The 137833-nt window shown below is 35.8% G+C and overlaps 1 pseudogene; it reads right to left on the bottom strand.

Moving 5' to 3' along the window:
* Nucleotides 1-41682: 41682 nt before the first annotated feature.
* LOC144373546 (gamma-butyrobetaine dioxygenase-like) lies at nt 41683-135247 on the bottom strand (annotated as a pseudogene).
* Nucleotides 135248-137833: the final 2586 nt, after the last annotated feature.

Raw genomic sequence — 137833 nt, 5'->3', positions numbered from 1 at the left:
AGATGCCAGTGCAAGGGATTAATAAACTTTGTAGTTTAGGAATGCTTTCAGTGAATGCTAGGCAGTACTGTTTAGGACAGTGATTGTTTTTTGTTTGTTTCTTTTTTAAAAAAATGCAGCTCTGGGGATTGAATCGGGAGCTTTGCTCATACTGGTCAAGTGCTTTATCACTGAGCTCTGTCCCCAGCCCAGTGATCTTTTTAAGGTACTCTAAAAGTGGTTTGCATCCCTTCAATGTAAATTACCAGTGCTTAGTGGGATTTTTATTAGATAATTAAACTCTTCAGTAGTTAAAACATTATACTAAATTAGAAATGTATCATCATATTTACTTTTATAGAATGACAGTTGCTTGATTAAATTCTGACATAGTGCAGTAATAAGACATGTATATTGAAATGCTAATTACTTGGAACTTAAAAAAATGATTTCAAGACTGTAAGCACAATTGATGTATCACTGGATTTCACAATGATAAAACAAGATTTAGCATTGAAAGGATTCAGTATCTCTATAGCTATACCACCCTGAATTTGCCAAATCTTGTGTGAATTGATGCAATGAAGACTCTCTTTACTTAATTTTAAATATTTGTAGTTGTCGTTACTCTCAAAACCTAAGTATTAGTTGTGTGTGTGCACATTTTCCAGAGCATTGAAGGAGAACATCATGAAAAAGCTTTAGAACTGCTGAAAGCAGCCCAAGGAAAGGTTAAATTGGTAGTACGGTATAAACCCAAAGTCTTAGAAGAAATGGAGTCACGCTTTGAAAAAATGAGATCTGCAAAACACAGGCAACAGACCTAATACATTTAAAACTTTATATTTAATTTTGCTTTTTAGCTAGAGAAGTTTTACTTGTGACCTACTAATGGCCAAAATGCCAATAATTGTAAAAAACAAAAAAATAAAAACTTCCCTTGAAATCCTCCTTGCCATTTTATAAATGCCTATTTTAACATCATTTATGGTTCTAGAGATGCATACACTTTTTTCTGACAAGAAAAAGTAAAAGGTGTTGAGGGCAATTCTGTCTTGTTGTTTTTACGGACCTTTTTCAAATGCAGATTTTTGTCATAAAGTTGTTTTAGATTTTTAAAAATGCTTTTTAAATATTAAAATGTAATATTTAAGAAGAATGTTTTTTTTCCATCTGGCTACTTATTTAAAATTTAACAGTTCTCTAACTTTTTTTTTTTTTGCTTACTATATATATTTTTTTAACCTCTGAAATTCTTTACAGATTTCCAAGAAATTAAATATGGCAGTCTCACCTACAGCACTTCATAACCCTTCGTTGTTAACATCATTGTTGCATTTTGTACTTTGAACATACACATAATATATATATATAGTCAATTGTAGATAATAACACAGCATATTAGAAGTTTTTTTACTTTCATTTGAACATGTATAATGGGTATTCATTTATACTGATTTATAAAAGTGAGTTTTAAACACTGAAACAATCATCGCCTAAAATATGTATTTCATAATATTTAAGCAGTGTGGAAAGAGGATGTAATTTGACTATTAGCATTAATGATTATATCCCTTTCTAATTGTAGTCAACAATATATCAAAAAGTATAAATGCAAAACAGGTTTAGATCTCATCTTGCAAATTTTTTTAAGACTATTGATTTTTATTTAAGTACATTTCTCATGGTTTGGTCTTTCCATGCCTAGAGATGAGCCAGTTAGTTTGTGGTGGGAAATAGCAGAAAGAAAGAAGAAAAATTTGACCTCACTAGTCTTGAGTTACACATCTTACTAGGTCATTTTAAAGAATCAATGTTAAATAGGAAAAAGAGGATATATTTTAAGATCTGTAAAAACTATGAGGTGATTTGATAAGAATCTGTAGATTGTCACAATGAGTAGGAACTCATTTATATTAAAACGGTTGGATTTAGGGATGCAATCTTTGTTTACGATTCAAATACAATGGGAATTTTGAAAGTTACTTTGTCATTTGTCCACTGGATGTCACTCTTTTACTAAACGGCAGCTATTAGTATATGACTGTGACTGAGTTCTTCATAAAAGTTGAAATTAAAGAGTTAATTTTCAGTCACAATTCACAGGAACATTTGTACATTTTTTAAAAATTGTGAAAGACATGCTAAAAGAAGATGGATTTTTTTAAAAAAATAAGAGTTTGGCATAATTATCAATCCTGTATTTTAAAAAGTGGGCATTGTAATATTCCTTCAGGAAGAAAAGAAATTTCTATACATTTTTCTGCATGTTTGTGAGCACTGTGAGTCTTAAAAGATTATTCCAGTTTTCACTGATTTCTCAGAATATAAGTCAATCAGCATTGTTATTTATCATTTAGGTATTTAACACTGGATTGCATGGTTGAATGTGTCTGTAGTCCACTAAAAAACATGCTTGTTATTGGTAGGATCATGTTGTTAAATTGTATATTTTCAAAATTAATTGGTGTGTTTTAAAAATATTGGGACCAAAGTAGTATAGAAGAATTATGGACTTAATTTAATTGTAAAATTATTAGAGATATTTGTTGTACAGCTTAATATATTAAATTATTGGTGTATATAAAAATATTATTGTTATTGTTATGCTTGTATTCTTGCATTACAGGGTAAATAAACCCTGAAGAAATCTTATTTTAATATAGCTACAGCTATAGTAGCTTTTAGGATATATCAACATTTCCTTATAAATTATAGCTTCCTGGTTCAATGTCTCAGCTGTATCCGAACTTTCAGCCAAGTTAAATCTTTTTTTGGTGTTGAATCTCAGTAAATTAAGTAAGCTGGGTTGTTTTTTCTTTCGCAGTAATTCACAATCTATTCTTTGAGTTGGCACCTATTTATAATTCTTAAAATAAAGATAGCATAATGACCCAAATACAGTAGTTTTGCTTGGTACTGTTGGTGCTGTTGAGCATGAGTAGCAGTAGTTTGTTTTCATGAATGCAATTTTTATAGTATATCTCAGAATTTTAAATCTTATCATAGAACTGTTCAGTCAATAGCAAAGATACAGAAAAGTGGTCTAGTATGATGAGGAAATGAAGCAATTTTCATCTTGTAAATGGATGGTTTGTGAATAAAGCTAAGCATAAAGTAAGTATATAATCGGTGCTTGATTTTTAAATTACAAATGTTAACCCCCCCTTCATTTTTTAAAAATTTTCTTATTACTTCAAAATGAGTTGACTCAGTGTTTCTGAACCTTAGTTGCATATTAGAAAGCCCTGCAGAGCTCAAAAATTATTAATACTTGGGTCCCCTCCCATACAACTAATTCAGGGTCACTTGTTTATTTTAAAAAAAAAAACATACCAGATGGTTCTAAGGGACATCCAGGGTTGAGAACCACTAATTCTGTTTGCAAGTATCAGAATAGAATACTTCAATTCGTAGCTACATGCTGATTGATTATATTATTTATTTAGGCATAAAACATACTTGGCATTTCTTATTTGGAAAGTAATAATAGTCTACCTTTTTTCTTTTATTAAAAAAACTAGTAGTTTAAATATAAACTTTTAATGTTTAATCTTTCTGCCCCTTTTGCTTTAAAACTTACAAAGATAGTGTTTATTCTTTGAAAAAGCAGCTTAAAATTACAGATGAGAAATGTTGTAATTCATGATTACATACTGTCTTAATATGGTCACTCTATCTTTTGCTGTAATGCTAGATTATAGTGGCCTAGTTCTTTAAAATTTTGATGATTCAGATATGTAGGGAGTTATTTTGTTTTGTTGTCATTTTCCTCCTCTTCTAAATTTTTAGTTTATGTTTTATTTTTTCTTGTCAAGTATTTAAATAGTTTGGCTCAAATACTTTGTTTACAATTAAAATGGATATGATAGCATGTAGTAGAAGAAATAGCATGGCTTATCTGGAAAGAATGTCAGCATGACTTGGTATGGACTTAAAAGAATACATGTTGTGAATATTTTATAATATGGAATGATCATTGAAATATTAAGGACTCTAGTAATTGTATTTCCTGAATAAATGTATGTTTATGAATTATTTTAACTTACAGTTTGTTGTTTCCTCTGCCAGCAGTCTGGTTTTACAGTTTTTATTGTCCAAAATTTATTACTGTTGTTTCTTTAAAGGTTATTATAGTAATAGTTAAATAATGTAGAAAAACAAGTCACTTGCTTTCTCATTGCTTTACAAGAACTTTAGAACTAATTTGTATCTGGACCTGGTTTTAAAATACTGGCAAATGATATGCTTCTACTTTTTTAGTTCAAGATAATATTTCTCCAAAATGGATGTAAAATAATACTTTTTCAGCATATGACTTCATTTATCAATTTAATTCTAATTCTAAAGCTTATTTAAAATAAATTTGTATGTGTTATGACCTTGTTCTTTGGAATTGAAAAATGATACAATTAGAAATAGTTGTGTTTCTGAACTCTGTTATCAAATAATTTTGCATAAGGTAAAAATATACAGTTCATGGTGATTGCCTAAATGAAACTTTAAGTTTCTATATTTTGCTTTGTCTTTCATAAAATGTAACTAAAGGAAAATTTCTGCTTTTTCAAGAGAGGCAGTGTGGTGTGCAATTGACAGCACATATTGTGGGCACCAGCTTCGATGATTTAATCCCAGTTCTGACATTACTGTGAATGTTAGATAAGTTACTAAGTTCTTCATTCCTTAGTTCCCTCATCTGTCATTTATAATAAGTGTTCCTATAAGTGTTATGCCATTATTGCCATTATCTGTAAAGCCCTTAGAAAGATGCATGTGTTTGCTTTTATCTTCTCCCTCATGTAAAATAGCTTTAGGACCTTATCAGCAAAAAGGAAATAATCATAGTCCAGTAATTAAAATTAGCAAGTTCATATTTTGAAGTCCAGAAAATGGGATTTTTAAGCTATGCTTAAAAATTTTAGGAAGAATACCATAAAGAAATTACACATTTCTGTCCAAAGAAGCTCATGGAATCCTAATGTTAGTGCAGTTTTGGGGAAGTGGAAGATTTGGACCACACTCAGACTGAAAATCATTGGAAGATAGGTGCAGGTAAGGAATTTGTTAAATAGAAAAGCAGTTTGTAAGAAGATGATCTAGATGGAAATAGTTAACTGCTGGTGTCATGTATTATAAGGCTTAATTCATCATCATTTTATATATATATATATATATATATATATATTTGGCAGTGGGTGGGATTGGATTTAGGGCCTCATGTATGCTAAGCAGGTGCCCTACCACTGAGTTATACCCCCAGCCCCCTGAACTTCTAAAAAGCATGGATGGACAGGGGTGATGCCGGAGGTATAGTTCAGTGGCATATTATTTGCCTAGCATTGCATAAGGGTAGGTGTATGCTCCATCCGCAGCACTGAAAAAAACAAAAAGACACAAAAATACATGATAATGTACCAGGCAACCATAGTTTAATAAAAGAAAAAAAAAACATTTGTTAGGCCTTACTTTCTTCAAAATTTCAGTAAACCAGACAATTCCCTAAATCTTTAAATTATTTTGTCATGTTCAGTATTGTTGATTGCTGTGATTTTAATATAATGAAGTGACCCAGGTTTTTATACATTTAATTCTTCAGTGGCAAATAATCTTCACTTGATGAAATTTTTAAGCTTTATATACAAAGCAAGAGGTAAAACTCATACAGAACCAATTTGTCAGTTTTCTTCATTGGATTTTTACATTTTAAGAAAGGGACAAACCTAGAGTAATGGTATATGCCTCTAGTCCCAGATACTTGGAGGCTGAGGCAGAAGGATTGCTTGATCCCAGTTTTGAGACTCTCCTGAACAATGTAGCAGGATACATGCATCTCAATAAACAAATAAGAACAATTAAAAAAAAGCTGTGCCACATCAGTAACAAAGTATGTGTAAGACCTAATTTTTGTCCAGTACAGAAGTGTATTTTGGACACCCATTAAGGAAGATATTGTCCTTCAAAAATTTTTGTAAGGGAAGGAAGTAGAAAATTTTGTTACAGTCTCTAAAGCTGTTCTAACCAATTAGATTTTTAAAAAATGGCATTGGAAGCACATAAGTTCTAAATATGTGTTAGGGTTTTTTTGTTTGTTTTGTTTTAAGTAATTCATCAGAGGGAAAAAAATTCTATACCCAAGTGAAAATTTTTATTTTTTTAAATTCATTTGTAGTTGTACATGATGAGTGTATTTTGACATAAAACATCTGTAACTTCCCATTCTTGTGGTTGTACATTATGTGAAGTTACACTGGTCATGTATTCATATATGAATATAGGAAAGTTTCATCTGATTCATTATCCTGCCTTTCCTATCCTTACCCCACTTCCCTTCCCTTCATTCCCCTTTATATAATTCAATGAACTTCTGTTCTCTCCCCCCCATTGTGTGTTATCATGTGCATATCAGAACATTCTGCCTTAGGTTTTTGGGGACTTGCTTATTTCACTTAGCACGATAGTCTCCATTTCTAGTCACTTACTGGCAGATGCCATAGTTTCATTATTCTTAATTGCTGAATAATATTCTATTGTGTAAACACACCACATTTTCTTTATTCATTCATCTATTTCTGGTATCTCTTCTTTGACAGTCTTGAGCCCTGAATTTAGATGCTACCTAACCTGTAACTGTTTTCAGGTGTTAAAAATGAACGATCTCCAAAGCATAAAAAGAGAGATTGGAATCCTAATCCCCAGTACCTCATATTATGACCTTATTTGGGTATAGGGTATTTCAAAGGTAATCAAGTTAAAATGAGTTCATTAAAGTAATTCTTTATGGCTGAGTAGTACTCCATTATGTTAGTACTCCATGGTGTACATATATCACATCCATTCATCTTTTGAAAGGCATCTAGATTGGTTCCATAGCTTAGCTATTTTGAATTGAGTTGCTATAAAAATTGATGTGATTGTCAGTGTGGTATGCCGATTTTAAATCCTTTGTATATATACTAAGGAATGGGATGACTGGGTCAAATGGTGGTTCTGTTCCTAGGTTTTTTGGGTTTTTGTTTTTGATGAGTCTTCATACTGCTCTTTCAAAGCAGTTGCAGCAATTTGCAGTCCCACCAGCAATATATTAATGTATCTCTTTCCTGACATTCTTGCCAAGATTCATTGTTACTTGAATCATTTGACAGTAAATGGACAGATCTGGAGATTATCATGCTAAGTTAAATAAGCCAGTTCCCAAAAGGCAAATGTTTTCTCTGATATGTAGAAGCTAAACTACAATAAGGGGAAAAAGGGGATAGATATATATGAAAATATCAGTGAATCCCACCATCATGTACCTTCGCAAGAATGGGGTCCTAACTAGAATGAGTTATACTCTATGCTTCTATAATTATATCAAAATAGATTCTACTGTCATGTATAACTAAAAAGAGCCAATAATTTTTAAAAAATCAAGAGCAAAAGTAAAGATTGCTACATTTGTTTAAGGTGGGGAGGAGAATTTGTTAGAGCGGACCCTAATCCAATATGGCTGGTGTCCTTACTAAATAAAGAGAATTTGGACACAGAGATAACATAGAGAGACCATGAACAATCCTTATAGATGCTTCTCTACATGTCAAGGGATGCTAAATCTTGCCAACAAATCACCAGGAAAAAGGGGAGTGATGTGGAGCAGATGCCCCTCACATCTCTCAGAACCATTGCTGATTTCTAGATCTTGGAATTATAGCCTCTGGAACTGTGAGACGATAGCTTTCTTTTAGATACCTAATTTGTGGTACTTTGTTAATACATCTCTAAAAAATGAATATGTGATAATCCACCTTTTGGTGGCACCACTATCAAAAATGGGTACTGGAATAAAATGTGGTTCCTTCCATGTTCAATAAAAAGGTTCCCATGGAATTAGTCTTGACTAAGGAAGCATGAGATTCCTGATCTTTGAAAGTAAGGAGGATGCTACACACCTGTGTTGCTGTTATCTTGTTCCTCCTGGGACTTGTCTGGGACTCCTGAGCTTGTCTAACCTAGGCTCAGCCTCACACAATGTAGCTTTTTCCTCACTTTATGTCAGCTATTAATAGCTCTCATCTCAACTCTAGGCTCTGGCAATGTCTTTTTAAACACTGTGGAGAGGAATTTCTGCAGCAGCTGTGGCCCCAGTTGGACTGTGATGAGACTGTTTTTGGCCAGAAGTATTAAACCCAGTAAAGTTTTGTGCAGGCTTCTTATGATCCATATACTTTATGCAAAGCATTAATTCAACCAGAACTGATTACATTGCTCGCTCCTTAAAACTTCCTTGTACTTAGGATAAAATCAAAATACCTTGCCATGACTTAAAGGTTCTGCATAATCCATCTCCTATTCCTCTACATTCTTATTTTATTGCCCCATTTGTTATCCTCCACACCATTTCCCCTTACTGGAAAACTTTCCCTCTGGTTCTTCAACTCTCACTGCTCACTCGGTTTTCAGCAGAAGTCACCACTTCCATTAAACCTTCTGTTCACTTCCTCTAAGTTTGGGTTCCTCATCATTTTGTTAATATGGTTAAGATATTTTTTAAAATTTTTAATTTCACTTTCTCCATTAGAATTTAAGTTCTGCAACAGCAAGAAGGATCATAGCTATATGTACATCACTTGGATATATAGTGCCTGAAACATAGTATGAAGATTCATTATAGCTTGTTGAATTGGCCTACTTTCTAAAAGCTCATGGATATATCAAGAACTTACATTGGAAACAAAAACATTCATGCATAAGATATAGATTTGTCAACTTATTCTGATATTAAAATAAATGTCCTAGCAAGAACCTAAATACAAAAAGATAAAAACTTTGTCAATCTTATCACCTCATTCCATTAAAATGTCATGTACAATTTATGGAGGACAACAATGAAGGTTATTTTAGTCTTTAATAATAAAAAAACTCCAAATCTTATATATATATATATATATATATATATATATACATATATATATATATATATGTATATATATATATACACACACACACACACATACACAATTTTCTGGTGCTGGCAGTCAAACTCACAGCCTCACATATGCTAGGCAAGTGCTGTACCCCAAATGTACACCCCCAGCCCAATAGCTGAAATTTATGCACTCACTAATATCTGGTTTTAAAAAATGTTTAATAATTATTTAAGGATGTCAGAAGGAAATAACTGAAGAGACAACAAAAAAGAAAGTTGGAAGAAGAAATTTACCAGCAATGGTTTTATTCACATTAGCTTTTCATTGCTGTAACAAAAGGATGAAAGATTTATTTGGCTCATGATAGAGGTATAATTATTTCAATGTATTTCAGCAAGTATATTCTATAAAAAGGAGTTAAAAATAAGTGAACATATGCCTGCTTCTATACCCACCATGATAAGCTAATGAAAAAAAAATGTTCAGGCCTTTAACTTAAGCTTAGAAGTAACCCCTCAGGGACACAAATGAAACTCAAACTTTGTTAAAGTGGTACCATAATGTGTAGTCTTAAAGACCTTTCAGGGGACTATGTCACTGATAAGAAAATTATTAATATATTCTATACAGTAGCAGAGTTTTTTAAAAACCTGCTTCAGTGTTTTAGAAAGATGACGTAGGAATACCTAGGTAAAGGCAGTAGCTGTCATGATAAAAATCATTCAAACCTTAATGACAAATTTCTAATGACCTTCTATTATTTGCAGGTACTGCCCTAGGCTTTGGGGGTCTAACAGTGAAAACACTATCCCACCCCACAGCTCTCAGAATCTGCAATGGGCTGGAGTGGAGGGAGGTGAGGGGAATCACAAATGCATAATGAAGTCACTCACTGTAAATTCTAGAGAGGGAAATCTAGGAAGGAGATTGAGAGATGGAGGTGCAGATGGTGCTGGGTGCCACTTTAGAGAGGAGGATAAGGAAGACCTCCATGGGAAAGTGACCTGTTGGAACAACCTGAGCTCTACAAGGCAGGGAGGACCTCTGGCTTCACACAGGGATGAACGGAAAGCAAGACACTCAGAAATCTCTCCAGGGAGGCTGACCCCTGGGCCTTCAGCTTATTTACTGGGCAACCTGGCTGTCACAGGCACCTGAGGCCACTGATGACTGGCCTTGCTCAGCAATTCCTGAATCAGGACATCACTTCCACCACGTCCATGTCCAGACTCCTGCATGCCTCACCCTGCTTAGGCACTGAAGGTCTGATCCAAAGCCCACCCCCTCAATCCCTTGTCATGAGCAGAAACGAGGAGATACCTTCAGTTCCAGAGGGGGCTGGCCTTTACCCAGGATCCCATCCAAGAGAGCCCTCTATTCCCACCCAGGCAGGGAGAGTCACACAGGTTTAGTTAAACTCCACTTCAGAGGAAGGAAGAAGAAACAAATAATAGTTTAACAGAAAGTTGGGGGGTTGGAGGGAAAAGAACACTGGAAATTTTTTTTTATGAATTTATGAATGAAACAAAATATGAATTTGAATGAAACAAAAATAATAATAAAACTGGTGGTAAAAATCAACAGCAGAAACAGAGTCTTCTTCATATACTTTTACTCAAAACAAAATGACAGTGGATCATGGTTATATCAGTCACCATGTGGTAGAAAAATATAAGAGCTATCAAACTATTGGGTGGTCTCTCTCAGATGAAAGTCGTCAGATCCATCTGACTTTGATCTCTCATTCACAGAAATAGCCTGGAGAAAATTCTCCACCCAATAAAAATAATAAATCTCAGAAGCCACACACTGTAGGCCAGAGAGCACCTCTGGTGAGAAATCATCCTTGCCAATGCCCTCAAAAACGTTAACCACTTTAGTGCTGGAAACACCCCCAGGAAAACCCAAAGGCATCAGATCTCAGCAACAGATCTCAAGGCTGGGAGGGCTACAGGAAGGAAGAAGGAGAGAGAAAATCTATAGAATTCTCTATAACAGAAAGATGTTATTGCCAGGAATCCTTCAGGGAAACTGTTAGGTACAACCAAGAATGTAAAATCCAGAAATTAAATTTTAACTGTGTCTTCTGGTCTAAAGGCCAAACTAAAAGAGCATGAATAACAGGTTTACAGTAATACACAAGCATGACTTACAGGTATCAATTCTCTTATTATTGGTAAATTCATGAACAAATACATTGTAGGCGACTTTGTCCACATAAAAGATGACTGACACATGCAAAGCTAGAATGTGTGTGGGGGGAGATAATTCTAGAGCAAAAACAAATACCCTTTCCCTCTTCCAAGCCTCTGTGGAGGTAAATATGTGGTGGCGGCATCCTGTTCTAGAAGGAGCACAGAGCAGCACATGGGGCTGGGAACCTGAGTTGACTCTTGGTTTCATAGTTTAGTGACCACGACTTCACTAGCACCCAACTTCTCCTTGTGAGAGCCTCAGTTTTCACCTGCAAGGCAGAGTAGTGACCAGGGATGCTATGGTTTAAATACGCCCCCCTGAACGTGCACACTGTGAATTTAATTTGCAGGGCTGGGGTGTTAAGAGGTGGCACCTGTAAGAGTGAAAAGGCTACGAAGGCTCTGCCCTCGTGGATAATTAATGACACTCTTGCAGCAGTGGGTTTGTTAGGAAGGCACCTCAGCCCTCTCTGGCTTTTTCTCATGCTCTCTTCTGCCACATGATGCCTTTGTCACGTAGTGATACAGCACAATGGCCCTCGTGAGCCATGGCCCATCAATACAGGACTTCCCAGCTTTCAGAACTGCAAGCTGAATATACTTCTATGTTTATAAATTACAGTCTGTGCTCTTCTGTTACAGTAGGCAAAATGGTCTAAGACAGTGTTTAACTCACTACCAAGGTCGAGTTAAACAATGATTGGATATCTGGCATGTGACCCTCACTATTAAAGCTTTTATTACTGACAACTACTCCAGAATCATCTGTTGACATGTTGGTAAACATGGACTCCTTAATCGATGGCTTGCTGCATTGGCTCAGCTGGTCACTGAGGCTTTGTTTTTTTTCTGAACAAAGCACTACAGGCGGAGTGGCTCTGAGGACAGAAATTCCTGGTTGGAAGCTAAAGGCTTGCCTGCCTCCGCTGGGGCAGCAAGCTGCTGTCTAGGAGATGCACCCCCTGGCCATCCCGTGCCTATCTCCAAATTTCCCCTTTTGGAATAACAATAGTCATGCTAGTTTAGAGCTTTCCCAGCTGACCTCACCTTTACTTGATGACAAACCCTAGCTTCAAATAAGATCCAGCTCTGAGGTATTTGGGGTCAGAACTTCAAAAGACAAATAGGGAGAATGATTTACCCATAATACCAGGCTCCTTCACCAGAGGCCAGGAACCAGAGCACACGAGGGTCAGACGTGATACCTACCTTGTAAGTCCAGAACTCCCAACTTGTACTCATCTGGCCCAAGCTACAAGTCCAAACAACTGCTTCTGTAGCATGAAACGATTTTCTCCATATGTAACCCTGCTTCCTTCCCATAGGACTCCACATTAGATTCACGTTTCAAATCAACAATAACTGATTTTCCAATATAAACATGTCCCGGAAACTCTGTTCTGGCTAACACTGGCATACCACCCACAAGGGGAATGCATGGTCCCACTGAGATCTACCTCAAGGACACACAGCAGTACCCAAATCCTCCTCCACCACCACTATCCCATAGGAATTACCAGACATACTTGCTACATTCAAATCTCCAAGGTCCACACCAGACCCAGATTTGCACATTGCAGAGGGCAGCTCTGGACAGCTTTATGTGTCACCAGGAGCCCAGGTAATTCTTACCAGGGACAGCTGGGAAACACGGGATCAGCAAGGACAAAGAATGGCTGAAGAGTGGTTAGAACAAGATGTGCCAGGAGGAGTGACCTGGTGGAAACCAAAGGGAGAAATGGATGGCAGGGACAGCAACTACCTCCCTGACGTGCAGCACTGGAACCCACAGGAAACGTGGACAGCACACAGAGTCTGCTCCAGAAGGCTTCTGTCCCCTGAGCTCATGCCACTAGGGGAAACAGGCAGCACCCATCACACTGAAGCAAGCCCCACCCACCCCCCATAGGGAGGCAGGGGGGGTGGTGGGAACCTGCTGCCTGGGCCCTGGCACTGCATGTCTGCCACCAGAGACCCGCCCAGCAGGGTGTCAGGGTGTCACCAGGGTCTCAGGACTCTCAGCACCCCTGGCACAGGGAAACAACCTCTCCCTACAGGTGAAGACTGCCAGGGCAGAATGCTGGCTCACTGTGGGGGGTCTCTGTGGCTCCAAGTATTGAAATGTGTGTCCAACCCTATCAGCAGGCCAAGCCAGACAAGTGCCATGTTAAAAAAGCTGTGCCCTAAACTGACTTCAACCAAAGCACCTACAGCGTTAAATAAAATTCATCGACAGCATAGGCAGTAATAATAGACAATACTAGAGGCTTTTTAAAGCAGTGTCACTGGTTTAAAAAGCTAAACCACAGTGAATAAGTAGACTTGTGGATTAATTCTAGATGATGCTGAATTGAGATATGTTCTTTGGACAGCCTGAGCCATTTTTGATCACTTTACCAACTCTGATTACCTAATCCCATTTTCCTCTTGCACTGGATGTCTAGAAAGATCTCTGAGCTCTGTGTAAGCTGAACACTGTCCTACAGAGGCTTAAATTCAACAGGAACACGTTTTATGTCTCACTTCATACACACAAATCACACATATTGACAGCTTATTTTAGTTTAGCATTTTAATTGACACTGTGCATCTTTATTTTATATAGTCTGCTTACTAGGAAAGGATGAAACAACCATAAAGAAGATCCAACAGAAAGTGAGAGGACTCATCAGAACACACCAGGTCAGTGCTCACTTGGATGTACTGGAGCAGGACACCCGAGGATAACAGGAAGAACAGCACTCTTCAGGAATGAAGTGGGACCAGTATTCCACCAGAAGTATGCATGGTTCTCTCAGAAAGAACAGCCAAAATCAATTATTTAAATTTTTACAAAAACATTAACACAATTGCTCTGAGATAGACTACAATAAAATGAGAAAACAGACTGTAGGGAGTCTACTCATTAGAGGATTGTTACTTAGGATAAAAATGCTTATTATAGGAGCCAATTTCTTGTCAAGTGGAGGAAACAATTTTCCCTACAGACATGGCAGCATCTGAAGATCATATTCTGCTTCATACTGTGTAAATATGTTATTTCTTTTAGTCTTCATAAAGAATTGAAGGATGAGAAAAATTAGTATTTATGTGAAATGATAGAGCCACTATTAAAACCTAGATCATGTGATATCCAGGCCAATTTGCTTCCATTTGACTACAAACAAGATTCGGAAAGGAATTGTGTAACTGTTCAATTAAATTTGTATTGAGGTGCTGGGGCTCAGCGGTAGCTTATTTGCCTTGCAAGATTGAGGCACTGGGTTTGATTCTCAGTACCACATGTAAATAAATAAAATAAAGGTCTATCAACAGCTAAAATTTTTTCTTTAAATTTGTATTGAACAATTCCAATCCATCTTTTTTAACTCTTTTTTTAAGTTATAGATGAATAGAATACCTTTATTTTATTTATTCATTTTTTATGTGGTGCTGAGGATCAAACTCAGTGCTTCACAGGTGCTAGGCAAGCACTCTACGACTGAGCCCCAATCCCAGTCCCCCCATCCATCTTAAACAACACTTTTATAAATCAACACTAAATATTTTCAAGTAAATCCACTTAAGCTCATCCAAATGTGATAAATAATACACTATTCAATTCTTATTAAGTTGATTTTGTATTTTTAAGATTTCACTTTTTGCCTTTTAGTGAAAATTACACTGGCCTTTACCTCCCTTTAACAATTCTAGTATTAGTAGGAAAAACTCATCAACTTTCAGGAGCCCCATTACAGATTTGGGGTGGACCAGAAATGCAAACTAAACAATGCATAAAACTCAACACATGAATACAAGGAATATGATAAGGAAAGTTAACACTATCTACTTCGTAATTCACCAGCAAATTAATTCCCAAATATTGAAGTGGATGAAGACTCACACAAGGAATTCAAAAGAGGCATTATAAAAATGATCAATGAATTCCAAGAGAAAAACAATGGAATGAACTAAGGAAGTCAGAGATATGAGAAATTCAAAACAGGGACAGAAATACTGAAAAAGAACCTAACAAAAATGTTGCTAATGACTGGTCCCAGAGTCCCTTTCAAAGTCACCCATGCCCTGGAGGACCAGAACACCTCCCACTTGACCCTACATGTAAAGATTCCCAACCCCCAGATGGCACCATCCTGGGGAAAAAAACTTCCATGCATGGTTCTTTGGTTCCACAAACAGCATTTGGACACTGAGTTCCTGTCTTTACCCGGGTGTATGGTGGCCGTTTTTGCTCTAGAGATCACCCACAGGTGGTGGTCTTATCAGATATTTTCTGGGGCTGCACCTTTCTCTGCCCATGTGGAGTGATTTTTTCATTTCCTGCATATCTGGCTTGCAAATAGGGAGAAGAGATAAAAGGGGGAAAAACAGCCACAGGCTCTCTCAACTCCCTGGAACTCACTTCAGTTGGATTTGGAGGGTGGAGCAGGAGGGGGATGTTGGATGAAAACTGTAAACTGCTTCACACTCAGAAGTACGTATTTCCAGCAGGAGGGGACAGAGTCCCTGCTGCCCACTCTTGCTCCTGCGAGTTACATGCAGGTTCCTTCTGCAAGTGCCTGCCTGCCATGTGGCTAAAGGGTGGGGGTGAGTAGCTGCTACTCTGCTAAGAACTAAAATTAGCCAAAATTAACCACATCTTACAATCAAAGCCTCCCCCTAGAAGTTGCAAGCCCTCAACACATTCCAGAGTTTCAAAATAATTACACCAAATGGGTTCTCCAGGGAATTTGCTAAATATATGGGAAACAAATTCTTGTGGCACTGAACCGTTCAGTATTACTAGGATCTCTTCTTCATATTCACTTTTTGGGTTTATAATTACTAACTCTAAAATGATTTATGTTCATCTTGATGAGAGCAAGAAACCCCAACTCCAAACACGTTTCTAAGTCTTTCATTCCTTAGTGGTAGTTTTGAGCACTTTCAAATAAAACATTTTCTATTCAGCAGCAGCACTTTCCTGACCAGAATTCTCTTCTTCTCAGTCACTATGTGCAAGTATATGGAAAAATACAATTATGATTAAGCAATCAAACTAAAGCATACAGGAGCAGAAAATCATCTCATCTCCTCCAATAAATATGTAAGAAGCACTGTAAAAGCAAAGCTAAAAGGAACATAAAGACTAATCTCTTCAGACTTCTAAAATGATGCATATTAGTAATGTTCAATTATAAAATCTCAAAGGAACTCAGGCTGAATAAAGTAACGGACATGCACTTACCAACTCCACAGCACTCCATTCAAGAACACATCTCCAAATGAGGGTGCTTGGCAAGATTAAATGAGGTAGTGTTTCAAAGACCAACATCCCAGAAAAGCTTTGAAATCAAAATTAAGACTTTCAGCATTAACAGTGTGTGTGTGTGTGTGTGTGTGTGTGTGTGTGTGTGCGCGCGCGCGCGCATCAAGTGGGCAGGCTGGGTTTTTAGTGTGGCTATTTGAATACAGAAATTTGGCACAGACTTGGTGAACAGGACTGGTAGGTAGATAGGCTAAAAAATAATTTGTTTTCCTCACCCTGAAGTCACAAATTGAAGTGTGCCCATTTTCCTTCAAAAGTCACTGATTTCCCATCAGCTGAACACTGTCCCCATGTAGAACACAGTGACAGCAGAGTGAAGGAGGATTCCCACCTGTGTGCACAAGCCCAGGTGGGTCACAGCCAAGCCCATGCCAGCTCACTAGGTGGGTTTCAGCTCCACACATCACCAGTTTAGGTGCCCAAATGACCTGCTGTCACACCTCACCAGGGACCATTCTTCTATTATTGCCATTTTGAAATCTTTCTCTTTTTGTGCCTTTTGGTATGCCATACATTCTTAAATATCACCATGATTTTACTCTGCACTCCATCTGGAGATTTCATTGGCATTATGGTTCTCAATGTAACATACATGCCAATAATTCCAAATTGAGATCTCCAGTAGAGATTCCTTTCCTAAATGTCAGTATAGCCATCAGCCTCCTCGGTGGGACCTGTTTGTTATCTCCTGGCCATTTCACAGTAATGTGTCCAAACCAAAGCTACAGAACTTCTCACTTGAATGCTAGCCTCTTCTGTCTTCCATATTAAGTATATTTCACCTTTTCCATAACCTGGAACTGCTCATGCCTCCCTCTGTCTTGCTCCCCTCTCATTTCTAAATTCAGTTTATTTTGCCTTCTAAATACATCTTACACATGGGTGTGCGCATGGCGGGGTGCCTTGAGCGTTCCTCTCTCCCACCTCCACTTCCACGGTGCTAAATTAACCACAAGTGATTTCGTCAAGTAGGTTTCTATCGGGTTCCTCCACTTACACCTGGGCCCCTACAATTTATTCTCCACACGGCTACAGATATTTTTAAAATGTAAATAATATGTCATCTCACTGCCCAAAGCCTTTGGTGATTTCCCATTGTTCTTGGAATAAACTTCAGAATCCCTACAAGGCCATTTGCTATTTGCAATGCAAGAAGTCAGGGTAGTGGTGGCACTAGTGGTGCCCATAAGTGAGAAGCATCTGTCTTCCTGAGTGCCAGGAACTGCTTCGGGTCTGTGGAAATCACCAAACTACACACCTGAGATGGGCGGATTTGGGGGTATATGTGTTAAGATCAAATAAAAACATGAAACAACAACAAAAAAATCTCAGATGGAACACCACCAGACCTTGCAAATAAAGGCAACAGTCACATCAAATGCCATCTCCGTATACACAGGACATCATGAAAAGGTGACAGCATGGCTGGGGCTCTCACACAGCCCGCTGCAATGGGTTCTCCATCTCAGAGCGAGCCCAGCGAGGCTGTCCCCTCTGGACTTCAGAGAGCACAGATGCTCCTATTTTAATACTTGAACTCCAATGGACATTATCTCTTGTCATAAATATGAAAGATGACACATCCCAATGATTTTCAGTACTTGATGGCTATAAATAAAAAAAATTATGAATAACACAAGCCCTTCATGATAAAGATTTTCCATTTAATTTTAATATTCAACTTCCAGGAAAAAATTTACATAAATGATAACATATGCTCACACGTGCACAGACGATTTCCTTAAGGAATGCTGTCCATTTCCTCGTGTTTCCCAGCACATTTCTTAGAGACACAATGGTAAGATTTTTGAGGAACCAAGTTTGTGTTCCCCCCTTTATTAAAAAATACGCTATTGAAAAACAGGCGATCCCATAAAGAGAAAGCTGGAAAGTACTCTCCCCCACGGATGGTGTTCAAAATGACCAGGGGAAGCTCCTGGAGCAGCTCAATGGAACGACTCTTTCTGGTGGTCACCTTTAAGAGCAGCCTTTTCCACTCAAGTCACAAGAAGTGATGTGCCACCAGCGGTACCTTCTTTAGGGGCTATTGCTCTAACGTGCTTACTGCATACTTAAGGGGGAAAGTGGGAGCCACATGAGAGGTCACTAGACAATAAGGACCAGGCAAGGAGCTTCTCGCTGTTCAATGCAGGAGAATGATGAACACTAGCAAAGGTGGGGCTGTCTCCCCAAGGCAGAGTATTCATCATGGTTTTCATTCTACTGCTTCAGCGATTGGCCTTGGAAATCTGCTGTGTGATTCCAGGTGTGCATTCTTCACCACTTTCCACGCACCTGCAGTGCACACTTGCTGTCTGAAGGAGGATACTTGTGGTAGAGAATGAAGGGGGGCCACTGTTGAACTTCACTTTTTCTCTGAATAATCCTTGCTGTAGGTAGAAATGGAAGAATGAGCAGTGCATAAGGGTCCAGGGCAGGGAGAGCAGGGGGCCCAGCAGCATCTCCTGTCACAGACCTCACCCAGAACACTCGTGAAAGAAAACGCCTGTGCTGCTCTGCTCATGTCTTAGCCTCTGTGCCTCGACATCCTCACCAGCAAAGTGGGGGTCCCAGTAACGACTTCATGGAGTACTGTGACTAACAAACAACACTAGCAGTGCAGTAACTGCTTAGTCCTGCCCCTGGTCAGCAGTAGATCCTCACTGAACGGTCCCCAAAAAGCAGCACAAGATTTACTGCAGCAAGAAAGCACACACGATGCTCTACCAGTAACACCCGATGACGCAGGGTCAAGAACCAGCAGAGAATGCAGGACACTGTACAGGTTGCCCTGCGCTCACAAATGCTGCAGTATGCACCCCACAATGCAACCTCAGCAACGACGCACCAGTAGAAGATGTCTATTGCGCACAGCCTGGGTGTGCAATAGGCTCTACCCACTGGGCATGTACAAGCACATTCTATGATGTTTGCACAAAAATGAAATCTCCTCACACACATTTGTTAGAACGTATTCCCCCTGCTCAGTGACACATGATTGCAGTTGCCCACGGCCCTGCCTCTCCATCTCTATACAGAGGAAATGTGGAACTTAGCAACACGGACTTCCAGATACTTCCTGGCACTACAGCCCTGTACACAGGAGACATTTGGAGGGCTTTAATTTCAGTGTAGAGTACTTGAGTGTAATCACACATGATGTTCCCAACTTTGTGGAACAGATGTGCTTCTGATAGCTTGGCTTAAAAGTCAACTGTGGAAACCAAGTCATATTTTCCTACTGTCTCATTTAATAAAGGTAGAAAAGTATTCTCATGGAAAAATCACTCATTAAAATGTACTAAAAAGTTTAAATAAAACAAGCTGATAGTTTAAAACATCACATTCAAAATAACTCAGGAAGTGTAAATATTACAATGAGAATTCAAAATATTCTTCACTAAACTATTTTCCAGCGGTTAAAGTTGTTGATATGATATTTTTGGAGTCTCTACTCTTTATCATATAAGAGGAATTCATTCTTATCCGTGGTAGTCAAAATCATGTTTTGAATTATTAATATACTTTTATAGTGTTTATTCCACCATATTAAAGTGAAGGTTTCTAAAGTGGACATTTCTTTAAGCATGTCATAACAGGAAAAGCTCAAGCATTAAATCTGCTAAGTCTTACTTTTAAAAAGGACAGAGCTTTGTTATAATGCACAGGAAAAACACACGGTGCCAAATTAGAAAAGAAAGAATGAGCTTTTTGATGCTCAAAAACAATTTTTTAAAAACCAGGATTTGTGTTGACCCATCGTTTCAACATGTCAAGCTTCCCTTAAAAATAAAGAACTTCATAAATGAAACTATCTACTAAGGGTTTCTATTATCATCAAACAATTAAATAATTGTCTAAGAGTCAAAACACTGAGCCAGTTTCTTCAACTTTCAGAAAACAAAAGATCTTTCAAGGTTGACTGTTGAAAGCCAAAACCAAAACGAGAGGGCTGTTGAACTACAAGAAGATGCAGAGTCCTAGCAGACCCCCCTGGGGCCCCAGGATCACAAGCCTCCCAACCTTGCTGTGAGGCCACCAGCCAGGAAGTAAGGAGTCCTAGAAGCAGTATAACCCTGAGGTCTTAAAAACACATTTGTGGAAGAATATTTTTAAATTACATATAATAATAAATTCACAAATTCTAATGTTATACATCAATTTAATACACAAGTACATAAAGCAAATAAAAACTAAACTTTAACATATTTAGTTTTTTTATTTTTTTAAAGTGCATCTTCAGATATCACAAGTCTGGAATAATTTTTTAAAAACCAGAATTACGCTCTTAAAAATAAAAGAAAGTAACCCTTATTGCTTTTTTTTTTTTTTTTAAATGAAGGAGGGTGGCTGATATGACTCAGGCTTCTGTTTCTCCCCTACTGCAGGTCAAGGATGTATCTGAATTTCTAAAAATTATTTGATTTCAAGCATTAATACTTAAAACTGGCATATTCTTTTCACTTTTAATCAACCGACAGAATATAAAATCTTTCTCAAAGCTTCAAATGTTACAAAACAATAAGTCCTCAGTAAGCTAAATCTTGCAAAAACCATACTGTAATCTGGTCACATTCTCTATATTGAGGCGTCATCCAGCAAAGGAAAAACTGAAACCCAAGAAACAAAGAGTTCACACAACCCAGGCTGTGCCAGGCTACACGGTTAAATATAGCCCATTGTTGAGTCCTCAACTTGGTTTTAAGTTCTTCCAGGAAAAGTCCAAACTTTTTGACCTTTCAAACAAATGCAAGAGACACTCACATCAGCAGAACATGATTAGATCTTCAAGTGATAGTTCATTGAAACCTTTTCACCAAGATCAAAATCCTGAACAAAGGAGAAGGGTGCACTTGGTGAGCGAGCAGAATACAGCTCCAAGCCCTCAACTCCTCAGGGACTGTTGCCAGGAACCTCTCCCCCGTCAGGCTCAGGCTTCTCACCACGCCACAGTCTTCATGACTGAATTTTATCTTCAATTGTGCCATTTCTGGAGTTTTTTTCCTGCACTAGAATATTTGTACTACACTCTGGTTTGTCCTTAGATCATATAAATCTTTCCTCTTCTACTAGAATATCTATGAGAAATAAAACTACATTTGCATTGGAGTTTCTCTTTGTTTCTTCCTACTTGGTATATTTTTTGCTTTGAAAAGTGCTCTTGTATTTGAACTCCCCTGGTTTCTCTTTCACTTTGCCTATAAGAATTATTCTGATCATCAGGACCCAGCAGTGCTTATAAAATTCAGCACCAACTTTAAAATCACTTTGGGAGGAAGGAAGGTTAATAGTAGTAAAAGACAGTTTCTGAATGTTCGCCAGACTGTCAATTACACATTTTATGTTAACTGTTTCATTGATCATTGCAATAATCTTTATAAAAATATTCTTACTCCTGTCTTCTGTATAGGAAACTGAGGCTCTAAAAGACTGAGAAACTTGCAGACAGTTACACAGAGTCAAAGAGCCTCATCAATCTTAGGTGAAACTCCTTCAGCACCAATTGTACTCTGTGCTTGCCTAGTCACAATGACTCACGGTGTGTAATACATGGAGTGTGTGCTTAATATTATAGAATTACAGTTTACTTAAGGAACAGGTGTATATTTTTACCAGTTTTAATATCTGCTATAGCATTTACCAAAATACCTTATATTCTATTAAAATGAGAATAAATACTTGAAGCTGTTGGTGAATTCATAATGGACCAAATCAACTTCGAACCAATACTTTGATGAACAGCCAGGAAGCATTAAGGGAAAAGGTGAGCAGTGAGCCACAGCAAGACAGGACAGGGAGTCAGGAGTATAGGAGACGCAGGGCAGTCTTATGGATCTTGCCAGGCAAAAAGATCAACGCTCCGTCAAGAGGCCAGGACAGGAGGGTGGGAACAGGAAAGTGTGAAGACTAGACTATGAGACCAAAACCCTACCCAGAAATACACCATAATCTGTTTAGCATGCCGAGTAAGAGAAATGGAAGGGCCTGGGGGTCCCCCAAAGAGCACCCATTTCAGTCTTGACAATTTCTGTCAGTTTCCAGAACTTGGGACACCAAGTAACACATTTTAAATGCACACACAGGACATCAAATAGGATATGAACTTTCTGTTTTGCCAAGTGGGAACATTCTTTTTCAGAAGTTAGATGACCTCACACTACACCACTCCTATTTTATAAGAAACAGCCTAGCATCAAGTTAGGAGGAAGGTCATGATGAAAGCCCCAACACACAGCTTCATGAGAAACCCAATCCGCTGTCCCCGCATGTCTCACCTCACCACAGTCCAGTGAAAACCACCAAGGTCCCCAGAACAGACTGCTGTGGTGACTCTGAACAATTACGTGTTTGTGTTACATTTCTGGGGAAATCTCTGCATCAAAGATATACAGAAAAAAATGAGCAAGACAGTGGCTACCTGTAACTGAAAGGTTAGTCTGAATCAGCTGATATTCTATTGGTAGAGACATAGAGTAAAGACCTTTTAACAGGTAGTAGAGGACAACACGAGCAACTTTAAATTGTTGTGTTTGTAGTTAATCCTTGACTGGAGCTCCACTACCCCCTAACACGAAGACCCATTTTCTGAATGTGTTTACAAAAACAGCAACATAAAAGATGGAACTGTCAACCAAAGAGTGCACTCTTCCAAATTTTAACCTCTCCCACCTACACTGTTATTTTTAATTTTCTAAAACAATGACAACATTCAAAGAATTAAGGCTAAGATATTATCTGTCCCTTCCAAAGTCAGCAGTAGAGACAGCTGCAGTTGCCAAATATGATTTGCTGATAAAGTTGGTCCTTGGAGCTGGAGAGCCCACAGAAAGCTGCAGATCTCAATTAGTTTAGGATGTCCAACCTGAAAATCAAGGAACTTTCACAACAAGAACATTATCTCCTACCACAGCCAGAGATTTTATTTACACAGTAGGCATATAAATCATGTATAAACACATGATTCTTTCATGTCAGACATGTTCCTAATATCCTTGAGTCACACTGGAGTCATACCCCGAGAACCTGACCTTGCAAACATTGTAAATTTAAAATGCAGTCAATGTAATTACCTATGGAGCACCATGGCTCAGCAGCACAGCGCAGTTCAGAGAGTCATTGGTCTCCTGTTGAGGGTGCGGGCCTACCTGGGAGCTGTGGCTCACTGAGCTGGCCAGCCTCCCCAGACGGGATTCTATCACATACTGCTAGCTCAGGGAAAGATCAAAAGTCAAAGTAACAGTTCTTACGGAATGTATCACTTTCACACGGTCCTAAAGTCAAAGCATCCTAAAGGAACTGTCTGTTCACTGTGCAGTTAAAAAGCTCAGTGGTACAGCATGTACTCTGCATGCTCAAGGCCCTGGTTCAATCCCTAACACACACAAAATATACACAGACCACCAGGTAGAAGTCTGCACACATGTAAATCACCCACAAAAGTGCACCTGCACTTGACTCTTCTTTCCACCTCCACCACAGCTATCCCTGAGGCCTAAGAATTTCTTGGCTTTTAGGCTTGGTTTTACTCTTTTTAGGTACAGATCCCTGGCTCACTCACCAGATACAGTGAATCAGGGTCTCCAAGAATATAACAAAAGTCAAGTATTTGCACTATTATAAGTTTGAGTCATTATATGCTTGAATTTTTGTGATAATACTAGAAATTAACATGTATTTCCTGGTGAATTAATAGTTGATGCTCATCTGCTACTAAACCAAAACTACATTTCCAAATATTGCAACAGTCAACATGTGGAAAGTAACCCCTAGCAAAGACCAACGTAGGGTTTAACCCAAAGACCTGAAGAGGCCATATGCTAACTCTACCAACCAAAAGGCCTGAATACAGATCATACAATAATGGCCTAAAAGCACGGGTATCAGCGAGGAGAGCTATTGTTTCTGCTTCCTCAGTGGCTCTGGAGACTGATGTCTGCCAAGGTGAAATCTCACAGGAAACACTGGCTGGAGCTAACTCTATAGCATGTACTATAAATATTTAACAACTAATAGTTAAATTATGGTAAATCACACCCAGCTAATTCAACTGTAAATATTTTAATAAGGAAGCAATGTAGGAAATGCTAATAAGATTGTGGGAACCAACAAGAGATGCTGAGATACTAGGTGTAAATAGCAGTAGAAAGACCTGAATAGACCTGTAGAGTAACTTATATTGTAACTGGAACTAGATGAGAACTTGAACTGTAGAAGAGAAACTAGTGCATGTTGCTGAAGTTTGGAAAAATACCTGAAACACAGAGAGAGTAGGATCTCTCTTTTCTGCTCATTGGTAATTGCAGCTTTTGCATGAAGTATTTTTGGGTATTTTAAAAACATTAAAATTCATTTTAAAAATTTACCAAATATTTATTCTTTGGTGGCACTTTTCATTCTTTCTTAAAGATCTGTGTTTATCTCTGCAATTAAATTCATTCAGTCTGAAAAAAAATGCCCTTTTAGCAAGTTTATCTTTTAGTGTTGATCTTGTTGTGAATTCCCTTAGTTTATTTTATACCAAAGTAGCTTTTTCACCTTCATTCTTAAAGGACATAGAATTCAAGGATGACAGCTTTCTTTCAGCCAAACAAATTATGCTGTGTTCCTTGTTCTTTTTTTCCACTATATGCTTATTTTCTGGTTGACTTTAGTTTTTTTCCTCTTTATGTTTGGTTTCAGCAGTTTGACTATGACATGCTGGATGTGTTTTTCTTTATACTTACACTGTTTAGTGTTTCCTGAGGTTCTTGAATCTGTGGAAATAACTGTGTATTTCCTTTACCAGATTTGGATGTTTTCAGCTGTTCTTTATTTAAATGGTTTTTCCTTCTCAAGTCTCTTTTCTTTTCTTTTTTTTTTTTTGGACTAAAAAAATACATATTCTAGAGATTTCAAGATTTTACCCAGTACTTCAGGAGGCTTTCTGCATTATTTTTCACTCTTCTTTAGATTGGAAGAAATTTATGTATTGATTAATTTTTAAGTTTACTGAATACTGCTTTTGATATTTCCATTTATGATTTTAAGCTTTTTCTATGAATTACATTTCAGGTGTTTATGTTCATTCTTTAGTTTGTTTCTTTGCTGAGATGTCTGTCCTTTCTTCTGATTCATTAAAGCATTTTTTAAATCATCTTATAGAGCATTATAACAGCTTCTTTAAAGTCATTGTCTGATAACCCCAAGATTGGAGTCATTTGGTGATTGGCTTCTGATATTTGTCTTTTCCTATAAGAATGGTTCACATGTTCTTGGTTCCTCATTCTTTGAGTAATTTTGGATTATGTACTGCACATTGTGTGTTTATATGTTGGGAATTTATATACTGTTTTAATTATCTAAAGAATATTCATTAGCAGGCACTTAAATTGGCTACACTCAGACTAGAAAGCCTGTTTCAACTGTGGTGAAAATTTAGATCTCAGACTAGTTCTTTTAGTTTTATGTGAATCTTTGAGTGGATCCAGCACATGTATTTTAGAGTTCTTAGCCATTATCTGGAACCCTTCTTCTTTAGAATTCTACCATCTGAGGTTAGCCCCTCACTTTCTGGTGACTGAATTTCCCAGACTCCATTGCTCTGATCCTCAGGTGACCAAGATGGAAGGCTTTTCTCAGAGTATTAGCCACCCTAATACATTTTATTACATGATGACTGCAGTTTGTCCTCAGGCCATGGGAGTAGACATTGAAAACTCCTTTGAGTTTGTTCACACAAGTTTTGATAACCTTTCAAAATTCACTGTTTTGTTTAGTCTCCAGAGAGCACAGGTAGATTTTTTTTTCCTTTCTGTATTTTCTCTGTCATTTGTCATTATTTATTAATGGATCATTCTTTTCTCTGGAAAAGAGGGGAGCTGTGTTTCTCCTCTTCCAATTTTGTTGGCAGTAATTTCTGTTTTAAAGTTGTTTTCAGTGCATTACAGTTATATATATTAGTGACATTTATTTTGACATAATGATACACACACTTGACTACATCAAGTAGTCAAGTGTGTGTTTTTATTTTTTTTATTTTCTTTCCTCAAATATTTACTAAATCCTGTAGCAGGTTCTGGGAATATCAAGAAGTACAAGACATAGCAATTGAAATATGGTCTTTGGAGTATGAAGATTGGGTTTATGTAGTGACTTCCTACCTTACTCATCCAGTGTCCTTGATCAAGACATTTAGCATCTATTTCTTAACCTGTTAAGGAGTAACTGGAAAAAGTAATTAGAAATGCTGAACACTACCTTTCACATTGGAAGAATTTTGTATGTGCTAGTGTCTCTCATTTTTTATACCACTATCAAGTAAGGGTGATTACCTATGACAGATAAATATTATACAAAGGGCAACAGAGGATTTTACAGACAGAAAAGGATTATCTGTCACATTATGAAAAGAAGTAGGATGACTTTGTGGGAGAGATGATAAGTAAGCTGAGCCTTAGAAGACCAGAGGAAAGACTAAACTCTTATTTTGGAAAAAATTACTTTGTCATAGTGAGACTAGCAAGTGGTAAGAAGGTAAATTAGGAATTTCTTACAGTAACATAGGTACCATATATCAATCATCAATCATAATGTATTGATTTTAAATATTAAGTATTTATACTAATCCAGTAAATATTAAGATTAGATATTTATATTAGATGTTTATATTAATCATATTAACATTGCATTAACTTTTCAAACAATATTTTTCCTTTCTTTTTTTTGCACGGGGGTACCTGGGATTGAACTCAGCTGTACTCCCTTATTGAGCCACATTCCCAGCCATATTTTGTATTTTATTTAGAGATAGGGTCTCACTGAGTTACTTAGTGCCTAACTTTTTGCTAAGGCTGGCTTTGAACTCATGATCCTCCTGCCTCAGCCTCCAGAGCTACTGGGATTATAGAAATGTGCCACCACACCCAGTAGTACTGATTCTTACATAATATTTAATCTTCACAACAATCCTTAGAGATAAATAGAAGTGCCTTTACCCTATCTTATAAATAACGTTTAGGCTTGGAAAAGCTAAGTAACTTGCCCAAGACCACACAGCCAGCAAGAAAGAGTATAAAACTTGATAGAGATCTATCAGTTGCATGGACTCTAGTGGTTTATCAGAGACAAGATGAAGGCATAAATTAGGACAGATTTTTTTTCTGCCTAAGATTTGGTTTTGGCAGCCTCAGAATTATTATTATTTTCAGGTATACAGCAATGCCTATGCACATCTATTTTAGATGCTATAGAATTAAGTTCTTGCTATTTAGGAAAATTGCATAAGATCTTTTATTGAAAGAGATGTATCACATAATAATTCTCAGATGCCTACTTTTTAGAAAAAATTTTGATATGTACTTTTTTATTGTTGCATATTGTTTTTCCAGAATTGTGGGTTTCATTGTGGCATATTTGTGCATACATAAAAATGTAATTATTTTCTGTAGGAAATTTGTGGCAACAATATAATTGTATCTTTCCAGTACTTTGTATATATACAATTGTTCCTTGGTATCTGCTGGTGATTTGGGTTCAGGACCCTTAAATCCTCTACATGTAATGGTGTGGTATTTGGATAGAACATACACAAATGCATACACTTATAATGCCTAACACAATGTAAATCCTGTGTAAATAGTGGGTAATACTGTATAGCAAATAATAAAAAGAAAAGAGTCTGAGCAAGTTTAGGACAGACATATTTTTTTACAGATTTAATCTGTTGAATATGTAGTTGTGCAGCTCATCAGTATGGGGGCCAACTCTGAGTGTGCATAAGTATGAGTGTGTATGTCTATGTGTATGCATGTATGCATTTAGGCATACATAATAGCATATATGATGTTTAATAAACTCAACTAATGGATATAATAGTAAAGATATTTTATATTTTTTTCACTGTGTCTCTGAATCTTCTCTGGGCACTAGTTCTTATCCTGATCTAGATGAAAATACATTTGGGTTGTATGCCTTCTTTAGTCACACAAGTTAAGAAAATAATGTGTCAGCCCACTAATTATCATGTTCAGACTTAATAATAACAACAAAATCTGGATTGGATATAAATATTGGCCTTATTTTAGGAAAGCAGAAGGAGTTGGTTTTCTTATTTTCCTTACCTAGAACTTCTAGTTGTTTCCACTCAGCTCATCAGCCATGTCTTTCTGACTCTTCTGGGTTATAGTAGTCTTTCCTCCACCTCTCTCTCATTATTGGATATCAGTCTTTTTGTTTCTGCCAGTCTGATGGAAAAACACATCTCACTGTTATTTTAATTTATAATTTCCTGATTACCAGTGAGATTGAGCATGTTCTCAGATATTTTTTTGGCTGATCACATTTCTTCTTCTGTAGTTGTCTATTCATGTCTTTTAACCATTTCTTTCTTGGTTTTAATTTAAAAGTTGTAGTTCTTTATATTTTTTAATAATAATTTACTTGTTAATTTTTTCCATCTATTTTTTGTCTTTATTTTGAATTTTGTTGAGAAGAAATTTTACATTTGTTTTTTTATTGGTGGGTATACTGGGGATTGAATTCAGGGGCACTATGTTCACTGAGCCACATCCCTGATTGTATTTTTTGTATTTTATTTAGAGACAGGGTCTCGCTGAGTTGTTTAGTATCTTACTTTTTGTGGAGGCTGGCTTTGAACTCACAAACCTCCTATCTCAGCCTCCCAAGATGCTGGGATTACAGGCATGTGCGCCCAGCAAGTTTTACATTTTTATGAAGTTCAACCTTTTGTCTTTTAGATTTGTGTTTAGTCTAGGAAGGTCTTTCCTATTCTGTTACTGTGAAATATTCTCATGTAGTTCTTGGTATATGTCCACATTTTGTGTGTTTAGCTAAGTTCATAATCCATCTGGAATTTACTTTTGTTTATAACACTAGGTCAGGATCTAAATTTATAACTTCGAAAATTGATGTCAATTATTCAATGCTATTTATTGGAAAGAACATCTTTTCCCCATTGATATGAAATTTCACTTTTATCATAAATAAAATTACAGATAGGTTTTGGACTCTGTTGTATATCATGGAAGAGTTTTCTATTCCTATGCCAACACTGTAGTTCTCACTACTATGACATGGTTTGCTTTGACATCTGGTAGGGCAGACACCCCTTGTTTTTCCTTTTCTTTGTTTTTAATGTTCTTGGTATTCCTGGGCTTTTTCTGTTTTATATGAATTTCATAATCAGCTTGTCATAGTTCTCAAATCATCCAATTGGAATTATGATTCTAATTTTATTTTATTATGAATGAATTGGAAGAGAATGGACATTTGTATAACATCAAAATTTCCATCCAGCATCATGGTACATATCTGAATTTATTTAGGTCTTTAAAGTGCTTTAATAAAGTTAGCTTGTTACAAAAGACTGAATCTTTTACATTTGTAGCTAGTCTGAATTCTATATATTCCATGTTTTTTTAAAAAATGCTTTTAGTTTTAGATAGGCACAATGCCTTTATTTTATTTATTTTTATGTGGTGCTGAGGATTGAACACAGTGCCTTACATGTGCTAGGCAAGTGTTCTACCACTGAGCTACAACCCCAGTCCCTCATGTTTTGTGCCTTCCCTAACTATATATGCAGTAATGTTTTAGCAAGATTTTATGGCCATCCCAATTTGTACAAATCATGTAAGATTCTTTAAACATTGCATAATATGGTAACATTAATTCTTAGTAGAAAAGAAGTACTAGATTTAAAAATCAGAAAATATGGGACTGTGCCCCTCCAATTATTAGCTATAAATTATTTAACATTTTTTTTTCCACACTCAGTTTCTTATCTGTGAAACACAAGTAATGATTTTAACTACCTACAGGGTCATTGTGAGAATCCAGTGAGACAAAATTTGCAAATATTCACTATATGAACATAAGGGGCTAGCAGAAGAATTCTTGCTTTTTACTAAAATACTTGGGAAAAGTTGAATGGGCAAACATTTGTATTGATTTAGGAAAATCTGAAAATTCCAATAAATAAATTATTTTTTTGCTTGTTACAATAGCCCTGTAAGTTAAAGGAAAGGCAATACTCATCAGAAAACTTCCTCAAAATCCCATTAGAACCAGTGCATGAATGTGTAATGAGAGCTTTACAATGTATAGTTGCTATGATTTGCTAAGCACCTTCTAGACTCTAGTACCAAGCACTTCACACATATTAAATCTATAGGATAGCTCTTGTTACCTCCATTTTTAAGAGTCTTTTCTTCTTCATTTAATCTTTCAAATTTACTAAAAAGTTGTATGAATAGGTTAAACTTCTGTGCAAACTTAACTCAGATTCTCCAAAAGTAAACATTTTACTATATTTACCTTTTAAATTTTTTTCTCTGTATATGTGTGTATATATTATGGGTATATTTAATTTATATTTTTATTATTATATTATTATTTTGGAAACATTAGAAAATAAGTTGAAGATGTAATGCCTTTTCACAACTAAATTCTTTAAGAACTCTGTGTTCCAAAACCTTGAGAAAACTATCAGAACCAAGTAACATTGATAAAATATTACTATTCAAAACTGGACTATATTTAAATTTTACCAGTTATTAAAAAATGCTATTTTTAAGTGACATCCTTTCCTTTTCCTTAAGAGTTAATCTAGGATCATCATTGCATTTAGTTGTCAAGTGTCTTTGGTCCTCTTCAGCTTGAAAGATTGTATTTTTTTTCCCTTGCTATTCATGACTCTGACCTTTTGGACAAGTACAGGAAAGTCACTATGTAGAGTGTTCCTCAGAGTTATCTGATATTTTCTCATATTTAGATTTATCTAATATTTTCTCATATTTAGATCTGATATTTTCTGCAGTAGGCTTGAAAAGCTGAGTTATGCTGTGCTGTTATTAGTTCTTCATATAAGAACTAAGGGATGTATTCAAACCATTGTTTTAGGTGTTGAATTTTATTACTTGACTAACATGGTATCTGCAAGAGGTCTCTATTTTTAATCATTTCTGTACTTATTAGTTATCAAGTAGGTAAAAAATAGTGTATGAAGAGTTACTTTGAAACTATGTAAAAATTCTGTTTCTTAAACTTTCACCCATTGTAAAATAGTTTTAGTATATGCTGATAATCTTTATTTGAATAAAGATTTATTTTATTCACTTCTTATAGTCAAGGTAGTTTTCTAATTCCATTATTCTTCTCATATTATTAGCTAGCATTCTAACTGAAAGGTGGTACTTTCCATTCATCTCTCTATTAATTTTAGTATGAATTCAGGAACTGCTAACTATAGTCAATCTGTTGCCATAGTCATGCTCAAATGATCTCACATTTGGTCTGTGAAGTCCGCTTCAAGTTGGCTCTGGTATCCTTTTGACATGACTCCCTTATTCTGAAGGCACTTCTTTCTTTTTAGTACAAGTTCTTCCTATGCCTTCCCCCTGGATCTGAAACCATCCCCTTTTGGTGGCTCTCCATGTTTTTGTTTGTTTGTTTTTTGTTTTTGTGGTGCTGGGGATTGTACCCAGGGCCATGTGCATGCAAGGCAAGCACCTCCATGTTTTTCATTATGGCTGTGCCAGTTTACAGTCTCACCAGCAGTATGTAGGAATTCTCTTTTCTCCACACTTTTGCCAACACTTGTTATCTCTTGTCTTTTTGAGAACAGCCTATTAACAGGTCTGAGGTGATATCTCATTGTGGTTTTGATTTGCATTTCCCTGATAATTAGTGATATTGGCTACTCATAGTATCTTCTTTGGAAAAATATTTGTTCAAATTCTTTTGCACATTTTTAAATTATTTTATTGTTTTTCTTAAGTTAACTGAGTTCCTCAAGTATTTCAGAGATTAACTCTATCACATATTTGGTTTGCAGACATTTTCTCCCATTAGGTAGCTTGCTTTCCATTTTTCTGAGTTGTTTTCTTTGATATACAGAATATTTCAGTTTGACGTAGTCCCCTTGTTTATTTTTGCTCTCATTGATTGCACTTTTGCAGCACATGTTTTAGGATTGTCTTTTCTATTTCTGTGAAATGTGCCTTTGGAATTTTGATAGAGATAGTATGGACATTTCACTCTGGTTTTAATGAGGACAGACTTTTTATTTGTGGATGGGTATGAGGGTGCTGGCTGGGTAGACTATGGCAGGTTACCTTCAGGGAAGGTCCACGTGGGAAAACTGCATTTCTGTTAGCTGAGATTTGTCTTGCTGAAAGCTGGATAGTCCTCAACAGCCAAGGCTAGGGATGTCTGAAGAGGCAGTGAGGCCTGCTGATGTCTTTGGTGAATGCCAATATTTGGGTTCACTGAACATAAGTGACGGGTGACATTTTCCATATGATTTCCAAACAACGTAAAACTTAGCTCAGGGTCTTTGCTTATATCATAAACCAAAACCACTTTTTTGCATTCACTGTGTTTTCTCATACAATTTCAATAATAAGCATTTATAACTAGTATCATCCTGGCCACATTCTAGGATGACCATTGGAAATGCCACTTTCTCCAAGGATAGAAGGAAAGGTATATTTTATTCACTTTTTTTCTACCTACCAAATATGAATTTTAGACCATTTCTAAAAAGAAAGATCTGTTCACCAAAATGCTGTTATGCTTGTTTATTCAGCAACTATTCATTAATTGTATTCTGGGTCCCATGTGTGCTGTGTATTGTTACTATAACAATGCCAAAACCAATATGTTTACCCAAGGAGGAAAAAGAAAAGTCCAGGTAATGGTTTACAAAGAAAGTCCTTTAATTATAGTTGTGGTCAATGCTTCCAGGAAGAAGCATTCTCCTTAGTTTTAAGGAGAGCATGTGGTAGGCCCAGAGGCTGAGGAAGAAATACAACTTACTTGGACTGAGAGAAGGATCTAGTTACTGAACCCTAAGTGTATAGAAAAAATATATTTTTTCTGTGATAGTTCTCTTGGCTTCTTTGGTGAACCAAAGCAAAATAAGGGAAGTCTTAGTTTGAAGAAAGTGAGAGAAGTTCAGTAATATATTAAATATTCCTTAGGCCATTTTAGCTTAATGGAAGTACTTCCTTTGGACTAAGTGATCAGAGAAATTTCTTAAAGTTCAGATTATTTACAGCCCAAATCTTGGGATGCTATTTAAATATCCATATTTGTAGACCTAGACCAACTGAATGTGTGTGATGGCAGGTTGGGGACGTGGTCAGCATTTTAAACAAACTTCCAAGGTGATTCCAATGTACTCTGTAATTTGTGAACATTTGCACTGACTTATATTATTGTGATTGTTAGACCTTCCAAATGATCTCTATGCCCTTTCACATTTTTTGCTGAATCAATTCTGGGATTGCTTCATAACCAATTTAATGGCATTGGTCAGACACTTGGAAAAAGCAAGGAGCCAATCTAATTCCACATAAGACTGAAATCCTTGCAGAGAGGAACAGTGAAATGAATAGGAAGCCAAAATTTGTGCTTGAATTCTGGCTATATCATTCACTACATATATGGCCATGAAAAATAATTTCTTTTATTGTGATTTTGTTTGCTTATTTATAAAATAATCAGCATCTTCCAAATTTCAGACAATAGGATACTAATTTTCAAATTAGTACCACCTGTAATATTAAGACTATTTTCATTGTTACTTAGTTCAATTTGAAAAGCAACCTTATGTCATTTCCATCATGGGAAAACTAGCATCATTTATCATAATTAGAAGTTACAACTATAAAATATGTAATCATTAAAAAACTTACAGTATATTATTGATGCTCTAAAATAATCTCATCTATAATTAATGATATTGTATTATACTTTGGGAAATAGTAAATTAAATGATAGTTAAGGTAATATTTTATTCTACAAATCTATGTATTTATTGGAGTTATGTTGGAGGTCTCCTTTATTTCTGGAAAGGAGAACAGAGTCCAATTTCTGAAATATCAACTTTGTGTGATTATCAAGGAAAAATTCTATAATAAAGTATGAAAAAGTAATGGCTCTCCCTCCAAAAGAAATGGTCTTTGATGCTACTCAAATATTTAATTAAATTCCTATATCAAGTATACAGTTTGAAACAAGAAATGTTTTCCTTTATAATTTCTGCTAACCTCATCTGCCCTTTCAAACCTTTAAAACTAAATTGGAAAAAAAAAATTACAGTTTTAGCAGACATAAAATTCCATATGAGTTCACAATGCACATACTGTGCTTTCTTTAGTTTATTATGTAGTGGTGGGTGGTGGGGAAAAAGTTGGGAGATAGGTTTTCGTGGTGATGAATTAAGGGTGGGACCTTCTAAAAGGACACTGTCTAATACATTCAAACTGTACTCCAGGGTCTCATTCATATTGCTTATCTTTGAAGTAAGTGGTCACAGTTGCCCTTAAGATCTGTCACAGTGATTATTATCAAAGGAATTTGTTGTGGTTCTGTGCATGCAACATCAACATAGTTGGTTCATTCAGTAGGGGAAAAAAGGATAATAAAAACTAGTACAAATAATAACAATTGTCTCTGTGTTATGGTCTCTGTGGTATACATTTTGTCCTTGTTGTGAAGACTTCCCTCTCTCTGCTTCCTGGGGCCACATCTTGAGTTGGTTCCCTTCACCACACTCTTCTCCTATGATGTTCTGCCTCACCTCGAGCCCCAGAAAATGAAGTTGGCCATCTATGGACCTCTGAAACCGTGAGCCCCAACTTTTCCTCCTCTAATTGTTTCCTCTTCTAATTGTTCTTGTCAGGTCTTTTGGTTGCAACAGAGAAAAAGCTGACTAAAACATTATGAGACTGATTTATCTCTTTGTTCATTGGCAGTACTGAAGTATAGATGGGCACAAACTCATCCCATTTAGATATGATGTTCTATTCAACAAGAAGGAAAATTGTCCCCTCTACTGGGAAAATGGTAAATCAATCTTTTTATGAGGATGACAAAGATAATGGAATGAAAGTGTGTGTGTGTGTGTGTGTGTGTGTGTGTGTGTGTGTATTTCCTCCTTCCAGTACTTAATAGGCAATTTGCAAGAATGGTTTCTTAATTTTCTTTTAGGTGATGTCAGTTACTTTTAATATATGATTAACTTATGATTTTGATTTAGTAAAGTATGCATGCTACACATGCGCAAATACATAATAATTTTCTATTTATGAAACTCCTTATGTCAAACCCCTGAGCTTTAAATTCCATCAAAGAGAGAGCAAAATCCTTTGGGGGTTTAATAATAACTGGAGTCAGATATTAACACGCTGTACTGTACCTTTGTATCAACATTATTAATGTAGAAAATACTCAAGAGTTAAAACACTTAGTATGCTACTACTAAGATTAAATGAAAGCAAAGAGTCTCATGATTTGGTCAAATTATTTTATGTTTCAACTAAAATAAACAAATAAAAAGGTGATTCTGATCAGAGACACTGATTAGTTAATGTAATCAAATACTTGAGAATTCAACCACTTAGTTTTAGGTAATGTGGCATTTTATTTTACCTTCACTTATTCATTCTCTGGTGCTCTTCTTTATGTCAGTCTGAGTTTCTGACACATATCAATTTGTTTCTCTCTGAGCTTCTTTTAATATTTCATGCAAAGCAGATATAATGGCAACATATTCAGTTTTTGTTTGAGAAAATTTCTGCTTCTTTTTCATTTTTGAAAATTCCTTTTCAGGGTCTAGAATTTTAGGGTAGCAGATGTTTTTTTCACAACACTTTAATTATTTCACTTCACTATCTTTTTGATTTCCTGTATGGTGTCTGAAGATAGGTATAATATAATTCTTATCATTGCTTCTCTGTAGATAAGCTATTTTCCTCTGGTTTCTAACAAAACATCTTTAATTGTCTGAAATTTGAACATCGTATGCCTAATTTTTTTTTTAATGTTTGTTATTTATTTTGGCATTAGCCTGCTTTGTGTTATCTGACATTTTTGGATCTGTGGTTTAGTGTCTAACATTAGTTTTAGGTAAATTAGTCATTATCACTTCAAATATTACCGCTGTTTGCTTTTGTTCTCCTTCTGGTGTTTCTATAATGTCTATATTACACCTTTTATAGTTGTCCCACAGTTCTTGTATATTCTGTTGTTTTCTCTTGTAGTCTTTTTTTCCTTTGATTTTCATTTTGGGAATTTCTATTTTCATGTCCTCTCAGAAATTCTTTCTTCAATCATGTCTGGTCTACTAATGAGCCTGTCAAAGGCATGCATAATTTTTTTTATAGTATAGTATAGTATAGTAGTTTCAATCCCTAGAATTCTTTTTTATTTTTCCATGAGTTTACTTTTTTTCTGCTTGTTTTGTCCATCTGGAATATACACTTACATATTGTCTACTTTTTCCCATTATGAGATTATATTAATCATAGTTTAAAATTTTTCTATTCTAATTATTTCATAATCTTGCCATATCTGATTCAGTGAAGAGGCTATTTCTCCTGTGTTTCCTTGGTATCTTGTAACTTTACTGAAGTTGTTGAATTGATTTACCCATTTTTAAGTGGAGCATTTAGGGATTTCTGTGTAACAGAGACATCTGCTAACAGAGACAGTTTAATGTCTTCCTTTAGTTTAAGTAGAGTCAACCATGCTCTAGTTTGGTTATCACTTGCACAGAATATCTTTCTGTTTCTTCACTTCACTTCTGTGCTTTTAAAGCTGAAGTGGGTCTCTTATAGGTAACATATACTGTTGGATCCTGCTTTTACTAATATATTCAATCACTATTACCATATTGTTAAATTGTTTTCTGACTCTCCTTCTTAGTTCCTTTATTTCTCTCTTGTTGTCTTCCTTTGTGATTTGATGGTTATTTGTAGGGGTATGTTTGATTCTAGAGGTTTTCTCTTTGTGGTTACCATCAGACTTGTCTGAAATATTTTACAGGTGTAGTAGTCTATGTTAAACTGATCACTTCTATTACATATAAAAATTCTGAACTTTTGCTTCCCTCCACCACACAATTTATACACTACAATTACAGACAGAATTAGTGAATTCTGAATTTGACTATATATTTGCCATTACCAATGAGTTTTATATTTTCTAATGTTATGTTGTTACTTTATGTCCTTTCACTTCTATTTGAAGAAATCTCTTTGGGATTTGTTCTAGGTCTAGTGGTGATAAATGTCCTCGGCATTTGCTTATCTGGAAATCCTTTCTTGCTTTCTAAAGGACACTTTTGACAAAAGAGAGTCAGAAGGATACTTCTGTGCTTATAGTTGAGACTGTAGTCTATAAGTCTACCTCCAGGTACATGGTACATGGTGCTTTTGCTAGGATCCTGGGATCTATTTTCTAGAGTTGCTTTAGGATCTGCAATCTGAATGAAACAGCAAGCAGAATCCAGGGGCATGAAATGGGCATGTCTTATGGTGGATCCCTAGCCTGCAGCTGAGAGGGGCTGGAGGGTTGCAGCACTTTTTCAGGATCTAGGCAAATTGGCTTCCAAGGTCATGGACAAATGTGTCTCCTATTGGGTCTCTATGCAGGCAGGAATGTTTCCATATGGCTTGGAGCAGAGAGAGCTAGGTCACAACTCATTTTAGGGTCCTCAGCTAGAATCAAATTTGGCAGCCCTATTACCTAGGGCATGGGAAGAAGGGGAATGACTCACCCTTGGTCCCACATGATCCTGGTGGCAAGATGAAGGCCAAACAGAGCTATATCTAAGACCACAGGAGGTAGGGCTGATTCTGGGTCTGCTACCAAAGTATAGATCTGCCTTGTCAAAACAGGCCTTTTTAGTCTTGTGTCACTGGGATTTTGTCACTTCCTGCCGGATTCTCAAAATTCCTTCTAAAAATGCATTTTCTGTTGGTGGCTGTCAAAATTATTGTTGCTTTGGGGGATATGAGTGTAGAACCTTCCTTTCTACCATCCTGTTGGCCAATTGAATTGAATTTTGAAGAAGAAAGGGGAGTTTTTGAGCTAAAAGGCTGTATATAGAGAAGGGTATTTTAGACAACTGGGAAAAATGTGCACAGATTCAGGTATACATTAAACTGTTACATCCAACTCTATCACATATTCATTGCAAGAACTTTTGCTTCAAATGTATCCCCAGTGATGTTTAGCACACAGGAATACTTTTGTCTAAAAGACTTCTCCCATTTCATAGTCTAAACTTCTGAAGAGAAATTATCCTCAGTGTTACTTAGATATAGAATTTCTTTTCTTGCATAAATTCCTTCTACCAGTATTCATTCGCTTGCCTTTTAATGGTTGGCTAAAAGAAGAGATAGAGATCATCAGGACACTGTGTGACATGTCATTCTGGTGAACTGTGGAGTTATTCCAATTAACTAGCAAGGAGCTAACATGCTCCAAGACAAATCAGAGAAATGGAAGGAAGTAGCATCTATACCGCCAATAGGGGTATTTCCTAATTCAAGTTACATCAGGTCTGTTATGAGTTTGGAGTAAGTCAATTCTTCAGACAATTATATCCAGGAATCCCAATCATTTTTATTCAGCATCAGCTGCTTTGCCCAATATATGTCATGTCATATATAACACTTAAGAAATTGTTGCAATTGCATCCAGTTCTCTGTATCTCCTTTCCAGGACAGAAATAATATTTGCTGAAGAGAAAGAAACAGGAAGGCTGTGGAGTGGTGGCTTGGGACATTGTCTTCTGGAGACAAAAATACAATATGTGAGAAGTTTATATGATTTTGAATATAAGCCTATATTTTTCATAAAACTGATTAGAAAAATATCATTAGTTTATCATCAACTCGTTATGGCTGTGTCTTTAGTCACTATATCTCCAAGGAAGCAAGTGATGATTTTTAACTACAGTCTTTACACTTTCCAAATGTAGATTTCTAATCCAGATCTCTGTTCAGAGCTCTATGTGCACATATATCCAACTGCCAAATGGACAGCTGTCACTTCTCTGTGTAAAGCATTATCCTAATGAGAAAACTAAGAGAGACCCTAGCCATCTCCCTTCTTTTTTATATTTCGTGGGTCAAGCCTTTTAGATCTGGCCTTCTAAGTATCCTTGTATCCCACCTTCCCAGTGTTCTAGTGCAATCTTTCTTCATTTTTTATAAGGCTCCCTGCAGTAATCTCCTAAGTAAATTTATGGGTTTTAGTTTTGCTCACATACAATTTCCTCTACAATGAAGCCAGATGGGTCTTTAAAAAATGAATAACTGATTAAGGCATTTCACTGCTTGATTCCTTTAAATCGCTTTTTCTTACTCTTTCAAGATAAAATACCAACTCTGTAATGCAGCATGCATTTAAACACTTTATGATTTGGCCTTGTCTCTGTCTTCAGTCTCATATATCTCTTCTCACCCTAACCCACCCTCTCCCTCTACAACCTCTATTATTATAAGTAATAACAGTTAACATCAATTGAAAACTTATCCTGAGCTAGAACTATAGTAATATGTATATATCAGTATTTTCCAAACTTTACTAGTGATGCATATCACCTGGGATACTTGCTAAAAATATAGCTGGTGGTCATTGTCCCGGACTTATTGAATCATAATCTTCAGGGAATGATCTGGGATGCTGTCTTTTTTTCTTAAAAAGAAAAGGCCCTGTGGGTGTGACTCATCATCTCAGAAATTTGGGAAAACACAGCTTCATTTTATTTAAAAATTTTATTTAAAAATATATGAAATAATAACTGTTATTAGTCTCACTTATAGGTAGAAAGAAATGAGGCTTAGGGGGAAAGAGACATGGTTAAATGATTGCCATCATTATGATTTGAGCCTAGACATCCAATCCCAGCATTTACACTGCTGCTATAGTATGCTTTCTGCTTTTCTTATTTAAGAGTCAACACGTGTTCTGTGTTTACTCTCAACTATCTGTGCCTCTTATGCTTTAATTGGAGAGCATAAGAGACACAGATAATAATTTTACTTGGAAAATTATCATTAGTTATCATAATTAACTCAGATTGCAACTTTCCTGGAGCCTTCTCATTCTGGCTTGGTTGCCTTCCTATGAATCATCCTGTTAATGTGACACATCATTGTCTAATCCTTATCTGATTCCTTAATAGGCTATAAAATGGCTTATTTCAGGATCTTCTGCATCTTTATTCTGCATATATCACAGTGTGGGATAAATATCTGCTAAATGAATAAAAAGTGTAGTGTCATTTGGAAAGTGCATGGAATTTAGATGCTTTAAATAGATGAATCTGGGCTCACTCCAGTAAATTATTTGTTTTGTGGTATTGAATGCTGCACTTTCGAACTAGGTCATTCTCCTATTGAACTCACCTATTTTCATTTTAGGAGTATTTGAGGAGACATTGGGAATCCAGCCCATTTATTTTCAAGTTCAAAGAAATGAAGCATATGTTACACACTGCAGTGGCCCTCGTCAAGACCAGATAATACAAAAGGACATGGAAGTCCCATCAATGAACAATATTATAATAAGGAGGAGTCTGGGCTGGTGATGTAGACTCAATACCAGAGTTCAGAGCATCAGAGGAATGTTCTGACATGGGATAAAGGTACTCTTGATCCACACTCCAAGTGTCATGGAAACTGTGTGAAGCAAAATTAAAATATGAATGAAAGCAATGTTTACATGTGGTCTTCAGGCAACAGGGAGTCCCTGCCAGGGTTGCAGTGGTGTTTAAGACTTTTAGAACAGGAGGCTTGGTTGGGTCCAAATACTATGGACTATAAGATGTCTGTATTACTGGGATTTCAGCAAATGCTAATGATAAGGCTCCCCTTGTGACAGAGGTGAGGAACTGGGCTCAGTAAGACTGATAATTCCATTGCTGTGTTCCACCACTAGAGCAAGGCATTGGCCCTGAAGAGAGCAGAAGATGGCAGACATGTAGCCCATTCATGAGTGTTGCGTGTGTCTTGGTTTTCTCTTCCCAGTTGTTACTGGGAGACAAGGAATAAGAATGGATCCATGCACAGGGGTAAGCAATGCTGGTGGTCCCTGGGAGTTTTATTTGGGGTAAGAGAAATTTAGGGAGATAAGATTATTTTTTTCTTAGTTTGGTATACTTGGCTTTGCTATCATAATTTAGGTATTACAAACCAATGTTGAGGTCACCACGTTGGAAATTTGGCTAATGGAATTCTATAACAAAAGTGAATAAAAACGTTCTTTGAAAATATCTTTTTCCCAAGACAGTCATATGAAGTCATGAAAAATGAGACTCCATAGGCAACAGAGCAGAAGCATGTTTTAAGAAATTTTATCTGAAGCCCAAGTTTTATTTGAAGCAAAAACTCTGTTACAAAAAATGTAGAAGAAATATTTCATTTGCTTTAAAAACTATTTGTAGGCATTCTGGAAACACTCTTATGTGGGCAAAAGAAATTAGGGTCTAAACATTCAATAAGACAGAAGAATGATTTATTTGGAGAAGAAGTTATATTACTATACCATTGAAAAGGCTGACATTGAATAGAATTACAAGCAACAGTGTATTGTTGTGAGGGTGTTACATGTTCAGTGCTAAATTGATATGTGAACCATACAGATTGTGATCTTTGAATAACCATGACATATCTTATAAATACAGTCACCAAAATCTTATTAAAATTAGAGACACAAGATTCAGTTCCCATTTGCATTGAAGCCTTGACATCACCACATCCCAATCAGCATAGACTCCCTCCAGATGGAGTGTTATCTCAGTTCCTAATTCATACTGCGTCCGCCGTGAAGTAAGCACCAATTATAAGTAATCACATCACCTAAACGAAATAATTTTTTTCCCATTATGAATAATTTGTGTTTAAATGATTGACAAAGCAGGCAAATATAACAGGCAAAACCCCACTGCTACTCAGTTCATATCAATAAACAGCACATTTATTTCTTTACCAAAAACTGCACATTTCTGGTCACACTAATCAACCTCTAGATGCAAACTGCTTTATGCCTTGACACTTAAATCACATAGCCTGGTAGGCTCCTGTAGACACCTTAATAATTCTTACTTGGAAGATTTGCTCTGTGTAAAGCTTTTTATTTATTTATTTATTTATTTATTTTTTACTGTTTGTCACTTATCTCTTAATTAGGAAATTGTTCACCTAGTTGAACAGTTTCAAATCATTATAAAGACAGTGATATTCTTATTTGGTCTTTTATATTCCCAGTCTTTTATGGACATTATTTTTAAGTTTCATAAGAACTCTAAAAAGAGAATTACCCTTTCATACGTGAGAACATCAAAGCTTCAACAAGTTGAGGGATTTGCCCAAAGCTGCATTGCCTTCACATGGTAAACCTGGATTCCAACTATTTTCCCCCATAGTGTTTCAGTTTACATGTTGCCACTCTTAAAATCAACCTGTTTTTACTGCATGGGTTTATGGTGATTTCTAGTCTTTTATTGTGCCAAAGTTCAATTTTAAAAATAAGTTACACCATGCATGGAGGTGCACTCAGGTAGTCTCAGCTTCTTGGAGGACAGAGATAGGAGGCTCACTTGAGTTCAGGAGTTTCAGACCCATCTTGGGAAATATAGCAAGACACTGTTCTGAGAAAAAATAAGAAAGACAGATAAAGAAACAAGAAAAGAAATAAAAACAATTACAGTAAAATGAATCTTTCATTTGGCCAAATCAAGAGCAGAGAAAAATTATGCCTTTCACTATAGATAACAAAAGCCTTAAGTTCAAGAGAGTCATTGTACAATATGGTATCTATAGCTAATAATAATGTACTACATTCTTGAAAGTTGCCAAGAAAGTAGACTTTGTGTTTCTACTGTAAAAAAAAATCATACCTATGTGAGATAATGCATATATTCATTAAAATGATTTAGCCATTCCATAATATATACATGCTTAAAAGCAACAAGTATATGACAAATATACACAATTTTGTTTGTCAATTAAAAACAAATAAATAAAAAAGACCAAATTGTGGAGGCACTTCACTTAGCAGAGATGGTCTAGAAAAAAAAATCAGTGTTTTTTGTGCCTTTATTTCAAGTAGCTAGAGTACTCCAAGTACTATTTTATTCCAGGCAATACTATCTCTGACCATAAGTTTTAGAAATAAACTTTACTTAAGTGTTTTATGATCAGCATTATGAGGACATATTTATCTACCAGGATAGGTAAATAAAGTAGAAGGCTCAGCTTGTATTGATAGGCTATTAGGACAGAAAATAGAAAACACCAGACTTAATATCAGACAGAAGGTTTCATTTGGCCCAGAGTTTCTTTCAAATAGCAGAGGTGGTAGCCAGGAGGCTGCTGTTTAAGCAAGTCAGCTGTTCACCAAGATTCTACTGTAAAAATATTCTGGATATCATTCTTCATGGGTAAAGTTGGAGAAAAATACAATTTTTTATTTCTTTGAAAAAATGTCCCTACTGACCTGGATTCATCTTGAAGACAAACTTGTTTTCTTTGCTGTTCATGAGATCAACAACCTCTTTTAGAGCAGCATAAAAAGGCTGAACTCTCTCAACAGGTACATCAAATATCGTGTCTCCAGTTGCATTGTTGAAGTTGATGTGAACCACTTGGCCTTTTTCATCTAACCTGTTGAAGAGAAAAAATTAACGTAATTCATGACATATCTACTTACATTTGAAAGGGTGAAGATATTCAATTTACCTGTGGTATAATGTATTCCTTCATGTTTTTCATTCATTCATTTAATAAGTGTTTTTAGAAATCTCACTGCAAAAATGCTAGGAAGGATTATACTAAAATTAAAATGTTACTGATATATTCAAGTCAACATTTTGATATGCTTAGTGAAATTTAATTGTTGTTCTTTAAAATAGGCTTTACATATTAAAATCTCAGGCAATGAGTTTACAGGTCAGTTACTTTTTGTATTTTATCTAATTGGGGTCCTAATATTTCATTGGGGGAGTGGGGCAGGAAGAAAGTTTTATTCTTTAAAAGCTTGACATATATGGTTCTTATTTAATGCCTAGTTTGGAGATGGGGGAAAGTGAAGAATAGAGGAAAGAAGAGACTAGCCTGAGAACATTCTTCCTATCTACCTCTCTATACCACATGTCTTAGTCTGGAGACCTTTAGAAGATTGGTACTGTGTCTCACTCAATGTTTTGTTCCCAGCTCTCAACATAAAGCCTGGACATAAGAGTTCGTAAATAAACATTTGTTGAGTCTGTATATTTTTCATGTTTTGGAGGAGTACTGAAGTCTCTTTAGTACCTTGGAAGATTCTAATGTTGTGATTTCTCTACCCTTTCTTATAATATGGACTGTGATCATGACAATGCAAGATAATACAACTTTCAATGTAAAAAAAGATAACAAACTTTCTGAAGTTTGGACTATGCTGGTTATAATTAGCAAGACATGGACATCACTTACATACAGAGGCAAAAAGTGGAGATTATTTTTCCGTGTGTGTGTGTGTGTATACAGTTTTTGTTTTTGGCTTATTGGGAAGGTGGACTTTCAGCCAGACCTTCAGTACCAAGCAACTCCCAACTTTTATTTTTCCTTTAGGTAGATACAGTAAGTGTGAATGAAAATAGGAGAGAAAGTGGTCCAGGATGGTGACATATTGCTTAGTATTACTTTCTAAAGAAGTGTCCCCAGGGGACAAACCCAGGGGCTAGTAATGGTATCCAACAGCTGAGTGAAGCCCACACCTGGCGGATCAGACCAAACAAATTGTTCCATTTGCTTGGACATAGAGAACTTGTGTTGGGTCTGAGCTGCACTTAGCTGACTGGTTACACAGAGAGTGAACCATTTTCAATGTCAGGATACAGAAGGAAGAATCCAATTGACTACTAGAGAAGACATTAATCTCAGGATTGAAGAGTTAGAGGAAGTGGGGGGCTGAAACCTTAAAGATCAACCTAAAATGCAAAATTGGTTCTTAATAAGCAGGAAATTCTTCTACAGAACAATAGACTAAAAGGAAGCATCTAATGCAAACTGTCATGCAGAGGAAGGGTAAAATGTCATAAAAGATAAGAATAATTACCTATATATTTAGCTGTGAACAAAGGACAAATGTTTAAAAATAAACCAGCAACAATATGACAGTGAACCAATCTAGGCAAATCATCATGAGTGATGCCAACAAGAACCCGAAAAAAGGACCATAGATATCTCCCGCAGTCCCAGTTGCCACTATGAATATTTTCCATTACTCTTGCAGGGAGATGGGATGTTTTATGGAACTTCTTGCTTTTACTGGAGGAGTGTCTCTACGATATTATCTATTGTATCACATTTTATGAGAGAATCTGCAGAAAAAAATTATTTCAGACTTTAGAAGCAATTTGACTCTTATAATTGATGATATTGTTTCTTCGCTTTGGTTTCTAGGTTGGATCTGAAATAGAAAACTACTAACAGTAAATTGTTGGCTTTTATAAAATGAAAATTATAGCAAGCTCAAATATACTTTGCATTTTCATTGATAGGCATTTTGGTAAGTGCTTCCATTTATTAACTCTAGACTTCCTACTTCATCATAAATTATTGATAAATGGCAGGTATTCTTTTTTTTAAGAAAAGTAACTGAATCAGCAAGGGGAAGTCATTGAATAAGTGGTTGCATAGATGGCAAATAAAAGACTTGTATTCACATGAGTAAACTTGCAATCAATAGGATTGATTAATTCCACTATTATTTTTTTGCACCAGTTTCTTCATTAATTTATTTTTATTGTATTGAATTGTTACTGATTCTTTTAGCAGCCTTAGAAACTCTTTTGTACTAGGAAGGATATGAAAATTTCAAAAGAATTTAAAAGTTTAACTACAAGAAAATTCAATTAACCCAAACATTCAGGAGATATCTCGGAAGACCTCATTAACTAAAACTCTTATTTTCTCTCTTGTTGTTAAAAAATCTATTTTTAAATGGATTAATGATAAACACTTTATTCTCTCTATGGATATCCCTGAGCCCTTGCAAATGGCCAAATTTTGGATTGTATTACAAAATATAGCAAAGCCAAGTCATGATTTGGTTGATGGACATTCAGTTAATCTCATTCAATAACTAAGTTTCTTGCTTCACTTCTCTTAGAGAATCTGCAATTATTTTAGGTCTTAACAAAAATTTTATTTTCATGGATTTTTAAAATTTAAGTTTATTTCAACTCATACATAAAACATAAAAATTAAAAATTATACACTAATAGGGTAACAATGTTTTGATACATTTATATACATGTGTAATTTGTATATTAAGGTCATCTATCTCCTGATAATAAAAGTTCTCATTTTAAAGGGGCTGTTTAGACAATTAAAATTGTCATAGTATGACTGAGAAGCTTGAATTATTTCTTCTCTTTCTCCCCTCAATGGCTGAGTTCTCAGAAAACACCTCAGCTTCACTGTGATCTAGAATATATTCCTGAGGATTGTCTTTCCTTCATAATTCTTATCCAAACTATCAGGAAAATAATCTTTTTCCCTGAAAAATATATCCTTTTCAACATGGCCATTACTGTCACTTGGACCACTCATGTTCAGGGTGCCATCATCTCTACTGGGAGCCCTAGCAGTAGTTTCCTACCTCATCTTTCTTCTCCTGTTCTTGCTCTATTTTATACTATGTTCAACACCATAGCCAGAGGATCTACATAACACATAACTAAATCCAAATGTCTCTCCTTTGGTCAAAACCTTATGACGGCTTCCTATTTACTTCACTCAGAATAAGAACCTAGGTGTTTATAGTTATTAACAACACTATAGATGAGCTGACCCCATCTGACTTCCTCTTCTAACACACTTCCCTTCTCTCAGCTCTGGTTGTTTCTTGGAACTCTCTAGGCATGTTCTTGAAGATTTCTTAGGACTCTTGCTTTAGCAATTTCTAGAGAACTCCTTCACTTCTTTAAGTCTTTGCTCAAATCTTTCCCTTACTACATTATTGAATGATGAAAATTTTATCCATGCTAAGTCTTTGGTTCTACAGATTCCCTTAATTTTGATCTACTTTTCCTTTTTTCCCCCCTCTTAAGCCTATAACAGTTTTTAATATTCATTATGATTTGCTTGTTTATTTCAAAATTTCAAATTCTCCCCTTCCCCACTGGAACTCAAGCTGTGTGAGAGCAGGAATCTTTATTTTGTCCACTAGCATATCCGAAGTACTAAGAAGAATGTCTGGCCTCAGTAACTATTTGTTGATGAATAAATGAAGGCTGTACATAAAAATACGAAAGTGAAACTGTGTGCTATAGATTTGATTATCTACTAAATGAATTTATTTCCGTAAGTGGCTATTACTTTAAAAAGAATACAAATTTAATTTTAAAATCATAAATACCCCCAAATTAACTGAAGTCTCTTTGAATACATAATGTCCTAGAGACACAATCTAAGATAATTCTCAAATAAAATGATAAATTATAGCCTTAGTGGGTACATGGAAAAATCATGATAAAATCATTTTAAAAGAACAAAGACACAAATATTCTCTGTAAGGAATATATGATCTTTGTCGACTTAGCATCTTTTGAGGGAGAGTCTGTTTCATTCTCAGTCCATGAAGTTCAAACAAGGCTGACCCTGCTCTACAGATGAGCATGTGGTCCTGGCACGGCCACCTGAAATTCTCCAACTTTGGCCATGGCACTTGCTTCAAGGACAGATATAGACATAAGCTGGACAAGGAGTCATCTACCTTTGTCACAATTGTTCAGAAAAAAATACACTCCTTGTGCTATGATTGTCAGATCCAAGGGTAATGCACACCTGGAGCTTCTGAGGATCATCTTTAAAAAGGAGTCAATATGGGGTGGGGAAGGATAGAGGAAAATTCCAGATGACAATGTGTAACTCCTGGATCTTCCTATTTTAAGTTACGTCCTTTCACTTTTGGTTACTACAATCACATTGACTGAGACTATGTAGAACTAACGCTTTTAAAATGAAGTGCACATTAAGTCTTACATTTCCTCTAATATTAATAGACTATTTAAGGTAATTTGATTAAAAATTCATTCAACTGTGCAAAGATTCTTTTTTCCCTTTTGGCTTAAAAGATAGATTAAACACAAAATAGCTTTGCAGTTAAAGCATTCTACTGTTTAAGCATTAGATTAATGGAGAGTTTGCTGTCAATTGTTTTATTGAAATTAGAAATTCATAAATAATACTCACTCTATAATTTTGTGTTTAGATCTTACAGAGAAATCACAGCAATCCACTCCAATGTCTGTAAGTCCACAAAAATGGATGACAAAATCTGGAATGCCCGAGGATTTTTTTCCTTGAGCTTTTGGCACACATTAAACCCATCTACAATTTCTGAATCACCCTCTGTGACAGTTTGTTTTATGTAGTGCAGAAGCTGAACCTGAAAGAAGAAATGGAGAAATAGAGTTTAAAATCATAGCATTTTACTATTTTTGATTTAAATATTCAAAAAGATATGCACAAATTAAAATCAATGAAATTTGTTTTTATATCTGTTCTCTGACATCAGCAGAGAAAGGGGGTGGGGACAAAAAGAATGGTTATGATCAATACTGTATAGTTCCAACCTGTTATATTTGAAGACATGGACATAGAAATGATAATGTTCACTAGTAAGCAAAAGAAACAGGTCATAAGAGCTGTAGAAAGTGAACTCGATCCTGGAGCAGGCAGGAAAGGCCAGCAGAAGAGGTGGTATTTTAGCTGGGCAAAGGGCAATAGATAAGATTTGGTATGTGCAAACTAGACTTGAGAGTGCAAATAGGAACAGAGATGACGTGCGTGCAAAAGTGCACAGTCCACTCAGTAACAAAGAGTTTTGCAGTAGCACAGGGTTATAAATGGAAAGAGAAGATCAGGTTGAAACATTATTTGGAGATTCATGGAGAGTCTTAAATGTTAGATAAAAAATTTCTGTTCTTTCTGTTGGGAATTATTGAATATGGATGCAATATAGAACTGACCTGAAAAAATTAGCCCGGTGATGTTACAGTAAATGAATTATTTTTGAGGAGGAAACAGGCCAATAGTAGTTACTTGAGAGTCTAAGGCCATAATTCAGATGTAAGGATAAGAAGGGAAGGAAGTGGGGTGGGAGTCTGAGAGATGGATAAGCTCCAATACACTGAGAATGAGAAAGCCATGCTATTAAGTACTAATAAATTTTATTAAGATTTTTGGGAAAATGTTCAATATTATTTCATTTTGAAAACTAAATCATAGTAAAAATTTAAAGATACTTTTGAGTGGATCTTTTCATTGGTTTTGTGCTGCCTTTTGGTAAGTCAGCATGGATGGATGATTTTGAGTATTTAAATTTAGACCCTGGTTTTCTGTTGAAAGAAACTAATTGCATTGAATTGCAAATCCTCATTCTCACTGAGTGAAATAAATTAAAAACATTGTCTAATGGAGTGCTTATAGAATGGAAGAGACAAATATGATCATGGAGAGATATACCAGTATTAGTTAAAAAAATCATTTAGCACTTAGTTTGGTTTGTTCCCTAGCTGGCTTGAAATAATGATGCCCATAAGAAGATTTGCAACAATGGAATATTCTTATTTGCTGTCTAATACAGCAATCTCTAACTTCATCTGGATATTGTGTGCTTGAAATGTAGTGTGACTGAGGAATTGAATTTTGAATTTTATTTAGTCTAATTTTAATTAAAGTGTGAATAGTCACTTGTGACTAGTGACTACTATTGGATAATGCTGATCTAGAACATAAATACTGCTTCTCTTCCAAACCTAATATACAAGTTTCCCCAGTTTTTATAATTTTATATATAATTTATTCTAAAATTGAAATTGTATCATATATATTATGACACATAAGAATCCTAGAATTTGATAGTTTTATCTTCATTTTGCAGATGGAGAGACTGAGATATAAAGGTGTCAAAACTGGCTAGCTCATAAGAATTTGGCTAAAATGTGGAAAAGCTGGTATTCAAAATTTGGCCTATTTGCCTAAAAACATGTATACAGCAAGTCTTTTGTTTACAAAGAGAAAAATCCCTTTATATTATACTCTTAGTTATTCAGTATTGTGTGGTATGTAGATATATCTGTGCTTTGCCAATTTAAAATATCCATCCTTATTTATTGATGTTGGAAGATAACTGGTCTAAATTAATAATGGTTCAATCTTTAAATTGATGGCATTTTTTTTATTTTTTAGTACTTGGGGGCTGAACCCCAGGGAACTATACTACTGAGCCACATACTCAGCCCTTTTATTTATATATATATATATATATATATATATATATATATATATATATATATATATATAATTTAGAGACTAGGCCTTGCTGAGTTACTTAGGGCCTTGCTAAGTTCCTGAGGCTGGCTTAGAACTAGTGATCCTCCTGCCTCAGCCTCCTGAGCCACTGGGATTACAGGAGTGTTCCACCGCAGCCAACTTTATGCCATTTTTATGCTTGAAAAATACATGCATGGGGCTGGGGATGTGGCTCAAGTGATAGTGCGCTCGCCTGGCATGTGTGTGGCCTAGTTTAGATCCTCAGCACCATATACAAACAAAGATGTTGTGTCCACCAAAAACTAATATATATATATATTCTCTCTCTCCCTTTCTCTTTCTTTCACTCTCTCTTTTTAAAAAAATACATGCATAAGCTGATCAAGTTGCTTAAGAAAATCATCTCACAAGGGCCATGAGGGACAATGCAGTATGATGAAAAAGAAAAGAAAATGGAAAAGTCCATCAAACTCTTAATGGCAAAATGATAGCATAATTATATTTTGGAGAGAATTGGAGGGTTCTTGAAATTCTTTTCAATTTCATCATAAATGAACTCACAGAATATTTCCAATATCAGTTTTTTAAAAGTTTAGCAGATGTTTTTACACAAGGCAAGGCCAACTAACATCTTCTTTCATGTAGTTAAATTTTTAATACAATCTTATGACAGGAAAATGATGATGGAACATTATACCCTCAACACTAATTCAAATTTGTAGAAAACCAAATTTTATTTCATGTGAGTCATTCAGAATTAAAAAATATTTTCTTTTAAAGTGTTTCTTTATGGCAGCATGTGACTTTTGGCCCAGAGAAAAATAGTGAGCAAAGTAATATCTGTGTTTCATTAAAGATGTGTCTTCTTATCCCCACCCCATTGGATTCAAATCCATCAAACTGCATGCTCAAGAGGAAACTAATTATCCAAGTCATTTTATCTGTAATTAAAATGACATTTTAATAAACTTTTATTTGATAAACATTTTACTATAAATCATTTAATTTTCTTTTCTAATTTCTTTTCTAATTGTTATGGAAAAGCTCAAATAAAAAAGAAAAAATAAGCATTCATAATGGAAGTTTGAACAATAGTATAAGCAGGTATCCATATTTTTTCTTTCATCAGAATCACAAGTTTGAGCAGAGCCTGGGAAACTCAGGCTCTATTCAAAAAATAAAATAAAAGTTGGGAAAACAGCACTGTGATAAAGCATCCTTGGGTTTAATTCCTAGTATTGTAATTATAGTAAAAATCTATCAAGTCATTTATGTAATGTTAGACCTTTGTTGCACTTTGCTTATATATGGAGTATCTGTTATGTCTATATTATGTGCAAGATGATGTATGAAGTTTTGAGATAGAGAAAGTTATGATTCAGTCCTTGTCTTTGAAGAGTTTGTAAAGTGTGACAATATATACAAGTAATCTATCACATTATACAATTATGATAATTAGAAATTCCAACTCAGGAGCTTTATGATGTGATGATAAACTAGATGGAATTCTAGGTTCAAGTTCAAATTCCCCATGAATAACCCTATAAAAGTTTTTACCCTTGTACTTCATTTCCCCATTTTACATAAAAGTCACAATCATGTTTACCTTAAAGGAATATTAAGAGTGATCATATAAAGAAAGACAAGTCAAAATGCTTTGTAAAACATAACTTTCTATGAAAATGTCAAAAATTCCATTGTACTTCAGAAAAATTTATGACATCTTTTAATCAGTTTTTCTTAGGCTTTCTATTTTAATCCAGAAACAAAACATCAAGTCATAAAATACAGAAGGTAATTTAAAAATTTGAAATAGAATCTTTAGTTTTCTCGTCTCATTCTTCAAGTTTTATTCTATCCAACCTCTCTAACTGATCTCTGAAAGGTGAATTGAGCTTATTAGTTTGGCTTTTAATAACAGGGTTTCAGAAAAATAACTCAGAACCATATTTTGAATAAATCACATTGTGTCTCCTCCGTCAACTCAAAAAGGTGACTATAGGAGTCATTTTTCTGTCATCATTTAGTTCAATGAAATCATGTGGATTTATTTTTCCAATATACAAAATAATTTAAAACATGTGGTTAAATTCTATACTCACTTAGCTAATATTGGCAAGAACAATGGGTAGCAACCAGGGCACCAAGAAAATATGTTCAGTCAAGATGATGAAAAAAAGGGATTAATTTTGGTTTTGGCCCATTTCTCCTTTATTAACTTGAGAATTGTCCAGATTTTTATTTATCTTTGAAGATACAGATTTCTGTGTGGTTATTTCATTTAGTCCAGTTTAGTTTTAAAAATAGGCAAAGAACATATATTTTTTTAAAAAAACATATTGTCCTGACCATTTGTGTTTTAACTTAGTAAATGGTGATTTTGTAAAAATGTATTTGGTTTACTAAAATGATAATTTTTGTGAAGATGTAAAGGATGAGTGTCTGCTCAGAAATTCCTCTGGTACCTTCGTGGGACTACATTGAGCACCTCCTTCTTTGAGAGGGAATTTTTTTAGTGAGATAGGAGATGGTTTCCAAAAATAGCATGAGTATTCTGTTCCTTATCCTTGAATCCCATTATTATGCATGTTCACAGCTCCTTCCTTGAATTGACTACTTCCTCATTTCTTGAATCTGGGCAAGACTTGTGGTTTTCTTAGACCAATAAAACACAGCAGAAGAAACACTGCACAAATAATAGCCCAGGCCTCAGGAAGCCTTGCATACTTTGACTCTTTCTCTGAACATTGTGTCAGTTGCCATGGGCAGAAGCCTGGGCTAGCTTGTGGAGGATAGTAGACCAAGTCGACCAGACAAGCCATCCTAGATGAAGTCACCAGCCCTTAGCCAACTCATCAGCTGAGTTAATCTGCAAATAAGAACTTCTCAGCAGAACAGCTTGAATAGCAAGAATGGGCTAAGTATGTGGGTGCTCCTTTTAGCCATTAAGTTAGGGAGTGGGTTTTCATGTAGCAATAACTGATAAAAATGACAGTCATGTCACACTGTGGAAGAACACCATCTTGTGTTCCCTGATTTCATTTTCTATTTTAACTCTCTTACTGGGGATATATATACAAAAAGACACCAGGTTATACTACTGTCTTAAAAAAATCTGTTATGGCAAAGCAAAAAGTGCCAATAATTATTTCCAGGGAGAACAAATAAATATTTTTTAAAAGATTCATGAAAATATCTTATCCCTCAGCAATTCTGATATTCAGAATTTAGGCACATAAATGTTGTTTTTGGATTGTGTTTGAAGAAAAAAAATTACATATGACAAATTAGCTGGTGAAATATGTAATCTTATACACTCAAAATGTAGGAGGATTTGGTCCTTGGTCTTTGTAGAAAATATGTTGAAGCTCACCTTACCCCAGGTGGATGGTGGAGGGCTGGATAATATGTGTGAAATCTTAGCTTCCCAGTTGTGTAAGCCACATTGATTGCATCAATTTTGTCTTGCACTTGCCAAGTATGCCTGTAAAATACAAGAAACATATGTTTAAGCAGACTGTGTTAGAATGAATTAGATATGGAAGGGGATGATAACTTTTCATTTTATGAAATAATTAACATAAATAATTAACATAACCAAAAAGATAGTGTAACATTCCTATAGCTGAAGTAATATAATTAACAGTCCTCATTTCTCCCCTCAACAAAACCAACCACATCTTTACACTAGTCTATCCTAGAGAGTTCATAAAGAAGTAAATGTGGGATTGTATGTCATCTTTTTTTTTTTTAATAGCTTGACGCATATAAAAAAATGAAGCTTTTTTGGTGGGGGGATACTGAGGATTGAACTAAGGGGCACTTGACCACTAAGTCACATCCCTAGCCCTATTTTGTATTTTATTTAGAGTCAGGGTCTCACTGGGTTGCTTACCACCTCACCTTTGCTGAGGCTGGCTTTGAACTCAAAATCCTCCTGTGTCAACCTCTCAAGCTGCTGGGATTACAGGCGTATACCACCACACCCAGCAAAAAATGAAACTTTTTAAAGTAAGTAAATCAGTTGGATTTAGTACATTTACAAGTGGCAACCATCACTACTATAATTATTATATATCTGGTTGTTTTGTTTGGCTTTTGGTGGGAGCATGCTTGGGATTGAACCCAGGGCCTCATGCATGCTACTACATGAGTGCTATATCATTGATCTGCATCCACAGTCCCTATATCTTTCAGGTTTAAAGCATTTCTATCATTCTTAAATAAAACCAATTTTTCAGTAAGAAGTTTCTTACTCTTCCCGAGGTCCTTGGCAGCCATTAATCTGCTTTTTCAGTTCATACTTATTTTTAAAATTTAATATATATGGAATAATATAGTATGTGATATGTCTGACTTCTTTCACTTAGCATATTTTCCAGATTTCTCAAATTGTAGAATGTATTAGTATATAATTTCTGTTTATGACTTAATACATTATTGTACAGATAATCACAATTTGTTTATCCATTCACTTACTGATGGATATTTGGGCTGCTTCTCCTTTCTAGTTATTTTAAATAGTGCTAATGGAGCACAGATCGTGTATATGCAAATACTTATTTGAGTTTTCAATTTTTTGAATATGTATTAAGAATAGAATTCTGAGATCATATCATAATTCAGTGCTTAACAGTTTGAGGAACTGCCAAATTGTTCTTCATAGCATTCATATCATTTTTATATTCCAAATAGCAATGTGTGAGAGTCTCATTTTATCTACATCTTCACCTATAATTTTTATTCTCTGTATTAAAAAAAAATTGTTGTCAGGCATGGTGGTACCCACCTGAAATCCCAGTAACTTGTGAGGCTAATTCAGGAGGATGGAGAGTTTGACATTAGCCTCAGCCACTTAGTGAGATCCTTAGTCACTTAGTGAAACATGGTCTCAAAGTTAAAAATGAATGAATGAGGGCTGGGGATGTAGCTCAAGTGGTAGCACGCTTGCCTGGCATGGGTTTGATCCTCAGCACCACATACAAACAAATATGTTGTGTCTGCCAAAAACTAAATAATAAATATTAACAAAATTCTTTCTCTCTCTCCCTCCGCTCTCTCTTTAAAAAAATGAATGAATGAGTGAATGAGTGAATGAATAAACAAATAGGACTGGGATGTAGCTCAGTAGTAAAGCACTCCTAGTTTCAATCCCGAGTATCAGAGGATAAAAACTTATTATAATCTTTCTAATGGGTGTGAAATTGCATCTCATTGTGGTTTTCATTTGCTTTTTCCTGATGAGTAAACATGTTGAATATCTTTTCATGTTCTTCTAGGCCTTTTGTAGAGCTGTTTATTCAAGTCTTTGCATTTATTTTGGTACTGGAGATTGAGTCTTGGGGTACTTTGACACTGAGCTACGTCCCAAGGCCTTTTCATTTCCTATTTTAAAACAAGGTGTCACCAAGTTGCCCAGGCTGGCCTCAAATTTGTGATCCTCTTGTCTCACCTGGGATTACAGGTATGTGCAAACATGCCCAGCCCTTTGCTCATTTTTTAATTGAACTCTTTATTTAGTTGTAAGAGTTCTTTATATAGACTGGATATTGAATCCTATCATACATGTGATTTGTGAATATTTTCACCTCTTCTGTGGGTGATTTTTATTTTTTTTTTACTAATGTCCTTTGATGCTCCGAAGCTTTAAAATGTGATGAAGCTCGATTTTTCTATTCTTGTTGTTGCTTTTGTTTTTGATGTTGTATCTCTGAATTCATTGCCTATTTGATGTCATGGAGATTTTCCTCTAAGATTTTTATGATTTTAAGTCTTATATTTCTGTTATGGATTCATTTTGAGTTAATTTTTGTAGATAATGTGAAGCAGAGTCCAGCTTTGTTCTCTTGCATGTGGATATTCAGCTGTCCCAGCACCTCCCTGTCCCAGTTACAATCTCTACTCTCTTCTCCAAGGGAACCACACCTGTGACTTCTATTGTTGCAATTTCTTTGCACTTTCTTAGAGTTTTATCACCCAAATGTGCATCTCTCAACACAGCTTAAGCTTGCTCAGAAAACAACTGTTATACATTTTAAATCCCTTAATCTACAACTTTTCCTTCCAAGCTGTTCTTCCAATTTATTGTTTGAAGATCAAAGGGAATTTGACCTATAGAGTGCCCCTGTCTGGACTTTGCTGGCTGCACACCCATGCTGATATTTGACCGTTTCTCCTGTCTTCTGTGTTCCTGAAGAATTGGCAGTTGGAAGAAGAGGCTTTGACAGACTCTACTCTCTCTCTTTGGTAAAATTGTAGGTGGCATGTGTGTGTGTGTTTGTGTGTGTGTGTGTGTGTGTGTGTGTTTTCTAAAAGTTGTAATGTCTGTATTCCTTTTTGTGATGTTTGTACACGTTCATGCTCAATGGCTATATTCACTAATTAATCCAGGTTCCAAATTATGAAGTAACAAACTGATAATTTATTTTTATTTATTAGGTGGATTACTTTTAAAAATATCTGCTTTTCTTTAACCTGCTGTTTGGTGACACTATATAATGCCTTATATAAATATGATTAGATAAAAACTCGATGCCATCTCTTTATTTACCATTTGCAATGTAATTAGTTTGCTTCCTACCATGCCAAATTAAACAATAAGTTCTTTAAAATGTAATATTATTGATAAACATGTATTAAAACTAAATTGAGGTAATGTTTCATAAAATTGTGAATGTACTAAATGACACAGAATAGTCACAAATTAAGAAAAAAATGCATAGTCTTAAAAGTATAAAAACTAGGTAATTATAAAAATAACCAAGGGTTACTTGCAATTTCGTGGCAAGAGAAGTAAATCATTATTCAGACTTTGCAAGGTATTTCTTTTTGAAGATTGAGACAATGGGTACTTGAGAGGAAGCTGTGTTTTAAAATATAGCTTTAAAAGAGTTGCTACATAGATATGCCATTTTATTTCTGTATAATGTCTACTTATTAACTTATGTTCGTGGTCATCAAATCATTTTTGAATAAATATATTTAACAGCTATGCTATTCCTGGCATGGATTCTGCATTAGCGACAGCACAAGGCAGGTACAATCCTCCACACCTGTAATCTCAGTGACTTGAGGATCACAAGTTCAAGGTCAACCTGGGAAACTTGGAAAGACCCTGTCTCAGAATAAAAAGTAAAGAAGGATTGGGATGTAACCCAGTATGAGAACACTCCTGGGTTTAATCCACAGTACTACAAAAGAGAAAGTGAGAGAGAGAGAGAGAGAGAGAGAGAGAGAGAGAGAGAGAGAGAGAGAGAGAGGCGCGCAACTTAAGGAAGAAAAAAGACAAATATATAATTATAAAATTTTAGAGATAAGCACTATAATGAAAGTAAGCCAAAATGGATGGCATTAGAGCAGATGATGCTAAGTGAAGTTAGCCAATCCCTAAAAAACAAATGCCAGATGTCTTCTCTGATATAAGGGGGGTGACTCAAAATAGGATAGGTAGGAAGAACATGAGAAGAAGATTAACACTAAATAGGAAAGAGAGGTGGGAGGGAAAAAGAGGGAGAAGGGGAGTTGCACAGAAGATGGAAGGAGAACCTCATTGTTATACAGAATACATATATGATGTTGTAATGAGAAAAAGAAAAAAAAGTGTGTCACACTAGATTTGATAGAGAGAAATGATGGGAGAGGAGAGGAGGAGCAGGGAGGATAGGAAGGGCAGCAGAATAGAATAAACAATATGATTAATGTATGTACATTTCATGTATGTATTATATATCAAAATGCATTCTACTGTCATGTATGACTAAAAAATAATAATAAATAAAAATTTTTAAAAAAGAAAGTAAGCCAAGGTAAAGAGAAGATGTGGTTATAGGGGGTTGCAGAGATGATGCTTTGGTAAGTACATGGTGAATAAGTGACATTTTTTTAATGCAGAAACCCAAATATATTAAGAGATGGAGAAATGTGAAATCCTGGGAGCTGTATGTTAGGTGGAGGGACCCTAAGTGAAAAGGAGCTGAGTTTGGAATGTGCCTGGCATGTCTGTGGGAGAACAAGGAGAGTGTGGCTGCAGCAGAGCTGCCAGGGAATCAGGAGGGGGAAATTCATCAGAAGCACGGGGGAAGCCAGATCCTGAAGGGCTGGTGGACTAGGCTAAGAATTTGTGATGGAAGACTCCAAGTTTCTCCACTGTGAAAATTATACTGAGTAGTTGTTTTACAGAATTGCTTTGTTGTTGAGGGGGAAGTAGATGGTACTGGGAAAAAGCTGCCAAAAAAGAGATGATGGTGACCAAGACTAGAGTAGAAGCCATCATAGGAAAGAATGGCAAGGTTTGAATTTTGAAGTTAGAATTAATAGGGTTCTTTTACAAATTGGAGGTAGGATGAGAGGAAAATGGAGTCCAAAATGATGCCCAGGTTTTCAGTTTGAGGAACCAGCTAAAGAGTGGTCCCATTTACTGAGATTGACTCTGTAAAAACACACCATCAGGTTGATGAAATCCATTTCTATTCTTATTCTTTTTTCAGAGTTACAGAAGACAGAAATCAAGAACATCCTATCATAGGAAGTTTGATTCACATAATTTAAATGACTTTTTTTGGTGCTTTAAAAAATTCTTTATTCACCAGATATATGAGAAATTGTGCTTTATATGTATAATAAGAATTGTAATACATTCCACTGTCATATATATATATATATATATATATGAAAAAAATCTTTATTCATATATATATATGAAAAAAATTCTTTATTCATATATATGAAAAAAATTTTTTTATTCAGGCCAAGTGCAGAAGTGCATGCCTATAATCCTAGCAGCTCCAGAAGCTGAGAAAGGAGAATCTCGAGTTCAAAGCCAGCCTCAGTAAAAAGCATGACACTGAACAACTCAGTGAGACCTCATCTCTAAATAAATACAAAACAGATTTGGGGATGTGGCTCAGTGGTTGAGAACCCCTGAGTTCAATCCCCAGAACTAAAAACAAAAACAAAAACAAAAAAAAAATCATTCACAGATGGACACATGTTCCCCTTGGTTTTGGTGCATGTCACCCAAGGGCAGGTACCCTTGCCTAGTATTCCACCTATATCCCCAACCTGGCAAATCTCCTTAACCCTGCATGTTTACTCTGCCTTTTCCTGTCAGAGTTCATATTGATTCTCCAGAATTGAAACATCCAATGCAAGTTCTAGGCTTGCCAACTACTGCCATATTTGAGTTTTCTGTTCTGATCCTGTTGATCTCATTTCAATGCTTGCCTTAAGCTTTGCTGCCTTTTCTTTCCTTAATTTCCTATCTACCGAGACCCACTAGTCAAATCACAGCTTAAGTGCCAACTGCTTCATAGTCTAGATTCTAGAAACTCAGTTTTTAAATTTAACCTGGACTAGCTTCAAATTGTCTTAGACAATTTATAATTTCTGAACTTCAGTTTATATATTTGTATAGTAAAATAGTTACAAACTTCAAAGGGTTGCTACAGCAAATAGACAAGGTCTATGTTTGAAACATAAGAGATACTCTTTAGGACTTTCTGCCTTTTTTCATTTCCTGTCTACTTAACATTTACCTCTCACTCCTTGGGATTCTCCATGTATGTTTATTTGACTCATTTATTGGAACTGAAGTTGCTTGGTGTTCTGTGACAATAGTTTCAATTGTAAAAGAGTTATCACTCTGATTATATTTTGATGTATAATAACATAATTCTCCTTTGTTTTCTGGGTTTTAAATTCACTAAGTGCAAAACCAAGTTTTGCTCTTCTCCTGTTACCTAATCCAGTCCCTATGCTAAAACAGGGAACCAATAAATATTGACAGAATGAGCATAAGAAGGGGAACAGGGTGACTTTTCTGAGCCTTCATTCTCCTAGGGTAAAGGGTAAGGGTAGGTTAAGGATGACTACAGGAGGGTGGGAAGAGATAAAACAGTCAAGTTGACACCTTCCTCCTTCTTCCTCCAGGGACACAACCTAAAATGTCCTCCTACATATGGAACTATTTTTCTTAATGAGCAAAAGTAGGGCTTCTTCCCTGTTATCCAGGTCTGAGAATGAAACTGGCTATTTTGTTCTGCTTTACTCATTTAAAATTAGAAATGATAACTTATTATATGTTTCACCAAAGATCAAATGGCCATCCATATGTCACCATAAACTATAATGAGACTAAGTGGAGGGAAAGAGGAGTGTATATAGTCAGTTACAACCCATTTTAAGTAGGAGTCAGGGAATCCATTATATTGCAGTGACTGTAGCCAAGAAATACATGTTCTCTATGAGGTTCATGTAATTCTATAGCCCATATAAAACACAGCTCCAGACTGTTGTCAACATTGGCATTTTTTAGAATTACCAACATGTAGCAAAGGATTTAAAGAGATCAAAAACGTAACTTCATCAATTTACAAAATGTATAATATCTTTTGACTAAGTTGACAATGCTGTTGACAATATCAGCAGAAAATGACTATTCAGACTTTCTTTACAAAAGTGATGATGGTTTTGCTTCAGTCCACCTACACTCTTTTTTGTTAATCATAGGGATGTTGTTCTAGGTAAAGCAAGATCCCAAGAAGATGTGAGAATTGCCATTATTAGAGCAGTTTTAAAACTGAAGAGAAAACTCAATATGACATTATAATCCAGTGGTATAGACTTGGTTGCTATTGTGCTAATGTGGTAATTGCATGTTTTATTTGCAAGTATTCCTGCTTTAACTAAAGATGCCTAAGTGGTTCTTGTCATTCCCAACATTTTATTAAAACATTTGCTTTTGTTTTTTTAGTGACATTTATTTATTCAAGAATTCTATTAAAACCTCTTGTACTTTATTGATTTTGAGAGAATATGTTGTTGGGTTTTCTTGAATGCTAATCTACTAGATTTACCCAAACACAGATGTCTGGTCATAGATATTCATGATATCAATAGTGTTTTGGGACAAGTTTGAATTCTTTAGTGCTTCTGGAATATTTTAATATTGTTTTTTACTGGATTTGTTCTTTATATCTTTTTACAGTCTTTTGGTTATACTTTGCACTTGGAAAATCATGTTGAATTAATTTGTAAACTTTTTTTATAATAAATTTTATGTGACATGATGCTCTATCTATGCAAACCTGGATTTATTATTACCAGCAAACACAACCTCCAATGAACCTACTGCAAACTCTTATCAGATTATGCAAGATTCCTTATTTTGAACATTGTTATTCCATTGGATCGAAAACAGAATGCCCATATGCTATTTTTCAATTTCAAAATGGATAATGATTCTCTGGCTAAAGTTTAAAAACTAATTTTAAAGCTACATGTGGAAAGAAATATTATATTGCAGATTATAGTTTTAACATTCGCATCTGAACTTCCAAATATAGTCAGTCATTCACCAGAGCTCCAGGTATCTATTTTTTTCCATTATAATTTATTATGCACCTACAATGAGCTAGAAACTAGGGATCCAGAAATAAATAGTAGAGACACAGTGATCACAATATCTAGAAATTACTTGGAAATCTACTTGGAAGACAAGTTGATGTAATTTATCTTCCCAAGCTAAAGAACCAAGTGTTGTATGAGTGAAGAAATAAAGAATAAATGGCGTTCTGAAGATGGAGTAGATTTACCTCCGCAGGAGATATAGAAAGTAGGAAGGCCTACTGCCTATGAAAGCAAATGAGAGAAGTCCTATAGAGTGTGGTCAGGGTTTGTTCTATGACTATTCTTGGCTTCTATTCAAATTTCTGTTTCCCTTGTTGTGCTATAAAATCTTACAAAACAACTCATTACTTTAGGGGATTAGGTTCAAACATTTTCTTTATCTGGTAGTATTTAACCCACTGCCAAAATCTGTTGATTGAAGACATGCATGCTATAATTGTAAATTGCATTATTTCACATTATTTTACTGATTGTTTATAAACTATAATCTTAGTCAATGATATATTTTGAGTATATGGAAGTCACAAATAATTTCTTATATCAATAATTGTTATTGTCTTCATTCTAAGGAAGTATTTTAGATTTTTGTTGTTGTTGTTTTTATATCAATACATGGCAAAATTTCTAGAGTTCTGTTTTAAAAGATTTCAGTTGTACTTATATTAGAGATAATATTTTACATTGATTCATATCAGAAAAAAATAACAGCTTTATACAATTTTAGGCTGAGAGTTAGTATCCTCAAATAAAAGGTACAAACACAAAAATAACGTTTCTGATGTTTAGTGTTGCTTGATTCAACCCATTAAATGAATGCTGAAATCTCCATAAAACAAAGATGAAAAAAAGGGGGATTCTGGAGTTATGAGAGTGATATACTTTTTTTTTTACATCTCTCTGAATTCCTCTTGCAGAATATTTAGAATGAAAAATTTAAAACTCATGAACAATATCTAAACCAAAATTAGGTGACAAGATACTCCCATAAACCCAAAATTAAAGTGGATAGAGATAAACCTTCCAAAGTCATAAGACCCAAGTGAGATCAGCAACAATGCAAGAAGAAACAGAAGGAAGCACTGGGGTACATGACATATCTAAAACATTCTCATATCACTCACAGATATTCACTAGTAAGTTCAGTAGAACAATTTGAGGATGGAAAGTAAATGCATTGAGGTGGGATGGGGAAAATTTCTACATTCCAGTATAGCTGAGTATGGGAGGTCCAGGGTTATGGATCAGTGTAATCTGGGCCTTGTGAATTCTAGAAACTAACCAGACAAACCTCTTTTTCATAGCAAGTCTTTTTTTTTCTGAGGAGGGGGAAGCCCTCCAAATTGAGCAATGCATTGTCAATAAAAATGAAACAAAAAGAAGGGCCATATAAACATGAAGAAGAGGAAATCAGGTCTCAGAAAGTTATCAGCTGTAGTTTTGAAAAAGAGCTTAAAATCATATGTTTTAAAAAAAGTTTCTGAATCATATCTCCCTTTAATAGTAAAAAAAAGAAAACTAATTTCATGTAAAATTAAGAACCAAATGTAATTAAGCCTTAATATAAAAATATTTTGAGGATAAAACAAACAAGTAACAAAATAGCATATTTACTGACAGTATATGTCACAAGGCCACACACCTCAGAAGATGATAAATATTTTAGTTTTTCAATTTCTGTTTTCTACTTATCATGACTTCTAATGAATTCAAAAGTCCTTAATGAAATGTTACAATATATAAAGAATAACATACATCAGAATCAAAAACTTAAAAATAGGGTGATAAAGTCAGGAAAGAAGACAAATAATCATTAAACAAAGACTAAACAAGTAGGAATGTATGATCAAATAAGCATTATAGGTAAGGCTGAAGGAGGACCCAGATGTTGTCCCAACTAACTCCATTTTTGCCTTTCTAACTTGTTCTTCTTCTAGATACTTCCCAGTTTATCTCAAATTTTGGTAATATCAAGCCCTCTGGGCTTACACCCTATGATGGGAAACAAGGCTGCTCTCTTCCCCTCCTAAACTTGTTATGGTTTGGATGTGAGCTGTCCTATAAACATTCCTGGGTTAATGCAAGAATATTTGGAGGTAAAAATGATTGGGTTGTGAGAGCTGTAACCTAATCAGTCCATCCTAGTATAAAAGGATTCACTGTGTGGTAACTGTAGGCAAGTAGGGAATGGCTGGAGGAGTTGGGTCCCTGTATATGTGCCCTGGTGGGCTGGTTTATCCCAGCAGCCCCTTATCAGGAGCCTGACTCTACTTCCTGGCCAGTGGAACAGCTTTCTTCCATCCCACCCTTCCTTCATGATGTTCTGGCTCATCTTGGGCCCAGAGCTAAGGAGTTAGTTCACCATGAATTGAAACTCAGACACTGTGAGCTAAAATGAATTGTTTCTCCTCTAAGTTATTTTGAAGGGGTGTTTTGGTCACAGGGATGAAAAGCTGATGAACACAGAGTGGGAGCACTCATTTCATTACAGGAAACATCCTCAAGCAATGATAATTTCCTGGGTGCCAACAAGCTCTCATAGAATCAGACCTCATATAATGATCAACCAGACTACAGTGTGACCACGACTCCTGGACTCTGCATATTTCTTGCCCCCTACTTTTCTCCTTCCCCAATGCAATCCTGAAGCTTTTGTCAGGACCCCAAACACAAGGCTTAAAATGCTACTTCTCCTGTTTCTTCCCATTGTGGCCACACTGAATACATTCCTCTCTTTCTTCACCACCACTTTTGTCTGTCTGATTGGCCTCTCAAGGTGGTAGATGGCAAAATCTGGGATACTGCGACCTCCAAAGTCAGGTCTCCAGCCTAGGATTTTTTAGTACAAATTTGTTTTTTAACCATATGATAAAAGAGAGAAAATTTTAAATATCAAAAACAAAAAAGAGATAAAATGGATCTAAGAAAGAGGAACAAGAGGACAGGCAAAGGAGATGACTTAATATATTCATAGTAGAGGTTCTGAAAACAACAGAACAATCACTAAAAAGAGGACAAATGCTGAGAACTACAATTCAAGAAAAGTTTCTTGAAATTAAAAAAAAACAATTGAAACTGCACAAATAAATTGCCTAAGAGCAATCAAAAAGACATAGTCTGTAAGATAAACACACTTTAAAGAAAAAAAAAAGTCTATTCATCATTCAGGTAAAAATGTTAAATTATTCAAAAGGAAAATAAAATTAGATTACCAATAAACCATACTGATATAAGACCCTGTGAGTCAAGAGTTCTATATTTAGCCAAGTCCAAATTCAAGTATAAAGACAGACCTTAAACTGCTGTCAACATGTAAGGAGTCAGGGAATGCTGTTCCCATGAGAACTTACTGAGAAATTTGCAAGAGAATGGGCTTTAGACAATCAAAATAAATACAGATTAATTTACTCAGGATTTCTTCTGAGCAGTAAACATATTTACTTAAACTAGTTATAAGGGTTAAAAAAGATACAAAAATTACAAAGTAGGGAAACTAAACTGTAGTACTGACAGATGCACATGTGGGTGATAATACTCTAAATTTGGAAGGTGTCAAATACCACAAAATTCAGGAAAGTCATTACATTTGAAGAGAAATTAAGTTTGGTTTTGGTAGGGACAGAAGGATGGGTTTTGGGATGGCTGGTAATGTTCCATTTCTTGATCTGGGTGGTGTTTAAGAGTGTTTGCCCTTTGTAGGTAGATGGATGGAGTTAGAGAAGATAATGCTAATTGAAGTTAGCCATTCCCAAAAAACCAAATGCCGAATGTTTTCTTTTATATAAGGAGACTGATTCATAGTGGGGCAGGGAGGGAGAGCATGGGAGGAACAGATGAACTCTACATAAGGCAGAGGGGTTAGAGGGAAAGGGAGAGGGCATGGGTTAATTAATAATGGTGGAATGTGATGATCATTATTATCCAAAGTACAGGTATGAAGACACAAATTGGTGTGGGTATACTATGTATACAACCAGAGATATGAAAAACTGTGCTTTATATGTGTAATTAGAATTGTAATGTGCCTCAGTCTGGCTGGGCACAAATCCGGAGCCACTCAAGCAGGAACAAACTTTATTTACGAACTCCCCCAAACGCCACCCACATGGAGGCTCTCAAGGACACCACACACCAATGGGAACTCCCCCCACCAGAACTTCACCAATCAATGCAAACTCCCCAGGAATCCCTGGAGAACTCCAAAGTAGTGGACAGCCCGAGGCGGAAAGCAGGTGTCTATATCCAATTGAATACACAGCTTAACTTAACCATCATCATCTCAATGGCTCTCTGGTGTCACCTCTCAACCACTCCCTTCTGGCAAAATGCCATGCATCATCCCAACTGGGCTGTGGCCCACAACAATAATGCATTCCACTGGCATATATAAGTAAATATAAAAGAGTGTTTGCCTTATAATAGTTAAGCTATGCATTTGTGTTGTGTGATTTTTCCTGTACTATATTACATTTTGACAATAGAAGGCATAGTAATAAAGAATAGAATGGTGTTTACCATGAATTAGAGGTGGAAGAAAAGGAGAGATACTAGTTAAAAAGCACAAATCTCTTATGAATATTAAAGACCTTATGTAAAACATGGTGACTATAGTTAATATTCTTGAAACATAGTTAATAATAGTGTATACTTAAAATTTGCTAAGAGAGTAATATTGACACACACATAAGGTAGCTATGTGAAGTGATAGATATGTACGTTAGCTTTATGTGATAACCATTTTATGGTATATATAGTTGTCAAAACATCATTGTAATATAATCCTAAATATACACACTTTTTGTCAATCATATCTAAATAAAGGTAGAAAAAATAAAATTCCATAAAAGTTGTTTTTAAAGAATGTATTTAATAAACACAGGCAATAAGAGAAAGATGTCAACCATCTCTAAAAGCATACAGAAATGCTTATAATTTGTTCCAAGGGAAGTCCCAAAGGCTTTTATTATGAAAAAATAAGAATTCAGAGCATTTCAAAAAAATGAATAATTTATGAGAATTCTACATTAGGCATATTTAATAGGTAGGTGTGTGTGTGTGTGTGTGTGTGTGTGTGTGTGTGTGTGTATGTTGGGCATGTCGAATTATGCTTAATTTACTTGATTAGAACAAGAATTGGATTCTAGCTTAGATTTATATGTAAAATGATGAAAACAAATGTTTTTTCTTGTGATTATTTATTTGCATCCATTGTCATTTTTTTCTTTGCATAAATAGTTGGCTATCATTTGAACTTAAATGAGTGGAGGGAAATGGATATTCTGGTTTTGTCATTGTGACTTAGTTTGCAATTCTTCAATATAATCCCATCTAATTTTTCTTTTCATTTGAGCCATAAACATGAGTCCAAGTCACATTTGACAAGTCAGAAAATATTATGGCATTTTTATTAAGAAAATGTTTAATGAGAAACCACCATGGTAGCATGGTCTAAGGGAAAGACTTCAGCCTGTTGAGTCATGTAACCCTAGGATTATAATCAGGTTTGCCTGATTCTTCTGCCTCATGATAAAAAGAAAATAATGATTCTTTCTTTTTTAATTTAAATTTTAAAAATTTGTTGTAATTAGTGATATATGACAGTAGAATATATTTATGCACTTTGATATAGCATACATAAAATGGGATATAATTTCCCATTTTTCTGAGTGTACATGTTGCAGAATCATATTGGACATGCTGTCACATATATACATACAGTAATAATGTCTGTTTCATTCTACTATCTTTCCTATCCTCACATCCCCTCTCCTTGCCTTGCATCACTTCCCTCTACCTAATCTAAGGTGACTCTATTCTTCCCTAGTCCCCCCCCCCAAATGCCATAATTCACTCTTCTTTAAAGCTGAGTAATATTCCATTGAGTACATATACCACGTTTTCTTTATTCATTCATCTATAATCTAGGTTAGTTCCATAGTCTACCTATTATGAATTGAGATGCTATAAACATTGATGTGGCTACATTACTATTGTATGCTGATTTTAAGTCTTTGGGGTATATACCAAGGAGTGGGATAGCCGGAACAAATTGTGATTCCATTCCCAGTTTTCAGAGTAATCTCCTCCATAATGGTTTCCATAATGATTCCACCAATTTGCAGTTCTACCAGCAATGTATAAGTGTACCATTTTCACCACATCCTTGACAACATTTATTGTTGCCTGTATTCTTGATGATTGCCATTCTGTTAGGAGTGAGATAATTTGCTTTTCTCTAATTGCTAGAGATGTTAAACACTTTTTCATATATTTGTTGATCAATTATATTTCTTCTTTTATGAAGTGCCTGTTCAGTTCCTAAGCCCATTTATTGATTGGGTTATTTGGGTTTTTTTTTTTTTGGTGTTAAGTTTTTTGAGTTCTTTATATATCCAAGAGATTAATGAGACAAATCCACAGAAATATAGTTATCTCATACTAGACAAGGGTGCCAAAAACATTCACTGGAGAAAAGAGCCTATTCAACAAATGATGCTAGCAAAACTGGAAATCCATATGTAGCAAAGTGAAATTAAACCTCTATCTCTCACCCTGCACAAAAATTAACTCAAAGTGGATCAAACACTTAGGTGCCTAATAGAAGAAAAAAAATAGGCCCAAATGTTCACCATGTCAGCCTAGGATCTGACTTCCTTAACAATACTCCTAAAGTGCAAGAAGTAAAATCAAGAATCAATAAATGGAATGGATTCAAATTAAAAATCTGCTTCTCAGCAAGGGAATAATGATTCTTAAAAGAATTGAAGATTCAAGATAATGACTACAAATAAAGAGCTGAGCTTGATACTTAGTAGAGAAAAGGTGCTTAATGGAAAATTAGTTCTCCCATTCCAAAGACAGTGACCTGTCCTGGCTGCACAGAATATAAATCAAGGAGATAATGGGAGTCAGAGCAGACTTTTAGAGAACTGCCTCAATTGGTTACTGTTTTAGTCAGCTTTTTCCACTGCTGTGACCAAAAAACCTGCCAACAACAATTACAGGAGGAAAAGTTTATTTTGTGGCTCACAGTTTCAGAGGCCTCAGCCCTTAGATGGCCAATTCCATTGCTTGGAGTCTGAGATGGAGCAGCACATTATGTGGAAGTGTGTGGCACAGGAATGCATCTTGGGACATCACATCAGGAAGCAGAGAGACTCCCCTCACAATGGAAAAACATATATACCCCAAAGGCATGCCCTCAATAACCCGTCTCCTCCAGCCACTTCCTACCTGCCTACAGTTAACACCCTGTTAATTCCTATCATTGGATTTATGCACTAATTAGGCCCTCATAACCCTAAATTTCACCTCTAAATCTCTTGCCTTGTCTCATACATGAGCTTCTGGCGGATACCTTACATCTATACCATAACAGTTGTCTCAAAAACCTCCATAAGTGATTTCCAGAGAAGTATGAGACAAATTATTTTTCCTCCCATTCATGAGATGACCTCATACTTAAGTAGTTTTGTTGGCAGCTGCCTTTATTACTGTGAAACTTAATGCCATGAAGGGGACCCCAGAGACTGGCTCTTGGCTGACAACATAAACTGGGGTTCATGATAGCTATAAGAACATGGCTTGTTACTCTGCTTAAGAAACACTAATACTTACTAGAACACACATTTTAAAGATTTCCTTTCTACTAAAACACTATGGTACAATAAACAGTACTCAAACAGTATTTTACAGTATATTACAGTACTATATTTAAACCAAATCATTCAGATGTCCCAGTATAAACCTTTCACGAAGCTGGGTTGGACTGAAACCAAATTCAGAACTCAGACAAGTCTTTTTTGTTTTCATCCCAAGTCTGAATTGCTTCTAAGTTTGTTTTCTTTTTCCATAACCAACAGGCCATTTTTATTCAAGAGGGCTGTGTGGTTTTCTCAAGCAATTTCTTGGCTAGAAAATTCAACAAAATGGGTAAACTTGGGTTTTCTTTTCCCATTCTATCCCCATGCTTCACAAATGTTTTCTGGTAACATGTATAACAAGCAAAAAGTGATTTCAGTTGATTTGGAGGCAGTGCTAATGGTGGGAGCAATTTCTAAGGGCCATGTGCCAAGGACTAAGAATCTTTTTCACTTAGACATCCTTGATTTCTAATTCAGCCTAATGTGTAAAATGCTGCTGGGCTGGTTTTCAAACATCTTTCAGAAATGCTAGCAAAAATCCAGTAGATGCTGGAAAGCCTATATCCTTGTCCTCCCCAGGGACAATTTCAATATTGTTAATTTGTAACTGATCTGGCTGTGCTACTTGACAAACAGCCCACTAGAAACATTTTTTTTTCTGTCTAAAAACTCCCATTTTTTACCCCAAATAAAAATTGCAGAATCACATTGGTTACACACTCACATTTTTACATAACGGCATATTAGTGACTGTTGTATTCTGTCCTCTGAGAGCCTCAAAGGGCGAGATAGGTATTAACACACTCCCTTAGAAAGAGGAGAGTCCTCAGTGGAGGAGAATCAGAGTGATCTGGGAAATTACATAAAGAGCTTAAGTCTACTTCTCACCTACAAATAGCTTTCAGTAAAGCCATGATTAAATTTGTTTCCCTGTTGGTTCTGCAGACAGCTCTCTGGGTAGAAATGCAATGCAGATGCTGTGGGCTGTTCAGTCCTGAATTCTTTCCCAAACTTTTGGAAAGAAGAGTTCCAAAGTATTTATTTATATTTTTCTACGAAAGTTTGTGGCCTTATAAGTAATAAGCCATTGTCCAGTTTCTGTGTAATGCTCCACAAGTTAAAATTTGACAATAACCAAGATCTGTATGTTTACTTTCTTTTACCCCCATTAGTTACTGTCTCTTGCCTTCTTCATATGATTCTTAAAGTTAACATTTCGGAAGGAACATTTTCATTTTCCCCCCATTATTCTTAGCACTCAAACCCTGTGCTACACATATTACCCATGTATTAACAATGCAAATCGCTTGCACCAGCCAATCATACATTCTTAGAGAAACAAAAAAGCAAATCTGAACTTCTGAGCTCAATTCTAGGAAGAAAACAGTTTTTCTAGCTAAGGTTGAAAGGTGATTTTTATCCACTCAATTTTTGATGAAGAAGTCATTTTGAGTTGCGGATAAGGTTAATTTTTGAACTGAGGACTTAGGTTAACAATGTTAAGAAAAGAATTTTTATTGTTCTGCCCCAATGAAAGTCTTCAGTATCTCAGCATATATGCATTATCTTTTCACTAAAACTTCATGACAGATAACTCCCCCTGCATTGATGATCTGAATAAAGACATGATCTGGATTAGACCACCATTTTCAGACTCAGTCCTATTTTAGAACAAAATCCCAAACATAAAGTATTTTTTAAAAATTCTGTTTGAGAGCAATTGTAGTGGTTTTTTTTTTTTTTGGTGTGTGGGGGGAGTGTTTAATTTGTAGGATGCATACTTGATGTAGTTATTTAAGATATCAGTGTACAGATATAAGATAGCTTATGGTGACTACTTATTGGGTTAAATCATGTTACAAAATTCAGATAGTTTTTTTTTCACCAATATCACCTTTCCCAAAAGGGCTTCAGAAAGTTTTTGTTATCTTTTTTTTTAAGTGGGAAGGGAAAAAAATGGGATGAGAATTTTTACTCCACTCTGTAAAAACTACATTACTGCAAACCAAAGGTTTAAATTATTCTAAAAAAGGTATTTTTTTTATACATACTACTCTCATGTTCAATATTTAACAAAATTGAGAGTGGAATTTTTTTTACTAACTCTTTACTTCTATTCCAGGAAGGCTTTCATCATCAAGGCATTAGGGTTACTAAGAATTTCACATGGTTGCATGAAAAAATATATTGCCTGGATGATGTGATGACAAAATAATGGCAAGCATCTGATAAAATGCAGATGTGGAAAATTACATGAGCTTTTTCCCCTTAATCTATTACCATTTTGATCTAGTTGAACATAAGTTTATGATTATGAAATGCTCTAATACTTATTGTATTAATCTGCTTTTTTATTGTTTCTTTAAAAATGTCTAGAAATGCATTTATTCACAAAACACTTATTTCTTGCATCCTTTACATAAATACTATTTGAAATTCTGGAATCACATTTGTTTTTTCTTCCAATCAAACGTTTAACAATTGAGATGACAGCCAAGAACTAAAAATAGCTATTCTCATTTTGGACCCATGCATTTAAAATTCTCCAAACTAGTAGCTGTTTTTTTATATATTTATTTTTCAGTTGGACACAATATCTTTATTTTATTTATTTATTTTTATGTGATGCTGAGGGTAGAACCTTGGGCCTCACTCACAAGTGCTAGGGGAGCACTCTACCACTGAGTCACAACACCAGCCCAAACTAGTAGCTATTTGAATGAAAAAGTAGAAGATGAGTATTCATTTCCCTACATCAAGCTACTATTGTTTTTGGCATCTAAGCAAGAACCCTCAGAAAGTTCCTTGACAAATTTGCATGAAAAGCAAAGTTTTCATTGAACTTGCTCTCACTTTCCTTTCTCTGATCCTTTTCTATATTTGATAGTCCCTCTTCTACATTATTTATTGCCTTCATTTATTTGTTCAATTCGCTCACTCATCAGCCAGTTTCTTTTCAAACAAGAGTAAAACAATTTACAATAGAGAAACAAATATTTGAAAGATAGTGATCTTGTTTAAAGCAGGTGTCAATTCTGTTATAAAGATAAGCCATGCCCAGACATAACCAACATAGAAAGAAGAACTTGATCCATGCTATTTAGTGCATGGAGTTGAGAGTTCAGAGAACGTAAAACACCCAACTTCTATTGCAATTGAGATCTGCCTTTAAGTAACCCTTGAAGTAAACCTTCCTTTCATTTGAAGGTTTTCAACTTTGGCTGCACGTGAAAATTACTTGATGAGTTATTTTTGTTTTAATCACCGAATATTGAACCTCTGAGTTACATTTCTAGCCCCCTTTTTTACTTTTTGTTTTGAGACAGGATCTCACTAAATTGCTCAGGCTGGTCTTGAACATGTGATTCTTGTGTCTCAGCCTCCTGAGTATCTGAGATTAAAGGCACATGCCATTGCTCATGGCTCATCTGCTTGGTTTTTAATCAAATCAAATTTACTTAGATCAAATATCAGCCCTGTTAAAAAAATTTTGGAGATAGGACCCAGATGTGTGACTTTTAAAAACTGGTTATTCCAATGTTCAGTCCTGGTTGAGACTCCCTCTTTTAGCTAATTCAGAATATTAAGAGACATTAGCTTGCTAAGGGATATTCCTTGATATTCTTTTAAATCGCAAATTACCCAAATCTCAATATCACTTTGCCACATTACTGTGAAGAGGACAAGAAAAAATGGATGACTTTGGAGAAAATATTTACATATTTCATTATCTTAACAACAACAAAAAATAAGCAAAAAAAAAACAACAGCAGTAACAACAAAACTCTTTTCTAAGTTCTTGAGGTAGAGAATTAAAAATTGTGAAAGAGAAAAATGGTGGGGGGGAAGAGAGTGAGAGAGAGAGAAAGAGAGAGAGAGAGAGAGAGAGAGAGAGAGAGAGAGAGAGAGAGAGAAATTTTGGTAATCCTTGGTGGAATTAGGAGTCATGTGGCAAAAAAGGCATTTTTCTGCTTGTGTATTGTTTGAAAGACTCTGGGAAGAAATCTGATCATCTGTGGAAGATGAGATGGGGCAGATCAACATTGTTGGTTAGATGGAAAAGCCCTGCATATAGGGAACAGAATAGTAGTAGGAGGTCTGATTTGTTTTGACAACAGATCTTTAATATTTATTCCAATAAGTTTCACAATATTAGATAGTGGCCAAGTTATTCAGTCTTTTTATAGGACCTGTAGAAACAAAACAAAACAAAAGACAAATCATAAATCAGGACTAAGATTTTGAGCTCTAGTGAGATGGGTGGATGGATGGGTGGAGTTAGGGAACTCCAGAAAAGAGCCCCTGAATTTGCTCATTGTTAAAATTGTGCAATGTGTTGGAATATATCCAAAAGTGTTATTAGCAAATAAAAACTAAATGATATAAATTTATTTTGAAGTGTTTTGTTTAATTATAGTGACCAAATACACCTTTTCCATGTACATTCTTTATATATTAATATTGGAAACATTAAGAGGAAAGCCCAAATTTACACTTTTTCATTCCTTTATTATTACTTGAGTTACAAATGAATTCTTTGGGTTTCAGATTTCTTGTCAGTGAATTGGTGGGTAATATCTATTTCAGAGATCTTGTAAGAATTAGAGAAATAATACACTTGAAGTTGTTAATGATTTCAAGTATATTTCTTCTATTTCCTTTGTTGTTAGTGATGAAATTTTTATGGCAGCCCAAATTCTTGCAGATGGAGGGGATGCAAAAAAATTTTATATGATGTAAATATATTAATGGAATAAACAAATTCTTAGGAAAGAGATGGAGACTAGGTTGTTCATTTCTCAACATGGTAGATAGAGTGTTCTGCCATTAATAAACTTGCATAATTTATTATAGGAAGTTGATTAAATTTTTCTGATGCCTTTTTTTGAGAGAGCGAGAGAGATTTATATATATATATATATATATATATATATATATATATATATATATTTAGTTATTAGCAGACGAACACAACATCTTTGTATATGGTGCTGAGGGTGGAACCCGGGCAGCACACATGCCAGGCGAGTGTGCAACTGCTTGAGCCACATCCCAAGCCCCTCTGATGCCTTTTTTTAAAAATCTAAAACAATGTCTTACTCTAGGTTGGGGTGGCAAATTCAAATATTAGCAAGGCCCTTAAGGCCTGGGATGGAGTGGTGTTTGGCAAACTGTTCCAGGCACAGCCTCTGCTTGTGTCTGGAAGACTGTTCATATGCTGGCTTGTGGACTCAATTCTTGCTAGATTTGATTTCTCAAGAAAAAGGCAGATCCATATAAATTTAAAGACTTCCACTTTTTAAGTGTTGACAACTAATTCCATTTTTTTTCAACACCATGTGCGCCAAACCAAACATATCTGAGTACAGCTTCTGTGCTACCAGTTTGCGACCTTTGGATTTTGATGGTCTCTCCTACTTCCAATGCTCTGAGTCCAAAAATAATTGTATCCATCTTGCATGAGGTGCTCACCCTAACTTTAGAAATTCAGTTATACCTACTCCCCTGCTTTTCAGATATGTCATAATTAATGTTACTTTGTAGGAAAGTCTTTTGAAAATAGCTTCTTATTCCATAGTTAAAATTAATTATATTTCCTGTTATATTAAAGCACATAGGCTCAATTTTCTGGATGTTAATTTTATCTTTTTACATCTGGTGGCTGATATCAATTCCCTAGGATCCAACGTTATTTTGTGCCAAATCTTGAGAGGTCGAACTTTAATCAACTTTAACATTTATGAAGTTGAGTGCTTTTTAAATGTCTTAGAGAAACACAATATTTCATCCTACCTGTTTTGAATTAAATTGTGTCCTCCAGATTCATCTGTGGAACCCAAACATCCAATGCATTTGGAGATAGGGCCTTGAACAAGGTAATTAAGGTTAAATAAGATTTTATGGGTAGTATCTAATCCAATAAGACTTGTTGTCTACATTAGAAGAGGAAGGAACAGTAGGAGTATGCTGTGCACAGAGGAAAGGCCGCATGGAGAAAAACAAGAGAATCAGGTGAAAACCAGTAAAAGAAGCCTTACCATAAACTAAGCTAGTCAGTCACTACCTTCATCTTGGACTTCCAGTTGCTGTGAGATAAATTAATTCCTGTTGTTTACATCACCCACTCTGTGGTATTTTGTTACAGCAGATTGAGTAATATACCACCTGTAACTAGCCTGATGTCTTTGTTACCTGAGGTCTTTGAGCTTTTGGGCTCTTTAAAAATTCTAGTCATTCTTAGAGAAATTCTTCTTTTAGACTCTTCTTTCCATGAGGCTTCCTAAGACAACATGGATATTACTGTATTTTCAACCAAACGAGTACCCACTTTGGGAAATATATCAAACTGTCTTTGTGATGGCACAATATAAAACATCTGGTAACTCACCCATAAAATATGAGATAGAGGAAACCAATCCTTTTCTCAAGTTTTATTACTTCTCCTCACTTGTTACATGCTCTGGTGAGTCGCACAATGCCTACTTTCTTAAGGCTGGAGAGCCACTTGTATGCATGTTCATTATTTTTTAAAACATCTTCAAAACTTAGAGTAGGTAGCTGGAGCTCTGAACCCCAGTATTGATGTTCTGTGAATTAAGGAAACGAAATCATATGAGATTACATTGGTTTAGTATAATACAGGAACCTTAGAGAAGGAACTAGATCACTAGAGTTGGTCTTTAATTGATCATGGAGATTACTAAATGCTAGTTTTACCAGAAACGCCTGTCACCAGGCCTTGCTTCCTGGGAGCCATGCCATTCTATGATATGCCTCTTGCTACAACTGTGTCTGGCACATAATCAGTATTTAGCATACTACATTTATTGAGGGAATGTTGTTTAACTATGTTCTTAGAAATCCCCTTCCAGGATACTGCTTAGAAGTGACCCTGAGACACTGTGAGTGTTAACAGCTAAGTTTTATTTTTAACTCCAAATGGATGATAAAATCAGAATGGTGGACTAGAACATCATATGCTTATTCTGTTAGAAAGGTGGGTACAGTTCTTTCTTTCTCTTATTTCACCTGATTAAAAGCTATCAGACTGTCTCTGGGATCATGTTGTTCTTTGGAGTCAGTGAGAGCAGTGAGAGTTGGTCATAGTGAAGGAAAGATGAAGGTGTGTTCCTTGGAGGCATAGATGGCTTTGGAGGTGATATGCAGGATATAAAAGTCAAATGCCTTTCCTTCACCCTCTCCTTCCTGATGATTAATTACTTATGAAAATGTTGATCTGAGAAAACATAATGAAAAACAAATGTAAAAAGTATTTGATTTGCAAACTAGGCTTTGCCAAAGGAATTGGAGCACTGAGGAAATATAATTTTTCCAAGGGAAACAACTCAGATACTAACAACTGATTCAGGAAGGACCAAATGCTAGCTAATCCATATCATTTTTCCTTTCTTGGGAAGGAAATTGCCTTAGAAAGACAAAACTTCCTAACAAGTGATAGAATGAGAACATATGATCTCAATATTAACCTGGGCAGCACTCCCTTTTCTAATTGAGAAATATACCACATTATGGAAACCAATTCCAGAGCCCTCAGTTTCAGAATGGAGAATGGGTCAGTGCCACTTGTACTTGTGAACTGTAAATCATTTTCTCTTTGGTGTCATCATGGCTGGATCTTCAGAAATAGGAGTTATTTCAGGAATCAGTAGCTTCAGTAGTGAAAAGATATGGGCAGCTATTAAGCTGCTTCTTCTTCTTCTTCTTCTTTTTCTTCTTCTTCTTCTCCTCCTCCTCCTCCTCCTCCTCCTCCTCCTCCTCCTCCTCCTCCTCCTCCTCCTTCTTCTTCTTCTTCTTCTTCTTCTTCTTCTTCCAGCTAGCTGTATGAGGACATTTGCAGGAATGAATAGGTGAGTTTATTCAGGAAGTCCAAATTAAGTGATTAATGCATATATTTCCAATGTTTCTGGGTTGTTAATCATGAAAGCTTGCATAATAAACTAGAATTTTCAAGATCTAAATTCCAAACTAAGCTTACCTGGCAGATACATTAATTCAGATGCATTAATTCTCTTTAGTATTGAAGAGATTATAAAGGCTCAAGTGACTTACTATATCATTTTAGCAAGTCAAAGAGTTACCTAGTTACTGTTTCCTAATTTTTCACTTTAACTCTTTACTATCTGTGGGATTAACCAAAATAGTAACCAAGTTACCTTGGCAAAGGAAAGCATGGGCCATGTTGCATTAGAACAGAAAAGGTTGGATGAGGCAATAGAAGCCATGAGGTATGGAGGTTTCAGGATAATTACCTTAATTGTTTTTTTTTTTGAGAGTAGGATGGCATCTCTTGAGCATATTAGCTACCCAATAATTATTTGTTAACTCATCTTTTCAATAAACCCAACATTTTACCATGTCACAATCAACTATGGATAGGCAGTAGGTTTTAAGGAGCTCACAGTCTAAGGGAGAATCAGACATGGAAGCTAACAATTAAAACATAGTATGACCAGTAGAAGTAGAGGAAGGAGTTCAGGGGAAAGGAGGAGGGAAAGAAAAGAGAGCCACTGAGGATTTAAATTGACCAGATTATATTGTTATGCTGTGTGTATATATGAGAATGTAAGAACAGATACCACCATTATAGCGTTCCAACAAAAATATATAAATAAAAAAAACACAATAGGATAGATACCATAGTTGATGAATGTTTAAGAGGTATCAGGTCTTCTGATCTTTATCTAAAACTCTCTCTATAATGCCAACTATTCTTTTACATGCATGATGTTACTCAGGTCTGTTCCTTCATGCCTCAAGCAGTTCTTCTTCTAAAGTAAAACAGAGTTGGCTTTACATGAAACAGACTCTGTTCAAAGGAGGAATCTACTTGGCTTTGTTTTGAATATTAAGTTATGTGGCTGTTTACTTTACCACTCCCATTTCCTCATTGCAGTTTAAGCTCTACATTATAATATCTAATGTCAATCAAATGGTCTGCAAAAAGAAGATGATAAATGTTATGTGTATTACATATTGACTGCCTGTCTAGGAAGGTCATTTGGTTTCCAGCTAGGAGAAAAATTTCCTGGGGCAAATATCAGTGTTATGGGAGTCACCATCTTCCTTCTAAAGTTAATTTCTATACAGACTATATTCAGAAACATAAAAGAAAATGTGAGAACATTTTTACCTTAGTGAGTCTCAGAAGAAAATTAGGGATCCCCATAGTACTAGAGCTGGATGAATGTTAGAGAATCATTTGGCATTTTCATACTGGCTTTAGATTTCCCATCACCATTATTTTTTATCATTGGATAAAAATTTGCCTATACTACCACTGAGGATTTTTCTAGTATTCTGGCACTGTGCTAATTTGTGCAAATACATGTTTTCCATTCTTATGCAGCCTATTGATGAAATTAGCTACCATCTGTATGTGTATCTATAACAAATTCATCGTCTTTATCACCAAGGTTTTGTAACTTATTAAGGAAAATTTATTATAATTTTTAGAAAACACATTTTTTTGTTATTGTAAGTCAGCCTAGACAGACTGGTAGAGATTATAGTGATGTTCATTAGAACTTTCTGAATTCATGGGAATATTCTATTATCTGCACCATCCAGTGCCATAGCTATTAGCAACCAATGGCTGCTGAGACTTGATATCCAGCTAACGGAATTGAAAAAACTAATTTTTTACCTTATTAAATTTTAATTAATTTAAATTTAAATTGACACATATGACTGGTGACATATAGGCATGGGCAGAACTTGGATGTCCTAATATGGGTTTTATTCATTGTTCTTCTTACCAGCAAGTCTTTGGGGGCTCTTCTCTGAGTTTCAGTTTTTTAATTTGTAGATCAGGGACAATTATATTTATCTTGTAGGTCTTTTTGTGACCTACAATGAGATTATGCAAGGCATTTAACATAGTGCCTCGCACAGAGTAGACCCATAATAACAATAAAAATACTTAATATTTGCTGAATACATTCTAAGAGTAATCCCAGTGCTACAAGTTTTAAAAACATTTTTTTTTAGCTCCACAACAAATACACGGGGTGGATGCTTTCAGAATTTCCTTGCTATAACAAAGGAACTAGGTGTCCAAGGCACATAGCTAATGATTTGCAGAGCTGGTCAAATCCAGGTGACAGGTCCCCAGGTCTGTAATTTCAAAAATTGTACATAAACACTTGATACCTCAAAGTGCTGTCATCATAGGCATTTTTGAATCCTATGTCTAAATGTCCATACCTTGTCCTATCTTTATAAAGGAAGTCTACTAGGTAATACAGAAAGTAGGGCAAGTTAAATGAGGAACACTTTGTCTGAACTTGTTTGAGCATGGGTATTTAACGTTAAACTTTGGCTCCCTGTCAGAATTTTAAATGCAGAGAAAACATTAGGAATAGGGCTCATTGCACAACCCTGCAACAACATCACTATTTACCTTTTGTGAAATGAGCCAAAGCTTTGCACATTTAAAAATCAACTAACTTTAGCTTCTTTAATTCATGCCAATGTATTTCACTGATCCATTCCTTTTTGGTTTTATTTAAGGCCAGTATCGCCTTTCAGAGAGTTTCAGTGACTGTGTGATAGTAAGCTATAATAAACAGAGATTTAAAAGTTTTATCACAAGATCTAATTGTTTATAAAACTTTTGAGTTTGTCTTATGACTTATTTGTATATTTTAGAAAACTCTGTTTAAGGAACATACTATATATATTTATAGCATGTTTTCTTCTTTTCTCGAGAATATACTTTTTAATAACACCTTTGCAAGATTTTTTTGTTTATATATGAGTTATTTTTTCCATTAAAATAATGCATGCACACAAAAATCTACTATTTTTAATTTTAGCAATATGGAAAGATTTAGATTCTTGTAATAAATGTTACTCTTTAGATATGTAAAATTAAGCATATTCACATATCAGAGACTCTGGAAAGAAACAAGCCTGTCAATAAAATATACAGCACAGACCACATTATAAATAACCTACAGCTTTCAGAATGTTAATGTCAAGAATACAGTTGCAATAGTTTTTAAGTTCTGTAGAACTTAATGTTTTTAACCATAGCTCTCATTTTGGAATGCCCTTGTAGGAGCTTTGCAAACATCCAAAACCGAGGAACACAGCCCATAAAAGAACCTATTACTGAATATGAACCTCTCAAACACTGTGTTATACTAAAGGTGACTTTTAGAGACAGTCCTGTGACTAGCCAGTTTCCAAATTCATCATGCTCTCTTGAATATAAAATGCCAATTTTCAGAGAGAAGTAGTAGTACTCTATTTCATTAACTCTAATGGGAAAATTATTCTGTGATATCTGCACACAATATTAAAACTTTAACCTTGAAAGAGTAATTTAAGAACATTTTCCTATTTCCTACCAACTGCAAAACCTAACTATCAGGGGAGCCAAAAGAAAATACATCTGACCAGAGTAAATCATTTTCCAAGAGAATACATTAAAAACAAATTTAAGTTTCATGCTTGGGTATGAATACATGAACTGAATGGAAAATGATGGCATATTTAAGGTATGAACCACTCTTCCTAATTTAACTTATGGTCTTATTAATAAATGCTTCCTTGAACATGTGCTTCATACATCATAAAATTTATGAACAGGCTACATACTGGCTTTCAAGGAACCATTTTTACAGGTTTCCTTCTGAAGGTTAAGCACCACATTCCAGGGGCCTGAGTTATGTTTCAAAAAGGAAAAGACCCAAAGAAGTTATTTAGCTAAAAATTTATGAGCACAGCATGTTGGTTTGCAATGTTTTATTTCAGGAGTTTAGGACCTTCTGTCTACCTGCACTGAATTCAGCTTCTGGCTCTGAAATGGCATCAAGAGCATCAGCCAATCTTGTACTGTCTTTTCTAGGAATACTTTGAAAACCAAAGTCTGACTGCTGTTAGAGAAAAGGTACCTGAAAGGAAGGAAATAGGGCTTTGATTCTCTTTTCCAGCACTATTTGAGAGATTGCTTTCTTTTGTATATTCTTTCACCTCCTGTTCAGGGAATTCTATGAGTCTTTCAAAATTCTGGCTACTTGTTGTCTCTTAAGAGGTATTCCTGAGAGGAGGATGCAAAGATGAATAATTTATTAAAGAGTTAGTCCTGGAAGCACTAATAAGAGATGGGGATGCAAGAGAGTAGAAAGCCTGTGGAAAGAGTTTCAGTGAGTGGGTTCTGGCTTTTGGCAATGAGTTCAGTACTGTGGGACCTTATAGAGTGACTGTAGAATTATACTCTAGTGGTGTCCCAGCTATGGTGCAAGGAGATGCAGAGGACCAAACACCCACTTTTCACTCCTGGGTCTTTCTGGTCTTCCCAATGTGCAAGCAGAACATGCTCCCCCATACAGGGAAGGCAAGTGGCAATTTTGCAGTTGGAAAGTGCTGGCTTGTGTAAGATGAGTGCTGAGGAGCACCAACAACCTCTGCAATGCCCTGCTTCTGGAAATCTCCTGAGTCTGCTAAAGGTGGGTAAGATGCCTGTATCCTCTGGCCTCCCAGCACTGGTACATACCTCAGTCCCAGTGATTACCTCATGATGTGGAAATTATACTGAATACATATTTATCAAATGCCCTGTTGGGGCAAGAGATCAAATGCACACACGCACACACACACACATACACACACACACACACACACACACACAAGTTGATGTGATAGCTGCCTTTGTAAGGGGAAAAGGGTTTATAAACAAAGAAGCAGATAGAAAAACATAAAGAATAAAAAAAATTGGCAAGTGTTATGAGTGTAATCAGTGGAGTCAATAAAAATAAAAAACAATTGTTGGGGTTGAGGTGGGGAACTTATTTACACGTTCAGTCAAGAAAAGCTAAGTTGAAGAGCAATTATTTAAACCAAATGCCTAGGAGTAAGAGAAAACCTTCATACAAAGGAAAGTGAGAAGAATGTGCAAGCAGGAGAGACAGGGAGAGATGGAGCATCTCCTAGCTTTCTAGAGAAACTCAGAGTCACTGAAACTAGGGCAGAGATTTTCACTTCTTTTTAAATTTCTAACAAAATTAAAAAAAACACCCTAGGTTTCCATTGTTATATTATGACTTTGTATTTCAGTGCTACCAGTATATAATTTGTAAAAAGGCTTCATTGGGATGAGAGTATACCTTGTAAGATGAATAGGTGAAGTTTGCCCAGAGAGAAAAAGTAGAACAAGTAATCCAGGAAGCAGGTAGAACTGGAGTTAAAGTCCACACACTTGTGGAGGGGGTGCCAGATTGTAGAATGACTTAAAAGCCCAAATGACAGCTAGATTGTATTCTTCAAGCAATCAGACACCAAAGTAAAGATGGGGAGGGGAGATGATCTTGTGTATCAGGGACATTACTCTGCAGAGTTGTACAAGCCTACTGTGGACAGCCTCGTTAACTCAGAAATCCAGGCATGAAATGATAAATAAAGGTTTCAACTAAGCTGTCATAAGATATAGCTTGTGCAATATTTGCCTCTATAACTGTTAAATATCATTCTTCTCAGTGCCACCAGTGTTCATGGAAACTTGAAAGCCACCTGGAGGAAAGAATTTCTATGATAGGACTCTGCATTCAAAAAAGAATTATATACTGTCTAGAGCATCAAGAAAACTCTCAGGGCTACTTTCTGTGGTCATTTATATCCACGTCAGGGAATCCTGTGAAAACTAAGTGAGTAACTACTTACCCTGCAGCATTGCCCTTCACTTAGCATTGCATTAATCAAGAAGGTGGCTGCATACTATCAAGCAGATAAAGATTTTGGAGCTTAGAAAGGTTGAATGAGTTGCTTAAAGTCACAGATCCATCAAGGCCTAGGACTCACAGTACTTTAACCTCAGTGCTCTAGTGCCCTTTTGATTAAGAGCAAAGTTATGGCTTGATACAAACATAGAATTTCAAGATAAAAAAATTAGTAAAGTTAGAGTACTCACTGGTCGGAGTAGAACTTTTTCTAATTTGCTTAACTAAAAATTAGGCAAATTCACAGAATGTAATGGGAAAAAAAATCTGTCTCTTTTTTCCAAAAAAGATAGCCCATAGCTATTCAATGGACATATTTGAAAGTCTGGGCTTGAAATTTAAAAGAAGAAATTTAAATCTGATAAAGATACCTACTACTTCAATACTAATATTGTATAATTCATAGTCTGTCATCTTGAAGAAGCAAAGTAAAACCAGAAGTAAGAAGAAATAATTTTTAATTAGTTGCTATTTATTTATTTATTTGATTAGTGAATTTCCTGATATGTAGGCTCTAGCAAAAATGCCAGGCTAAATTTATACCTTATCTGTAGGTTTTGGAAATGTGAAGTTAACATACAACTTTACTTTTTGAAATTTTCACCCTTAGGAATAAATTCTTAAATTCGTAATTCTAAATTTTCAGTCCAAATGCCAATGTTATAAAACTCATTCCAGGAGTATAGAAAAAAAGTAAGCTAAGCTTGTAAGAAAGAGACCACTAATCTAGAAATTGTGGGCACAACCTCTAGATTATTATTATAATAATGTAGATCACTCCAGGCTCTGTCTTCCCTGTTGGGCTGACAGAACAGGGCAATCCAGTCTCTTAGAAGGACATTGGATTCTTTAGATATTTTATCTAAGTTTATCAAGTGCAATGAGGAAATTAAGTAGGAATACAAAATAATATTTAATTTAGAAAAAAAATAGGACACATTAAAAGACATCAACAAGGAACAGAGTAATCTCACAGATAACTGAGGTAGGTATATTCTATCAAAACCCCAAAGATCTAAAAGTCAAGAGGACTTTTGTACATATAACAGGTTCAACAGAATGGAGACTCAGCTCATGAGCCAAGGAGACCTCAGAAAAATTTTTTATTAGGTATCTTTTTGGCGGGAGATAAGCATATTTGGGAGATGGCCTTGTGGCTCAATTGCAGCTGTTTGACAAGGTTGTTCAGAAGCCATTGTGACCTGGCAACTCGGAGACCCTGGAACATGTTAAAGCTGCTTGAGAAATGAAAAACAAAATCTTCCATCTCTGTTTATACTTCCCAAGGACAGTAATCGGTGAAATAAATACCCTCACTCCCCTTGCTCCATCGCAGACTCCCAAGAATGGATGGGTCAAGGCTCAGAGATGGAATAAAATAACACATGGGCTTAGAAATTTTTATTGTGTGTGTTAGTTTCCAACTAAATACATATACACATGATTTTTGCTTTTTGACAAGGTTCTGTAAAAATGGCTTCTGAACCAAACCAGCCCTGTACTTTACACTATAATAACAATCTTTATCTTCAAGTAAACACAGAGTTCTCTTTGAGAAAGGAAAGCTCTGTTGTTTTCCTTGCTGTGGGCAAGGCAAATAGATTTTAGAGGGCCTGGACAGTAACTTGAGAGTTTTCACTTTTGTGGCTTGTTCTTTTGAAACAAAGGAAGGGATTATAGCTATAGACTGAGAGGTTTTCATTGGATTAAGTAAATGGCCAAGGCTGGCTCTGCTATAAGAGAGGCATACAGAATTGAGAGAAAATGTTCTCTTTTGACTGTGTAAAGGGCTTAGTCCTGGAGTCCTGAGAAATCTGAGCTTATAATCTCAAATTGAAAAGGAAGATATTTTCTCTAAATTATAACTTTTAAAATTCAATTTTCCATAACAAATATTAAAATCAGAGTCTGATATATTTTAGTACCAGTTCAAAGAGATGATTAAAATCAAAGAGAAAAGCACACATTCATTTATTTTGACACTGAGTATTAATAAAAGAATAAGTATTTGCATATCAGTCATTTTATCTACCTCATATAGTATTTTTTTTTTCATTTTAATTCTGTCAATCTTGCTTACCAGTCACAAAAACGAGTGTATAATTATATTGAAATTTTGCATAGAAGTTAAAACAATTGCATAATACAATTTTGTTTTTAGTATTCTATTAAAGTACTCAATTTTCATCCATGTATTTGGAAATATTCATAGGCTAGGCTTTCTCAGTCAAGTTTTTACTTGATAGAGATGAGAATGGGGCCCCCAACTTCCCACCCTATATGTTAATATATGTTTTTTTGAATACAAATTCTTCCCCAAACTTTCTTCCCTTTAAGTCATCATTGTCTCTGATGGTACCATTTCTAGGCCATGCTATGGGTCCCTGTTCCCTGTCTCTCCACATACAGTCCATGCAACACACAGCTGGGACTACAATGCAAATTTGATCCTTTCACTCTCTTCATAAGAAAAATGCAAACCCAGGGACAAAGACACACACTGCAGGAGGGGAGACTGAAACAAAAGCAAAGCATTTTAGCCATTCACAGACTTGTAGGCATTTGAGAAATAATATTCATTTAATTAAAATCAACTGACACAACTCCAAAAATGTAAAATTCAGCCAAAAAAATTAAGGTGATCTTAAACCTGTAAAGATCTTCAGCTCATTTCTTTGACCTCATAGGATGAGAATCTGTGGGATGCTCATGTAATGGGATATCTGGACTCTATGTTAGGAAGAATCTTTCTTTTCTGTGGGTGGAGGGCCAAGCAGGGCACTTGAGCCCCTTTCTAGTTTGGACCATTCCCTCTCCTGGGTTGCCTAGCAGCTTTAACTTCACCAAAAGTTATAACAGTTTCCCCAAATCATCTTTCTATTTAACACTTCAAAGATCTTCTACATGTTTTCTTTTTTCCCCTCTTTAGAGAATTTCCTTACTTTCTGTCTTTGCCTAAAAAATTGATGAATTCTTCAGAAGTTGGCTCAAGTATCATTACCTCATCTCCTCAAATTCCTTCTTCTGGGTCACTGTTTACCTTCACTTCATGCTTCAATATACTTAATGTACTCTGCTTACTTGTTTTCATGACTTTGTTCTGTACTAGACATGATAAGTCCTAAAGGATGGACACAAATTCTTTTTCTATTTTGGTGTTTTCTTGCAGATTCCCCAGCACAAAATTGGCACACCACTAAACAGAAATTCAGGAAAAATGATTATTATCCACATCTTCCTTTTAGCTGTGACTGTTCCATATTAGCCTGTCCCATGACTGTCCCACAATCCATCCCACAGCTGATTATCATTTGTCTTTTAAATTTTGTATTCAACAGCTCATTCCAGGAGAAGATCAAGGCCAGTGCCCTGCATCTTGACTCCGAATTTTAAAAATCCTGTGGCCCTCACTCTTAGGAAAAACAGAGGAGGAGACATTGCTATTGAGATTCAAAACAAAATCCTTCCACAAATGTAACTCAATTTTAGGTGTCCTGGAGTACTGATGTTTGAAAATATGCAATGGCAATAAAATAGAGTCTCAAATTTTGTAGGCAAAAAGCCATAGAACCAATATCCCCAAAATAAACCATTAGTGTCTTTTTTTACTCATCAACTGCACATCTTGGGGACATATTTTGAAAATCTGATCTTGTTTTAAATCATTAAAGTATTTTCCAGTGTCTACATTACAGCCAGTTCTCCTTATATTATTTATTATTGCAGCCTGTCATTGTGATCAGTTTTTTTTCACTACTTAACTGAGTGTAGTATCATTTCTACTTTGCTGCTGCCTGATAGTACTGAGAAATGTAAGCTGTAAAACTGCAATCAAGAAATGTTAATAGGGGGTGACCATATCCTTTTACAGTGCTTAAAAGCTTAAGCTGTAATAATAAAATGTTGGCTTTTATTTCCTGAAATAATCTGAAGAAGAACTTGAAGGAAATGAAAGTAAAATCCAACTGGATTACAAAATTAGGGCAGTAAAGAAAAAAATACTTTGAGTACCAGAAGAAATCTAAAATAAATAAAAGATAATGCATTTGAGATACTACAATTTGACCCAGACAATTTTTATAAAGTTGTGTAACTGGATACTCCTTGAAGAATCTAGTAATGCGCTCATTGGAAAAAAGCAGAAAAAAAACATTTTTCCCTGGATACTCATGTGTATTCAACCAGCTAGCAGGATTGAAGAGAGGGAAAAATGGATTTCTGGTGGTTTAGACACAAAACACTAGAGCAAAACCTTGTCAGCTACAGAATGGTCAGACTAAGGAAGCAGAGAAAATTAATTCTTGACAAGATTGGTCTATGCTTAAAGAAAAAGGGGACACTATCATATCCTAGTACTGATAACTACAGGAAAAGGTAAAGCTATCTGGTTCAGTGATTAATTAGTGACATGCACAGTAATGTATTCTAAGTCTAGCATGGATAATTACCACATTTTTGAGAATTTGAAAGAGTAAGGTGAAATCTCTTTTTAGTGTTTGACTCAAGAGTTCCCACAGAAGTGTTACAGAATTCTACAAGGTTGCTGAAAGGGGTAGACTTTCAATATGTCTAGTTAATAGTAGCAGAAAAAGTTTAAGGGAACCTGTCACATTAGTGTGTTCGTATTAGTCAAGGTTCTGTCAAATACACAAAAATCACCCTGTTCACGAAAGTTAGCCTTTAACCCATGTGTAACAAATCTTCAAGATGCAGAGTACGTCATGCACTCCTCCCACCCTCAAGAATGCCTCTGCATTAGCTCTATTATTCTGTATCTCCTACAATTATACTTTAAAATTATCTTTCTCTTTGTTTTAGGTATTTCATTTTATTTTGTCTATTAGCTCAAAAATAAGTCCTCTTTTTTTCTACAGAATCCATCCTCTGCAGCTTTTCTGAATATTTTTTCTGGCAACAGATTCTCCTTGAGACACATATACACTCTCTCCAGACAAATGTGCTGGTGTGCAAATGAACACATATACTTTCGGTCATGCTCAACTCATACTCATACTTAATGCTGTGTTCACCATTCTATGGGTGCATTGATCACATAATTCCATCTGTGGACACCAGGTTAGGAATTCTTGCTTGGCTTTTTTGTGTTGTTCTGGCACTGAGACAAAGTTATTAAGGAGAAGTCTGCCTCTGGTTCATCCTGCTCCTTTTCAGGGAACACTTACAAAGTGCCAGTGAGAAGCCAGATTTAACTTTAGACAATAAAGACACAGTCTGCTGCAATTCTTTTGTTCCACCTATTTTCAATGTCTTAGAACTCCTCTGCGAGGTTTGGTTCAGTCTATGTTTTCTAAAGACCATGAGATGCACCATTCATTACATCATTTATTTGAAAGCACTCATTTTCTCTCTTTCTTTGAACGTATGCACTCGTTCTATGCTGTGTTTTCTCTTTTGTTTTATTCTAGAAATTTTAATATTTACCCCGGATTTCTTCAATGAGTCACAGTTTGCTCAAAAACACGCTGTTCCATCTTCATATGTTTGTATAACTTCTGCAGTTTCTCTTGCTATTTATTGGATCCATTATGATCCATTAAGATGCAATAAATATTTCAGTTTAGAAAAACTCTTAGGTCTTTTTTGTGGCCTAATATGTGGTCTATTTTGAAAAAATTTCTTGTGCTGATATAAAGAATGTGAATTCTGCAATTGTTTTTATGGAACATTCTGTATAATTCTATTAAGTACATTATATCTATAGTATAGTTGAATTCTGATGTGTTTTGCTGAATTTTTTGTCTGGATGATCTGTCTGCTGTTAAAAGTGAGATACTGAACTCATTATTACTGTATTGAGACTTATCTTTCCCTTTATGTCTAGTACTATTGGTTTTATAAAATAGGGTGTTATGATGATCTCTGCATATATATTCATGGTTTTCATAGCTTTTTGACATATTGCTTACTGCATCAATATATATAGTCAACTTTGTTTCTTCTAATTGATTTTGTCTTGAAATCCAATTTGGGAGGTATAGATATTCCTGATGGTTTTCTGATTTCATTTGCTTAGAATGAATGTATATATGTGTGTGTGTGTGTGTGTGTGTGTGTGTGTGTGTGTGTATGTATGTCTCTGTGTGTGTGTGTGTGCATATATATATATATATATATATATATATATATATATATATATATAATCTTTCTCCTTTTGGCCTGAGTATGTATTTGTAGATGAGATGAGTTCTTGTTGGGTTTTGACCCACATTGTTGTTTCTTTATTTTAATGCATTTATCATGTTGTGTCTTCTAATTGGAGAATTTAGACCATTTATATTCAGATTATTATTGGAAGGCATATGCTTTTATATGTCATTTTGTTCAATTTCTTCTGGATTTTTAGATATTCTGTTTATTTTTCATCTTTTATTCATTCTAGAAGTCTGGTGCTTTACTATATTGGTAATGTTTGACTCCTGTTTCTCATTAGTGGGTTTATACTTCTAACAGGATTTATTGTTTCACAGATTCTAATGATAGAGTTTATCATTCTTCTTCTTCTGGATGTAAAATTACCTTAAGAATCTTTTGTCATGTTTGTCTATTGTTCATGAATTCCCTTATTTAATGATGATCTTGGAAGGTTTTCATTTCTCTATTGATTCTGAAAAAATGACCTTCCTATGTATAGTAATCTTGGTTGACAGTAATTTTTTTCCCAGAACTTGGAACACATCATCTCACACCCCCTTTGTCTTTAGAGTTTCTTGTCAGAAATCTGTTATTCTAATGGGTTTACCTAAGAATTGACTTGTCCATCTTGCAGATTTTAATATTCTTTGTTGTTCTGTACTTTTGGCAATTTAACTGTACTATGTTAAAGAAATATTTTTTCCTAGACATATCCATTTAGGGTTCTAAGTCTTTCTATACCTGGATATCCATGTTCTCTCCAAGATTTTGGAAACTTTCTGTTATTATTTTATTGAGTGGGTATTTTATGCCCAAGGCATGTAGCTCTTCTCCTTCTAGTATGTCGATGATGAGGAAGTTCAATCTTTCTTGGTGTTCCAGTGATCTGGTATGTTCTCTTCCCCAATTTTTTAATGTTTTTCTTTTTGTATGCCTGTAATATTATGGCAGAATTGACTTCTAAGTCTGCTATTCCTTATTCTGCTAGATCTAGTCTACAGTTGAGGCTTTCAACTGATTTTTTCCCTCTTTTATTGAGCTTTTCATTTTTAAGGCTTATGTTTGGTTTATTTTTCAATTTTTTGTATCCTTACTGAATTGCTGATTAATAATTTACATTGTATTTGCTAATTCATCCAACTTTTTATTTGTATTTTTGATCTGTTACTCTGAAGTTAGTAACTCCAAGAGGTAGCATTAACTTGTTTCATTTTTTTATATTTCTTGTGCTTCTGTATTGATGGTAGAATATCTCTCCCACTTTTATGTGATGTCCTTTTTAGTCTGTGGCTTTCTTCTGCCAACGTGACTGGAAGTTCTGGTTTGTTGAGTTAATTCCAACTGGACTCTAGAGTGTAATCTTGATATAGCTTCTTTGGTTATGATTTATAGGTTTGGGCACAGTGTAACATTTTGGAATCACAAAGACCCAATATCTCTGCAAGTTCTGTAAGCGTGGGGACAATTTCAGGCAGCTAGAGTGCATGCAGAAGACTGTGTGGTTGCATCTTATGTGATTTTTTCCTATAATGGGAGTTATGGCTCCAAACTAAAGCTGGGTATTTCCACAGGTGTTATTAATAGTAGCTCTGATACTGGAAAGCACTTATAGTACCAGTCGCTCCACTCATGTTGAAAGGCTCTTGACCCCTGCTTATAGACTGGTGCACATTTATGTGCTTCATGGGGAGGGACTGGTATTGTCACCTTCAGTCTCAGCACTCTATATAATCAGATTGGGTATGGATATAATAGATGTCGAAGACACATATAGATGTTGTGTTAGCAACAATTGTGTTTTGTCTCTGTGCAGCTATTCTGGGGGTTATTTGTTCAGGGGCTGAACCTTCACCTCCAAGTAGTTATGCCTGCTTTTTACAGGTCAACTTCTGCAAGTTTATGTCCCCCTCTTTTCTTTAAGTACAGGTGTCCACCAGGACTTGAGTGGGGTTGAGCTGTTTCTCAACTTGGACTTAATTCTGATCAGCTGATCTTAGAGTGTAGTCTAGGAACAGAGAACCTGCCCAAATGTGCATGGATCCCTGGGCTTGATCCCCCATCAGAAGAAAAACAAAAAAGGGAAAGAAAAATAACAATAAGCAAAAATAAAAATTGATAAAAAAGAAGGAGAATGAAGAGAAAAAAAATAAAAATAGGAATTAAATAAAATAAGAAAAATGAGAAGAAAAATCAAATTAAAATATTAAAAAAGAAATAACATTGAAAGTGACAATAAAAATAGAAGAAAAGTTAAAGATAGAATCAACAACAACAAAATTAGTTAAAACCTGTCCCTTCTAGCCATGATGCTTAGAAATTCCAGCAAGGGTGGGTGATCACTGTCTATCCTGATCTAATCTCTCTAGGTTTAAAGTTAGAATCTGCCAGGAATGGGGGATGGGTAGTGGGTTATGGTTGCAACTCTCCCAAATTATTGGAGCAGAATTCAGGCTGCTCCAGATATTTTTCACTCAGTTGGTAAAGGCAGAGTTTTGGCTGCCCCAACTATACATTATCTTCAGAGATTTTTAGTCTGAACACCCAGGGACATAGCAAATGCTGGGGCAGCAGTGGGTCTAGACCCTCTCAACATTCAGGTTTCAGTAGAATGTGTCTTATTCCAGATGTATTTTTACTCTGCAATTTTTTTTGTCTGCATGCTTGGAGGTGTGTCAAATGCAAAACCTCTGAGAGTTTGGGGAACAATAAATCACTGAGTTCTGTGTGGGAAAGGGGGTGGCAGGAACTGAGCAACCTGCTACCCTCAATCCAGGTACCTTCTGATCTGGCCCTTGTTTTGTGAAACCACACACTACTGGCATTTATCTCAGTCATAGCGGGAAAATTCCCTGGAACTTCTGATACTGTGCTTCCCACAACATAAAAGTGAGTCATTTCTTCTCTTGCTTGGGTATCCTCCCTAGATTTGAATTTTACCAGGTTTCATTTTTTTCTGCTCTGCATGTGCAGTGGTCACTCATGGCCACCTACTTCCTCAAACAGTTGTCCACCTATTACTTTGCTTTTGTCCCATGAAGGAGTAGACTAATGCTAGGTGCCTCTATTGAAGTTTGTGCTTCAAAAACTAGCCATAAAATTTTGCTAGGGGTAGATCATTGAACTACCAAATCATAACATCATAACATTTAAGAGAAATTCGCAGGTCTAATGTTTTGTGTTTTTTTGTTTTGTTTTGTTTTAAACTACAGAACTAAGGATTATTAAATCCTTGAGAAGAAATGAAGTCCATTACTGACAATGTCATAAGGGACAATGTTAAAAGATAGTCTAAACATTTTCTGCACAGTGTCTGTTGGTGAATAATACAATGAATTATCATAGGGATAAGATCATAGGGCAAAGAAAAAATTTACTTTTCATAAGCTTTATAGATTTGTTCAACTAAGTTTTTTCTGCTTAATTCATTTTTAATACTCATTACTTATAATATAGATTAGTTGTAATAAAATATTTTACTTCAGGAAGTAGGATCAAATTTCACTCAGGTTATATTAAAATATGTTCTTCATCTTATGTTTCTTGCCTGTAGTTTTCCCATATATACTACACAGACCAATCTCTTCGTTTTGTCAAAATCAACATAGATTCCTTCAGTGAGCAAAATCTGAGCTGTATTGATATATTAGGAGCCTAAGAAAACTACTTGAAATTATTTTATTTTTCATTGATGATTGATATTTTTCTTCATTCTTTGACCAAAAAATTTCTTTATTTTTCTTTTCTTTTAGCTGCTGCAACCAATATTTAATTAGGTGACCACTAATGAGTACTTTTATTCGTTTGGTTGAATAACAAAAGAAAAATTTGGAAATTTAATTTGCTTGTTAGCTTACATTTATTTATTTTTATATTTTTTGTGAAAAATTCTGTGATGAGATATTTAGCTTTAAACTTCTGTATTTTTTTCACTATTGTCCTTTAAGTTGGGAATATTGTGATAAATGTTGAACTTGGTAATATCAATACCTATTGTATTCTTTATCCATGGACTTCATTATGTAATAAACACAATACTTTACTACCTAATTTTGCAACAAAATAATTTACCCTCCACTGTGCCTTAGCAACATGACACTTAAAGTCCATTGTTCTCTTTTCTATTATTGATATGATTCATATACACTGATAATTAAAATTTAATAAAATGTCACTGCATGACAAGATGAGTAGTAACTATATTTCTGGGGTTTATAGTTCCCAAGCAGTAATGTGAGCAGATTAGTGGTACATAGATGTTTCTGTCACATTTGCTCCAGCATGTCACTGTAGTGTAAAATCAGCTACAGAGAATATGTAAATGATAAGTGTTATTGTGTTCTAGTAAACTTTACTTATAGTCACAATATGAATTTATATGAATTTTGAATTAAATATGAATTTGCATTTATACAACTTTAAATAATTTATTATTATTTTAAACCATATATGAATGAAAAAATCATTCTTAGCTCCTAGGTCATACAAAAATAGATTGTCTAGATTGTCCCAAAAGGCCATAGTTTATTTTGATGTTGACTGTACAGTGTACATATCTGAATTATTGTTTGTACTTCCCAAACCTGTTATTCTCTTGTCCTTTCTACCTCTATAATGATATCTCTGCCCACGTTGCTCAAAGTGAAATTGCATTTCAAGTATGAATTCTTCCTGTTTTTAATATATAAATATGATATTTTGTTAAATCTGTCTCCAAATATTTCCATGTTTTTTTGTGGCTGAAAACAAAAATTTCAATTTTTGTTGTTAGTCTGTCGACATAGAATTAAATTTTATATTTGGTGTTCTAGCCACCTAGTCACCTAGGTAAACTCACTTAGAGCTCTAGCATTTGATTTTCTGGTCATTTGAAGGTGATTTTCTATGTATCTGATCATCTCATCTGCAATAAAAAATTATTTATCTTCCTATCTCATCTGCAGCTCCCTCCCCAGTTTTTGCTCTTGCTGTGGCTGCCTGTCCAAATTTAACTGAAGTGATGAGAATAGGATAGTCAATCAGCCTTCTTCTGATCCTCAGGGAGAAAGCATTTATTTCTCTCCATGCATTATATTATCTTTAGGACATGTGTGCCAACACACGTGCGTGCGCGCGCACACACACACACACACACACACACACCTATGTACATCATAATTAAACTACTGGAAACTAAATAAACAATACTTGAGAATATTGATTTAAGGAAAAAATATAGTGGACATAAGTAGAAAAATAAAAAGTTAAAAAAAATACAGCAGCCATGTATCCTAGAGGAAATTTAAAGCATCATTCAAGTACTAAAAAATTGTCAGGCAACAGTTTATATCAAGTAAAGAAAGAACCAGAAATGCTGCAGAGAAAAAAATCAATAAAATGCAATAGTAATTTTTAAAGATTAATAAGTTGATTGATCAGTGGGCTGATCAAGGGACAAAAGAAAAGATATTACTTAGAGTTAAGAATGAAAGAAGGATACTCTATAGGTCCTATAAAGAACATTAAGAAAATATTGTCAATAAAATTTATAGCTTAGATAAAATAGATAAATTTCTTGAAAGAGAAATTCATCTATTTTTTCTAACTAACTGCCTAAACTCCTTTAAGAATAAGTAAATAACCTAAAGGCACTTATTTCTATTCCAAAAATAAGTGTAAATGGTTCCCCACAAAGAGAATTTCAGGGGAAGGTGGCCAGGTTTCCCAAACATTTAAGGAAGAAATTAAATCAACTCTATACACATTCATACAGACAATGGAAGAGGAGAAACTACCTTCCAATTTCTTGTGTGATGCCAGTCTATTTATGCAAAAGTTAGACAAAGACACTGCGTGAAAAGAAGTCTACATGCCAACATTTCTCCTGAACACTGATGCAAAAATCGTTAAATAAACATCAACAAATAAATTTTAGTGAGAAAAAGAATTCATTATGACCATAGATGATTATTCTAGAAATGTATTTCCTTTTTACATTTGAACATCAAACAATGTTACTTGTCATGTCTAAAATACTATGTATTTATACATTTCTATATATAAAGATTTATATATTTTATATACATACATTAATTATATTTTGTGTAAATATATCAATAAATATACACATAAATTGTCCTAATGGTTTTCAGTTACAGCTGACCTCTGCTTTATGTCAGTGCAGAGGTCTCTCCAAGAACAGAAGATTATTATTTTGGCCTTTCGTTAGAAACAACAGATCTTTGACCTCTGAAGAATTATTATCTTCTTCTCAATGAGCTTTAACTAAATCACTAGCTTCAAAGCAGAAAATTTTACTCTAAGGCTAGGAGTCTTTTCATACTAAGGCAACTTCTTCATGGAAGAAAAAGTTCCAAGAAAGAGAGTACATTTTTCTTCCTGTGCTCCCGCATCACCTTCTGCATGCCTGTATCCCTGACAGTGGTCCTCTACAATCTCTCACCCTATCTTCATGTTTCTCACTACCTACTAATCAGGGTCCATGGAAAATACACCCTTGTTTCTGGGGCTCCCAATTATTCTAGATTGTTACGCTAGTCCTCACTTGACTGTTAAGCTTTTAAAAGTTGTAGTTGTTTTCTTTTGTACACTTTTATTATTTCTCTGTCTTTCTCTTAGGCTCTGTCAAATGTGAAATCTGGATCACTTCTGAGATCCACCATCTACTCTTTGGAATTCAGCTAGCTTGGTCAGCTTGCACCTTTGGCTTTTTCAGGGATTATGAACAATTCAGGATTTTGTAGATAATCTAGATTTTTCCTCATCCTTAGCATGAAAACAACTTAAAACTTTCTATATCCTAACTGGAGATGGAATAAAAACATTTTTAATAAGAAATGTATATGTACAATATAAATTCAGTGTCAAAAACACACAATGAAATTATGAATACAAAATTCAGGATGATGATTATCTTATTTGAGGGAGGCAAGGAATGGCTTGGGGTGAGACTAATTTATAGATGTAGGTTATATCAATTTTTAGCTTTGGGATTGTGGACTATTTAAAGCATCTACCTAACTACATAAATAAATAACTAGATCACATATGGACTCACTAGATGAGAATGTTGAAAATCCGGAATTAATTTAATACAATCTGTTGTCTCCAAGGTAAAAAAAAAAAGTATAATAAAAAATGGATTTATATTGCAGGAGTTTCTTTCCTTGATATAAAGAGAACAAGCACCAATCTTACTACAGAGATAATTAAATGATTGTTCTCTTTATGCAGTGAAAGTATTATTCAAAATATTTTACTTTAGTTAAACTACCCTTGAAATGACTTTAAGCTTAACCTGTTGCTAGGTTAAATACATTCAGTGAAGTGGATTTATGGCAACTTTAAATTTGCCACATCTTCTCTTCTTCTACAATTTATCACTCATCGCATGAAACACAATAGCTTACTTTTCAACTAACCAAGAGCTTTTTGGAATTGGAAGCTAATTCAAAGGCTTGATTGTTAGAACCTGAGGTTCTCCTTAACTTCTCTGTTTTCTATTTCTCTCACATCCAATATGGTCTTGTCAAATCTACCAGCTTAGTATCTCTTGAATCCCATCCTTAATGCAACTTTCCTTCTTCAGTTCCTTGTCATTTCTCTTGTCATTTTTGGTTTAAGTACTTCCTAATCACCAGCTTTGCCTTCTCCAACCCATTAATTCATCACTTTAATTCTGCTAGTGTCTCCTTCTAAGTCACTGGATAAAGCCCAAATCTCAAATATTACCCATTATATTCTCTTTGACCTGTTCATATATATCACTTTTGTGGTTTACCAGATCTCTTGTTGTGGTTTACCTCTCTCTTCCCCAGAACTATAGTCTGTAGGATCTAAAGATAATATCCTAAGATATAAATCGTTTGTTTGTATCTCAGCAATTTTATTTGACCTATGGACTATACCATAAAATGAGTCAAAATGTGCCCTGATTTTGGCTTATACTTCAAGATGTTTTCATTGAATGGTTCTTATATTAATGTCCCCAGTTTCTTCCCATTAATTTTACCCCATGCTTAACACATTATCCTAACAAGTCAAGAGAGAGTTTGTTTTGCTATATTTTTTGACATTTGTAATTAGAGGTTCACGAAATGGGTACCATGCCAGATTATATGGTATGGTCTTTGTGTTATCCCCAAATTCATGCCTCATTACTCATCAGTTAACCTCTATTATTATTTGATCAGTTCTGGAAGATTGAGCCATTCCTGAATTTGTCCCTTGAACACACCATCTATGTGTGTGTGTGTGTGTGTGAACCCATATTTCTCCTCTGTGATTCTAACACAACACAGCCATTGGCACATATTTGGCAAATCCCTGTTTGTCCAAAGAATGCAACAATGCTGGAAAACTGATGCTTCCTAGAAGTTTTATTCAGAAGCTTCCCCCATGCTTTCTGAGTAAAGTTGATTTTACATATTGGGTCCTTCTATCTGGTGGTTTCCTGTCCTGTGTGTGCTGGAGTTGAATTCCAGAGTGACCTAGTCCATGTCTTTTCACTATGCATTGAATTCTTCTCAGGAACAGGAAGTCTGGTGTTGCTTTCTATTTTTTTAAGAGAGTGTGTGTGAGAGAGAGAGGGGAGAGAGAATTTTTTAATATTTATTTTTTAGTTTTTGGCGGACACAACATCTTTGTATGTGGTGCTGAGGATCAAACCTGGGCGCACACATGCCAGGCAAGAGCACTACCGCTTGAGCCACATCCCCAGCCCCTCTGGTGCTGCTTTCAATGACACAACCATGACATGATGTCTACTTTCTATTAAAAATCAAAAATCAAAATGTTTGATGCCAGAAAAAATGTATAGACAATGTCATATACAAACATTAGGACACTGCTTGATATTCTAAGCAACCAGTCATGAGGAACTGCCAGTGAGGTCACAAGTGGACCATCACATAAGCGTCTAATTGAGGATGAGCTGGAGACTGCAGCCTTCTTTCTTTATGGTATCTTTGGATTTTCTGTTCAGTGGTTCCAGTTAAGAAAGATAGAATGTTACCCAGTTCAAGGCAAAGCAGTTTCTCAGTAGGGTGTATAACATCTTTTGAGTTCAGATTTTTAAAGTAAAGTAGGCTCAGAAGCCTAAATTATACACACATGCATGATGTCTCCAAAAGGGAATTTGGGATATGGTTCCAGCGCCCAGGAATGTAGCTATCTTTGCTCTGTCATTTCAACTAAGTCCCAAGTCATCTAAAAATGTAAATGTATGTCTTATACCTACTCTATGCCAGGCAAGGTTATGGGGGAAAAAAGATTAGTGTTTGCCCTCAAGGAGCACACAATCTGATGGGAGATATGAAGATATAACTTATAAAAAGACATTCAGAGTAAAAAGAGCTATGATAGGGGTATATGATGGGATATTGAACTTGTCTTCAGGATGAGGTGATACTGGCTTGATTCCAGGTGCTCACCATTAGTCATTCATTTCTTTGTGGCTCAAGAATTGAAGAGCTTTAAAATGGATATATCCTGCATGAACAGAATACCCTACAGATGTAACAGAGTAGAAAGTCCATGAGGACATAGAGAAATAGGGGATTTATTTTGTCAAGAGAAGAGGAATATTAACATACTATTTAGGCATTTCTGTGTAATCGTCTTACTATATGCCAGAGGCTAGTCTCAGAACTTTATCTATCATCTCATTTAATCCTCTGACAATCCTATTAGCTAGTCAGTGTCTTGAGAATGAGAACCTTCTGAAAAAAAACTGGGGGGGCAAAGTTACAGACTGAGAAGGGATGCTCCATTGTGTAAGACAGAGTAAGGGTGAAAATTGAGTGAAGGATGGAAAAAGCATTCAGAGGTATCCCCCTAGACAGGGCAGGTTTGTTGGACTTAGAATAGAATCTGAAACAACCGGAGACTATGGAGTGTCTTAAAATGACTAGTTGGAAGGGACAGGAGAAAATGTAGTGGTTAATCAACCTTTTCTGCAACTTACTAGCATAGCAACATTTTAAACACTAGTTTTCAGCAGTTTGATAAGTAGTCTATTCTTGGATTTTCACTTAGAAAAATAACCTTCTCTTTTATTTACAATAAAGGGACTAAAATAATTGTATTTGCTAATTTTTGTTTCAGGATTACCAAGTGCTGGAAACTAAAACACTTGGCATACATTATTTCATTGAACTTGTGTATAACTGTCTAAGATCCCTGCCTCCCAAGAGAACACTGATGCATAGGGAGGGAAAATTACTTATTCAAATCTCCCACCTCTGAAGTAGCATTGTAGCCAATATTAAAACCCCAGCACTCTGACTCCAAAACTTACACTCTTGACCCCAAACCGAGGAGAGTGTTAGATTATAACTCATGACAAAACATTTTAGTTTTTGGTGAAAAAAAAAATCAAGTAAACTGTAGCAAGATGTGTCCTTTCAAAATCAAAATAAGGTTTAAGCATTTAAAGATTTTTGCTGTGAGTCCTTGCAGACCACTGACAAATGTTTGCTGTCTCCAGAAGAGGTTGGAAGCAATTGTGGTGGAAGCTTTTCACTATCACCCCCTGGCTCTCTGCAGCTCTGATCTTCCACAGATGCAGTTTCGGGCTATCTTGTCTGCAGCTTCTTCGTGCCACACCCCTCAGAAGCTGAAGTTCCTTTTTTTATTTTTATTTCTTGCAGACTTAGCTCTGCCTGAATCACCTAAAATTATTACCAGTCGTTAGCCCCTTCTTGTGCTAAATCTTGCTCCCAGAACTATTTTTTCTCCTATTTAAATTGCTTCCTTCTCCCCAGTATCATTTTTTTCCCAGGGACAGGGTGGGAACAGGTCTGTCTTCTAATGGTTTGCTTGACTTTTCATTTGGAGCAACCTGCAAAAATGCTTTGCAAAACATTTTAAATGTCAGTAAACAGTCTGGGAGGTGTTTAAGTGCAATGGAAAAATAAGAGATTCATAAGGAAAGGTTTTTGGGGGTATTTGGACAGAAGAAATGTTAATACTGTTTAAAGTATAGCTTTGTCTTCCAGAGGGACCCATGTAGTATCTTTTTTTAAAATTATTTTTTTTAGTTGTACTTAGACATAATACCTTTATTTTATTTATTTATTTTATGTGGTACTTAGGATCAAACCTAGTGCCTCACATGTGCAAAATGAGCTCTTCCACTGAGCCACAATCCCAAACACCCCATCTAGTCTCTTTACATGCAGCTATTCTACCCCAGGAGCTCAGTCTCACAAAGTTTCAAGTTTATTACAAGCAAATATAAATTAATGGAGGCAGCCAAGCAAACCAGGCAGGGGCATTGGCTTTAGCACCCAGATGTCCACTACCGATGTTTACTAGCTGGGGACTTGGGGAGGGGGGAATTTCTGTGCTTTATCTCTGACAGTCTCCATTGCCTTCTGTAAATTAGGGATAGTGATAATAATTAACTCATACTTTTCAGGAAGATCATGTGATATGTATAAATCTCTTTCTCAAGTGCTTGGAATGTATTAAGATACAAATACTGGTTATGTTACTTTAAAGCAACATAACCTTTACTTTTCTTTTCTTCAGCATTGACATTAAAACCACAAAAGAAATAGTATAAACATGTTGGTATCAAATTTTTCTTCATTGAGAGAAACCCTAGAAGGTTTTTTCCTTCATGTAATTCAACTTTGGCCAGACAAAAGAGACCTGCCTCTTTCTCCCACAATACACACTGTGTTCTCAGTATGTGATTTATGGTCACCTCACTCTCTTGTATGATAGTTCACAGCATCATGGAGGAACTAATTCAGACTTATAGAAAGTTTCTACTCTAAGCTCTTATTTTCAGTAAGTTCTTCCTATTGATCTAAGTTCAGTTCCTGAGGACCACCTAGGATGGACTAAATCTTTTTTTTTTCCAAATGACCCAAATTTGTGAAGATATCTGGTCAAATTACTTAGCCATTCTGGGTCTGGATTTACTTATATATGAAGCAGAGATTATTGTTTAAACCTCATGGTGAGAATATTCCTAGTGTATATAGTAGGTGCTCAATAAACCATGGTATGCCAGATCCAATTAAACTGCCTCCCCATATTCTGTGAGTTTCTGGTCTATGTGACTGCTTGCTTTCTATGATGATTGCTTGGTGTGAACTATTCTACAGGCTACACAGGAAAAGTTTACTTTCTGTTGACCCACATGGCAGCCCTCCATGGTGGGGGCCATGTCTATTGGGTTCTCTATTTCTTGGACAACCAAGTGCATTTTGATAATTTTCTTGGTCTCTTGTGTCACTGGCAGTCATAATCTGGTAGTGCCTTTACTCTCTTCTTTTTTTGCTTCCTGTCCCAATGTTGCTCTCATATTCCTGGGACTCTCCAGACCTTGAGGTTCCCACACTTGTTCCTTGGTTCATTTGTTCAGATCAGCCAGACAGGCTGAAGATGAGACTTATGAGCACCAGCCAGCCCAATCCTTTCACCAGAGTTTGTCTATAGATATTGCTCTTGCACCTGTGGTTCTGACTTCCTGTAGTTGGAGAGAAACAATTCTGGGATAAGGAGGAGCTCATGTCCTGTGCAGAACACTATCACTAATAGGAGCCTTTCTTTTTGCCCCCTGACAGTTTTAGAGAACAATAGTTTCAGGCTAGTCTCTGAAGATGCCCCATGAGTTTAAGCACTCAGTACTCTTTGTTACAGAGATTCTATTAAAATTGTTCTTCTTTCCCCTTTTCCTTCACTTCCATTTTCTGGGAGTTGATACCTATGCTTTTGACTAGTCTATCCTTTGGGGAACTCTGGGGAAGGTAGGTAACTAGTATTATTATTTCCATGATCAGATTACTCTTTCTCAGGTTCACCAGCCATTGCTTCTGTGGCTGATTATCAACTTTTAACTCACAAAATAAAACTTCTTTTCTACTTTCTTAACCAGACACTTTATCTTAGAACTTCCCTTCCACCTTTGGCATTGCCGTAGACTCTTCCTTCAATTCTCACTCATCTGATGTTTTATCTATGAAAACATGGAACAGTGAAAGTGGCCTGGTATGTTATCTGTTGGAGGGCATGTGCTTGAAGATTCATAGTGGTTTTATGTGAAAAGAGTTCTAATGTACCTGAAAATCATGGAGTAGGAAGAAATTTTTTTTTCTGTAAAGGTTTAAGTATGTTAGACTTTACTGGTCATGGCCATATAATCTCTATTGCCACTAGTAAACTCTGCAAGTGTGATGTGAAAGAAGCCTTTTAAAATGTGTAAATGAAGGGGCATGGTGTATTTTCTAATAAAATTTTACCAAAAAAAGCTGTAATGGTTAATTTGAATTGTCAACTTGATTGTATTAAGAGATGCCTAAGATTAAAAAGCTTTAAGGTGTGTCAATGGAGTATGTCTAGGAATGATGAGTATGTGCAATACCAAACTGAAGTAGGGATCCTCCCTAAGTGTGGCAGCACTGCCCAATAGGTGGGAGTCTTGGATGGAATAAAAGTTGGAAAAACAAGGGAGCATTAGCAAATTCAAGCTCTATTCTTCTTGAAGGGGTTCTTGATTGATGCTGATTGATGCTTCGATTTCCTGAGGACATCAGACACTCCCTCTTTTTCTCTTCCAAAGTGGACTCTGCCAGTCATTCTCCAGGGCGTTTCCAGAAGCCTTTGATGGGTAGCATCATGGATCCCCCTTGTTCTGAGGTTTCATCATCAACTAATGGTTCCTCCAGTTTGTAGAAAATCATTGTGGACTATTTAGCTTCTGGTTGTCTAAGCCAATCTAATAAATCCTCTCTCTCTCTCTCTCTCTCTCTCTCTCTCTCTATATATATATATATATATATATATATATATATATATATATATATCTCCTGATGATTATGTTCCCTAGAGAATCCAGTCCAATACACAAGTGTTGGGCCAGATTTGGCCCATCAGCTGTGTAACAGATTCAGACACTTGCTCTAAACAATAGAACTATATGATAGCAACCAAAGCAGAATGTGGGAAAATGTGTCTGGTCAATACCTCTCAATATTACCATTTTAAAATTCATTCTATTTTAATTTACTAAAACCACATTGATAGAAGGAAGGATAGTCAGTTTTTAATGAGTACCCCCCATAAAATGGATTCCAGTTTAGTGTTTCCATATGTATAGTATTTTTTATCTTCACAGTTCTATAAAAAATCACTGTTGTTACTCTAGTTTTTGGGTGAGACAAATAAATGAAGACTCAGAGACAGGTGAATTGTTTGCTTGTAAAAGACAGTGTTGAGATTCAGAAATAACCCCACCCCACTTAACTTGATAATCTATTTTAGAGTATTATAATTAAGCACCTTCTACATACAAAGGTCTGCATTGCTGGTTTTATAGAATAGAGAGATGAATAGATGTGGTTCCATTTCAGTTGAAAATAGAATAAAATATCAGCAAAACAAAACAGGCTCTGATGACCCAAGATAAGTATAAAGTAATAAAGACATTTAAAGGAGCTGACTATCAGGGGAAAGCAGGGAAGGTGGTAACTAAGTCAAAGAACAGGTATGATTTTGAAAGGTGGAGATGAGGAAGATAGTGAAAAAAGCCAAGGAGTGTAGAAGAGTAAGAAACCATGCCCAACTGAGGAGGTTCACAACCATCAAAGACAAGACTTGCCTTCGTTTTAATTTGGCTAAAGGATTTGCTCAGCCCCATCCCTAAAGGCCTACTCTTGAGTTCAGCTCTGACCTCATTAAATGAAGTCCTACTCACCTGATTTTCTCTTGGAAGGATGTCTCATTGAGTACTGATGATGGAGAAATAGAATTCTGATCAATAGAACAAAAGGGTGCACAGTGGGAACTAATGAGCCAAAAGTCAAGTAGGTATTCCAAGAAGGAAATGCAGAAAACTGTTGCAGACCAGAGCTAGAAGGTCTAAGGTGAAGGAATGGGCACTCCACAGTTCATCTTTACTGAATACTGGATGCAATAAACAATTGGCCTGTCTTAAAGATAAATACCATTATCAGATGAATCTGTAAAAGCATTGAAATGACTGAATTTATTGGTTAGTTGCCTTTCTCAATTATGTGACACCTACAATTTAAATAATTATTTGAGGCTGAGTTCTTCCAGTTGGCCCTAATTCTAGAGCTTCCAAGTACAGAATGAAGCAGTTGCTAACAAAGCAATAAAACTGGGTATGTTTCTCTTCCCCAACATCTGTGTTTCTCTCACAGATCCATGATTTGTACCACTCAACCTAATTTAAATACTTTTACACATAACTATTTTTTAGGTTTTTATATAATTTCAAGAAGAAAGCAAGACTGAGAAATAAAGAAAAATGACCCATGTCAACGAAAGCATCTGAGCTGTTTTATATATTTGGATTCCTTTCTTGGCAAAACAAAATATTTTAAAGTTTTCTCAGCTAATTTGCATTATATATCTATGCTAGTAACATAGACCAATAACTGCCTGGGTGCAATTTTTTTTAAAAAAAGCTTTCAATCTATTTACTTTATATGACATTCTGGGTATTAAAGAATATTTTGCCACCAGAAAAACTGGTCTTAGCTGTGTCCATGCAATGAACATAAATGTTCCAGATTAGAAATTCTTTTGAGTATAATTCTTCATAATTAAACATAAACCAGTAGAGCATTTAAAAAGATGTTTATCTCTGGATAGAAACCATAATAGCCAAGGCCCAAATTATCTGGAACCTAAAGCATGAGACTGAAGCTGAAATGTAAAAAATGGAGTTGGAATATGATATCAAACGCCAACAATGGGACCAAACAGTTTTTCTATGAATTTTTTTAAGCCAGATGTTTGGATGCAAGAATGAAAAGGTTAAACAAACCCGATTTCTTTCATTCCACTGACATTGCTGAGACCAGTGGTTTTTAACCTTTTTGGGGTCACAGACTTTATTTGAGAACTTGATGAAAGTTTCAGACATCACCCCAGAAAAAGATTGCTTCTCACATGAGCAGCTCTAAAGTAATACAGAGATCAAACAAGAGTCTCAGGCAAGGAGGTTAAGGGGTTAGACTTGAATGTAAACTTCAGGTCTATTTTGTAGCTCAGAACTTTCTTTGAGCTGTCCATTTTTTTATAGGAATGGTTCCAAAATTTTGGTCTCATATTTTATCATATAAACATGTGCTATCAGTAATTCAAATTCAATCTACCTCAAATGTAACATCCTAAATCATTCCATCCACTACCTGCCCCTTTTTCTGTGGTTGCTTACATCTGATCTATCCTTGCTAATCCCTATCCTAGCCAGGTCATTATTATCCTTGTTGAGATTTAGCTATAGTCTTCTCATCAACATCAATAAATAATAGCTGCAAATATTTTCATCTTTGACTGCAAAGCACTTAGATTTCTTTACTATTTCATGGGTCATATCTGAATTCTTTATTACAATAATGAAGACCCCAAACCAAAATCTTGATTCTTATTTTTGCATGAGAATGCTTTCCCTCACGTCTGCATGTCTGCTTATCCTTTCTTAAGAATCTCTTGACACCTCTCACACCTGCCATTCTTTCCCTGTCCTTTTCCCATTAGGAGAGGCATCCTTTTTAAAAAATGTTTTTTATTAGTGCACTATAGCTATACATGGTAGTAGTGTTCATGTTACATGCCTATAAGTTAAGTATGCATTTCAATCCACATTACCTCCCTTTGCCCTACAACATCTCTGTCTCCAATCCCCTTATTCTACTCTGTTGGTCTTCTTTATATTTATTTAGTTAGTTAGTCAGTTTTAATTGGTACATTATAGATATATGTAAAACTGGAATTAATTGTGTTATATATGAATATAAATAACTTGCTCAATTTCATTCTGTAGTTCCTCCCCTTTCACATCTCTCCTCCCTACTCCTTAATTCCCTTTCTCTACTACACTGTTATCTCTTCTATTTAATGGCATTTCCTTTTTTCCCAAATTTCTTATTTCTGTCTAGCTTCTGCATATGAGAGAAAACATTTGATTTATGACTTTTTGAGTCTTATTTTACTTAGCAGGATGTTATCCAGTTCCATCCATTTATGCACTTATTTTAACATTGTGACAAATTATTACCTTGTGCCAGTATAAAGGATACCTCCCAGAAAAACAGACTGATCAACTCCCGAACTTCTTATGTGTGTATAAAGGGGATTTGTACTGAAACCTATCCTTGTTTTAAAACAAATGAAATACAAATTTTACACAAATAAATTGGGGTCATTAGGATATTTTTTACTTAAACTTTTCTTTTAAAAGCTACCATTTAGGGCTGGGGATTCAGCTCAAGCCGTAGCACGCTCGCCTGGCACGCATGCGGCCCGGGTTCGATCCTCAGCACCACATACCAACAAAGATGTTGTGTCCGCCGAGAACTAAAAAATAAATATTAAAAATTCTCTCTCTCTCTCTCTCTCTCTCTCTCTCTCTCTCTCTCTCTCTCTCTCTCCTCTCTCACTCTCTCTTTAAAAAAATAAAAGCTACCATTTAGAAATACTGGATTACAGCAAGTTTTAAATTGCTTTTGCATTGGAGCTCCCCCACACACCCAAGTTAGAGGGACCTCCCCCCTGGAGAGGGGGTGGTCTCTACCTTGGGTGAGGTATTGGTGTGGGGAACTCCCCACATACACACAGGTTAGAGGGACCTTCCCACTAGACCAGGGAGTGGCCTCTACCCTGGAAGCTGTAGTGGTGTGGGGAGCTACCCCTGACACCCAGGTTCGGGGGCCTCCCACTCTGAGGGGGGAGTGCCTCTCTACTCTGGGTGTGGTGGTGGTGTGGGTAGCTTCCCCCAACGCCCAGGTTCCATGGGCCTTCCCCCTCCAAGGGGGAACAGGGCAGATGGGCACTCCCCCTTCCAGAGGGGAGATGCCTCTAACCTGGGTGTCAGGAGGAGCTCCCACCGTACCCAAGGGGAGGGGCACTCCCCCCTCCAGGGGGATGTCCCTCTAATCTGGGTGTTGGCAGAGCTCCCCAATGCACCCAGGGTAGAAGGGCACTCCACCCTCCACCTTCGAAGGGGGAGGCCCCTCTAACCTGGGTGTTGGGGGTGAGCTCTCCACACCAACACCTCACCCAGGTTAGAGGGGCCCTCCCCCCTCCTGGGTGTCGGGGGAGTTCCCCACTGCACCCAGGGTAGGGGGGCATTCTCCCTTCTAGGGTGCAGGCCCCTCTACCCTGGTGTTTGGGGGAACAATCCACCGCACCCAGCATAGGAGGGCACTCTCCCCTCTAGGGGTGAAGCCCCTCTACCCTGGGTGTTGGGGGGGAGCTCCTCACTGCACCCAGGGTAGTGGTACACCCCCCCCCTTTGGGGGAGGCCCCTCTAACCTGGGTGTTGAGGCGAGCTCCCCACACCGCCACCGCACCCAGGGTATCATAAGCATAAGCAAGAAGACTTTCTTAGTTTCAAATGCCATTAGAGAAACAAAGATTCTGTCAAAAAATTTTATATTGCTAAATATTTTTGAACTTAGCAAAGGAATATAGAGATTAAGTAGAATGAATCCAAGCATGCGTGCCATTTACATCCAAAGTGGGATTTTTCATGTATAAGCTGACTTCAGATGAAACCTCTCAAAATCATACTCATCTTCCAAAGAAGATGAGAGAGCTGTTTATATTTTCCAAAAACCTCAATCTTTGGGTTCAATCTATTATGTTTATATTACTGGAAGATTTCTTTTTATAAAAGATTGCAGTGTTTCAGCCAATGGTTAGGAAATAAATTGTTCACTGTTTGGAAAACAATTGACTTTTCTCAGGTAGCTAGAGGATTTGGCATGCTTTGGGACTTTGCAGTAAAAATAGAACTAAATTAACATAACTCAATTTCAAACAGACATGCTTAGAACATTGGAAAGCTGAAGGGGGCTCTGAGAGTATTTAGTCAAGAGGCATGATTTTAAAGATAGGAAAACCAAGGTCTGAAAATAAAAGAAAGATATACAGATTTATTCTGTAAGTTGAGTTGATCTCATTCTTCTTAGTTTCATTCTTCAGGCATTGCATTCCATTAATATATCATTTTCCATTCTTTATCAGTTAGTTATTTAGGACATACAGTGTGACAAGCCTACTGGAGATACAAAGACAGACATATAAGAGAACCTTTACACTCAAGGAGTTTAATAACATGGTGAAGAAAAAACAATAACTGCAAACCCAACAGAACATTTTAAAAGTTGCTATATTTTAGCAAATGGGATTATATCTGACAATGGTTGACATCTGCAATGTGTAAGGAATACAAAAACTCAATGCCAAAAAAAAAAAAATTTAAGTGAGCAATAAACCTAAATAGACATTTCTCAAAAGATGATATAAAAAAAGTCCAACAGGCATATTTTTTAAAAAAAACACCTAATCATCAGGGAACTAATCATCAGGGAACTACAAATCAAAACCACAGTAAGATATTAACTTACTCTGGTAAAAAAAATGGCTTTCATCAAAAAGACTAAAGATAGTAAGTACTGATGAGAACTGGTGGAGAAAAAGGGAACTCTTGTACATTGTTGGTGAGAATGTAATTAGTATAAACCTTATGGAAGACTTCTTAGGGTGTCTCAAAAATATTGTTAAGTAGAACTAAAATCCCACTGCTGGGTATGTATATCAAATGAAATGAAATCAGTATGTTAAAGAGACACCTGTGCTCCCATGATTATTACAGCAATGTTTACAATAGCCAAGAAATGGAAAAAATCTAAACATCATCTGATGAATAGATAAATAAAAGGTGGTGTATATATACAGTGGAATAATATTCATAAAAAGAATAAAATCCTTTCATTTGAAGCAATACAAGTGGAACTGAAGATTATTATGTTAAGTGAAAAAAGCCAGGCCCAGAAAGCCAAGTACCACACAATCTCACTCATATGCAGACTTTTAAAAAGTTGATCTCATAGAAGTTGAGAGTAGAATGGTGGTTGTACGAGGCTGGGGAAAGCAGAAGTTTGGGAAAGGTTGATCAATGGGTACCAAGTTGAAGTTACTTAAGAGTAAGAAATTCTAGTACGCTGTTTTTGCACAGTAGGCCAACTATAGATAACAAAAAGTACTGTATATTTCAAAACCTAGAAGAAAGACTTTTGAATTTTTTTACCATAAAGAAATGATAAATGAGGTGATAATATATTTAACCTGATTTGAACATTATGCAATGTTTACATGAATTGAAAGGAGATAAAGTGTAGATAGCACTAAGATGATAAGTTTAAGTATATTGTGTGATGGGTTTGAACTTGAACTATAGATTGTAGAAAAAATATTCTGAAAAGTTTAAGTTGAGAGAGAGATATGATATTATTTTCAATTTAGAATTACAAGAATATCAATGTGGAGATTTTACTGTAGTATAAAAAGACCAGCAGCAAGGAGAACAAATTGGAGGAAACTGAAGAAAGGAAGCAAGAAAGACAGATGTTATAAACAAAGAGTAGCAACAAGGATTCAGACAAGAGAAATGGAGGTATACATTTCATAGTTGTTCATCATCATTTAGATATAGAGAGTAAGGAAAGGAAAGCTGGGGATAACTCTAAGATTTCTGTGTCAGACTTCTGTTGGATTAAAATTAATCCCAATGGGGAATCCAAAAAGATAAGCATGATTGGGAAAGGAATTTAGGGCATGCTATTTCAAGATGCTACAGTGCATTTCACATACAGTGGATATATAGGTCTAAAATCCAGGAATGCTCTCTGGGATAGATCTAATAGGAGCAGTTGAATCTCCCACATCTAGTTGCTACTTGAGGATATTATTTCCAATAATAGTTTGACCTAATTGGTAAGTATGATCCCAGACTCATTATTGTGAAATGCCCCTGGACCTCTCCAGTCTACTTTAATTCTTCTCTTCCTTCTTCTTCTATTTTCCTCATTAAAAAACTTATTAGGTTGGGTCTAGAGTTATAAATTTGAATTTTGAGTAACTTTTCATTTATATTCCAGTCTCATAATTTTGGTCAAGTTGTACATTGTGAAAATTGGATTCTTGTATCTATAAGATATCAGTGATCTACTGCTCATTTTAGATACAACTGTAAAATGAAGTAATAAATATGAAAGGAGTTTGGAACAAAATGTAGCTATGAAAGGGAGTGTATTATTGTGATGGTGATGATGCAAAATCACACTCCAGTAATATACCATGGCCCAAGACTATAAAAATAAGTGCATGCACTTGCACACATATATGCATAAACACACTCTGCTCATTTTGGCACCCACTGTCTTTATTGGATCTTTAATATATTCTATTTTAATATAATATATTTAATATTATATTAAATCTTTAATATAATCCATATGACATTCTCTTTTCCTTTTTCTATTTATTATTCTCTCCTAATGACCTGTGTACTACATTAACTCAAAACTGTTTTTCTTTAAACATTTTCATGTCATGGCTTACTAGCTTCCTAGGTCTTGTCCAAATAACTTCAACCAGTTCACTCCTCTATCAAATATGGTTACCACTACTTAACATCACAAGGAAGTTGTAAGAACAGAAAAAGATAATGCATAGGAAAGACCTTACAAATTACAAATTATTATATAAACATATATCTTCTTAACTTTATTTTTATTGTTGTTAAACCTGTTATCATGTCATCTTTCTCAAATTTTTTTTCTTTAAAAACTTCTATTTAGGGGCTGTGACTGTGGCTCATGGGTAGAAAGATTGCATTGCATGTGTGAGGCACTGGGTTCAATCCTCAGCATCACATAAAAATAAATAAAGAATATAAAGATATTGTGTTCATATGCAAATATATATATATATATATATATATATATATATATATATATATATCCTTGTTTTCATGTCAAGACTTGATTTATCTTCTTAGATTTTAAAGACTAGATTCTCACTGTTTCAGAATACATTCCCAACATTATGTTCATAATCCTCTTTGACTCAGCTCATATGCTCATCATCCTCTGATCATTGACCCTGTTAAGACCATATGTTATTGCTAGGACAATTTTCATCTTAAAAACATACTCCTACCTGATACTCTGTTATTTTCCCTATTTCCTTTCACTCATAGCTCCACTCCCCCAAAATTTCTATTACCTATCTAAACTTCCCCATTCTATATTCTTTCCACAGCATTTGACAGAATTGCTCCCAGCATTGTGATAAATCTTTTTTATTTGGAATTTAGAACACCATCTTCTCTTGGTTCTTTTCACAGATTAGTCACAGCTTACTCTCCATGTCTTTTGCTAGGTCCTTCTGATTTTCTTGATGTCGGAATGAGAAAATTTTGGAACTCAGTCATTGAACACATTCCCTGTCTCCAGTGCTTCCTAAGTGAGCTCATTCTGTACCATGAACATTAATTACCACTTATACACTGCTAATGACTCTTTTTTTGATGTTGTTCATAACTCTCACATCCACCTCCAGCCCTGAATCGTCCTTTCAATTCCAGACTCACAATCTTCTGATTTGCTACCTTTAGATGCTGATAATAATCTCAAACATAACATGTCTAAACTATAATTTTATTTTTCTCCTCTAAAGCTGTTCCTGTCCCAAACATCTCCATCTCAGGAATTGGAAACACCATATCTTCAATTAAACAAAATTGCCTCAAATTGTCTCTGGCTCTTCTCTTTCTTTCATATGTGACATCAGGCCTTTGTTAGTTTTGTGAGCCTGCTGCTACCAAGTATCTCAAGATTACTGCCTTAAAATTTATTCTCTAACAGTTCTGGAGTCTAGAAGTCCAAAATTAGTTTAACAGACCAATTAAGGTGCCAGAGGAACTGGAGGAGAATCTGTTCCTTGTCTCTTTGGGTGGGTCCTTGAATTCCTTGACTTCTGACTTAGAACCAACCTCTACTTCGGTGGTGGCATTGCCTTCACTTTTTCTGTTTTCATGGTGAGGCTCCCTGTACCTTTCTTATCACACTGTGATGGCATTTAGGGCCCACACCAATAAAGCAAGATAACCTTTTTTTTCCTCAAAATTTTCAACCGAATCTGCAAAAGATCCTTTTTTTTTTTTTTCAAATAATATAGCAGGTTTCAAGGATTAAGAGATGATATTTTGGATAACTGTTATTCAGCCTCCTACAGTATCTATAAACACATCCTAAATTATATTCAGCCCTTTCCCATGGCTTCTTCAGTGGGTTCTAAATCTATCATCTCTTTAGATTATAGCCGCACTTCTAGCTTGATCTTCCTGCTAAAGAACTTTTCCTTTTGAGGCTATTTTTTAAGACAGCAATTAGGGCAGTCATTTAAAAGGAATATTATTCCACCATAAAATAGATGAAATCTTGTCATCATGGCAACATGGATGGAACTGGAGGGTCTTTTATTAGATACAATTAGCAAGGCAAAGAAAAATATTGCAAGTTCTCATTTTTTCACGAAAGCTGAAAAGTTGAATCTCATAGAAGAAGAGTGGAGTGATCACTAGAGGCTAAGAAGAAGAGGAGAGAGGGGATCAAGAGAGATTTGATAATGAGTACCACAGTACAACCACATAAGAGGAGCTAGTTCTGCATTCTATAGCACAGAAGAATAACTGCAGTCTATAGAAATTTATTATATATTTCAAAACAACAGAGGAATCTGAATTTTCTCAATTCATAGAAACAATAAATGTTTAAGGATCAGGAAGTGCTAATTGCCCTGATTTTGTTATTACATATCACATTCATGGGTCAACTATGCATACCATATATGTATGTACAAATATTGTGACAATTTAAAAAGGTTAGATCATGCCACTGTTCCTGCTCATAGCATTCTAAGGCCTTGTCTTCCTCAGAGCCAGATTTACAAGCTCTGCTTCACCTGTTCTCCAACCTTTGCTCTAAATCATCTTTTATTACAACTTCTTTTTTAGGCTACTCAGTGAGACATCTGGTTTCCCTGATGCTTCTTGGACACACCAGGTCTGCTACTAGCTCATGCATTTTGTTCTTCTAGGAAGGCCTCAAGTAATCATCAGATTTCCCCCCTCACTTTATTAAAGATTTCTGCTCAAATATATTTTCAAAGTGGCTTTGATGGACCACTCAATTTAAAGAGCAAGCTCTCTCCCTATATTGTTCTTTAATCAATAGTTAGGGTTCTTTATTTTCTTTTAATTTTGGAACACTAATCACCACATATTTATTTGTTTATGCACTGTTAACCACATGCAATGCAATGTAAGCCTCCTGTCAGTTTTGTTCCTGAACATGAACAACATCATTTTCTTATTACCAGAGAATAAGCCTTATATATTCAACAGAATGGTATAATGACACTCTTTGTTCTAGTGTTGATTGACACTCTAAAGACTGTTGATAAAGCCAGAAGTTCTAAGCACCCCTATGTCACTGAGATAATGATCATTGATGCAGATCAACAGAGGAAATAGTTGAGAATCAATTTTCCAATTCTCAGTTCAACAGATTCCTCAGTGATACTTCAGAAGTTGCAGAGATCAAAAGGGAGGACATCTTTTTGTAAATAACTTCTTGGAGATGTTTGTTGGACTTCAAATTCTATTTTTCTTTCCATCCCCATATCTTCTGATATGGTGGAGTGTGCTGCTTACCTTTCATCTCCAGCCAAGTAAGAATGGCTTCAAAAGAACCATGTAGGGAGTTTGACCTAGTCCAGGAGTTTGTCAGGTAGAGAAATGATTGCTAGACCTATGCCTAGAAATCTGTAAAGGAAAAAATAGATTCAGGATCCATGGCTTCTTAGAATAGGTGTAGTGGAAAGTAACTTGACCAATATAAGAGCTACAATGTGTGTTTTATTCATTTATTTTAGACTTGAGGTGCTGACAACTTGGGATTTTTTTTTATTCTTCTCCAAGAAAATCTAGAGGGGAACCAGGACTGTCCTTGCCTCTGAGTTGAAAAAAATAATAACCCTTTAGTTCTGTGTTATATGTTGGTATTTCACATGCATCAGATTATTTTGGATGTTTTAAATAAAAATATCCAAATCAATTGAATGTTGGTGAAAAAATACAAAAAAAAATAATCACTGCAAAACATAGTAAATGTTACATTTTCTGGTTGTAATCAGGAGTGAATGCCAGTGGGGAGGTGGGACAATGAGCTTTTCCTGAGGAGACTGTCAAGGGGACTTTGAATAAAGGCACTAGCATTCTGGGTAGAAGCAGCACTGTGTGAAGACTTGGGATGCAAAGAAGATGTGACATTCATGGAAAAGTGGTAAGGATAAGATGTATGGTTGTGTTAAGATAGACATCAGTAAAAGAAAGACAAGGTTAAAAAAAGATTTCTGGAAGGAGTCACAGGTTAACCTGTCATAACACTGAATTTTGGGGGGTAGATTCTAGATTACTCATGGGTCCTATTGCACTAGCTTCCTAAAGAGTCTTTTCTCATTCATTCCTTATTCTTTCTGCATAAGTGCACACACAACAAATGACATCTTTTTGCTTAAGTCAAGCTTGCTGATCCTCAGGCTGGAAGAGTAATACCCTTACATGGTTCACAATACCCTGCTGGTCTAACCTTTGAGATGGCTCCAACCTCCAACATTACTCATTGCTTCTTGGCTGCTTCCTTCTTTCTGGCCAATCTCTCTGTCATCCTTGACACCTAGATTTAAAGCCATATGCTCCTTCCATCCATTACCAGTTTCATAACCACCTCAGGATATCTCATTCAGAAAATTAAAAATGTCCATACCATATAGTCTTAATGCATCATGAACAGTTCTCATAATTGCAAAATATTTGTGATTCCTATAAGCTCCCTCAAGGAAAATATTTCCTGTACAATATTATATTGTTAAGTGTGCAACAAACAGGATCAAGTACCTTCACACATAATAGGTACTCAATAAATATTCATTGAATGAGTAATTAGAAGTATTCAGTTACATTAAATGAATATGGGTAATAATTTATGACTTTTTTTATTTTTGGTGCTTAGGCTCAAACCCAGGATTTCATTTAAGCTAAGCAAATGCTCTATAACTGAGCTATACCCCAATCCTTTCTGTTTGAAACAAAATTATGAAAAGATAAATATCAGTCAACCTCCTATGTTTCCAAAAATCTTATTCAAGTTTTTAATCTCTACATTTAAAACTTTTCTCTTTATGTAGGTTTGGGGGAGGAAGCATTAAACTGCCTCTGAAATAATTTTTCAAATCAAAATTGAATGCATTTCAAAATGTGTAATAGAGACAATTTATTGTGACAATAAAAATAAATACTTCCTCTATGACTTTGAGCAATTCCAGATGTTTTAATATGGCATAATTTTGAACGCTTCTTCTAAATTACCACTGTCAAAAATAATTTGCTTTATATACAGCTCTAGGATACATTACACCTGAAGCATGCAGAAGAAAACTTCAGGGGTTTAAATGGCAAATGTGCTAAATAAAATCTAAAATGTGGTTTGAGTAAATTAAATAGAAGAGTTTTTATTTTTAAAGCTGAGCATAATAATAAGAGCCAAGCCATCTTTCCTGTATGAGGAAAAATGCTATCACTTTGTGATAACTTTTATTAACTTTGTGAATATTTCAGTTCCATAGTGAGTTGATGTCTAAAAATGCAAACATCTCCTGTTTGTGGTCTCTTCTCCAGACCTGTAAAGGACCCATTAATTTAAAAATGGAAAAAAAACAGAGGGCAGAATAAAGCTATGTCATAAGTTTCTTTAGTCCATTCATGTAGTCAACAAACACAGCAACATTTCTTTAATTAGATTAGTATAAAGATTTTACAGTTGAAAGTTACTCATCTAATTAACTAACTGACATTTTTCTTCCTACTCCAACTGTTGACTGAAGCAAAGCCTCTAATCACTTTGGACTCTGGTAACAATGCAGACTCTGACTGAGAGGGCCTTTAAAGAAGCTAGACATTCTGCATTTCTAGCAGGTTCTTAGGGGGCTCTTACAGGACTCAGATGCTTCTCATTTGTGGACTGAATTTGAGTAGCAAAGAGCGTTGGAGAACAGTGAGAGTTCAAAGCTGCCAAAGGCTGAAGAACTACATTCCTAATGGAACTTTGAATTCTTCTGGATGGACTACATGACACTGAGTTTTTTCGTATTGGAGAGGTAAGATCATGCCCTCCTAAAGTCTCCAAATTTGTTTTCTTTTCCATTTCAAATCTGAGTATGTCATAGACTAGTGGCTTTGATTGTAATAATGGAACTTCCATTTTCACAGCTACATATATTTGAAAGTTCTAAGCTAGACTGCCCTCTTAACCTGTTTTCCTAACCCCTCCATTCTATCCTATGGCAAGTTTATTAATGACCCAATCCTGTGCCTGTCATTTCTGTTTCCTTTTCTCTCCATGACTAATCATCATCATCATTTATTAAGAAGTTGCAATATATTGTGCTTCACACACAGACACACACATATTATATAATTTAAAAGTTAAAAATAACATTAATTCAGATATTTTAAAACCCATTTTGCTAATACAGAAAACTGAGGCAGAGAGCACAATTAGCAGTTTACACAAGCAGTGAGCAGTAAAGTATGGATGTGAACTCAAGTCTATCTGACTGCAGATATTGCTCCCAGACAGAAGACTTTGTTGCTTTCCCATATATATCAATTCCCTTAAGTATGACCTAAGCGGATCACTTTTGCTTTCCATAACCCTGACGAGGATGTTACAGGTGTGTGATAGCTTTTTGTGATCTGAATCATATCATAGATGCTTAAGTCATTGTCATTTAATCTATTAGATACAGAAGTTTTGGAGATTTCATCCCAATTCTCTTTATTTTTTCTAGCTTTTGATTTTGTTTATAATGGAGGTTTTTAAAACATTTATGTATTTTTCATGGTGCATTTTAATTATACCTAATAGTGGATGTGTTGTGTTCTTGTATATTCACTCAGTGCAACAATATTTTGGTCAGTTTCATTTCTAGTGCTCATTTCTGATGATGTCTTTTTTGCCTCCCAAATGTTTCAGATTTGTTTAGCTCCTATGCCAAATGATCACAATTGATCTTCCTTGATAAGCCTTTGATATCAGTATAACAGAGGTGTGGATGCATCTCAATGATTTTTACCAGTTCTGCCCTTTCTCATCTGAACAAAAATAATATCATATTGTTAAGACTCAATTACAAAGTGCTCTCTTCAGGAAGTATCTCCTAGTTTGAGAATTAAACACATTCTTTTATTTCCTGAGTATCTGTACCCCTTTGTTCGTTTGACACAGTGAAGAGTCATGATTCATCTTCTAGTTAAAGGCCTGAATTTAAATCAGGATGCTATTAAATCCAAGCAACTTGTTAGGTCACTGTACTCAATTGTGCCAATGAGGGAGGAAGTAGGGGCAAAGTTTAGTCTACAACAGAGTCTAGCAATCTTTGTCATTTGGAATTCCAGGAAAGAATCAAGTCCAAATGCCACAATGCATTCACTGTATTCAGTGAATTTACATTTTTCCTATGCATCTGGAGTGGTACCACATGTATGACATTTCAGTGTCACTGAAATTGTTTTCTGTGTTTTGAGGTTTAGATGGGGAATTGTATTTCATGTTCTTGTAGTACACTGAAAATCCAAGAAGTGCTTTTGTTGAAGCAAGCCTTTCTCAGGCTGTGTTTGGGCCTTTGACTTTTAGTACAAAAATGCAAGACTTTGCATTGATTCTTCCTACACTGAATATATTTTGGATCTGTTATTGCAGACCTTAAATTCTCTTCAGAAATTTTTTCCATTCAAAATATTCACTGCTTTTCTTAACTATAATAGTCACTTTAAGCAGACGTTGGCCCATAGTTTTGTTTATTGCATATCATAATGCTTCTAATGGATACCAGAAACCTCTAAAAAGAGGCTCCATTTTCCTGAGAGGCAATGGAAAGGCTTTTGACCATAGAGTTCAGGCATAGCAGAGGTGAGCTTATTGTCTGACAAATCTCTTCTCCTATTTTAAGCACTATTTTAAGAGTCTATGTTTTCCAAACAAACAAGAAGTAGTACTTTTCCAAATTATGATGCCATTTAGAACAATTGATCTTTTCCAAGAGGTCAAAATTTCTGCTTAGTATGACTGCTGACATACATTTGACAGATGTTACAAAAACGATACATTAGAGTCCACTGAAGGTATCGCTCTTAGCAGTTTTTCAAACAATGAGTTGTAAAAGCAAAATCTTGATTTCTGATGTCTAGACGTTGTTTCACATATTACTCCATCAAGGAAGCCTAAGATTCAGGCTGTCTCAACCTGAATAATTTATATAGTTGAGGATATTTTCACTGTCAAGAAGCCAAATCCCTCAGGCAGTCTTGCCAAAGAACTGTCCCACTCATTTTTTTTCAATCTTTAGGCCTTCATTCCAACATTGGCTCCCTTATTAGCAGAAAGCATGAAACAAGCTCCTATTTGTGAGATAATGTATTTTCCATTAAGACAAACTGGGCCCTAAGAGAAAATTTCCCTTTTTCAAGTTGTCTTTTATCAGGAAGTTAACTGCATGCTTATGTCTTGATTTTGCCACCAAATTTGTTTGTTGAGCTCTAGTCATTAAATAGACAACATCCTTAATCAAATGTGATATTTTCATTCTAGGACAACTATTTCTAAATGGTGGTAAATAATAGGTATCAGAGAGGTGTCTTCTCTTTTTCTTTTATTTATTTATTTATTTATTTTTAAAATTTTTTTTGAGAGGTGTCTTCTCAATCTTCATGAATCCTACACTAGCCTTGTGCGAGATGGAGGGATTAAGATACTCAAATCTCAATTTAAAAGAGTATGACATCATAATTAAGAATATATTTGTATAATAGATCACATGGCATTTTGTTTGTTTTGTCTATGCAACAAGGGATGAAGGAAGTAGAAAGAAAACTTATTTAAAGTTAGAAGAACCAGAATGCAGTGCTATTATGACCAAAGTACGGTTGTGTCAATATAGTTTAATGACTTCTCTGAGCTAATAATTCCTTTTGGGTAAGAAGAGAAATCTGTTCTCAGAGAAATTCTATAGCACTTTCCATCTCCATCATTAGAAGATATCAGTAGAAGTCCCACATTGAAAAAAAATGCAATATAGGGACTATATAGTGAAAAGAAGGAATAGGGATATTCAGATGCCAAGGGAGTGCAAGAAATACGTGGGTGATGTAAGCACAAAATGAGTTTTGCTGGTAGCAGCTATTTCCATACAGATAAGCAATGAGACCTGTCAAGATTAAAAAGATGGAGAAGGGTGCATCACCAAACTGTAGCCTTCCTACATTTATTTATTTTTATTTTTCTTAAGAGATAGAGAATTTGTTTTTTAGCATTTCGTTTTTAGTTTTCAGTGGATACAACATCTTTATTTTATTTTTATTTTTATGTAGTGCTGAGGATCGAACCCAGTGCCCCCCTCCACATGCCAGGCGAACACGGTACCACTTGAGCCACATCCCCAGCTCCCCTACATTTATTTTTATAAATCTTTATTATGGTTCTCTTTAGTTATACGAAACAGTAGGATTCATTTTGATATAATTATAAAAGCATGGAATATAATTCCCTCTAATTCAGTCTCTAGTACTTTCTGTTTCCCTCCCTTTCTTTTCCCTTCCCCTATTCCCTTCCCTCTACTGATTTTTCTCTTATTTACATATAGTTTTTTATTTTCATTTGTGTCTGGTGGATATACTTAAAGGTGATATTCACTGTGGTACTTCCTAGTTTCTTCATTTCCTAGGTCTGGAAGCTATGATGTCTGTACTAGATTAAGAGAATATAATTAGGGAAACAATGACCAAAATTTGGTGAAATATTGGAAGTGTAATGAGGGTTCTGTGGTGTGCTCGATTTTAAGAGCATAGAATGTGCTGGTAATACTTGCTCTATTGTTTAATAGGGAGTCTATGATAAATTTAGTGGTGCTAAACTAGAGGTATAGCTCATTGGTAGAGTGTTTACCTAGCATATATTAGGTCCTGGACTCCACTCCCAGCAAAACACACACACACACACACACACACACACACACACACACACACACACATACACCAGAAGTATGTTTTTACTGTATAGGATCTGAAATAGTATACTTCCTATTCCCATGATATTAAAGAGAACATGGACCAGAGTTATTGGAGAAATCTTAGGATATTTTTACACAACAGCTTTGTGGGAGATCGCAAGAAAATATAGTGAATTTAGTGTAAAGTATATATTTTAGGATTATATTTTACTTAGTTAATATTTATAACCAATTTGTAAAATAGCTTACTGTCCAATCACCCCAGTAATCACAACAAATAATAACTGTGGCATTGTCAAGGGAGAAGAAAAACAAGAAAACCAAAAACTCTCTCCAATTAGGTCCAGTCTGTCTCTTACCCAGGCTCTTGTCATCTTGAGATATATCAAGCTTGTCCGTGAATACTACAAAAAGCTCCAGACAAATTCCAACTAACCTGACATCATGTTACAAATATATTACTTATATGTAATATATGTACATTTATTTAAATAGTTTTCATCATTATGTTTCTCATTGGATGACAGATACTAGATTATTTAACTTTAACATATCTAAATGAATCCAAGTTTACTTTTACATAGGGAGAAGCAGAACATTGGAGAGTTTTGATGCCTGATTATAACATTTGAGGAAGAGGGACTTTGTGAAAGTATTTTGTTTACTGGCATTGTTTTCAGAATTTTAACCATTCATTGATACATTTCTCAGCTCAATAACAATTTTATAATTTTTGAAGCTTAAAATTGCACTTTGATGTTTAAAGGCAATCATTGATGAAATGTGAGTTGAGATCTTGAGTTGAAATATATTCATGAATAATGACAAAACTGTGCAAGTTCATTTCTGAGGAATCTCTTCATTCAAAAAAAAAATGTCACAGCTCATAAATTTCAGGATTCTATAGAACTTGGAACATGTTACTACAAATTCTGAATCTCAAATTATCTGTGGAATATATATGACAATTCTATGATCTTGGGGCTTCTGGAATGTATGCACTTGTCATATGCTATATTACTAATCATCCTTTTAGGCAGATTGGGCTCAAACATAAATAATACAGTGTGCCAAGAGCAGGCTGATGTTCTGAGGCACAATCAGTGCTCAAACCACGAATCTATCCCATCTGATTGGAGAGACAGGTGATCAGGCAAATTGAGCATCCTGGGCACTCACTCATGGTCTAAAATGTTTCCTTTTCAATTCACTGCTGCTGGTCCACAGACCACGTATTGAGTAGGAAAACATGTGTCAAAGTAGAGCAAGTGATTTGAGTTTTCTCTGTTCCCTAAGTTAGAAGGGGACCAAGCTTTGCAAGCTCCAGCTCAGCAGATTGTAAAGCACACAGGATTTCTTCAGATACAAAGGCCCTGAATCATATATATATATATATGTATTTCTGGGCTTCTTGATAATTAGACTGTTGTCACATAAGAAAACAAGGCCTGAAATCCATTGATTAGGCAAAAAATTCTCAGCAAATTGAGAAAGAACAAATAGGAGGCAGGGCAAATTATTTTAGAGGAGTGGTACTGCCAAAGGAGAGCACTAACTACTTTTAAAATATGTAAAAAACAAAACAGCAGTAATGGATTGAATAAAAATATATTTATAAACACATCATGGGAACTAAGTATGTAGGCAAATAAAAGAAGATAAAGGATATGACAACTATCTAAGCTTAAACCTGAAATAAATATCTCAAAACAAAGTACCACAAAGTGAAAGCTATTATGGACATGAGTATTTGAGAGTAGATCCAGTATAGCCAGTATGTTAAAATAATGATTTTACAAAGGAGAAAAGAGAAGAAACCACCAAATAAGTTATTAGTTTATTATGCAAGTGGAAAGGTACAATGGAATTTTAGATAGTCACAAAAGAGAAAAACATCCAAACATATTGTAATAAAATTTAACAATTGCAAGAATAAAAATAATAATTCAGAAATTTCAAGACAAGAAAATTACCTACAAAGAATAAAATTTACATCAATATCTGATTCTCATTTAAACCACAGGAAACTAAAAATTGGTAGAGAATCATTAACAAAAGGAACTTCAATCCAAGCATGACATTAACTTCTCTGGATGAGACAAAGCTATGCCTAATTTTCAAGATATCAAACAATAGGTACCATGTATTTGCCCCATCTGAGGGAATGTGTATGTAGGAACTCTAGTCCTTAAAAAATAATGCATCATGAAGGTAGAATCATACCAATGGAATTTTAGATAGTTGCAAAAGAGAAATACATCCAAACTTATTCTAATAAAACAGAACATCATCCATATATATGAAATATATGAAATGTTACTCAGCCTTTAAGAAGTATGATATTATGGCATTTTTTGTTAAATGATGGAGATGGAGAATATCATGCTAAGTAAAATAAGCTAATCCCCCCCAAGCCAAAAGCCCAATGTTTTCTCAGATATGTGGCTGCTAATTCACAATGGGGTTCTTTAGATTACTTAGAGGAGAGTGAAGGAGGGTAGGGTAGGAAGGATTGTAGAATAAAACATTCATTATTACCCTATGTGCATATATAATTATATGACTGGTGTGATTTTACATCATGTACAACCAGAACAATGAGAAATTTTACTCCATTATACATGATAGAGCAAAGTACATTCTAAACAAAGAAACAAAAATGTGCATTATACTGTCATGTATAACTAATTAAAACAAATTTAAAAAAATAAAGCAAACAAATCAGAAATAAAGCTTCAAGACCGTGGAATAAGAATTGGAAAGCAAACAAGAGTGATAAATTTTGCAATATAATCAAAATACAAGTGGGTAATCAGAGTATGACTAGGATGTGGGGTTTAAACACAAAATAAGTATTATTAAACTAGGAAGGACAGAGTGCAGGAGAACCCTAACATATCACTAAACCAAAAGTACTAAAAGAAAGAAAAAATGAAAAGTTTGAGGAAGCAGATAGAGACAGAAAAATGCTGGTTTTGGATGGTGTGGTGTGGGGCAGTGTGGAAAAGAAACCAGCTCTACTGGTGTAACTGATTTGGAGAAAGAGAAATTATTGCATAAATAGTACATCATGGTCAAGAGAATGCCTCCATCATTTAAAAATAATTGAAATATATCTATATTATCAAACTCAGGAATAAAACTTAACTATAAATAATGTAAGAGCATTGTGACAATCCTAAACACACAGGTAATGAATAATTGCTTGACTAAGCAAGTAGACATAGGAAAGAGGGATAAGAAGAAAAAGGTGAATATTAGTTGGTTAATTGATGTAATGGGAGGGATCATGAGTCTAATTTATTTTGGTAATGCGAGAGTCTAGACCGTGGTATATGCTGATGTAAAACATTTATTAGTTGAGTGAACAAATGATAAGTGTGGGTATATCTTCTTGGGCAGATTAGTGATATTATAAGCTAACAGCAGTTTAAATTAAAAAAATACTAACTAAAATGTATGATTACTCAATGGAAGACACTTCTATTAGCCACCCTTTCCTTGAGTCTTCATGCTCAGAATTAAACATCTATGGAATTTATACAAAAATACATTGGAATAGCAATTTTACATTCCCATGCTGGGTAGAGTTGCAATACTTCATTTTTTTACATCCCGATGCTGGTAGACTACACCCATACAATTTTCAAAACAGGCAAGAGAGAAAAGGCTCTCAAAGTTATATAGATTAGAATGCAAGTCTGAGCCGAGATTCTTTTCTAGTTGGGTGGCCTTGCCCGAGTCAGTTAACTTATTTGAGCCTCAATTTGATAATAATCATCCTAACAATGATAAGGTGGTAATTTAAAAATATATTCATTATTTTTGGTCACTTTATGTGAAGCACTGTGCTAAGCACTTCATAAATTACATTGCATGAAATTTGCTAAAAGTCTGTAAAATGGATATACTAGTAATACTTTAATGTTGACCTCATATTCTGAAATAATTGCAGGCAACTGAATGAAGAGATCTTAGGGAAATCTACAATTGGAACTGAAGTTCCCTTTACTTTCTTCTCTGCATAACTCATCCTTCAGCTGACTTTCCCATCATATACATCACTTATTGAGCTAATGTATCTCGGGTGGTTACTCTCCAGTTATGACTCAGTCCTGAATCTCTAACCAATTAGTTTCTACCTTCATTCTGTCTTTTTCTTAACTCACCTGGAATACATTTTTCTGTTTTATTTTCACTTTCCAACTTGGTTTTCCCTATGACTTCTGTGTCCTCTTGTCCTCCTTGCCACAGCATTCTATTTCTTTTAAACCTAAAATCAAAAACTTATTTCTTTTTACAGAAAAGCATGACACAGTCAAGGGAAAAGGTTTCTGTTAGAATTTGTGCATTTCAAAAATATTATTGTGTTTCCTATCACTATTTTTTTCTTCGTAATGATATTTTTAAAAACTAGATTTTAGTTTTTGAAACGGTTTTAAATTCACAGAAAAAATGAGCAGAGATTATAAAGATGGCACACCTTCCCCCGTATTCCTCATGCTTAGTGTCCCCTATTAGAAATATGCCCTGTTAGAATGGTGTACTTGCTAAAATCACTGAATCCATATTAATAAACAGTGATCACCCAAAGTTCATGGTTTACCTTAGCGTTTTCTATTGCTCTGGTTTGTGCTTTGGCTCTGGGCAAATGTGCATGACCTACACCACCACTGCAGTATCAGGTAGAGAAGAATCCCTGCCCTAAAAATCCCTCTGTGCTGGTCTATTCATGCAAAAAAATCCCTCTGTGCTGGTCTATTCATGTAATGTCATTTAAAAATGATTGCATACTATTCCATTAATGGAACAATTATAATTTATTTTATCTATCTCATATTAGAATCTATTTAGAAACTGTTTCCAATGTTTGTTCTTACTATTGGTGGTGCTCCTTTGTGGCTAAAACTTTGTGTCTGTTGAGAGTTAAAAGCCTTAGGATAAATCACTGAGATGATCAAAACTTGGATACATTACTAAAAATATTGAGATGATTAGATTTTATGTTTACACTTTCTTATATCCTAAGACTATACTAAATGTTTTAAAGAAATCTTTGCCAACTTCTTAGATGAAAAAAACATTACATTATGTAATTTGAATTTTTTGATAAAGATTGAACATTTTAATATATTTTTATCCATTTATGGTTTTTTTGTCTGTGTGTGTGATTTCTATTGGTATCACTCAATCCTTTCTTCATTAGAGCATTATTTTTATATGGACTTGAAGGAGATCTTCAAAAATTAAGGATATTGGTCTTTCATGAGTCATAACTTAAAAATAATTTTCCACCTTGTTATCTAACTTTCTTTTTTCCAGTTTTATTTGAGGATTACTTTGGATTTATAGAAGGTGGAAAAACAATCTAGAAAACTCCTATCTACTGTATAACCAGCTTCCCATTGTGTTAACATCTTATATAACCCATAAAACAATGATGAAAACAAAATATTAAATTTGTTGAAATTCTATTAAATAAATTGCAGTGCGTGAATTTTTAGGATCTTCAAAGGTGTCAGAAGTCACCTTTGTGAGAGGGAGTAACTGAGAACCATACAGAATATGTGGGTGAACAGTAGCAATCTATGAGCAGACCCCAAGTAGGCACAGAGACATTTGTTCAAACTCCACTGCAGGTGTGAACTTACCTGTCTGTGTGTGCCACTATGCCCATCTCCTGTTTTTATTTTACATTTTTGATGACAGAGATTTAACACAGGGCCTTGGACATACACATATAGAATACACTATAAATATAATTTTATCCTCTTAAAAATATTAATCTCATAATATCACGGACATTAGGAAAAAAACAGTATAAACACAGCTCAAAGCACTGTCCATGGACTGCCCTCACTCTCAAAACTGTTGGTCCCCAGGCAAGCGAGTACAGAAAGTGAGAGAGTTCAGAAACTTGGGAAGCCATGGGCCAGTGCTTGGTGGTTTCTGTTCTCTGTAGGTATCTGTCTTCACCATATTCAAGAATATGAATTTCTTTTACAATGTATGACCTTTTAGTATTTAAATTTTGCATAACAGTTAAAATTGTTGGATAATTCAAAGACATATTTTTCCAACTTTTATCATGTAAATGTTAAAATGTACAGAGAAACTGAAGGAGTTGTATAGTGGACAATTATCGAACTACTAAAAATGTGGATTGGGTTGCCATGCTGCTGCTTGCAGGTCCAGTCAGTGTGGAAATGAAGCCTCTGTTTGGAAATAAACTTCTGGAACAAGCCCTGCCCCTTATTTCATGTATTGTTTCTGCCTGCTGTCATACCACTCAATCAGGACTGAGTAGTTTCTATAGAAAACTTCAGGCACTGCTCCTCCACCCAGTAGCAATACATGGTTGTTTTAGAAGCACAGAGAGCCCATATTTTGATCTCCAGTTTTAGCAGGTATTGACATTTAGGTGTCTTAAGTGCACATTTATGTCTCTTTCCCAACCTTACCCTGTCACGTTCTACTCCCAGTCTTCTGCTTATTTTATGGTTTTCTCCTTTCATTCACCTTTTGGTTTATTCTGATCTATCTGTCAATCTTTCCTAAATTTATTAGAATTTTTGGTAATTTTTTTGTCTTTGTGTGTGTATGTGGGAGTCCATTATGGGTTTTTGTTTTTATTTATTTGTTTTATTTTCTTGGCAATAAAAAAAAGATATCAAGAGACAATTATAATAATAGTAAAACAGGAACACTTACAAGTGCCAGACACTAGGCATAGTGAACTATGCCTTACATCAGAATGAATCTGTCACCCCCTACTTTTTTTGTTCATACACTTCAGTGAAGGAAATAGAGATATGTTTGATGTCTTCAATTATATTTTTACTTTCCAGAAAGTAAGATCATTATGGTATTAAAAGAATTTTTTATAAAATCCAGGACACAAAAACACAAGATTTCTCCTATTCATATTTAAAGCTTGAAAAACATTAAGTGCGCTGTATAACAGAAAGAAAGTTTCAACAGAGTGTTTTTAACCATTTAATTTTTTTCTTTCTATAATGTATATTGTGGGAAGGGACACTTCAACAATTGCTTTCTGGTCACAAATAAAACAATTCTACCTGTCTTCTATGAGGGGAACTATGATGTATCAAAGGATTTCTTGCAACATTTATAAGGACCTTTCTTTCCCGAAGAATTCCTGCCAAGTATTTCCTGTGGGACAATAAAAATAGTTATCACTTTTTAGGTTTATTTGTTAAGAAGCTAATTATGATGAAATGATGAAGATAGTTGTGTCTTAAGTGTAGTTTAAAATTTTTTTTTTTTTTTTGGTAACAGGCATTGAACCCGGGGCACTTAGGCACTGAACCACAAATTCAGCCCATATTTTACTTTTTATTTGGAGACACGGTCTTTCTAAGTTGCTCAGAGCCTCAATAAATTGCTGAACATGGCTTTGAACTTGCAATAGTCCTGCCTCACCCCAGAGTTATTGCAATTGCAGATATGAACCATTGTGGCTTACTGAAATTAATTTTGATGAATCCTGGGGTCTTTTGTAGATCAGAAAGCTAATATATCTTGCCTAGTAAGTCTCTCCATGAATCCTGAGGAAATTCTCACACTTCTATCAGCACAATACTCTTTGTTTTAAGATAGCTTTAGAAAATGGAACATCAATATTTATTCTTAAATTGCAGTTTTCACAAATGTACTGGGTGAAACAACACAAGTAAAATATCTAGTAATTTTCATAAAGATCCTGAGTTATATTGAAATGCTATATCCACTTTCTCAATAATTAAAAAAAATGGAGTAAGATGGAATATATTGGTTTTGTATTTTTTTAGAGAGAGGGTCTCACTGAGTTTCTTAGCACCTCATTATTGCTGAGGCTGGCTTTGACTTTACAATCCTCCTGTCTCAGCCTCCCAAGCTGTTGGGATTACAGGTATGCACCACCATGCCCAGACTGAATATACTGTTTTAAATGAGTTTTAAAACTTCATTTTTTCTTATTAGTGTAAGCATGTGAATCAAAGATAACACTAGCAACATGGGAATAACAAGTCTGTAGTTACATTAAACAAATTTTACATTTTAGCAAATTTTTCACTGTAGGCAAATTTCTTTAACTATTCCAAAAATGTTAGACTACAATGAATTTTGCTGATAGGTGATGAGCCAAGTTTTAGGGTCTTGGTGATATTATGTGTGTTTGCCTCCAATTCCTTTCTGGAAAACATCTGATAAGAATTTAACTTTTAACCAAATAGAAGTATCTATACAAATGGCTCATTTATTTTTCTTGGTCCTATCCAATTTTTTTTTCTTGAGGAATTTTAAAATTTTGAATATAAATGTTTATCTTGACTATTTTAATTAATGTTCTAACATTTGATATGTTTTTCTCCTCACTTTCCTAATTTATCAGAAATTGTTTTGTACTGCTTATGGCTATTTTCCCCAGCTTGGTAAAATTTTATATATTTGTGGAGCATATTCACCACAGTGTAGTAAGTGGAATAACTTGATATTTTCATTTTTTTAAGAATGTATTCTCACCAAACCCTAGAATATTCAGTGGAGCAGGGAATAAATTATTTATCACTACCCAATAAAAAGGGAAGGTATAAAAACTATACAAATAAAAATTTACTTTTTAAGAGGGAATGGGAATTTTTTGGAGCGATAAGATGTAAAAAATTTGTCTTAATGAATATAACAAATGAATGATTATTATTTAAAATAAAATCAGGTCATGTTTTTTAATAACATTTCAGAAGACTCCTAAACTTATGCCACTCCCATTTGGGGGGTAATACTTTTAATTATGTAATTATACAATTTTACTATTCAGTATTTTGTATAAAACCAGTAATAATATACCATATTTTCAAATCAAGAATATGTATCAATCTACATATATATGCAAAGTTTACAGGCCATTGTAAAGCTATCTTCAAAATACTTTCAAGAAAATCAACATTCAATCCGTTCTGTCAGCTTTAAAAGTATGATAAGAAACATTTAAACAACAGCAACAAAAAAATCAAAACAATGATCAAAGACTGATTAACCATTTATTTTTTAAAACTAATAATCTGTTCATGAATGCAGATTAGATAAAAGTCTGCAAATTATTAATATAATACTGTATTACTCTTCTATGACAGTTCTTCCATGTGATAAGGAGGTAATTTCCTTCAGAGTATGGGCAAATCTGGTGCACCTGCAGGACCCAAGCTCAGTATTGAAAGCTATATATGCAGTTGCCCTGACCCTATGAAGAAGCTTTACAAATTTGACATTATTGTAAGAGTGCCTTGGGTTTGTCTTAATCAGATATGGAAGACTCACAGAAATAGATAGACTGTCACAGAGAGCTACAGTTTTCCATGAATAGCACTGTAGGGTCATGAGGGAAGTACCAGGGTTGGTTAGGAGCAGAGAGGGCGCAAGGTGATGGAGAACATGGGAAAGAGACTTTACTGTATTTGTGCAGGAAGAAAAGACAAGAGAGCAGAAGTAGGTTAGTTAGGATTAGTATATTTTAGTCATTTCAATGGGCTCTAGTTGGCAGGGGTCAACCCTGGTTCTTTGGTACCTGAACCTGCTGTGCTTGTAGCAGGCAAAAAGAGGCCTGTGAGGCTGGGTGCCTAATAGGGGACTGGTGGTGTGAGAATTTGATTGCCTAATTTGCATAAGGTGAGCATGCTAGGGAGATGGCTGAATTAGCTATATCCAGGAAGGTATGCCCTGGGTACAGTGGAACATGCCTGTAATCCAAGTGATTCATGGGACTGAAGCAGGTGGGTTGCAAGTTCAAGGCTAGCCTGTGCCATTATACATGGTCTTTGCAACAAACAAAATCACAAGCTCCTGCAATATCACTTCCTGGAGCCAAATTCATAGATGGCAAACAGATGGGCTAGGCTCAGACAAACCCCAAACATAAATCCTCTACAAAGAGAAAGTCACCAAACATCCTTCTCAGCTCTGTCATCACCATGGACAATCGCTCTCCATGGCATGAGATAGGAGAAAGGGAACTGGGGTTGGGGAAGTCACTCCTTCAAGCAAGGTGCAACATTAAATTTCTCCATTGATAGGGATTCAGTGATTCCAATTTGTCTAAACTCCAGACAATCTTTATTTGTATGGCACTTATGCATAGATACCAGCACTTTAACCCCAAAAATTTTTGATCACCATTTAATCATCTGGAAATTCATCACAAACCAATGAGAACAGAGAGGTAAGCACCAGATAAATGCAAAGCAATAGCAGTAAAATATAATTTACTAAAATTATAAAGATAGACAAATCCTCCCCCATTAAACATGCACATATCTTGAACCAAAAATAACAGCATTTATTAAAGGACAGCAGAAAAGACTTCTCCCGGTGGAAGAAGGGGACCCAAGAGGTGGAATCCGTGGAAGTGCGGTTGTCTCCCCTTTTTATAGTTTTGGTGATGGAATGTAGGTTGGAAGGCCTGAGGGGTGGGACACAGGTGGGCCAAAGAAGTAATCTGGGCAGGAAGGTCTTAATTAACACTTCTTTGTGATGGGCTATCTTCAAATCTGCTGGGGCTGTTCATTAACATTCCTTTGGGATTGACTTTGGGCCTAGGGCTTTTCTTGGGACTTCTTTAACATTCCATGAGTTGTCCTGCATTTCCAGGAATCATTCTAAGCATAGCCTCCATTTTAGATTTCACTCGATATTAGACCCGATTTACCTAACTAAACTGACTACCTAACTTTAAATCTGGCTTCACTGGTAAATGTGTCGTGGATCATGGGGGAATTCTCCACAATTTCCCAGAAGTTAGAGATTTTTCCCCGCAAAGGTCACACCAACAGGAGGGAATCTTGGACTGGTCCCCTGGAGACCTGTGCTTATTGCCCAGTCCAGAGAGCTGGCAAGGGCTCCATGGCTCACCTGACTCTCAGGCCATCACACAGATGAAGAGGAAGTTGGATTCATTGGTCTGACTCACTATAAAATGAGCCATCACAGGACAGGTGAGCAAAGGGTTTGCAGCTGTACATCTGGTTGAAATAAAATTTGAGCTGGAAGTACCTAGCTCAGGACGAGATAGGGAAGTAAAACTAACTTTTTATAAGGCAGCTCTGATTTTCTGATTTACTTTTGTTTGTTTGTTTGGTGGGGCTGAGGAGGCAGGACATGGTGCAGTACAATGTAGGGCTAAGAGCACAGTTGGGTGGCAGGGATCAGCTTCCAGGGCTACAGTATCAACTCTGCCACTTACTAGCTATGTACTCTATAAATGACTGAACTTCTTGACTTCTCCAGGACTCAGTTCACTCACCTTTACAAGGGAAAAAATCAAATTTCATAATCGTATTTTTGTAGTTTCCTAGTCCCCAGATCTCGTAAGGTGGAAAGTTTTTGTAGGACCTTGGTGGTAAAACCTGACTTGACAGATGTGAGATTGTATAGTCTTTACCTATTCCACTTAGTGCAAGGGCAAACATTTTGCTGAATGAATAGTCATGTGTTTGATCACCACAGGCTTTCCTGGAGAGAGGTATTATGTATCAGTATGGTATAGACTCTCAATTAGACCTTCAAAATCTGAAAACTTTTGAATTCCTAAGTATACTTGTTCCTGGGGGTGCTGCTTAAGGGACAGAGGACATGTGGTTGCATGCTGCTTAGAGGATTGTTGTGAAGACCCAATAAGGTGATGTGGGCCTGGCAGAGAGAGGAGGCTTGTCCTTAGCCAGGGTGATGACTACAGCTGTGTTTATGTGTTACTAGCATCATGTGCAACAGTATAGTGACCAAAACACAGGCCAAGAGCCAGATTGCCTGGGTAGAATTCTGTCTCCGTAGAGTGATCCTAGGAAAACTGCTAAGCCCCTGTACACCACAGCACAGTTTCCTTGTATGTAAAGTGTGGCTAAATGCAGTAGTTACCCCATGAGGTTTTAGTGAGAATCCAGTGAGAGGAGGATCTAGAAGGTGCTGGGAGAGCCGCAGGCACCTAATGACATCTACTGAGATTTCCCCTTCTCCCTCCCTCCTGCCTGCACAGCTGCAGCTGCCCCATAGATCACCATATCACCAGGCTGCTGAGAACAGCTTCTGGGCTGACATTCAGATCTGTGCCTTTCAAAGTGGATTCTGGTGGAGTTGTGATTTCCTTGGGGGATTCATTAAGCCACCTCATAAATAAGGCATGTCTTTCTTAATTGCTTTTAAAACATTGACTTAGGCTCCATGAAGATTAAATCTGAATTCTGGCATCAACATTAAGCAAGATATTCAACCTCCTTGGGTCTCAGCTTTTTCTCGTCTTTGAAAGTGGAGGACAGCTGTCTACCAGAAGCTGTTTTCTGGAATCTGCCGAGATTCTCCTAACTTTTAGCCTTGAATTTGTTTTCCAATTTCTGGGCCCCAAGAACAGCTCTGACTGAAGAAGGAGCTGCCCAATGCTGATATCAGAAATTGGAACATGTGAATGATCTCAATGAGGCTCATATGAAGGTTCACAGCAGCCCCACCCATGGCAGGGGAGCATGGTAGACCTGTAAAGCCTGGTTATGCCCCAGGATGGGTGTCAACCTCGTGCTTGCCAGGAACCATCAAATAAACCCACCTGAGAGGATGGAGGTTGACTTAAAGATCTCTGTGAGGTAGCTGGTAAAATTTCCAATGATGTCCACCAGGAGGGCTGTGAAATCTGCAAAGGATTTAGGAGGCTTAAATTTATCATTCAGAGATTCAGGGGAAAATGGACTGTATTTGGATTTTCCAGAATAGATTTTACAAGTTGGATTTATTTCAAAGTACCATGTAATATTAATAATCATAGAGAGAGAAATTACTAATCATGAAGTAATCCATAAAGGGTCAATTACATACAAACAGAAAACTTTGTTAAAATTTTGTTATAATCCCCTTTCTCCCTCCATTGCCCTCTCTTCACCCTTTTCTCTGCTAGCAGTGTAAAGGTAAAATTTCTAAGCTAATTCCAAGCTGCAAGAGCTTGAGTTAAAGTGTAAAAGACTAGGCATTGTAAAGCTTCTAGATTACAAGGCCTGGGCTAAAAAGTAAAAGACAATTGTTACAATTGTAAAAGTCTATTGTTACAATTCCTCTGCTACCCCCGGATCCTGTAATCTCTGTACGTTGTTAGGACAATGCGGGAACTGCCCAGTAAATATCTCCATTGATTCCCTGCTTGTTTAATAGCTAAGGGCCCCAGGTAGCATGGCACATAAGCATCTAGGCTCCAAAACCAATCAGTTTAAATTTGTACCCCGCTTAGAAATGACCAATCACCCCTGCCCAGATTGTTCCTGCCAATGTACGTACTAATCCTGACTCAGAGTTGTTGTTCAATTTTCCCGTGCCTCATGATGATTTGTTCTGATGTATGCAAAGCCCCCCACCCTCTCCAAAAAGTGTACTTAAGCTCCACTTGACCTCTGCTCTGGGCTCTGGGCTGCTCTCCCTTCTTGAGTGAGCACAGAGCCCCAGCGCGCTGGAACAGATCCCCAATAAATGCCCCTCTGCAATTGCATAAAGTAAGTCTCTGCGTGGTCTCTCCCTCCGACGCTTCACCAGACCCCTTTTACAGCAGCAAAGAGATCTGAAAGGCTACATCATAGAATAATGGTTTTCTGTGTTTTCCCTCATTATTTCATCTAATTGTTTCAGAGTATCCAATCCTTCTGATGTGAAGCAGACCCATAGATATGTAGTGCAGATTTCCATAATTTTAGAATTTGAAAATTCAATATCAAACTTAGTGGTGGGGTTACAAACCACAGGTTGTCAACAGAGATGAAGCGCTTTATAAAGAACCTCTCCTTCAGCCCACTTGGCTAAGAGGGAAGATGGGAGTAGACTGGGAGATTTTCACAAAAATCTAGGTAATAGAATCATTGAGAACTTTTTGTCTGGGCAATATTTGAACAGGAGCATTGGTTGGCATGTTGGCACCATTGGTCAATATAACTTCTTACTATGCTCCTTGTTAAACAGCTGCCACCTCCATTCATTCGTGGCTTTCCAGGACCCAGCATGTTGGCACTTTAAATGAGAAAGTCCTGCTATTATAGGAGCTTCAGACAGTGATTTTCTAGAGGAAGTTTCTTGGGTGAAGCATGATTTCCTACCAGACCTTGCACAAAAGTGTTTTTCACTAAGTAATAGGATTAAGAGTTTGGACAGGAGCAAGCTGACTAGAAAACACAAAACTCATATATTCAAGAAAATGTGACATGACAATCCATGGTTGGTTTGTGCACCAAGAGGAAGTGGGCATCCCTATGTGGGAGCCAGAGCCAGGATGTGTTCTACTACATCCCATGAACAAATGGTGGTAATGAACCTATGCAGATGTAGACACCTGCCCATGCAGCAAGTTGGTAAACCTGGGAATCCTCCTTTCTACATTATATGCAGAAACTAAAGAATACTAAGTATCTCATTACTTACTCCATCTATTTCTCAAAATTCTTCTTTGTTTATCAATTCATTTATTTATTTATTCATTGAAGTCTTTGCAGTGTGTCAAGCACCTGCTATGTACTGAAGAGTTCTGTAATACCTTTTAAAGCTCTGCTCATAATTCCGTTCATGAGCTCTGTCAGGTTCAGCGCTGACAGATCCACAGACTTTGAAGGGACCTCTGGAAGAGGTGAAAAGGCAAGGCTGCCCTCCGATTGTCCTCTAAACCAAGGCAACCTCTCCTTTCTAAACAGCAGGCAGATGAACTTTCACTCTGGCTGGGGGCTGCACACATACCCAGTGCTAGGTACAGGGGGCTTGAAGGCAAGGGTATGTTTCTACCAGGAACTCAAGAGGTGACAGTCAACCACATACATGGTGACCGACATGGTGACCAAATGAAGCCCCCAAACCCTCAGGATTGTTTCACCTCTGCCTTGGAGAGGTTCGGCCTTGGTGGGATACCTGTCACCTGTAATGGGAAGCCCAAGGGTATCACAGGGGGTCTAAGTGACGCTGAATTTGGAAATAAGTGTACTCTGTGTGAAAGAGGGCTGTGAATCCTGGTGGACCACTGACATCACCGAAGAAGATTTGGTTTTGAAGTCCACGATTTTGATGCTTGGGCTCTCTCCTCAGAGCTCCAGGTTTCATAGGTCATCAGTGAAAAAAGAAAAACCCTAAGGTATCAATGTGTGCAGCCATTTGAATGAACACTTTCAGGGGAAACCCCTCTTCTCCCAAGGGTTGCTTGAAACTGAGTGGATCTGGCAGCAATGGTGCTCCATGCTCCTTGTAATATTGCTGCAAGCCTTGTCTTCAAATTATACTAAACACTCAGTTAACAATTAGAGATGCTGCTTCCATTCTGTGTGGGAGGTTAAGGGAGGTGGTAGAATTTGCAGCAGCCCATATCTCTGTAAAGTGGTAGGGGGGAGAGTCACCCGTGTTAGCAAGAACATCGCTCCCTTTTCCTTTCTCTCTTCTCTTCTAAGGACAGACACTAGGAAGGAAAAAGTTTTCATAACTGAAATGCAAATCCCCATTTCCAGCCTCAGGGAGCTAGAGAAGTTGAAGCCCTGCTGTAGCTGCCCTCAGGCTCTGCAGTATAATAAGGTAACTGGGGGAAACTGAGAAAGGCAGATCCAGAGTCCTCTTGAAGGCACCCTCACCTCCTAATCTTAATCTCCCAGGGATGGTGTAGCCTGCAAAACTACATCTTAATAAATATAAAAGATGATTACAATACAGAGAGTCTAATCTACCCAACTCCTTAACTGGGTCAGGAAACTGAGGTTCTGAGCACAGCAAGAACTTGCCTTCACTGTACCAACTGAGCAAAGGTAACAAAGGGCTTAGAATCAACTTCCTAGAACTGCAGAGAAGAGGTCCCTCCAAAGCATCAGGTTGCTTGTCTACTTGGCAAAGTTTGTGATATCCAAGGAAATATCAAAGGAAATTTTGAAATGTCAAAAGCATTTATTCATTTATTCAACAGATACTCATGGAAAGCCTAGCAAGATGCTAGGTGTTGGGTATGATGAGGTAAACTGGAAATAATCGTCTCTAGCTCCAGGAAGCTTCCTGTCTGTGGCTTGGGCAGCAGAAGATTTACCTGTAATAACAGGTGAGAGATTTCAATACGGGGAACAACAGGGTGCTGTCAGCACTCTTCTCAGCTCACTAAGCTGGGGATGGAGAAGGCCTCCTGAGGAAGTGACTGACCTGGAGGATCAGTTAGCTTGCATTACAGGAGATACTGCCACACTGTATCTGCTGCTATCCTTTCTGCAGCCATAATTAAATGTTAACTGGGCTGCAGTTGTGGCTCAGCAGTAGAGCACTCTCTTAGCATATTTGAGGCCCTGAGTTGGATCCTCAGCACCATATAGAAATAAATAAATAAAGGTATTGTGTCCAACTACAACTAAAAAATAAAAAGTTAATGCTTATTTTCCACGTACATTTAGATGGAGAGGGTGATATGTGTCCATTTTATAGATGGAAGAACCAAAGGCCCAGAGAGTCTGGAAAAGGTACCCAGTGCTCCAGAATAAGCCAGGGTTAGCCTAGTTACCTGTTGGTCCTGGGAGAGCCCCATCTTTCTCCTTATTAATGCCTCTATTTCCAGACACTGAAATAAAAATTTTTATCAGGAAAATAATATCCTGGAAGTGCAGCTTCATGTAATTTATCCATCTGAAGGGGTAGAAAATTGAAATGCACAAAAGTTAATCCCACAGCCAGCTAGAGGGTAAGATAAAACCCTCTGCTTGTCTGTACTACTTCCACTCACTTTTTTAATTTCGTTTTAGTGTGATATGAACAATTAATATGAAGTCTACCCCCAACCACATTTTTCAGGCACAGTATGGTATTGTTAGCCATAAGCACTGGGTTGTACGGTAGAGTTCTAGAACTTCTTCATCTTGTAGATCTGAAACTTTATACATGTTGAATGACAAACTCCACATCCTTTCTCCTCCAACCCCATTGACCACCTTTCTCCTCTCTGTGCCTGTGAGCCTCACTTTTCCAGAGTCCTCATGTAAGGGAGACACCAAGGGTTTGCCCTGCTGTGACTAGATTATTCCATGGAACACTCTGTCCTCAGAATTCATCTGTGTTGTTGCAAAAGGAAGGATTTTCTTCTCTCAACATTGAATCATATTCCATTCTACGTATAGGCCAGAAGTTCTTTATGCATCCATCCACCAATGGTGAGGTAGCCTGTTCCCTCCTGCTTTTCAAGTATCCTACTGAAGCTAAGGTCAGGTCAACTTTTGCCTGCTTACACCATTGTGACTTTTTACTAGTTATCAAAGTGTTTTTGGTTAAATACCAGATATTCCAGGGTTAGAGGCACATGGGGGCTATGAATTACCTTTCCCATAACATGGCTGCCAGAGGTAGAGGGGCTATGTTACAACAAAAGGAACTTTGAGACAAACATAAATTATTAAGCAGGTGAAAGC

Source organism: Ictidomys tridecemlineatus, unplaced genomic scaffold (assembly GCF_052094955.1).
Source record: "Ictidomys tridecemlineatus isolate mIctTri1 unplaced genomic scaffold, mIctTri1.hap1 Scaffold_42, whole genome shotgun sequence".
Lineage (NCBI taxonomy): Eukaryota > Metazoa > Chordata > Mammalia > Rodentia > Sciuridae > Ictidomys > Ictidomys tridecemlineatus.
This window is presented reverse-complemented; position numbering and strand designations above follow the sequence as displayed.